At 39.8% G+C, this 121,896-nt stretch overlaps 2 protein-coding genes across 8 annotated transcripts in view; both read right to left on the minus strand.

Moving 5' to 3' along the window:
• SNX9 (sorting nexin 9) overlaps positions 1–32,639 on the minus strand; it is a 40,410-nt gene extending 7,771 nt beyond the window's left edge. The window contains exons 1-11 of one of the 3 annotated variants that reach the window (XM_081905717.1): positions 32,587–32,639; positions 19,498–19,584; positions 18,085–18,159; positions 17,178–17,285; positions 9,928–10,011; positions 8,654–8,807; positions 8,084–8,237; positions 6,967–7,051; positions 5,621–5,746; positions 5,330–5,447; positions 1,082–1,212 (exon numbers count right to left, since the gene is read on the minus strand). In XM_081905717.1, coding sequence (XP_081761843.1) covers positions 1,082–1,212; positions 5,330–5,447; positions 5,621–5,746; positions 6,967–7,051; positions 8,084–8,237; positions 8,654–8,807; positions 9,928–10,011; positions 17,178–17,285; positions 18,085–18,159; positions 19,498–19,575 — 1,113 coding nt within the window. In that variant the 5' untranslated portion in view covers positions 19,576–19,584; positions 32,587–32,639. Of the gene's footprint in view, positions 1–1,081; positions 1,213–5,329; positions 5,448–5,620; positions 5,747–6,966; positions 7,052–8,083; positions 8,238–8,653; positions 8,808–9,927; positions 10,012–17,177; positions 17,286–18,084; positions 18,160–19,497; positions 19,585–30,434; positions 30,858–32,586 lie in introns of those variants that run through there. The other 2 variants (XM_081905716.1, XM_081905718.1) reach the window with 2 other exon arrangements.
• An 18,405-nt stretch (positions 32,640–51,044) lies between these two features.
• On the minus strand, positions 51,045–119,950 carry ZDHHC14 (zDHHC palmitoyltransferase 14). 5 transcript variants are annotated; one of them, XR_014166816.1, is made up of 10 exons: positions 117,664–119,950; positions 89,860–90,032; positions 83,587–83,745; positions 75,807–75,944; positions 72,917–72,965; positions 70,948–71,050; positions 68,881–68,990; positions 66,713–66,815; positions 53,508–55,205; positions 51,045–51,189 (listed from the first exon to the last, which is right to left on the minus strand). XR_014166816.1 is itself a non-coding variant. In XM_081905320.1 (9 exons), the coding sequence occupies exons 1-9, from the start codon at positions 117,915–117,917 to the stop codon at positions 54,804–54,806; spliced, it is 1,479 nt and encodes a 492-aa protein (XP_081761446.1). In that variant the 5' UTR covers positions 117,918–119,950; the 3' UTR covers positions 51,624–54,803. The 5 variants fall into 5 exon arrangements, 4 of the variants coding, with proteins under 4 accessions (XP_081761446.1, XP_081761445.1, XP_081761448.1 ...); XM_081905320.1 differs by lacking the exon at positions 51,045–51,189 and having other exon boundaries at positions 51,624–55,205; positions 89,872–90,032; XM_081905319.1 differs by lacking the exon at positions 51,045–51,189 and having other exon boundaries at positions 51,624–55,205.
• Positions 119,951–121,896: the final 1,946 nt, after the last annotated feature.

The raw sequence follows: 121,896 nt of genomic DNA on the forward strand, positions 1-121,896 counted from the left end.
GCTACAGTTAGTGCAGAATGCCACAGCATGATTGCCGAGAGGAGTGAGACTCTGCCAGCATAGAACACCCCTGCACAGAGATCTGTACTTGTTGCAGATTTACTGCCGGGCCAAGTTCAAGGTGTTCCTATTAATATATGAAACTTTTAACAGCCTGAGGTCATTTACTAGTGAGATTGCCTAACTTCATACATACCTACTCGACCACTTTGACCTGCAAAACTGGCACTGTTACAGATGCCACATAACTCTTGCTTCACGTTTGTAAGAAATCAATCATTTATTTATTGTGACAGTATCCACACTTTGGAATTCCCTGCCTATTGATGTAAGATAGGCCTCTTTCACTGTACTCTTTTCGGCACCTGCTAAGAATATTTTTGTTTAGGCAAGCCTATCCAGATGACATGTGTTTTACTCTGGTTTTTAGCTTATTGTTTATTTTAATTTTTTTATGTTTTAAAAAGTTGTTTTTTAACTTGGGGGGGTAATTTTATTGTTTTATGCTTTTCGTAAACCGCTTTGAGGTTTTATTACAATCAAGAGGTATAAAAATTCTCTGAAATAAATAAAACAAGAATGATTCAAATAACTGCAGCAACAGCTTAAGCCCTGACCATGCACATAAAGGGGCTCTTTGTGTTATAACTTGGCCTGGAAAAATATCTTGCCCAAACTTACTCATACATTTTCCGGAAGGGAAGCCATGTTAATTTGTTGTTTTAGTCATACATATATAATATCACTTAGCACTCTCTATCCACCAGTACTTTAGACTTAAGTAAGGTTAGGTAACAACTTTACCAAATTGCTGCTTGAAAAATGTTAGTGTTTGTAAGCGAGGTGCTGCCTTTGAGAAAATGGTTTTCTAGAAATAACAGCATTCCATTTTATCCCCTTTTAAACTATGCACCAAAAGGTGCATAGGTGTCATCCCCTTTCTCACAATCAAGCTGTATATAAATTTTATGAAATAAATAAATGTTAAACCAGGGACTACTTGCTACTGCTTTTGGAGATATGTATCTAATGGCACTGTCTGATTTCTCTCAAAGCAATTAAAAGCAATTGAATGTAATACCTTTTCATCACGGAAACTAAGGAACTGCTGAAAAACTTCACTTTCTGAAACAACTGGATGACGACACATCCTGGTCATCCATGCCTGTAGCCTCTCCATCCTCATTTTGATGAATTCTTCCTCAAAACGCCCTGCAGGCCAATTAGTAACAGATACTGACATTCACACTTAATGCCATCTATCCCCCCCCCCCATAAGACAAGCAATTTTTAGCTTGTTTACTTATTTGAAGCCTTTTAGCCTGCCCTTCACTAAAAATCCCTGAGCAGGGTACAATATAATCTAAAATAAACAGCCAACATCCAAGTAACACGAAAATCAACAAGGGAGGAAAATACTTCTAAAATTAGCTCAGTCAAATGGCTAGGGAAATAAATAGGATCTTCAAAAGGTATCTATAACCCAACAGGGTTGGCACCAACTATTTTTGGGGGGACTCAGATTTAAGAAAATGGGAGATGTATCTGTGTATAAGACATTATATTTAAGGTAAAAAAAACCTAGTCTTATACACAGAAAAAGATGGTATATGGGGGGACAGGACATTTCACAACCTAGGTGTGATGATCAAGACTGCCGTCTTATACATGACCACATATTGCATGCTATGTGAGACTGTTAAGAGGACATCACCACCAGATCTCAAGGACCCAACACAAAGCTGTATTGAGTTTCTTTGGTTTTGCGTAAGCTGCAAGTTAGTCAGCTTATAGATTCTATGTAATGTTTCAATTTATTATAACACACACACCTGCCTGTGAAACTTAAGATGTACTTCAATTTAAAACAGAAGATCCACTTGGCTTAGGAACACTTAATCTCCCTTTGAATAATGGTGGTGAATTGTTAGGTTGCTTGTTTTAGAAAGTGGTAAGTATAGAAGGTTAGGGAAAGAAAAGCTATGGTCAACGACAAAAAAATAGAAGAATAGCAGTGGTAATGTAGTCCATTGCAACTTGTGTGCCATTTGCAATCCCAGCAGTTACTGACCCTTGGAAGGGTAAGAGTTCTATTTAAATCATCCACACCCAGCAGCATGCTATAAATTCACTCTAATTTTCTCTTTAAGTCACAGTGAGGCAGTGGAGTCCTTGACAAGATGCTGGAAGATAGTAACATTGTGCCCATGGGTACAATGGTGCCCTTGAAGTCTTCTCCTAGTGCTCATGAAGCCTGAAGGCTCCCCACCACAGCCTGCCCCCTAGTCATAAGTTGAGGCGTGGCAACTTTTTCCTCCCTTTAAAGGTACATAGAGCTAAAGGACAAATTTGGAAGAGCAACACTGTTTCCTACTTTCTCTTTCAGTTCTATGTGCTTTTCAAAGTTCAGATAACATCTACTGGATCCAATTTTTACCTAGACATCAAGGAAAAATGAAGTGTTTCTGTGCATGCACTCTATTTTAATTGTTTTTACTGCTTTGGGCTGCAAAGCACTAGATAAAAGTGAGAACCGCCACAATAAAATATAAGGCAGTGCCAAGTCTCTCATTTGTTTTGCATATGCTAATTGCCAACATTAATAGTGCATTAATACTTTCAAAACAACAACAACAAAAAAACAGTGCATTTACCAAAGAAAATAGCAAGAAGCATACAATTTTTCTATATTACCATTTAACAAGGTTAGAGGGGAATAAACACTGATTGGAAAATAGAAGTTTCTGTCAATCTGACAATACTCAAAATAATGGAGAAAAAATTCTCGAAATCTTAATCAGTGATTCCCAATGTGCTAGTCTGCTATGGCTTTCTTTCAAGCTCATGTGGGCACTTCAGAAAAAACTGCTGGAATTCTAAGCTTGAAGCTCTAGCTAAGGAAAAAGTAAATCACTTCCTTAGTTTTCCACTTCCTTGGCATGCATCGTAGTACACGCATCAATGCTCAATTTCCTTCTCACACAGTATGCTGCTTGCATTTCCAGCATTACGCAGAGCTATAGAGCAGGCTGCACATTAGATTCTTTTTTACTGGCTGACTTTAAGATATCTAAGACTTCCGGGTCGGCGCCATCGCCGAATGGCGGGCTCCCTCCGAGCTCCGGAGGGAGCCTGCTCGGCAGGGGCTGGGTCCTACCGCACCGGCGATGCGGGGACCCTCAAAAACCACGGCCAGAGTGAGGCCGTGGACATGGAGACTCGGCTGGCACCGTTAGCGCCCTCCCGGCTCGTGAAGGAGCCTTTTTAAAGGCTACGGATCGGGCGCCGGGGAGAAGCGTGGTGCTTTGAGTTCTCTGCTATCCCTGCCGAGCGCAGCCGCATGCCATCCGGCGGAGAGCGCTGACTTCTTCTATTGAAAATTTGGACCTAAAAGAAGAACCCGTGAGTAATTGGACTATGGATTAAAAAAGAGGGATAAATTTTTAAAATCTGGAGCGAACGGGGGAGGTGGAAAAAAGGAAGTCAGCCTACCCCTTAATTGTAGAAGAGCCAAAACAAAGGACTTAACGACTAAGATCGAGCGTATCTCTATCTTCATGAATTAGCAACTTCGCGAGGGAAAATTATAAGACTGTGCTGGAGGAGAAAAGTGGAATTTGTATTAAAAAAACAACCCCCCCCCGAATCCCTGGAGTGATCCGCGAAACTACCTGGGGAAGAGCATCGGGAGTTTTGACAGCTGTCAAAGGCTGTCAAAACGGAAGAATAAAGCAGGGACTTTGCTTTGAGGACTTTGCCGGTTACATTTGTTTTAAATTGTATACAAATTGTTTCAAATAAGGATTTACAAACTATTTGGACTAATGGATTCGATCTGGAAGGGAACATAGTTACTGCGATCCACCTAGAGGAGCTGAGCGACATTGCATGTGTTTTTCTCAGGAAACCTGAACAGTTGTAACTTTTAATCTCTTGGGAACTGCAGAAATGGAACATTGTTTTGTCTACAGAGGGCTACAAACTACAGGAAACAATGGATTCTTTAGTTGGAAAACGAAAGGGACATGACATAATGTTTTGCTTCTGAATAACAAGCCTCTGCAGAAAATAAGAAGGTCATGGAAAAAGAACATTTTTGCGGGAAAACAGGGAAACAGAAGGAGGAGAGAGAATGACAAGAATATGGAAACATCATGAACTGGACAGAATTGGGAACATTTGGGACATCCAGATTTGACAAGCTTATGGAAATTAAATGGGAGTTTTTTACTCCTGGATATAAAAATCTGGATAGAAAAAATGGGCCCCTTTTTGAGACAGACTCCTTCCAAGATTGGACATTTGTAATTAAATATGACTGGCAAACTACTAGAGGGACATGGATTAAGTGGGTAGGAACTTCAGGAAGACAATAGGATGAAGGGATAGAAGGAACACAACAGAGAAAGGGGGGAGGGAAATTTGGAATCCAAAGGTTGTAAAATTATTTTTTTATCTTTATATCTTTTTTTCTTTTTTTATAAAATTTTGAAAGGGGGAACTCGTGGAAGGGAAAAAATCGATCTTAGGGGATGGGAATTTGGAAAAATTGGGTTATTGATGTTAAGTGAGTCATGGGATAAAAACTTGTTGAATTTAATTGCTTATTCGGAAGATTTGGAACGCAATTGGGGGCGGGAAGGGGAAGTCCTAGCTTTGGTTTTGGAAGAAAGTGTATGAATTGGATCTAATTTGTTTTTAATTTGGAAAATCTTAATAAAAATTATATTAAAAAAAAAAAAAATAAGATATCTGTTTAAAAGATCATACTTTAGGGGTACAGAGAGTCAAATGGAAAGAAATGCCAATTAATCAGAACAGAAGTGGTAAGCTTAGCTGCCCCACTGCAAGAAGGCCTATGATTTCCACAGCATAATCCTTGGACATTACATGCTGAATTACTTTAATCTTATATTTTATAAAAACTGGACCACATTCCAACACTCCGTTGGTTTCAGAATAGCCCAGTCAAGCACATAATGAATGGAAAGACACAGCCTCAAATCTATCAAGGTGGTATAAACAAAATATCAACATCTACTTTTTTCAGGAAATGTAGCATTAGGAGGCAGATTAAAGAAAGACTAGTGCAGGCTCTTAAACGAACCAGCAACAGCACAGTCTGTTCTCAACCACTTTGTTGCTGCTCTTCATTTTTATTCCTCCACTGTTCTTATGAAATTTAAGGGGATAGTCAGTTTTAAGCTGAGAAGTCCTCATTTTCAGAGTGACCCTCTTGCATTAATATCATCTTTCAGAAAAACAACAAAGCTAATAATAGAGCGACAAAACTTCCTATTTCAAGAACCATCAATTTGGAGAAGGTTACCTGTCACTTGCTTGTCTGGAAGAGATGGAATTGGAATGGCTGATCCAAACTTGATCAAGAGACGTTCATATAACCAGTCGAAGTGCTTGTATCTGTGGTTGACAGCTCGATTAGTGTTCTGCAAGATAGGCAGACAAAACACTCTTGGTTATGACTTCCAAAATATATTTACTACTATGTCTGTATAAGGCAGGGTTATTTAACTGTATGATGTAAATCACAGATAAACGATAAAAAGAATTGGGACATTTTGAGATGTCACCTAAAGAAACTTCTCTGGTACGCACTTACTGTACATGTAAGTTGATATTCGATGTAGCTCTTCAAACCATACATTTTAGAACCTTTTTTTGGATCAGCCACAACACAGTCAAATGTAGAGGTAGGATACACCCACATTGGCCCATAATCTCCAATCTACAGAACAACAAAAGTATTTATTAACTCCAAGCATGCTACACAAATCTAAAATATGCAATTGCATTTAATGCACACTAAACCTACATGTGGAGCCAATGATGCATCCATTCCATACCTGAAAGTAAATACTACAATAAGCAATCCAGAGGCTTAGCAGGCTGCATTATCAGGCATAACACAGAAATGGGACACACAGAACTTTACACCTGGATGCCAGTTTGAAGCAGGTGCCGAAACCCCCTTTTGCAAACAGAATTTTAGGATCTCTCAATGATAGTATAATAGCATTTCAACTACTCAGCACAAATAGCTGCCTGGGAAGAAAATTGCTCAAAAAGTTATAGTGGTGTTATTGTGCTGTAGGGTGATGAACAAAGACTTGAATCCTGTTCCCTGTGAATCCTGGTCCCTGTAGTTTTCACTCCATAAGACGCACTTTCCCCTCTTAAAATCTAAGGGGAAATGTCTGTGCGTCTTATGGAGCAAATGTGTGGTCCCTGGGGCTGGGGACCCAGGCTTCCCTCGCCAGCCCCGACCTGCTCTTTGGGGCTGGCGAGGGAAGCCCGGGTCCCCAGCCCCAGGGTCTTTGGGGCTGGCGGTGAGGGAAGCTCGGCTTTCCCCACCGCCAGCCCCACAAGCTTTGGGAGGCTTCCGGAGGCTTCGGGATGCCTTTTGCTGAAGCCTGGAGAGCGAGAGGGGTTGGTGCGCACCAATCCCTCTCGCTCTCCAGGCTTCAAAGATAGCCGCCTGAAGCCTCCTGAGCCCAGCGGGAGCTCTTCGGGTTCCTTTCGTTGGAGGGTAGGTGCCCCTTCGGAGGCTTTGGGTTCCTTTCGTTGAAGTGTAGGAAGGGACTCCGTTTCTCCTGCCGCTTCGCTGAAGGGGTGCTGCGCAGAGAGGGGGAGGGTTTTTTTTCTTGTTCTCCCCCTCTAAAACAAGGTGCGTCCTATAGAGTGAAAAATACCGTACATGCTTAATTTCTGAAATAGTGCCCTTGAGGTTTCACAGTTCCCATGGAAGTATGCAACATACTCAGCATGTTCAAGGCCAGACAGGCTTTTCATTCAAGAAGCACTTTCCTAAGTACATACTGCTTTGGCTAAAAGTGAGTATGTATATGTTTACACACTAATGCCACATGCAGTTGCCAAAGATAGATATGAATACAACACACACACACACACACACACACACACACACACACAATATTTTAAACTTACAATTATAGGAATTTTCTCTTTGGGTTTTGCTAGCTGCTTTGACAAGAGATACTGCTCCACTCCAGGTTTTGCAAATCCAGGAAATCTGATCAGAGAAATTAAGTGATTGAATCCTTCTTTCATAGGCTCTTTGGCAGATTCAGAACTGCTTGCCATATTTTATAGACATTTGGTATATCCAAGAAGGTAAATACGCCTGTTACTAAAACAATGGTGCTGAAATGATCTAGTTAGTTACAGCCCGGGCAACAACTGCATTAGGAGTATATAAATATGCACCTACAATTAAGTCATTGCTGAGTGGCTGAATTCAGCCAATCAGAACAAACGGTGCAGAGGAACTGTTAGTACCAACTGTCACTATAACACCATATAAGAAGCCTCTTGAATTCTCTTCTGTCATTTGATAAACTGACAGTTACATTCTTCCTCAGTTCAGAATCCAGAAACATTTCAAGTGCATGAAAAGGCCCAGTCCTTAGCAGGAATTTCATCTCCTCACTTCCCAATCAACCCCCTCACTCTTGACTGTATTACTAACTTTCTTTTTTAAAAGTGACAGATAGACAAACAGAATATCCAGAATGTATATCTCATTGCAGAGCCGGACAACTGGGCAGAAGGAGGCTGCTGAAGAGTGGGGGTGGAGGTGGATACAAAAGCCCCGCGGGGCAAGGGAGTGCAAAGGATTTATATCTCTGGCTGTAAGCAAGAACTATCCTGTTAAGACTTAACTAAAATGCTGCAGAAAATGTGAAAACGAATAAACTATATTGTCAAAACATTCCAGCTGTTCAAAACCAGCTAAGGGGCACCGACATTTTGGTCCAACATGTCCACACAAAAGAGATGAGAAAGCTTAATTGAAGGGCATATTTTATTTGAGGAAATAAGTTTTGTTTGGGACTTATAAATAGGTTTTGTTTTTGTTTTTTACTATTTTCTTTAGCTGAATACTGATTTTGTTACCCTTTCCCACTGAAACAAGTTTATTATTCATAAACTTTACATGGAAAATGCACTACAACTTGTGAACACAGTCAACTATTCCATTTTAAATTCCTCTTTAAATTTCTATTTGCCCTACCCCAACCCTATTCAGTGCTGCAGTTTTTACTTGTTAAGTGGTAGCTTCATAGCAGCTCCACGGCTATTGCCACGCTGAAGCCCTGCTGGGTCTGAAGGCTCTGCCTCTTTATATCCAAGATAGGGTGCAGCCGTTGATTTTGGGTCATCCCAATCATCATCCCAGTCATCGTCATCAGCAGCCGCTAAAGAAGAGACAATACTAGTTGCATACATAATATCCAAACCACACTTAACACAAACAACAGTGCATCTAATTAACTGGCATCTTTTAGTTCTACAGTATCCTAATGCAACATTCAGATAGCTGTCAAGACTAAACAGCATTCTGCAGAATTCTGGGGATAAGGGTATATCGTAAGAAGTCCCAATCAACACACCCACACAAACGTCTAATCAAAATGGCATATTATTATTATTATTATTATTATTATTATTATTACACACAACAATAATCTGCTGATGGTCTCTGAGTAAGTTTACCATGTAGTTTTAGCAGAATTCTGAAATCAAATATCATTATTTACTTTCTGAATTACATTTATCAGGAGTCCTACCCGACCCCAATAATCAGCAATGGTTACGGAAACACCCAGCTGACCTGGACCTTGATAAGCCTGTGGATGACCAAATGCTGCTGCATCCCAGTTGTTTGAAGCACTGTTTTTCTGCCTATTTTCAGGTTTTGCTGCCCAGCCATCACCACCTGTTGTGTTGTCCCAGCTTGACCAGGGGTCATTTGCATTGCTGGTAGCCTAAGTTTAAAAATAAAAAAGGTGGGATATATATGTTTTTTGAAAAATAGCACAGAAAAAGTAAAATTTTAGTCACAAATGTTACCAATAAATTCCCTTTTAAAATAAAATAGGGAAAACTGTTGGAAGGCAAAAGCATGTATTCCGTTATTTTCCACACAGGTGCACATATAGGGTGTATTCAACTACAGTTTACTCAACACAGACCCACTGCAATTAATATGACTAAGTTAGTAAGCCCATCATTTTCAAAGGGTCTACTCCTGAGTAAACAATAGTTGCACTCCCTTATTTAAATCTACAAATAAAAGTCAAAAAGCAATTCTAAACAGTTAAAATATAAAAGGCACATTTTTATGCTTTTAGATAACACTATGGCATAAAAAACAGCAGCTCATTAGATGCCAACAGTCTGATCCTAGTTGGAAGCAAGTGTTATTCTTTTCAATGGAGTTTAAAATCAGCAAAAACAGAACCTGTTAGTAGGCTAACAGTGGTTCTACCCAGACTTTGAACACAAACACATGTTTAGGTAACAAAAGAAGCCATTATAGCCACAAATATGTCCACTTTGATATACAAGCCCAAACATCATTTTATAATAATCATAATCATCTAAGATACACTGTTTCATTGCCCTGGTTGTCAATTTGATTTGAGGGGCAACTCAAAAGTTTTGGTAATTGTCTTTAACACCCTAAGCAGCTCAAGTCCAGGATACCAAAGAGACTGCCTACTCCCATACCAACCAGCCTACTCTCTGGAGATGCCCTTTTCTGTTTTTCACAGGCTCTTTTTCAAAGTCTTATTTTGCTTACAGATGTAGCAAAGTTTTGAAAATGATTTAGCCACTGCCTTAGGAGTTGAGAAGAAAGCCTGTCATTAGTTCTGTGTATCTTCACAAGAATACCAGCAGCTTACCAGTGACTAAATTTAGACATTTCTGTAAATTCTACTTTATGCAGGTAGCGTGTAACATCTTCCAGCAGTGTTATTAAACTTCAGACTTGCAGATGAGATTTTTTTAAAATAAAAAAGTGAGAAAGAGATCAAGTTGTATGGGTATATTTTTAGTATACTTTTTAAGGGTATACCCTTTTAGTAACTTTTTAAGAATTACCTTTCTTGTAGAAGGAGTTGAAGGTGGAGAGTGAGTAAAAAATTCCAAAATAGAAGTATGAGTGGCAGATGCCTGAGAATCCACCTTAAAAATAAGAAGCACTCAGTAAAGGGGGAAAGGCAGAAATATGAAAGCCTGATGTAGTTTTCAGCTCTGCAGCATAGAAAGATTCTTGCAGGCAAGGTGAACTGCTGAAATGCAGGCATGCCACACAACTGCCACACAATAATCAGAAGCAGCATGCATCTAAATAAAAACTCTTCTCTAAAGATTGCAGGATTTTTCTCTCATAAGTCTATTCAAACTACACTATTGTGTTCAGATCCTAGATGTTACATCAAGCACAAAGGCAAACAACAACAACAAAACTTAAGTAAAACCATGCAACCATGAGAGATAACTTCCAAAAGCCAGGCAATGTCTCTCACATCATGAAATAATCATACAACAAATACTTCCTGATCTGCTTACTAATGAACTTCATCTACAGGGCCTTCATACCAAGTATCACAATGCCATTCATGAACACCCGGTCTTAAAGCATTTGTTGCCACTGTATTGGCATCAATGAAGTCATTCAGTGTTCTTATTCCTCAAATGGAAGCATTTATATATTGTTGTGTTTTTATGGTATTCATCACATCAGAAGCATTAAGAGAACCTAAAACTGTGAAACCAACATGTGTGGTTAACACATGAAGGAAGCCTTTGTTCACCCGCATTTATAACAATCAAAACACATACTAGAGTATTTTCTTGAAAGTGTTACTGGGAAAATATAAATGATACAGGAATTACTAAGCCCGAGTCCTAGGCTTAGCTCACAACGCTAAGTAATTTGCTGAGTAACTTGGTTGGCTATGTCTTGCCTCATTAATTTTTACTGGTTTTCCTGAAACAAAAGTATTTTCTAAGACTTTGTAATTGACATAACTACAATTATATAGCCACTGTATATTGTTCAACCATGTTTAATTTAGAAATGATAGTAGTGTATCCCAGTCAGATGGACAGGGCACAAATAAAAAAATTGTTGTTGTTCTTGTTGCTCTCCTTCATGTCCAAAGCAAATCTCCTCTAAAGTAGTATCGTCGGAAGGAAGGGAATAATTTATATTCTGGGAGGAATTCAATGCCCCATCAGTACAAGCATTTCTGCTTGCAAGACAAACAATTTCCCCTCATGAGCCGTTCTGGGGATTTCCTGATCCTCCAGAGTGGATTGAGGGGAGCATAAACCCAAGTGCTGGCTTCTGCTAGCACAAAGCTAGCATATGAGTACTAAAAACAATTTAAACATAATGTATGAAGCCATCAACCAGTACTAAAGTCAATTACAGTGGTACCTCAGGTTAAGTACTTAATTCGTTCCGGAGGTCCATTCTTAACCTGAAACTGTTCTTAACCAGAAGACCACTTTAGCTAATGGGGCCTCCTGCTGCTGCCACGCTGCCGAAGCACGATTTCTGTTCTCATCCTGAAGTAAAGTTCTTAACCCGAGGTACTATTTCTGGGTTAGCGGAGTCTGCAACCTAAAGCATATGTAACCCGAGGTACCACTGTACTTAGACCTTAGGGCAAATGTAATGCTTAATCATGCTTATTACTAAGCAGCATAGGAGCCAAGTCCTAGGGGCCAAGGTCCCTTGCCCCCCTAAAATATTTGAGGGGGCTGCCCCCCAAGTTGACGGCACTGCCATTCAAATGGTGTGTGTGTGTGCCACATTTCATTATCAATTAGGTGGGGCAAAACAAACCAGTAACACCCAAGCCTCCCCAGACACATTTAGATGGCTATAGAATATTAACACTGGTCTTTCAGGAACTCCACTTTCTACATCCATTTACAGAGAGAACTGTTCATTTATTACTCTTTGCTTCTGTCTCCTAAACCAATCACTGATCCATAGGAGGAACTTTTGTCTTACTCCATGACTGCTAACCTTATTCAGGACTCTTTGGTGAGATTGAAAGCTTTTTGAAAGTCCAAATACAGAATATCAGCTTTATCTATATGCCTGTAGATACTTTCCAAGAACTCCAATACATAGTGACACAGGACTTACTCTTGCAGAAGCCATGCTGCTTATGCTTCAGCAAGTCTTGTTCTTTGATATATGTAGCAGTTGTCCCAGAACAGACATTAAGCTAACTAATCTGTAATTTCCAGAATCCTCCCTTGGATCCCTTTTATACAAAATGATATCACATTGACTGCTTTGTAGTCAACAGATGTGTAGGTTGATCTTGGGAACAAGTTACAGGTGCATATTTTTGCTAGAAGATCAGCTGTTTCCCATATGAGTTCTTTAAGGCCTCTCAGATGGATGCCACACAGACACAGTGATTTGTAAGTTTTTATTTTGTCAACAAGGCCTAGGACTTTGCCTCTTGCCTATTTGCCTCAGTTCCTCTGTCTCCCTTCCTGTGCTCTATATATGCTGCTCTGAAGATTGATGAAATTAACCCATTCCTCCTTTTCCTCTTCTAGCATACCTTTGACATCCTTATCATCCATAGGTCCAACCACCTCTCTAGCTGGTCTCCTGCTCCAAGTGTATTTAACAATTTTTTATTATTGCTGGTATTTAGATTTTTAGCATTCTTGTTTAGCATACTAATTATTATGTAGTATCCCTTACATTTGGACAAGGCTTCTATTTTCTTACTTCTGCAGTGGCTTTAGTATTAAAGTTTTATTTTTTACAAATCAGAGATGAAACAAAAAACAGGAATGATTTCTTTTGAAATTCAAATAATTATATGGAAGAAAAGAAAATAACTTAAAGCTTAAAAGGGAAAAATGTTAAGACATGCCAATTCTGAACACAACATAAGCAAAACACTGTCCTAAAAGGGTCATAGCTCCTACTTCTATAATCAAAGAAAATCACTACCACTTTGTTTACTATTTGCATTTAACTCCACATCAATTAGCAGTGGAAATAAAGTATTTTAGATGTGTTGCAAATGAAATCTGACTTTTAACATTTAACAGACATTCTCCAATTTAAGATATTTTGGAGATGATTAAATAAGATCTGCCTTGTGATCAGTTGAATATTTTGCTCAGGAGTCTGAAATAAGCATTTTTGAACTGGTACAGGACACATTGAATTAGATCCTGTGACACTCCTGCTGCAGGAAGTGAAAGGTATAGTTAAAGGAGAAACTGTTGCATTTGATCACAGTTCATTTCATGAATGGAAGAAGCTGTCTGTGAAAACTGCATGCAGGATTCAACTTATTAAGTGTAGCAAAAGTAATACTGGCAGTGGTATACCTCTTCCTTTAAAAGATAAAGTTGCAAAGTCAATGGAATGTGTTCACGTGAGAGAAGGTAAACAATGAGCAGAGATTTAAGGGCATAATGGCTGCCCTATATTGACTGGCTTACAGACTTCATCTGAAGCTGCACCTTGTCAGCAACCTTTGATACTCTAGACCGTTTGATTCTTCTAGATCTCCTGAGATTGCTTACTTGTGGAGTTTCTTCGCTTTGGCCAGCTCCCACTTCTCTCAATGAAGAAGTTTCATAGACTAACTCATTCTGGTTCACTGCTTAGATTCCATTGTCAGCCTGGGTTTGGGGCTCCCAACACTTCTGAGAATGCAGAACAATTTGAGTCTTAAAAGGAAAACTAGATGAGTTGGTTGCTTTTTCATGTATCAGGATTTTTTGTGAGCAGCCACAGTAGTCCAAGGAACAGATTTGCTTGTTTTCTTGCTTCAAAATTATATTACAACAAGAACAAAAATACAAAGTTTGGAATCCAAAAAGCTATGTAATTTTAATTTTAAGCTAGGTTCAATAACTTTAATGTGCCTACAGGAGCTAATTTATGTGCCTTGAATAGCAATCATACATGCCATATCCTTTTTGAAACTGAGGGTAGTTTGTGATAGGGTATGAGAATCTACAGTTTAGAGAAAGAGCCAATAACTTCACCAGGCATACATTAAAAAGCTCTTCAGATTCTTGGCAGTGTCCAAAAGTACTCCTTGCCTTTGTGTCTAATTAAAGTACCTCCTCTTCACCATCTCTGTAAAATTCTTTGGTTTACAATTTATTTTGCTATTTGTCTCTCAGCCAACCTAACGTCCTTTCTAGCAGGGAGTAGTGAAGCAACCTTGTGGCTGGGACAAAGTCCAAATTCAGTCCTCTACCTATACGACTACACTGGCTGTTATTTACATTTCATCTGCCATTCTGCTAGGTCAACTTGTTTAAAATTTTAATTTTATAAAGGCTATCAAGTGATTGATTGCTTTGTATTACTGTACTGAAGTATTACTCACTATAGTTTTCAGCAGTGCTTTTTTCTGGGGGTACGCATACCCCTAAACATTTTGTGAATCTAAGTTTGGCCTCATTGAGAGGCAGTATTTCAAAACAAGTAGGAAAATGAGAATACTCCTAAACATTTTTTTTAAGGAAAAAAGCACTGGTTTTCAGTCTTCACCGTTTTAAATAGCTAAGCAAACAGGCTTATCAATTTACACTGCAAAGCTGTGCAAGCAAGTTTGCTTTTCTGAACAACAGCAGTGTTCATATTTGTTAAAAAATCCATGCACTGAAATTAAAAAGCTTATTTTAGAATTTTAGTACATTTTAATTTTTCAGTTATTAATGAATGAACCACCCTGCCACCAACTCAAAAGTTTGTTTTCGTGTTACAAGACCTTTGACCACCACTACCTGCCTCTGACCTATGGACTACTACAAAGATTTAGGCATGTTGAAAGATATTCCTATCCAGATCCAAGTCTCTATAACAATACAGTTATGGAGGTTGTCACAGTTGTCATGAGGACTTTCATAATAACTGGTTGAACTGCTCTAGTATCAGAGCTGCAAAGGAATCTACTGCTATAGGCTGAGCTTTCTGAGCCTCATGGTCTCTGGTTCCCACTAACTGAGCTGCTCAGGCCCTAACGAGGGGCAAGATGGACAAGCACAGCAAAAGCTGAGGGAAGCAGAAGTTGGGAGACTCAAAAAGCAGCACGGTAGAGACTTAAGAACTCACAGTTGGGATGAGCAAGAATGAAGGGTCCAGAGGAACCAGAGTATGCAGGCAGACATATTAGGGGCTTTGGGATGCAGAAACAGCTAAAACATATTGTGGCACAGACTTGAGCAGTTCCTTCAAAATCTAACAAAGAACAAGGGGGGGGGGGAGAGGAAAAAGCAAGAGAAGAAGCCATTAGCGAAGAAGAAAATGGAAATAGGTGAGAAATGAGAGACTTAAGTCCAAGAGCTGGAGAGCCAAGGAATTGCATATGTATTTGAAATAACCAACCAAAACTTTAACTCGGCTGATATGAGACACTGAAACATTTCAAAGCACCTTTATGCATTTGGGCTTACATGGTCATAGTACATTCAGGTGTGGCGAACCAGACCTCTGCATCTGGCACTTGGAACTTTCTCCAGGCCACACACCTCACTGGCTCTGCTTTTTGTGTGGCTGGAATGTGTCCCTGAGCTCTGATAGTGCCCCCAAGCTTGTCTGGATGGAGGCTAGAGAGATGTGTGTGAATGTGTATAGAAACTAGTAAATGTACATTCATAGCTCCACCTACTTTGGCCGTTTGCCCTGCCCACACTGGCATTCAGCCCTTCGAAGGTTGCCCAGAAGTAAATTCAGCCCTTGAACTGAAAAAGGTTCCCCTAACATGTGCATGTAAACCAAATGAGCTAGCCCCACCTTAATTGACGCCTGCTCCCTTGATGTCCACATATTCAGCAATGACATCTAGGAAGAGGGGCCTGTATGTCAGCAGCTATTTATACATATTGCTCTTTCCAGATATTTAAAAATTTGGAATGGGCCTGCTGTGGTGGTTGGTGGCATGGCTAGCCAGTGGAGCTCCATTTCAGCCTCACACATACAAGGGATGTATAGGCTCTAATGGGAGAAGGGGACTCGTGTTTAGGAGAACCAAATGGGTAACATGGAATATTCAGAGTTTCAGGCAGTGACAGCGACAATGGATCTAGCGACAAATGGAGCTACTTGGCCAAGATATGCAGGCTAAATGAAAAGAGGTTAGGTACCTGGAGGCAGGGAAGAAACAGGAAGAGAGCAAACTCAGCAATCGGCTGATACATTACAATAGAAAGGAAGAACAAGTGGAGGCGACAGAGAACTGAGCAACAGAAAGGCCAATAAGGAAATGGATTTCAGAAATAACTCACACAGGAACTAACAGGTCAAGACACTGTATTTTGTTTCCTCTTTCCTGCCAACATGGACAGTCAAGGATGCTGGCTGGTTGATGTGATATAGACACATAGGATCCAAGCGGGGATAAGAGAGAACCTGGGGTCCATCTTCATACAGGGGTGCTTAAGATCTGGTGCAAAATGTTCAACTGCTAACAGCTGACAAAGAGCTATCAAATTCAACGCATATTTATGTGAACAGTTGGATGACTCTGTGATTATAGACAGTTGTTAAGACTAGTTCTGATAAAATGTATACCGCACATATCAGGAAAGGTAAAGACAAGTCCAAGAGGATACCAGCATGGTTAACGAGCAGAGTAAAGGAAGCTATACAGATTCATAGAACTGTAGTGTTAGAAAATACCATGAAGATCATCTAGTCCAACCCCCTGCAATGCCAGAATCTTTCACCCAACATGGGGCTCAAACTCACAACCCTGAGATTAAGAGTCTCATTCTTTACTGACTAAGCTATCCCTCATGGAGAAGAAGGAAGTCTTATTTTAAAGAAGGAAAAACAAGAACAAAGAAGGAACAAAAGCTGTGGCAAAATTAATACAAGTGAACAATAAAGAATTGCCCACCACAAAGAGAGATGAGACACATTAATGGAGAATAGGTTTATCAACCACCATGATAACTAATTGGAATCTCCATGCCCAGAGAATGCTAGTACCTGGAGTGCAAATAAAAAAAAGGAGAACCTTTGGCTGTTTATGGCTTCCTAAAAGAAATCTGGTTGGTCACAGAAAACAGAGCTTTGGTCTGACCCAGAAGAGATCCAATGTAATGTTAGCAGAACTTTTCCATTCATTTCCCTTACAACTATGTCAATAAATGAGGAGTTAATTTTCAAAGGATTAAAGAACACCCGAGGTTGTCTTTTCCATGCAGGTTAGAGTAACTCAAAACAAGGGGCTTCAACAAGCTTCTTTGGTTCAATACAGTCTGTCATGCTTCTGGTGCTCAAGAAAAACATGCTCTAAAGAAAGGGTTTTTTTTTTTAAAGAAACAAGACCTACCTGGCTATTGGTTTTTGCTGCTTGCAAATTAGCCTGTGCAGTAGAGAGACCATCGAAAAAGGCTTGGTCAGCTACTGAAATTCCATCTTTGGTACCTTCAGGTAGAATCTGAAAAACAGAATGCTGCTGAAAATACATTTCTAAAATAAAATGTCAACTTTATATTAAAGAAAAGTCACACTCTGAACACACTCAGTGATATCAATGGACTTAAGTTCTCTGTGAGACTCATTCAGATGGCATAGTGTGTTTATGGCTGAAGACAGAACACCCATCACCCTAAACACTCATATTGATTTTAATTGTATTTTTATTGCTTCTTTTATTGCTTATATTGTATTCTATTATACTATAATATGGAATTCAAACTGTAATACAATAAAATCCAATATGTAAGAAATTAAAGAAGCAATAAAAATACAATTAAAAATAATACAGCATCTAGCACAGCACATTGTGATTGCTACAAGAGGCAGAAAAACCATTAAATGATTCACAAAGATGCTAAGAAATTTTCAAATGGTCCCTGTGAAAAACGTTTGACAACCACTGCCTTACTGTATCACTCTATGTACATGCACTGAACATACAAGACGGGAACAAGCCCTGTTTCATTCCATCTTTCATTTAAGTAAGAACAAACTACTTGTAAGTAAGAACAACCCTAATTCAATGGAACTTGCTCCCAGGTAAGTGGAGTTAGGATTGCAGCACCAAGCAGACTGCAATTTGGTTTTTAGTGTACTATAGGCCTCTTATATGTACAAACACAGAAACAATGGTGTGATACTGTATCTCACTTACTGACTTACAAGAGTGTATGCTTCCAGTTTTTAAAAAATGGTTATCTATAGAATATGTAGTAATTTCATTTTATCTCACCGATGAATATCATTTTGTAACTTACTTCAACATAATCTGTGGGAACAAGTCCTCGTTCTCCTTTGCTGTTTTTGCCTTCTAGCCAGCCTCCACCTACATCCTACAACAAAGAAAAACAAATGTGTTAAGTAGTTAAAATTATGAAGACAATAAATTGTAAGTTTAGTTATTTTAAAGAAATGCATTCCAAATGTCTTTTTAGCATATTCATGTTTTCTTAGTATCACGTTTTTGTTCCAAGCTTCCTCCAAAGCACAATGGGGTCTCCCAATTAATAGAGCAATCTAAACCCCTGATACAATGTGCTGGAAAGTTTTTAATGTAGCACAAGTATCCCTCCACTCAGAAGCTACTGCCACTGGCGTCTCCAAAAGCTGCAGTTGATGACCTCTCCACCCCCCAAAAAAACTCAGCATTTCAGAAGTGGGGCTGTGCTGGCACAGGATTTGCTGGATACTGAGGGGCTCTGCTGCTGATCCAGGGTTCTTAAACATAACAGCCTAGGAGCCCACAAAGCAAAAGGGTATTGTTTCCTGCACCCCCATCTTCTGTCCTGGCTGGCATGAATGGTAGGACTGTTGATGCAGCACACCATCAAGTCCCACCACTGCCAGTCAAGGGATAGCATTGCAGTCTTATTATCACAACCACCATAGGAGCTAGGTCAGGTTGAGAGACAGCAAAGGCTAAGCAGTCTATTTCATAGCTGGATGAAAATCAGAATTTGAGTCCAACATACAACATCATGTTGGCTCTATGAAAACCTGATGCAGCTACATACAGCTGCAGTCCTACACATGTTCATTTTGGAGTAAACCCTGCAGGTTAGAGTTTAGGCTTGATCAGTTCAAGTTGGATCTATTAAACTTGCCAGCAATTTTAGCTGGCAGATTTGATAGAAGCAGATAAACCTATTGAACTATTAATTTTTCCATAGTTTTTTTTTTAAATTAGATTATAAATTTTGTCACTAAGAATGCAAATAAAACACAAACCTGAGCATGCTTAAGCAGAAGCAAGTCCAAAATTCAATGGGACTTCCTTCCAAGTAAGGCTACATTTAAGTTATAGCTCCAATATCATTATATCATATGTATGTTTGCCCAAGATATATTTACAACTTTGAGGCACAGTTCAAAGAACTATTTGTAACTAATAAGTCTATAGAATTCCAGTCCTGCCCCCTTAGAAAAATGCACAACAGTGACCAACTCTTTTTATGACTTCCTTTTAAGTAAGTAAGTAAGTAAGTAAGTAAGTAATGTATCTATTAACTTGGAGGGTAGTGGCAAATCTACTAAGACAGAAGGGAAATGTGCAAGTTGTGCATCTGTAGGTTTCAGGTTCAATAATATGGTAAATACTTGATGTTTCTACACCAAAATTCCAGGAAGTAGGTTTATGTATGGTACTTTGATTTCCACTGACTGCATCTTACCGGATTGGTAACTGTGATGATTTCTCCTTCATTAACTGTCAGCTCATTGTTTCCAGGTTCAGCAGCAAAGTCATACATAACCCGAGCCTGTAGATGTGCAAAAACTATATCAGTGACAACACTTCTGTGTTTAGTTAAAGGTTCATAGCAAACATTTGTAGGAAACCAGAGTTCAAAAGAAATGACGTAACAGTAGAGAGGAATTGGTGACACATCACTTGTTACGGTTAGCACTTTGAAAAACTTGGAACTCCAAAAATTTATGTAAAACCTGCTATCAGTAAAAATCTAAATTGTAGACACAATCAGGTCTCAAGTACCAAACCTGATTATTGCTTGATTTTCTGAGGAAATTTAGGAATCTCTCCACCACCAACCAACAATCTCAAGTCTACACTGTCCACCCAGCCTTTTAAAGCACCTTCACAAGGACCAGAAGTTTGAATACCACATTCAACCTAATTAGTAGCTCACAGCACTCTTATATATCAAAATGCCCTCACTTAAGTCTGAGGATTGATCTCATAAAAAAGACCTCTAATAATTTGTACTTAATGGATGCATGAAAGCTCTACCGTAAATTGTTCTCCATCCCCAAGGATGAGCAACGTGGGGGCAGAAATAAGGCCTCTTATCCACATGATGTATAGCTAGTTGTCCAGTTGTAAACCTTTATGGGGTGAAGTTTTGGTAATTACAAAGGCCTGGTTAAAAAGGAAAGTTTTTGCTTTGTGGTTGAAGATATAATTTAGTCCTGGAAACCTCGTATTATTTCAAATATGTGATTTTTGTTGTTATTGAATTACATCTCTGGTATTTGGAATTTAATGTCATGCATGGTGCTTCAAGCACCATAAGGAGAAGTCGTCACCTTCTATACAGCAATGGATTAACTATTTGATCCCCTGTCCTATCGTTATTTAAACTAGCAATGTGTTAGTATGCGAAGATAGCATTTCAATTTCCACTTTTAGTTTTTGTATGAATATTTATTTGCATTGTTCAGAAAAAAATATTGCTGAGATCAGGAATCAACGAAATCTACAGCTCTCCACTCATTTATGTACCATGAGTAGGGAACAGGAGTCAACAAGGTCTCTTTTCTCCCTATGGAACTAATTACTTCACACAAACAAAGAAGTGGAACAGTAACTCCAGGGCTTTGTATTTTATTATAACAAATACTTATATCCTGCCCCACAGAGCATACAATCTAAGATTGGACACAGGAAAAACAACAAAGGGGAGGGAAAGGCAGGTGGAGGCAAATGGGAATGCAATATGCAGTTGTTTCAGTTACATGTGCTTAGGCTTAATTACAGGTTTGGTTTCAATCAAAATTGGTCCCCAATGTGGCTTACAAGAATCGTGCATTCTGTGTTGTTCCTGCTCAGTTAAAAACACAAGAATAAGTTGGTTTAAAAAAAATTAAATTAAAGCCACTTACTGAATCTTCATAAGATATACTATCAGTTTTCTGGTTTTGTCAAATGCAACAATGTTCATTAGGGACTGGCAGCACCCTAAGAAGTTGCTTTGAATCAGCAGTTGAAAATTAGATCTTATTCTGGCCATCTTATACCCATCCTCCATCTGCTGGACTCCACAGCATCTGGTCCTGATAAGGGTGTGTTTCTTAGAAATGAGCCCCAACAATGCGTTCAGTTGTGGCATACACTATTTAATAGACGGCTGTGCTATTCATGCTCATTTCCATGCTTTAGTCAGGGGTGGGGAACTTGATCCAATTGGCAGGTTTCCTCCAACCCTGTAGGCCAACTTTGATCGGTGAGCACCTATTTATCAATCAGCTGAATCATTTTTATGTCAGATGACAACTTAAAAAGGGCTCACTGAGCAGCTTTGAAGGCTAGCACCAATCAGTTGACTGGTGATGACAGAAACTCCCACTTACCAAGAAACTGACCAGGCCCAGAAGTCAGAGATTCCTGACTGCTTCTTTATTAAGTGAAGACTAAAACACTGAGGGTGTTCTACTGTCAGGAAAAACAGGGCAGTTTATCTTCATATTACTGAAGTGCCATATGCATGATAAAAGTTGCAGCAGTGTCCTTCTCATAAGCTGTTTGAAACCTTGAAAGCTAATGGGTTGTGGAACACAGTGGTGGACAGTGTTGCTAGCTTGTCAAATTTTGACTGCAGAAACACATGCTGATAATGCTGTCGTGTTGTATAAAGTATTAACAAGAAGACTGTCATTCTGCCTGTATCATCCTATGAAAGAATTAAATAAATCAGCTGATAGTAGAAAGCTGTCCTTACTCCACTTCCCTTGTTTTGGACTTTTTGCTTGTATTAGTAGTGTAAACCAGTAATTTGCGTGTGCTTTCCATTTGCCTTGAGCTCACCAATTTCCTTCTCTACTAAGTTCATTAAATATGTACTTTCAGAACTTGCCCTAGTTTTGCACATTTCAAAAATGAAATATTGTTAGAATTAACTTTTGTTCAGAAAGTATTTGTTCACTACAAAACCCAAAACTAATTTATTGGTAGAGCATGAGCCTCTTAATCTCAGGCTTGTGGGTTCAAGCTCCACGGTGGGCAAAACATTCCTGCATTGCAGAGGGTTGGACTAGATGACCCTGGTGCTCATTTCCAACTCTACAATTCTATGATTCTATGAAAAGTACGAGTCCAAATTAACTACATCTTTTATAATGTAGCATGGGAACGATGATAAATTCTGCCTAATTTTTACGTAGACCATATATTGTCCACATTTATTGCCTGGATGATTGATTATGTGAGCCTTGTGCAAGGCACAGATGTTATTTAAACAATTATGAATATACAAACATATTGTAGTAAGGAATTCATTCTTAGCACATAAAACTGGTTGGATTACTGTCAGGAAACCTGCCTGGGTGCTTCAGAAACAAATAGGGATGCCACTCTGGGAAACAATTACTAGCACTGTTGAGTGGAAATAAACTCTTCAGCAAAATGTAATTGCAACATGTTCCAAGTCTTTTCCAGACACAAAAACATTTTCAGAATGATATTTTTCCACATGGTTTCTAAAATCTCACTGACTATGCAGAATACATGCCTGTTGAAAATATATTTTAATGCTGTTTTAACCACTGTTTTACAAATGGACTGTATATCTAGCTGTCAACGAATGAAAGGCCACGTCAGAGGCTACCTCAGCACGGTGCGGGGACTGTCCAACCAGTCCCCACGCTGCTGAAAAGCCGTGTTGGGGTTGCTTGCCACCCCCCACTGCACTAAGGAAAAGCGGACTCTCAGCGGGTTTTCAAATGGCCCTGCAGGCCAGATTTGCAACTCACTTGGGTCCTGCAGGCCCTAGATTGAAGACTCCTGCTCTAATGAGTCAATAAAATGAGCACTGTTCCAAGATGTTTTGCTCCTACATTGTTTTCTTAAGTTCTAAATTATCTTGGAAGAATATATTTTTTTAAAAAAACTGCTGAGCTTCAACAAGCCTTTAAAAAACGGAAGGAAGAAATCTGTTCTGTCAATTAAGGCCAAAGCAAAGAGTTTCATTCCCTACATGCAAAGATTCCTTGCCCTAACCAAAAAGAAATAAGGGGGGGGTGTGGAATCCAGCACACAACCATGTTTATGGAAATGTTGGGTTACCAGCACAGCAAGTAATGCCATTAAAGTTGCAGGGAAGATAACCATTTTCAGGAATGAACAACACCCCATATGGCAAAATATACTATTTCTATCAGTCAGTAGCATAATGGAGCAAAAAAGGACAGCACTTTCACAATTGTTTTCTTGCTCATCCTTGCAACAGGATGATACTGCAAGAAAAAAGAATGACTGTCTAGGATACATAGTACATCCACATGAAGTAGAAGCAACAATGGGGCTGTCAATAAAGCTTCCATTAAGCACTACACACTGGCCACACTCACAGACAACACTAAGCCAAACCAAGGCATAATGTGAATAGACTGTTCCCAGGGAGAAAATCAGTCACTTTGCTGTTCCCCGGTCTTTTTAGCTCAGCTTGGCTTAGCATGTCATCTGAATCTTGGTTAAGCTCTCTCTTCCTTAACTATGATCTGTAGTCAAGGATTGCCCTAGGGTTACAGATCATGGTTAAAAAGGAGAGAGCTTAACCATGATCCTGGGTTCAAGTGACAAACTAAGCCAAACTTTGACTTGGTTGTTGCACAGAACAAAAAGGACCAGGAGGGTGGAAAGTAGATGCAAGCTTGCCTCCAAGAGAAAGAATGTTCACAGAGTCCCTGTAAGCTGTAGGCTGGCTTATTGCATGGGCAAACCAAGCCATTATCATTTAAGAGTCCCAAGCAATGAGGAAAGGGCAGCGTAGCTCAGTGGCAGAGCATATGCTTTGTAGGTAAGAAGCCCAGAGTTCAATCCCAGCCATCTCCAGGCATGGCTGGAAAAGACTTCTGAAACACTGTGAAGGCACTGCCAGCTGCCGTAGTAGACAAAAGTGAACTAAATTGACCAATGGCTTCACTCACTGTAACACAGCTTTCTATTTATCCTTCATTAAGTTTGATATCTCCCCTTCAAGTACATGAGAGCTGCTTACAATAAAATATTAAGCCACTAAAAAATAAGCTAAAGACTGAAAATCTATAAAAGCAGCATAAAATTAATATTAGAGTAGAAAAGACAAAGAAAAATTTAAAAACCTAAGGAAAATAAAAATGACATTACCTGATACCAGGCACATCAAGTGTACTTTTCTGGGGAGAGCCTTCCAAAGTCCTATGCTTCCTACCATGTGAAATAGTTCTGATCATTCTTATAGGACATGGGGAAAATATGGCATGCTATCACAAATGTGTCCTAGGAAACAGTCTAGCATAGGCCCTGCCGCAATTCCTGACACTGCTGCAGTTAAGTTTTGAGAAAGGAGGCTTTCAGTTATTTGCATCACCAGAAACCTGACTGAACTGAACTTTGGCATGGCAGGGTGGGCTTGATTTTCCTTTGTTTCAAAACCTTTTTTCCCTGAGTCCATTCGTATCAAGCTGGAGGAAAGGGGAGGGCTCACCATCATGAGTTCTAATATACAGTAATTGAAAAGTATAAAGTCACCATCTGGCCAGAACAAAGGAAGATTGTAACTGAAGTCATGTGTTCATGTTCCAAGAAGATTATTTTTGTATCATCTGAAATCAATTCATGCCTGTTCATGGACTCCATTTGTAATTATGGGAAGGTATCTTTAAAAGGGATGCTCTACATTAAAATAATTATGTTTTATCCAGATGATCTCCAATTTTCTCAAATTTATGCCAAAGAAAAATAACTTCATTTCAATAATGGAAATGTCCTTTTCCCTTAACTTGTTACATAGGGATGCAAACAACGGCACTTGTTAAGAATGGTCATTTCTCAACAATTATGAAAAAAATGAGGTGTGCTTGTTGTTTGCTGACACAAGATATTGGCAAAATGTGTGACAATTCACATTTCATTGTAAACCATAGTTAATGATTTACAGTAAATACACAGTTGACTCCCCTTGGTAAAGCATTATGTCTGAACTGGGGATCGTGGTTCATGGCAAACTAAACTTTTTGGTGTGCCACAACACTTGCAGCTGTATTGTGTTTGTTCAGCATGTCATTGGAAATATACCAACTATTGTGAATAAATTAAGAAGATCCAAAACTTTTCTCCCCGTGGACCACTTGAGTGTGGCTGGGGGTCTCTGCAAACAACTTAATGGTTCTTCTGTCTCTTGCAACAATTGTAGGAACCTGCGCTAGATGCTCTTATGATTTTTAATTGCATTTTTATTACTTTTTATTTCTTATGTTGTATTGTTTTGTATTACAGTTAGAATTCTATAGAATTATCATTGTAAAGGTTCTTCACAGAAAACAAACTACTGTAACTAAATGAAACTTAGTCTATAGACCACAGTTTGGAAAACCCTGCAATAAATGTCAAGGTTTTGAGGTGTTATCAAACTATACCACAACAAACTAGCATGGTTACCTCACTAGAATTAGCTATTTACAAAAGCAAGAGACTTTGCTTGCTTTTGGGGCACCTACTCTCAGATCACAGTAGTGTAAATTCTTACATTTACTGACAGAGTTGATGGAATGATGGTCCAGTTTTGCAACAACCAGCTAGACTAATGGCCTATACAGTGGTACCTCGGGTTACATACGCTTCAGGTTACAGACTCCGCTAACCCCGAAATATTACCTCGGGTTAAGAACTTTGCTTCAGGATGAGAACAGAAATTGTGCTCCAGCGGCGCTGGGGCGGCAGGAGGCCCCATTAGCTAAAGTGGTGCCTCAGGTTAAGTACAGTTTCAGGTTAAGAACGGACCTCCGGAACGAATTTAGTACTTAACCCGAGGTACCACTGTATTAAGGGACGCAGGTGGCGCTGTGGGTTAAAGCCTCAGCGCCTAGGACTTGCCGATCAAAAGGTCGGCGGTTCGAATCCCTGCGGCGGGGTGCGCTCCCGCTGCTCGGTCCCAGCGCCTGCCAACCTAGCAGTTCGAAAGCACCTCCGGGTGCAAGTAGATAAATAGGGACCGCTTACCAGCGGGAAGGTAAACGGCGTTTCCGTGTGCGGCTCTGGCTCGCCAGATGCAGCTTTGTCACACTGGCCACGTGACCCGGAAGTGTCTCCGGACAGCGCTGGCCCCTGGCCTCTTAAGTGAGATGGGCGCACAACCCCAGAGTCTGTCAAGACTGGCCCGTACGGGCAGGGGTACCTTTACCTTTACCACTGTATTAGTCTCTTCTAACCTTATGAGATCCTGACTATCCTAACAGACATGTCCTCAAAAAGGGCAAAGCCCCATTCTTGATTATGGCAAGAGAAACATTACCTCATTAACAGGAGGTTTTTAAGAAGAGGTTGAATGGCCATCTGCCATGGATGTCTTAGCTGAGATTCCTGTATTGCAGGGGGTTAGGCTAGATGACCCTCGGGTACCTTCCAACTCTACAATTCTAATATTCTATATGTCCCTTGCTCACCTAAAGCAAACAGTTTTCCCAATTGCAAGAGCCAGGTCATCAAGTTGCACCCACCTCTCTCAGGTTAACTCTGGACACAAAAGCATACATGGAAATTCTACATCATTGCACATATAGTACACTCATTTCACACAGAATGTGAGTGAGAATTACATGGGTAGACTGAGTTGTCTGTCATTTAGCTTTACAGAGCCATTGGTCTTTTCAGCTTTGAGAAGCACATATTTGCAGCTAACCATTTTAGGTTTCTGGCTGGCAATTTTTATTGCCTGTATCTTATCATCCATGGATTTAAATGCTGAATTTCAATTTTTGAAATAACCAGGTTTAAATATCATCCAATTAGTTGTTTAAAATAGCACTTTAATTTTTTTAAAGTTAATTTTTGAAAATGTGAACATTGCTTCAGGTACCTGCAACTCATATAGAGAGTCAATAATTCGAGAATGTAAACAAAACAGACTATGAAACAATGTAGCACAAGCCTTCCATTTTTAAGCCTTTTATTATTCCTGAATGCTTCCCGGAATCTCAGATATATATTTTTATTTATTATTCACAGTACAATTTCACGTAAGCAAAAGATAGGGCAATCCTCATTTGACTTTAGAAAACTAGCCAAATAAAAGGATGCAGCAAGCTTCTATGTTTACACAATGAAGATGCATTTGTTTGGCACTGAAACAATGATCCTTCACTTCCTTTCAACACTGAAGTAAGCAAGCACCAATTGGACTACGTTTCTGCTACTGCCTAAGCGGAAAACCTTCAATAGCTTTGGCTTTCAACAGCTGGCAAGAGGAAATTCACATTGCACTCTGGTATTAAAAGTGCTTTGTAAATATATTCCCATGCCATACTGGAAAGGGACATCAACAGAGCACAGTACTATAAACCTGCAAAACTAAGCAATAGCTTTAGATCTCCTCAAAGTGTCCAAAATCTAGGCATATACTTCCACTGATGAATAACTAAGATAAGATTTTTTTTTTCCACAGGAGGCATTAGACTCGAGAAAAAGTGCCTATGCAAGTCAAATAGCTTATGAATAGACATGTCACTGTACTCATGCTCTATCAAACAGGCACACAGTGCGTTTCAAACTTTGGCTTCTCTTCCAAACTTACTCTACCCTTTGGCCCCTTCCCTCAGCTGATTGGCGTGTTAGTGCACAGATTCTGTGAGCATGTGCATGTGAGCATGTCCACCGCTTTGCGTAAGGACCCACAGATTGAGGCTGAGAGACTAAAACCTTTCAGCAGGAATTCCTTCCTCTCATCCCAACTCATGCCAAGCTCAAGTACCACTCACCCAATGAGCTCTTCACTGGAATGCATACAAGAATGACTGCAAATTATTTATTATCTTTACAGCAGTTCCTTCTCCACAGGTGCCTGGAGTCCTTCAGTAAAAATCTACATATGCCCCATTTTAAAGCAAGCCAGTAAAGAAAAAGTTATAGCAAATTCCACTGAGTGGTGGCAAGTGAAACAAAACTGCATTTCCAATTAGTGGCCTTTCTCTCCCGCTCTTCTTTTTCTTAAAGAAGGAAAGCATGTTACTTCATCAACTTTTTACTCAACTGCTGCCAAAAGATATGAAAACTATCAAAACAGTTATTTTTATTTTTGTTGATTTGTTGATTATTCAGCTGTCATTACACTTTTTAATATTATATTTTCCGGTGTCTAGGTCCAGACAAGGAAAGGAACTCAATTAAAATAAAACCAGAGCAGGAAATTAAACAAAAAACTCTTCCATTCCAATTTTTGCTGTAAAATGGAAACCACTTGATTTCCACAGCCTTATTCACAATTATTTTTAAGACCTCATAACTGCACATCCTAGACTAGTAATAATACAGAATACCAATAATTTTCATAATGAAAGTGTAAGAAAACAATCTACCTTGGTCATATACTTTAAACTGAGAACCCACACTGAACTTTAAACTGAGAACTCACACTGAAGGAGTTTCAATACTCTTTCTGTGGTTATTATACCTAAAAACACCACTTCAAAGGAAAGAGCTATCTATAGCCATGGATGAGGTAAGAGTATTACTCAGCAATTGTTCCTTGTGACTAGTTTTTTAAAACTTTGTCTTTACTCATTTTTTCCTTTCCTACTTGAATGCTTAGTACTCAAAAATAAAGGATAAACTACAAAGAACTTGATGCCTTTCTGAACATAAGGATCAATTTAATCAGTACTTGTATCCAAGTTCTCTCTACTTTACCTTTCCTTTTTCAGTACTCATAATTCAAGCAGGAAAAGGAAACGGAGTTGGGGCCAACTTTTTAAAACTTGTCAGAAAAGTAACACGAGTGCACAATATGGCCTGAATTGGTCTGCAATAAAGAAGTGGACTGAGGCCCATTGTGATTGATCTGATTCAGTCCTGCTTATGCCATGGTAAATCCACAGTAAATCCACATATATATTTGCTTTGGCATCTCGTCTATAAAATGGGATGAGTTGCCCGAGGGATATTGCAATAATAATGAATTCTGTAAAAACACTTCACATCACAGACAGCAGTAATAATTACAGTGTTTTAGAGAGTGCTAGGCCTGTTGGCCTTTTGTTTTAGTTTCTGAAAGACTATTTAAGAACTTCAAGAATTAAACCACTTTTTAAAAAAAAGTCAACAGCTTTATCTGGGTAACAGAAGAGTCCAAAAGCATGTCTAAACATTAAAATGCCATTCTAAAGCATATGCATAAACTGAGAAGCAAACATGGTTTCTTTCTTTAAGGACAGATACACCACATTTCATTTTCCCCTCATCATGTGTAGGTTGGAAATACTAGTTCTAAATATACACGTGATCAAAACTAACATATGATGTAATCAAGGAAAGGAAAAAGGATGTATTAAAATCACCTGGTGGCCAATTTTTTACTGCTTGATCTTAGAACTAAAAACAGTAACAGAATGAAGTAGCTGTAGAATTTAGACATTTACAGTATGAAAACAGTACTGATTTTTAAAAATAAGTTTCCACACAGACTATGCTAACATCAATCAGCTGCTGCTCCCTTGAGATATCTTAGCACTTTTCCCCGCCCCAGAAAAGTATTTTTGAAATGTTTTCTTGCAACCCAGAAAGCACATGTAGGCTGTAACTCAAAACACACTGGTAGGAAAGACCAATTGAACACTATGGGATTTGCTTCCCGGTAAACATGCATAGGACTTGGCTGTTAGGATACTACCGGTTGTAATGTCTGCATTACTTCAAGCAACTTTTCAGAATTACAAAACGGAACAGATACTACCAGAAGGACAACCAGTTAACACGCACTGTGTACAAAATGTGATGACACCTAGGAATGGAGTTGGGAAGCAGGTTTTTTCTTTCTTCACTGTCACATACTACTGTCTTCAAACCCTGAACTTGGGGAAAAGTTACTCATGGAGGAACAAGCGTTTGTCTCCTAGAAGAGAGGAGCCTTTTAACCCAGCGAGTCATTCATTTCACTGTTTACCACGGATTAATGAAAATATCGCCAGTGGAAAGGAAACTCTTTCCAGAGGCACTCAGAAGTTTGAAGGCTGCTCTTCGCCAGCCATTCCTCCCGTTTGCTGAGACCACAGCGGAGAGTTGTGCTGGAGGCCCAAACGCACGTTTGCCCGTCTGCCTGGAATAGATTAAACTGTGCCAAGTGACTTCAACTGGGGGGGGGATGCCCCTCAGACACCGCCCTCCGCCATGCCCCGCTCCTCAAGCCAGCACCGGACCCCGGCGCGGGCGGGCGGGCAGGCAAGCCAGGAGTCCCGCCAAAACGCCCTCCGGTTCCTCCCAACCCCTAGAGAAACGCGCCCCACTTGCGAGCCGTTCCCTCAGAAACTACAAACCCCCACCCACCCGAGTTATTTGAAAACAAACAAAAAGCGGGCGGCGCTGGGGAAGGGAGGCTGCCGCGTGCAGGGCTCGCTTTCTGCTCACCTTGGTGGCCATGGCGGGGCTGCGTGTGCCACCCCCACCAGCAGGGAATGAGCTCCGGGGGGCTTCTCTGGGTCCCTCCTAGTGGGCCTCGGCGCTGGGGGAGGAGAGAAAGGAGGAGGAGGAGGAGGGTGGCGGCGGCGGCTGCGCCCTCAACCAGCCAACCAGCCCCCGGCCGCCGCCTCTTCCCCGGAGTTGGTCGGGCTCCCCCGGCAGATGGGAAGGCGAAGCAGCTCCCCAGCTCACGACAAAGCCGAGCCCCCTGCGCTTCCTTTCGCCTGCCTTTCTCTTTCCCTTCGCCTCTTCCTCGTTCGCTCGCCCATATCCAGGGGCGGAGTTTCACGGAGGGCGTCCCGAAACCCAGGCGAGGGAAGAGGGACGGGAAGGAGCCGCGGAGCAGCCCTTTCCGAAGGCAACCCGCCCACCGACCCACCCTTCGCCGCGCGCACGTGATGCCTCCCGAGGCCGCCGCCGCCGCCGCCGCTGCGGGCAACTTCTCCACAGAGAAGAGCCGTCAGCGCCCACTTTTTGGTCCCCGTCGTGCCCACATCCCGTCGCTGCCGACGTGGTCAGGACAAGCCCTATTACTCGTCGGCTAAACTTTTTCCGACAGTGTTAAGCCATAGCATCGAAGTGTCTGTACTGATCCCGTAGCAAGCAGTAGCAGCAGCAATAATAATAATGATTTCGAGCAGCAGCTAAAAAGCTGCGCAGTGTCCCCACCCCATGTCTCCCGTGACACCGGCAGGGTTAAGGGAAAACGCACAGCAAATCCTGAATTTGTCAATTGCATAGGAGGAGCCTAGAAGATGGGGTGAAGGGACCTGTGGCCTATCAGATGCTGCTGGATCTCAGCTCCCATCATGCCTGACTTATTTGCTATGCTGGCTGGGGCTGATGGGAATTGTTGTGCAACATCTGGAAGGCTAAAAGATACCCCATCATTGCTTCTAGATTACGATAATAAACAACTGGAGATCTTTGTTTCATTGGGAGCACACAAATGGGCCCCGATTTCTTCTTCAGCCTTGACTGCTGAGGAGTGCTCTAGTAATCCAGTGTAGGTGTGGGATTGGGGGGGATAGTTGTTTAAGGGTCAGCCGGCAGCCTTCACAGACTAGATTCCACCTGTATGTAACAATTCTCTGCTCCTTACAATGAACTAAACTCAATCCTAGGCTGTTAGGTATTCCTAAAATCCCTGAAATAAGTTGATCAACTGCTCATTGCTTGCTTCTTAAATACTGTACAGTGACTTGAAGGGACACTCCCTTTATTTCATTGCAGCTTTACGACATTCCACCCCCCCCCCCAAGAGTGCTTCAACTCTTCTATTGTTAGAGGGTGAAAAAGTCATGACAACTGCAGATCTCAGCAGAATGTGGAAAGCAGGCAAAACTTTTTAAAAAGTTTGACTCTGCGAGAAACCGGTCTGACACAGGAAAAGCAACCACATTTCTCCATCATCTCATGTAATTTCATATTTGATCCTGTTATGTATTGGGTTTAACACATATTATGTTACAAGGCGCGTTCTAACCAATTGTATAAGTGTTGGTAGATGAATGCGCCTTGTAACATGCGTTAAACCCAATACATAACAGTTCCTGAAAGTGAGATTTCTCCCCTGCTGAAATAAGGTACCGTAATTAGCAGATAAGCCTCGATTTCAGTCCTGCCACCTTTCTAGTCTCTTTCTACTAAAGTTGAGTTCCATAAAGATTTTATGATGGAAGGGTGGGGTGGAATCTACTTGGTGGGCAGGGACACATAGTGGAGGCACTTTTCTTTATGTTTCACAACATGAATTATTCTAGTCCAGGAGCACTGAGATAATAACCAGCACATCATAGGATATGTGTAGTCTAAAGCAGAGAGTTCCAAAATGATTTTGAGGGCTATATTCTCCACTCAGCAAATAAATGAACATGTCCTACTCACTCCATTTTGTGGCAATGGCCTTGTTAAAAACTTTACTTCTTAAAAAATAAGTTGTGACAGAGATACAGTATATATCCGGAAGTTCTGTGGTTCATATTTCAGGTTGAAGAGGAATGTTAAAAGTGATTCACTGATTTATCAAAACTCCCAAAAATCTTAACTTCGTGCCACTGCCCATTTAATCCAGTGGAGGAATCTGATACTTGGTGCTTACCAACTCTACAGCCTCTGATGATTATAGAAGCAGAAGAGAGCTGAGTAGACACTGTCAGGTATGTTATATCTCCTAGTCATCATCAGCATGTGATGAACACATAGTGCAGTGCATGATGATATCATCACATAATTACATCATTATATAATGACTTTTTTAAAAATTCATCCAAAATCAGATAGGATTTTTAACACAAAGCAAAGAAAGAGCCTCAAGTGCCCCGAGCAGTGGCGTAGCGTGGGGGGTGCAGGGGGGGCCGGCCGCAACATCTGAGGGGGCACACTTGCACTCGCAGCTCTCTGCCCGAGTGCTAAAATCCATGTGTTAGGGGGCGCAAATTACTTGCCTTGCCCCGGGTGCTGACAACCCACGCTGCGCCACTGGCCCCGAGCAAAGTGGTTTTAGAAAATATAAAAATAAATCAAAATTGGAAGGTCAGAATTGTTGACATGGATGGATACCAGAGCAGGTGTAGGATCGCTGCTCCCACCTTTTCTGACAGGGCTCCTGTCTTTAAGACCTATGTGTGAGGCTCCAAGTGAAGCATTTCTCGTCAGCACATCTCCATGGTGGGAAAAGCTAAGAATAACTGATAATCAGTAATTTAAAGATGAGGATTGTAACTTTTAATCACACAGACATAATGATCCGTTAAAATGAGTTTTGCAGTGCAAAATGTGGAGCAAAACTTGGTGTTACTAATTTTATCAAGGAACCTGAGAGTCATGCACTAACCATCTACCTCTGCCCAAGAGGGAATGTAAGTAGCAGCCATACCTGCGAAACCACTCCAGTTTAAGACAAAAATAGACAGGTACAGGTTTTTCACCATTTGTTGCTCTGAATGTTCTTTTTGTCTGATGTAGTATGTAACTTACAGTGCAGTCCTGCTATATATGTCTACTCAGAAGTAAGCCCTGAGTTAAATGGGACTTACTCCCACATGATGGTGTATGATTGCAGCCTTAAGCATTTCCATCACTACAGAAACCAGAACTTTAAATATAGATACAATGAACTATACAAAGCATAAACATTCAGATACAGCCATTCATCCCGTTTAAGAAAAATAAATCATATTAATAGACTCTAAAGCATATTATAAAAGGATAAGATCCTGCTATCTTTGCAACCCTACCTTCAGGCACAGTCTTTGTTGTGAAATCAAGTTACAAATTTATTTATTTTTGTGAATAAAAATAACTGTGTATGAATTGTTACTAATAAGAACACTTTCCTTATTAGTAACAATACACTATTTTTATTCAGTGCTCTAATCACTCATGCATGTCACCCTATTTAAAACTCCCCCAGAAGGAAACATTAACGTCATGGTATTTCCTTTTAAGTACTGTATTTCATCTGAGTAAATTTAGCTTTTCAGATAGGGCAGCAGTAGTACAAAGCAGCCCCATCTTCCTCTTTCATAATTTCCCCCATCATTAAGAAGGCATTTGTTGGCCTGATTACACTCCCTACAGCCTGCAAAGGATCTAAATACTGGTCTGCATTTTAATGAATTGCCTTTCTCTGTGCTTTTATGCAGATATAAAATGACAACAATTCTACAAAGGCATTTTTAATAAGCTGACAAACTTACACAATGAAATTCAGGTCTTAATGGTAGAGACTAGAGGCTGTTACAAATTTCCAAAATAAGACGAGACAGTGTTTCATGTAATTTTGAAATATTTTATTTGCAGGACAATCTCACCTGTGCCCAACACAGGTTATTGTCAGTTTTTGTTATTGTCAGTGCTTTTTTCTAAAAAAATGTTTAGGGGTACTTTCATTTTCCTACTCATATTGAAATAATGCAACTCAATGAGGCCAAACTTAGATTCACAAAATGTTTAGGCGTATGCATACCCCCAGAAAAAAAGCACTGGTTAGTGTTGTGCACATAAGGTTTTTTAAATAATAAAGTTCAGCAGAATCAGAATCATTACAGAAATACCTTTTCTGAAAACAAATGTCCCTTGTATGTATGAAAGAAACATATTCACATGAAATCTCCAGCAATAAAATAATTTTGTGAAACCTACTGAGTCTTTGTGGGACAATATATTCTTGATACAACATTTTATACTCAAGGATAACACAACCAATATGTTTGTATACAGATTTCCAATATTGGAAGATGAAATTACGCACAATTAGAGTAACAAGTTCTGATACCCAGGTGTTTTTGTTACACATCATCCTCTAAGATGGTATTCGACATAACCCCTCACATTATAGCTTCTTCTTGGTATCTGACTTGCAGTTTTTGTCCAGAAATTTTGAAAGCTTATAGTTATCTTCTGAGCTTCCAATCTGTTAAAAAATCCTTAATCTGTTATTAAAGTTTAATGCTAGCTCCTGGATAATTGAGGCCAAAGGCTAAATAGCTGGGAATAGAATTTTTACTTACAGATTCAATGGTTCAAAAATAGGAAAGTATAACCATATTAATGCAGATTGCTCTCAGATAACAATAATAAAGGATAAAACATACTTTTACTCCAAATTATACCATACCAAGGATGAGAACCAACAAACTGAATCTAAATCCAGACGTGACTGAGGCACTGTTTATTGTTTAGTTCCCTAGATGGATGGGTAGTAGCCTGAACTTGATAGGGGTACACTCCCTCTAACAGAGCAGGTATATAGCTTGTGGTTACTTTTGGATCCATTGCTGTTGCTTGAGGCTCAGATGGCCTTGGTGGTGCAGAATGCCTTCCATCAGCTTTGACTGATAGCCCAGCTGCATCCCTATCTGGATGGGAATTGCCTAACTTCTGTTGTCTATGTTCTGGCAGTGGCGTAGCGTGGGGGGTGCGTGGGGGGCTGGCCGCACCGGGCACAACATCTGGGGGTTAGGGTTAGGGGGTGCAAATCCACGGGTTAGGGGGCGCAACTCCACGGGTTAGGGGGTGCAAATTACTTGCCTTGCCCCAGGTGCTGACAAACCACGCTACGTCACTGTGTTCTGGTAATCTCTAGGTTAGGTTACTGCAATGTATTATACATGGGGCTGTCTCTAAAGACGTTATGGAAAACATCTGGTGCAAAATGTAGTGGGTCACTGTTGCTCACTTGGGCAATACAGTTTGAGCATATAACAACAGTCCTGGCCTAACTGCACTGGCTGTCAATCAGTTTCCAAGCCCAACTCAAAGTGCTGGTTTTGATCCATAAAGCCTTAAACGGCTCAGGACCGCAATACCTCAAGGGCTGCCTCTCCCCATATAAACTGACGTGGATCCTGCAATCGTAATTTGAGGCCCTTATTGCTTTTTCATACTAATTTTGTTTCCAAGAACACTAGTCACCACTAAATTGTCTAAACGATTATTTGTAGTGATGTAGCAAATAAGTTCTCATTGACAATGTTTTCTTATGGAGAAAAATGGCTGTAACAGTCCCTCCAAAGGATGATTTGAAGCCTCTTATATTATAAATGTAGAATATGCTCTTGAGTTTCAAGTAGTAATTGTATCAAATGTAATACCCAAGAGCTATAATCCTGGGCACAGTTAGACTGTTAAAACCCTTTTGTAGTTGGAGGGATAAAAGTAGCTGAACTGTGCATGGGATTGCAGCCAAAAAGAGCTGCCAAAACAGATCGCTCTCCCCACAACTTGCAACACACAGTTTACTGGATAGCATTTTGCTGCTTGAGTGCACCTAAGAAAGATGACACTGCCATACCATCTACTTTACAACTTGTCAGATTTAAATGGCACATGTACAATCTGTCTCAGTCTTCCATCTTAAAATGCACTTGCAAATTTTGCCCCCAACTGTTATTGATGGTCTTATTCTGCAAACCTTACAATCATTCTGCCATTCTTACAATATAGCTTCTCAGACCCACAAACCTGGAAAATGGAAGTAGGAAGAATGGGGGTGAAGGAGTAGGCTCACATCTGCCATCCACACTCATTGACCTAGAACAGTTGCATCCAAATGTTTTTTTGATGGGCTGAAATTATTGAATGTGCCTTTCAAATAAATTTAATATTGCTGATGGTTTTAATATTTCTTGTAACTGCTTAAAGAATTTTTTACAGTCAAGTGGTATATAAATTTTGTTCAATAAATAAAATAACAAAACCATGCTCAAAGGTACTGTCTTACATATTCCAGGGCTGATCAAGAACATTCAGTAGAAGTACTGATACTGGATATTGATTGAAACTAAATTTTGGTCTTTACATGAAATGTAAATTGGTAGTGGGAAGGAAAAGTGTGTTTGTTTTAACGCTGATCAATTATTGCTCAGTAGGCAGCAAAACAAAGTGGGTGTCCTTTGTTGTTGTTGTTTAGTTGTTTAGTCGTGTCTGACTCTTTGTGACCCCATGGACCAGAGCACGCCAGGCACCTCTGTCTTCCACTGTCTCCCGCAGTTTGGTCAGACTCATGGTGGGTGTCCTTACTTGCTGCAATAGAATATTAGGCTTGAAGGTTCACTGTCAAACAGCTCAATCTTATACATAGTTATTCAGAAATAAGTCCTACTGTGCTCAGTGAAGCTTATTCCAGGATATACATGCATAGGCTTGCTGCCAAAACCTATATAAAGCTAGGCAATAACTTTTCACAACGATAACCCTTCTCAATATACTTTTAGAACATTATTTTGTGGATAATCAATTCTAAGATGTTACATTTTGATTAGGACATCATATTTTATAGGGCCAGGCCTAGGTACTAATGACTTAAAAAAATGTTGTTGGGACAATAACATTAATATGCATTGTAAATCTCTCTGAACACCTTGATTGTTTTCAGGACTGGCTCAAGACATTTTGCTGCCTGAGGCAAAGGGCATCATGATACCCCACCCCACCCTATTCCATTCACAGAAGTGAAGAGATAGACAGTTGATTGACATACATAACTCCAGTGCTATTTTTCTAGAAAAAGAGGTGCTGAAACTCACCATGAACGCCTCCCTTGTTCTCATATAATCGCAATGGTGCTTACCTGAGAGGTGCTGGAACTGAGTTCCAGTGAGTTCTGCCTGAAAAAAGCCCTGCATACCTCCATACATATAAAGCGATGTGTACACAAACACATGTACACACTCTCTCTCTCTCTCTCTCTCTCTCTCTCTCTCTCTCTCTCTCTCCTTGTTTGAAAAGCATTTCAGATACAGTATAGCATATATACTTGTATGTTGTATCATTTTAATGTTGTTAGCTGCTCTGAGCCCAGCTTCAGCTGGGGAGGGTGGGATATAAATAACATTTTTTTATTATTTATTATTATATAGTTACCACAAATGCGTTAGTTTCCCAGGTTTGAAAGCATAATCTAAGATAACAAACAGAATAATGATTATGGCAAAAAATCTGGAGAATTTACTTTCATACACACAGTGTGCACTAATTGCCAAGAAACACAACTTTTATTAATGTAATTGTGGTTTATTATTTATGCCAAAATACACAAAATCACTTGCAGAGTACTCTTCCAAATGTTGAGATGTCTGTGGACAAGTAGCTTGATGGGAATGTGAACAAATGCAAGATTGTTAGACTATAGGTAAGGGTAAAGGGACCCCTGACCGTTGGGTCCAGTCACAAATGACTCTGGGGTTGCAGCACTCCTCTCACTTTACTGGCCGAGGGAGCCAACATACAGCTTCCGGGTCATGTGGCCAGCATGACTAAGCCGCTTCTGGCAAACCAGAGCAGCGCATGGAAATGCTGTTTGCTTTCCTGCCGGAGTGGTACTTATTTATCTACTTGCACTTTGACGTGCTTTCGAACTGCTAGGTTGGCAGGAGCAGGGACCGAGCAACAAGAGCTCACCCCGTACAACCCATTTAATACACAATTTCAGATACAGTAGTTTTTAAAATAATGATGCTAGTTATTTTATAAATTTTGGAATTTTTACATTGCAACACGGCCTCTGTTTTGTATGAAGGTCATGGAAAGGACAAAATTCAGGAAGATACTTTTTCAAGCACCGGAAAGGAAAGTTTCTTGTCATAGTCCCCAACAAGATGGATAGTATCCTGCATTTGTTTATTCCTTTATCCTAGCAAATAGGTTTCCCCCCCTTTTCTCTTTCCCACAGGCTTGGCTAAAAATATTGGAATCTTCCTCTAATTCTTACCTTTCTGTGCTGTTGAGATTGTAGCAAGCACACATTAATTTTCCTTCTGTGCAGAACCTTAGTATATCCAATAGGCACTTTATGAATATTTAATTCTGATGTGCTTAAAACTGCAATCAAATTTCCCTTTTTTAATGATATTTTTAGACCACTTTTCAGCATATGCTTTTAAAGCAGTTTAAAACATAAAACAAAACAAAAATACCATAATCATTAAAAAGCATTACTCTGGAGCAGCCGCACTGAAGGTAATAATGGCACTGCTCCAAAACTAAATGATTTCAGAATTGTAGCTTTATTGCCTAAGGGGGTAACAGGAAAAACCTGATCAGTCTCCTTTTTTTATTAAGAGAATAGTACTCCAATAATATCTGTCTTGCAAGTCACAAATAAGCAGGTGCTAAGTAACTGAAACTTCTTATGGCACAAATTTTTCTATGTGGCTTTAACTGCAGAGGATAATAGAAAACTGAGTGGGTTAAATTGATTTCAGAGAACATGTTTCTCAGGAATGTTGAAGAAGAAATTTTTAGTGTTCTTAAGCAAAACTATTTGACATCCTGAAACTATCTTAATTTCGAATGACATAAAAACATTTTAAATTTGAAAAGCTACATTAAAGAAAACCACAGATTATTGGTCCCAGAATGTTGGTGGGAATTGACATTTGATGTTTGTTTGGAGATAATAGATCACCAAAGTCAACATTTTCTAACAGAAAATGTTGATCGTGCACTAAACTTTAGCCTGGATTAAACAGAAAGCAAAATTAGTAATGATTGTGGAGTTGCAGAGCTTCCTCACTGAAATCAAAGGGACTTTGACATGTTTAACTTGGTCGAGATCATGCTAACTTCTTGGAGTAAATATGTACGTGGCATTTAGCAACTATTGTTTGCACTACATCTGCAGACAGATGTAGTTTGTGCTACATCTGTTGTCTAGCAAAACTCAGGTCATGTCTCTAAGACCACTTTGTATAAGCCTTCAACCAGTTAGGATTTTTGTGTTTTTTTAAGGGACTCAGGCTCTGAACTGTTTAGAACAGGGGTAGGCAACCTAAGGCCCGGGGCTTAGGATCCGGCCCAATCGCCTTCTCAATCTGGCCCAAGGATGGTCCAGGAATCAGTGTGTTTTTACATGAGTAGAATGTTTCCTTTTATTTAAAATACATCTCTGGGTTATTTGTGGGGCATAGGAATTTGTTCATCTCCCCCCCCCAAAAAAAATAGTCCGGCCCACCACATGGTCTGAGGGACAACCCACGGCTGAAAAAGGTTGCTGACTCCTGGTTTAGAAGCTACAGAGCAACATGCCACTTAATCTGGATGTCTGACAACATTTACTGGGGAAGCACCATAGCTCAATGGTAAAAGCATCCATCTTCCAGGCAGAAAGTCTCAGACGGCTCTCTAGGTATCACCATCTCTAGGTAGGACTGGAAATATCACCTGTCTGAAATCCTGGAGGAGAGAGCCATGTATGACTTTGTGAGTTCTTTGGAGGAAATGTAATAGCAATTAAACATGTGGTTACAAATGAGTCTGTTTCTCCCCAATGCATATACTCGGGTATGTTAGAATATGCACATATTGTTCCTGAAGGACACTGTGTCACTGGTGTACCTTAAGCACAATTGTTGAAAACAGCATGGGGCTACTGTCAGTCAGAAGCACTATTGTTGCTTCATGCGTCCCACTGACGCATTCAGAAGAGATTCTGGCTTTGAGCCCTGCTGGCATTGTGATTGTATACAACATCAGCAGTTTGGAGCAACGTGGAGTAGTGTTGTCAAGTAATACATGGCTCTAGTTCATGGTGGACAACCTGCATCCTGGGACACGCATGCAACTCCCAATCTCATTTTATGTAGCCCAGTACCTCCTGAAGCCACCTGTTCTTCCCTCCCATCAGACTTCTTCCCTTATTATTTCTTTTAAAGTGTCCCCCCCCCCTCTTTCTTGTGTGGTTGCAGAACAATTGAAAGGGGTAGGATTAAATCTGATAAAAAATAACTTGATTTTCAAAAACTTCGTTCTTAGCTGTATGTCTTTGGGAAAGAAATCAGCCGACTGAGCACAAATTGTCAGGCTTCTACCATATATGTATGTGTGTGTGCTTATATATGTGTGTACTGGTTCATATAGGTGTTGAAAAGTCCTCTGTATACTTATTTGGGAGTTACCCCATCAAACCTCATACGGCTTACTTCTGAGGACTGTGACGGAAAAGTTTGTTTTCTTTTTCTTCTTTTCCTGCCAGCAAATGGTTAGTGAACGGCAGCTTCTGATTGGCCGAGGTTCCAGGTGTGGGGAGTTGAAAAGGAGAGGATTTGGAGAGACAGTTGGGTTAGTTGAGGGAGTAGGTTGGGAGGATAGGTAAGAAGATAGGGAGTGAGAGAGAGTTGGTTCTGGGTAGAAACATCCACTCTGAGGAAATGATCACAAGCTAGAGAAAGGAGTCCCTGAGCTTGGTGTGAAGGACAGTGTCCTATAAGAGTAATTAGGCCAGGAATTAACTGGGAGGCTGAGGCTGAGACAGGAGAAGTAGAAGCTGTAAAGAGATAGTCTCCTTAGGTCTCATTCCAGCCAGGAGGGGGGAGATTCTTCTAGAAAGAGAAGATTTCCAAACCAGCGAAACCTTGAGTCTGTTACGCTGAGTACCTCAAGAGTAGGGTTTTCTATGCAGTGTGTAACTGACAGAAAATACCACCTTGTTTAAGAACCAAAGTATTAAGTTAAGAACCAAAGTATTAAACGGTAACAGCTATGCAACAACTGAGAAAGCACTGAAGTGAAATAATCTGAAGTATCCTATGTTTTACCCACTCATGTCATAAACTTCCTTTGTTAAATAAAATTTTTATTGTTTATTTGAGCAAATGCTGCCTGAGACTCCAAATTATTAAGTTTTACCTCACGTAAGTCCCCCACAAGACAATCTGAGGTAGTTTGTGGGAATTTGTGGAATTGGTGTTCTGTGAGGTGGATGCACTATTTTTAGTGAGGGCCGGCCCAACAGCGCCGGGGAGAAAAGGGCCGTTGAGCCATCCCATATCAAACCTACAAAGGCGATTGAATTCTAATCTGAGGTAGCCACAGTGAAAACTAAAGCAGGTGGTATTTATTCTGGATTAGTTAATTCAGAACACTTCTGTCCCTGGGCCTGCTCATCATCAGCTCTGGCTCCATTCACCAGCATATGGCCCTGACATATTTCCCTCAGGAGAAAGCAGACTCTGACATTAAAATATCACCCATTCGTGTTAAAGTGTAAAGAAGAAACATTTTCCCTGCTACAATTTCTCCACTTAAAACCAAAGTAGCAATGCACTTACCTGGAAATATAGCCTTCCAGAGAGTACATTTCTCTGTTAAAAAAAATAATAATCCAGAAGCAAATGCCAACCTTAACTGGGGCTAATATTTACCATCTTTTTGCAAAATACATGAACTCTAGTGTCCTTTGCACTGGCACCAATTCAGGACTCTAATTTGCTTACTGGGAATTGATTTGTTTCATAAGTAGTTCATGCACTCATTTTTAGATTTTTTTAAATATGAAGGAGGTATATCAAATATTAAAATAAAAACTATATTAATAAGTGTGGGGTGTGGGGTGTTAAATAAGATAAGCAGAAAAACAACCATCTTTCATTTTCTTCCCCAAGGGAGTATTGCAGTGGCTTGCATTGATATATAACATTGAGGTTTATTGTAGTGTACAAATATGCAGCAGCCATTATAATACTACCTTGTGACTACACCACAAGTTTATTTAACCATGGTTTGTTGAAGAAGCCAGGATCCCTCTCACAGATTATCACACTAAGCACAGTTTGTCTCAACCCCTGAAACTTTCATGAGACTATTAGTCCCCCATAAAATCAATAAATCTTTTTAAAGCAGAGGTTGGATGGCCATCCTGTCATGGATATTTTAGCTGAGATTCCTGCATTACAGGGGGTTCGATTAGATGAGCCTCAGGATCCCTTCCAACTCTGCAATTATATGATTCTATAAGTCTACAATTATTGTAATTTTCTTAGACATGTTCCTCCTGTCCCTGTTTTGTTATTTATTATTATATACTGATATGAATATATATCCTGTTCTTCCTGTCAAAGGAACCAAGGGAGGCAAACAGAACCACAGAACCTTTATCCGTTTATCTGTAGGATCAGGGTGCCAGAAAGGAATAATTTGGCATAATCTTGCTTTTGCAGGACCCAGACCTCGATGGGGGGGGGGATGACTGTGAGTTGGATGGGGGGGTGCTTGTCTTGCTCATGCATATTCAAATCTAAGTGAAATTATTGGGCTCTACTTCTAAGTAAATGTGGGGATGTAAAACTGAAATTGTGCGCAACTGGGCAGGGTTGCACCCACAGCTTCTGCAGAGTGCTCCCTCCCCCCAGTGTTCTTGAACCTTCACCAGCTCCTGTGCCTTGTGATCTATTTTGTGCCAGCTCACACTTCTGCAATTCTGCCCACGTGGGGGTACAATTCAAGGACATTTCTGCTAATAACTGCAGCTGCAGTTTTCTATATCATTTGAGTTTCAACCCTAAAGGTCAGACAGGCTCCAAAAGTGACAGGATTTGTCTAACTTTCTCCTACTTGCCAAGCTCTCTCTCTCTCTCTCTTCTTGCTTAATACTGCTGCCAAAATAATAAAACATATCTAGACTTTGATCTGGAATCCATGTCATTATAGGACATTCCAGCTATCACACAAATCTTTTGATTTTTGTTTCTGCAATACTTTTTCTGCCCTTGGGCTTGGTTTTCATGCCTAGCAACCAAAGTTATACATGATAAGGTCCTAAGTATTTCCATGACTATATCTGCTGGAAGGCTCCATCCTTCTTAAAGCAGCAATGACCCGACTTCTTCTTTTTAACTAGAGGGCACATGGGTGCTCACAGCAAACCATTACTGTTCAGCTTTCATTTCAGACTAATGGTCCAGCACTGTTTTGACAGCAGTGTGGAACTTCACAACAGTTATGTAAGGTCAGACTAAAGGTGACTTTCCACGATACTGGTCAGATTACCCCTGTCTCCAAAACGTCCGTTAGTGTTTGGTTGCAGTTCCTGGGAAAAGCTAAATCTAGCTTCCAGTAGTTTGGCCAGAATGCCTGAAATATGTATGCATGAACTACCATTACTATGGTGAATAAACTCCATTTAACAAGTATAAATCACAAAATCATAGAGTTGGAAGGGGCCAGGAGAGTCATCTAGTCCAACCCCCTGCAATCCAGGAATCTTTTCACCCAACGTGTGGCTCCAACCAATAACCCTGATTAAGAGTCTCGTGCTCTACCCACTGAGCTATCAACTTGGGTAATATGTACAATATGTACAAATTATAATATGTACAAATTATTTAAATAACAATTCATTTAAATTTATTTAAATTATACTACCTATCATATTAAAACATAGAAAACATCAACAGCATATGTAATAGCATTTATGTATCACAGCCAACCACAATAGGAAACCTGCTGAAATACATAAGTTAAACCACCCTTCTAAAGGCAAGCAGCTATGCAGATTTCAAGGAAACCAGCCTTTAAAAAGGCCTCTGGGCAGGACTTGGAGAGCAATTTACTAGGAATTTCAGCTTGGCATGCTAAAGCCATGGGGTGGAGGGACAGCCAAAGGCTATATTTGGTGTGATTAAGAAAGGGAGGGGAAATGAAAATATAAACTTGGGATTTATAAGTCAGTTATTTTCTCAACTTGAGATTTATAAGTCAGTTATTTTCTCAACTTGAGATTTATAAGTCAGTTATTTTCTTATTATAGTTTTGCAGGTGGACCCTCCTGAACTGGAATCAATCATTTGAACTTAAAAACTATGTTCTTTCATTTTTCTTTTATTGCAGGTAATGTTGCTACAAAAACAGCTGCCCCTCCCAGGCGGCAAAATGTCATACTGTCTTATGTTTATTTCTCATAACTCATTCCTACCCATGCCTTAAAATGACAAATGTGCTGAACTAACACTCAATCATTGATTTGAACATAACAGCCCCATTCAGCCAAGAACAAGGACACTTGCATTTTACCCTGAGATAGTCGCTGGAAACAAAAGATTCACCAGAGCAGTATTGTTTGGTATCTGTCCGTCTCAAGAGACAATTGAGTGTGCCTCTGGGGATGAAGTCAAACTGCTGTGTTAGCAGCATCAAAGTGACCTTCCCAGGGTGCAAGCCTGGGCAGTGTGTATGGAGGTCCTGGGCTGCCCAGATGACAAGACCCCTCTCTTGGTTTCGCTGATGTGCTCAAAAGGAAAGAAGAGCAATATGTTTGGCACCAGCATGGCTGCAGGAGTTGCTGGAAGGAGGCATACAAGGCACCATCCAGCCATCTTAGAGACTCCGTGTAGTGTTTCTTCTCCTGAAGATATCCTGCAAGGCTTTAGGAGTGGAGTTTTCCTTCTCCTAGATTGGCTGCTTTCCCAAGCTGATGAGCCCCATCTGCCCCTCACTTCCTTTTACAACATGGGCAGAAATGCCTTATTGACTGCTTGACCCACTATTAGTATCATCTGCTCAATATGTTGTATTCGCATGGAGAACTCCCTAACTCACCAAGGGTTTGAGACCCATTGGGTACCCTCACCTGGTTTAGCCAGCCAGTCAAAGCCACTTCCCAGGGTGTGGCTGCTGTTATATACTGACAGCTTCTAGGAGCTACAGGTGAGAGCTGAGTGCAGAGGAGGGCCAAAGGTGGACAAATTACACCGGAAGGAGCACAATGTATCCCCCACCAGAGGTACTACTCCTCCCCTAATACCCCATACACCCCAAAGCAGGATAGGTGACAAAGCTCAAACTTTCCTTCTGTCATTGTTTTTGCCAAGTTGTTTTGTTTGTAGTTGTTTTCCTCATTCAGTGCTGGCTACCAAATTAACTAAACACGGCAGCTGTGAAGCAAACAGAATTATAGCTGACACACTAATAATGATACTCAGCAAGTTGTGCCCTGTTCTGGTGTTTTAAAAAACCCTATGTATACTCATTCTACTGTTGAATGTACTCTGAATTATACAATGTATAGTCCAACTTCATTCTCTCCAGGACCTATGCTACTGAATCATTTATTTGGCTGAATCATCTGTGTAAACCACTTACAAAACAGTTAGCTGTTCACAATAAGTTTTCAGCATATTTTAAAATCATCCTAAGAACTGTCTCTGAAGCGCAGAGATGTACAATTTTTCAGACATGCAATTTATATAATTAGACGTCCACACATAATATATATTATTTACAATGCAATCCCATTCTTAAATTATGCTAGCTAGGTGAGGATAGGATTCAATCACGCATGCCAACATAATTTCAATTTATGACAGATGCTACTAGGCTTTCATTACCTTAAATGAGCATTGTGCCCTGCCATTGTAGCTAAAGCCATGTAAAGCAGGTCAGGGGAACAGCCGGCTTAGGCAATGCAAAGAATGGAAACGACAACATGCCACTCCTGTATCTGCAAAACCACAAGTAGAATAATGCACAAGTGGAGATTAGGTGATGGAGACTTTGGTGAGCAGAGGACTTTGCACAAACAACAAATACTGGGCAGCCCAGGGAATTTTTTAAAAAATAAATAAATAAAAGTTTAGATCAGGGTTTCTCAAACTTGGGTCTCCATCTGTTGTTGGACTACAACTCCCATCATCCATAGCTAGCAGGACCAGTGGTCATGGATGATGCGAATTGTAGTCCAAAAATGGCTGGAGACCCAAGTTTGGGAACCCCTGATTTATACAAATTATTGTATTGTGAGACCTTCTTACAGTGGCCTCAGTGCTCCAGACACCTACCAGGAAATTTAAAACTTGCTATTTTACCCGGGGCTGTAAGGAAAATGCACCCCCAGTTAGGCTAGGGAAGGAGACTCACTGGGATGAGACTATGACTCAGAGCAGGACTCCTGAGCCTCTTCCATTCTCCCCCCTCGAAGAAAATAGCAATTGCCACAAAGTGTCTACCATCTGTCTGAAACACTGGAGAGCTGCTCCATGGTTGGGACAGGGACAGCACACATAGCCCCACACCATGTACCGTTTGAATGCACTGAAGTTATGGCTAGAACCATAACTGGGGGTAGGGAGGACTAGCCAGGTTCTCCCCCCCCCCGGATGAAGCTTCCAGAGGGGTGCCATTGAGGCTCCTAGCCTGTGTGTATGTGTACACAAATGTGCATGGGGGGAGGGTGCCAAACTTGGTCTTTGACCCAAGTGGAATAAAGCCTAGTTTCGCTCCTGCTTTTAGCAGAATGTGAGGGTTGAATGAAACCGCCGGCTGAGCTAGCTGTAGCCCTTTGATGCCACTACCAGCAACTCCCTGCATGGTGAGTAAAGATGGCTGAGAATCTGATAAGTTTGCAGGTGAGGGGAGCTGGTCTCCGCCCCAGCTGAGGGAAAAGGACAAGAGGAGGTGTTGAAGGAAATTGGAGGGGGTTTTTAAATAAAAAAAGGAAACTGATATGGACATAATTGGAAAGATGAGAGAAAACTGCAGTTTGGGAGAGGATAAAATGCAAGTTAAATGTGAAAGGAAAAGAGGAATAGAATTTAAAAGAATATGAACAACAGTTTGTGACACATGAGGCAAGGGAAGTAGAAAAAGCCTCTCTACGTAGAGCTTCTGGATCAGCAAATTCTCCCTAAAATGGGGAGCTGAGTCAGAATACCTCCACAGCTAATGTCCGTATTTAACAGTATTTAACTTCCCTGTTCTACAGAAATTGTACAGAATTTCTGCCTGATGCATCCATACAACATACTGTGGAGCTGGGAGGCCAGGGTTCAAATCCTCACTCAGCCATGAAATTCACTGGGTGACCTTGGACAAGTCACTGCCTCTCAGCCTAACCTACCTCACAGGTTGTTGCAGAGATTAAATGAGGAGGGGGGAGAACCACATACCTCACTGTGAGCTCATGGATGAGATAACAGTGATAACATTAGAATGCAAGAAACAACAAAAAAGAAACCCCTCAGCTTTTACTATGTGGGTGAATCACATCCCACCACAACAGCCTGAAACTGGGGAAGAAGGGCGTCTCTTACCACGACTTTACTTCTTGAAGGTTCAGTTTCTACATGGTTCTTTAGGAATAAACAGCTCAGCTGGGCTGAACAGATGTAAGAGGTTTATAGACAAAACTAGATAGGGCAGGGCTGGCCGGTGCAATGCTCATGGGCAAAAGTATGACTGCCAGTACCTCCTAAGTTGCCCACAAAAGATCTCAGCAAATAGCCCCTCAGAATTTCACAATATATGTTTGCTCTTTCTGCCATGTTCCCGTTTGCACGGGGTTGTCCTATACTTGAACACATTCCTTTAAACATGGTCACATTTCATTGGATGCCAGGATTGGACGCCCACCCTTTCTTCCATTCTTAACAGAGGAGAGGTGTAAATATCTTCTCTCTGTGTGATAGTGGTTGATATAGGGGTCTTTTCCCCATTGAAGAGGGGGACATATGCCATTTTGTGGTCCTGTCGTCATCCCCCGCCGCTCTTTTAATTGTGACAGCCATTTCCTGTTATGTCAATATGTCGTGCCATCCACGATAGCCATTTTGTGTTATGCTACACTCCCACAGCAGCCATTTTATGTTATGCTATGCCCCATGACACCTGTGGAACTTCCCCAGAATTCCAAATGTACCTGCTGGCCCAAAATGTTGGCAACTACTGAGGTAGACCAAGATGCTCAAAGTCCTCCAGACCAATTGAAATACAGTCTGTTTTTATGACATGTGCTTTAAAATGCTTTATCTCTGATCATTCTTTGATGATAATATTGCTTGCCAGTTTGGTACTTGTTGTGTGGAATAGCAGCTTCAGTTACACAGATTCCATGTGCCTAGTCGTGAACAGACATATCTGTGATGTGGATCCACTCCTTTGCCACTTTCCATCATCCAGTTCCAAAGTAGTGGTGAAGCCTGAACCAATTATGGCAAAAGATACCATACTATATCCATATTGTTTAAATGACATGTCTGTTAATGATGTGGCCATTAACAGCTGTAATTTCCTGTCATTCTGGAGTTTGAGTGAACATGGAAAGCCCTTTACCTACTACGTTAAACTGAAAGCGTTGTTGTTGTTGTTGTTAATTGAATTAGGTCATTAGTCCATGGAGCAAGAGGTCTGAGTTCTAATATCACATATGATTCACAAAGGAGTCAGGCTACTGCATTTCCTCCTGTTTCTAAACTAAATTATCTAAACGGACATAGAGAGTATAGGAATAACATTACCATGGACTTAATATGACATACAACCTCCTTCACTAATGGTCTGATAGCAAGCAGTCCAAAAGGAACACTCTGTTTTTGTTTTGTCTTTATTGTAAGGTTTCAGTACATTCTGACAAGGGGTTTGGGACAATCCATGATCAACGTTTCTCATTTCCTTCATTTGCCCACCAGGAATCCACTGGATGTGTATTTGCAATATCAGGATTTAAGTCATAATCCACCAGTCATTACAGCTGTATAGCCTTTATTCATTCAGTGGGGCCATCATTAGATGACAAATAATTATTTTCTGAGTCAGTTGCTGCCATGGGATCTTAAAAATCATTCCTTTTTCTTCTGAAATATGGGGTTAACTTGAATACAGTAACTAGCACATATCAGGTCAGCAAGTATGGGTATGTCTCTGTATTCTTGAAACTACAGCAACACTTTCAGGAAATTATATTTGCAAAACCTTTGGGAGCAGTAGAAAGCAAATTAAAATAAAAACTGACTTAAAAGTTATCAATTTTAAATTATAACCCATTTATTTTTCTACATATTTATTATTAATTGCTGCAAATATTTAATGTGTAGCATTTTGATGCTAATTTATTACTCAGTACCAGAAACCTAACCTTGTGGATTAACTTTAATAAGTTCATTGTCTGGGTGAGGGTTGTCTTCCCCCATTTCACCAGCAAACTAAATTATTTTTGCAACACACAATAGTCATGCATGGCTCAATCAGATCCCAAACAGTGACTAGTATTTCCTGTTTACTTTAACGCAAAGCTTAACTGACCATGTGATGCAATTTCCCTGGAGTCACAGAAACAGAAATGCTGTAGTGGCATTTAAATTGACACACAAAAGAATACTTGAAGCATTGTTGACTGTTCAGTTGCAACTGAAGAAAACAAAAATGGTATTTAGAACGACAACAAGCAAGCCAGTGTCCAGCATAGTTGCCCTGGCAAGGCTAGCCCCAGAACTTTGGCTGCTCCAAGAGATGTGAGCAAGAGCCATCAAATATCTGCAGCAACAGTTTGCTTGGGAATGGAATCCTATTGACTTTCCTCATTTTGAAAAATGTTAGTTTAACTTTGGTTTTTCAGCTGGCCTTACGATTCCTACAAATACTTCCCTACAGTCATTTTATTTATTTTGTGCAATGGTGCAGAAGCCCTGGCTGCCTGAACACAGGCACTGCTGCTGCTCTCTCACAGCTTTCTCCCTGCCTGAATTTTCAGCTTAGTGCCTGGGTTGGCAACTATTTTTAACAAGAGCCATCTTTTTTAAATTGAATGAGGCTGAGATATTCCTAACCAATCAGAATCAAGAAGGGCAAAGGGTTCTTTAACACTGTCTTATGCCACATTAACAGAAGTTTGGGGTTTTTTTGGTCCAATTGGTGTCTTTGGTCCTCAGCTGTCTTTTGCCCAAGAAACCTGTAATACAGGGCTGGGGAATATGAGGACTGGATCCAGAACTGACTTATCCCTTGCAGCCATTTTTGATAGGTAGGTGAGGCAACCTGTTAGTGACGTCACATGAAATCAATCAAATGCTAAGACAAGATCTTGGCATTTAGATCAGAGATAACAGATCTCTGCACCTAGCATCATATGACTTCAGGTGACTGACATATTGTTTTGAGTTTACTTACTCCCTGGGAGTAAAAATTGTTTATTACAGTATGTTTATATAACTTCCATTTCTACATATATCTTTACACAAGTTTGGAAGCATGTGTACAGAAAGTAGTTGTGGGGGGAGGGTAGGATGGGAAAGTGCCAAGTGGGGAAAGGGTTATAGAACCCTGCCACCCAGCCATTTCTCTGCTCCAATTCCTCCATCGCCCCTGGATGATTTTAGTTGGGAAAAGCAGCCACTGGGCTAATAGTAAGTGTACATGCATGCAATATGAAGTTCTACCCTAAAGGTTGACTACATCAGGGAATAAAAGGCCCCTACTTTTTAAACGATATTGTTTTTGCACAACACAGCCATTCAGACCTTGAGCTGTACGCAACCAGTATCTGCATAAAAATATATTGTACACAAATAGTGCCAATGAAGAACATTCACTATTTTATTTACTAGCCCAATAAGAAGGAAAATTGGGGGGGGGGGGAATCCAGCATATTCCTTAGATTAGAAACATCACTTCATACAGCTGATGTCTATCTTCAACATGACCAGGCCTCTTGAACCTAACAAAAACAGATCGAACTGGTTAAATAAAGTGGTAAAATGTGTTTGGTTTTAACTCATTCCTATCCTAGGTACATGGATTTCAGAGGAAGTCTCAGTGGACTTAGTGGGGCTTACTTCTGAGTAAAGCTGTCCAGGATTGTGCTGAAAATATTAAAACTATTTCACTGGTGGTAAAACAGACCATGAGAGGTCAATCTGTTGGAAATTGTAACTGTTCTACTTCTAAAGCTACTGTATACCATTAATGAAGAACTGCAATTAAAAGAAGCATATGCTCAGTTCCATTGTTTTCCAGCAGATGTCATCACATCGCAACAGTAAAAGTTCTAAAATGTCATGGTAACGAAAATAAACAGATGTACTAGGGCTGGTGGAGAGTAAGAAGAGATTTAACACCAAGGGGAATGAAAAATCTTAAAACAGAAGGGAATGCTTAAAAATGCTGTACTTTTTATTCTTCAACACAAAGTCAAAAAATATTATAAACAGCAAAAAATTACTGTACAACAATGCAAACAGAAATAATAAATTCATTCTAAAATAGGTATTCACAGTACTTTTTCTGTCATCGAGCATTTTCTTTCCCTCAAGCTCTAAGAAAACCAAAGTATTCTAATGTGGCAGTGCAGAATTTTAAAGCTTTACATAAGAGACACTTAAAAACAACAGCATGGCGGCATTCTCATGCCCCTCCCTCAGTAAAAAATACTACCAGAACCATATTGTGGACTTAAGTGACATGTGATGCTATTTCCAATATAGCAAAGGTATCCAAATGCTGCTACTGAAAAAGAACCCCAAAGTATTTCTGTGAAAATGTAAGCAGATGAATTTTTAAACATTTCTACTCCTTTGTGTAAGCGCCACAGCTGTGAAGTCATAATGGCAGAGTAAAATATTTATCAATGTTTATTTTCCGCACTGTGGGGAATGTAGGCTTCATGTTCTGGCATCTGCAGAAGGAGCAAAATATTCAGGTACACTGAAATAATTCAATACTGGTGGGTTTTTTAAAGAAATGAACTTCACAAAATAAGTGTCCATGTGATACTTTCCTTCTGTCGTCAGAAATGTTGCAAACCTATTTCAATGTAATGAGCAAAAAAAAAAAAAAAAAAGGCAGTTCTCCTGCTGCCCTAAACTTTGTTTGTTTTGTAGGAAAATCATCAATCCTTCTGGCAGAGAGGAAGGATAGCAAGAAATTGAAGTATCCCAACTTTCTAGAATGTATGTGTGTAATTGTGTATTCCTAGCACATGACATAACATTATTAGCTCACAAACTTAAAATCTGATTTAGGATTATTGCCTCTGAGGTGTTGCATGGAGACTGAGATTTACAAAGGCAATCAACCTCACCCACTTCCATTGAAAACGTTTCCCTAAATCAATGTGTTCGTTATATTGGTGCTTATAGTTGTTTAAATTCTTCTTATAGCTCCTTCTAGTACAGTAATCAAACAATAAGTCAAGAGAATGCATCTCAAAGTTGTTTTTTCTTTGGAATAAGCCTGTGCTAAAGGAAATAATGTATGCAGGATTTTAAATAAATCCTATGAGGTCAGACAGGAAAAGAGACAATATCCCTTTATATGAAAGCTTGTAAACATTTGAATGGCTCACAACCAGATAACTGCAGATCATGCATAGCTTTCTGCAAAACAGAAAAAGCAAGGAACCTATGGATATAATCCCCCCCTCTAGATATTTACTATACATGCAAACAAGGTGAACGTTTTATCACTTTTAAGAGAAAAATAATATCTTTTATAAAATTGTACACAGTGTGAAGCTTCTTGCCAGTATGTCGTCTGGCACTTCTACAAGAGAGATGGCCTTATTCCAATCAAAACATTGTGCTTTTGTTTTCTTTTAAACTGTATTTTTCCATGTCTCAGAGATGCAACGAATCCATGTCTTCATGATCCTTGTTTTCAAAAGTAGTTGCCTGCAGTGAAGCTTGAATTTTTTAAAAAATACTTTGCACGAAATTTTGTCCTGAGAAAAGATTATTGCAGGTCCTAGCATCTTAAAAGCAAGGCAAGATGCAGCAATACATAGCATTTAAATGATCACCGTTAATGTTCTTGTTGGCTATCCCCGAGCAGTTTTTTTTCTTTAAATCATAACTAATTTGTCCTAACCTCAAATAAAAACAAATAATTATGTCTCATAAATATGTCAATTTTAAATTAAAAAAAGAATATAGTTGAAAATACACATGACTAGATGGCAGCTATGGATCACATGTAACTTATGTTCCAGTAATTTATCTCTTCCTCTTCCCAAAGTTTAGAACCTTGGGGCACCCTTACCTTGCAAATCTCTTACTTGGAAGATCTCTCTGGGCACCATTGTTATGGGTCCTAAATAAGATATTAGATCGGATCCAAAGGTGCCATTCCATGAATACAACAGATATCCCAACTAGCAGAAGTCCTGAAAATGGAAGGAGAGGAAGGTGACCTTTGCCAGTTACCCCTAATACCTGCAGCCTCCACCCTATGCTGTTCCAGAGGGTCTCTCAACCCTCCACATCAGATTTTCAGGGGGTACTTGTTAATAGAACACCCCTGGTTTGTGAGAACCAGATAATGGAAGAGGGCTTTTAGATGCAACTCATTAACTTCAAGTTCTTTTGACACTCAGATTAGTTGTAGGCATGGTTTGTCCTAAAATTAACTGCCTATTTACACAATACTAAAAACCATTCATAATTGGACTTTATATACTCCTTTGATCTTCTTAATTGCATTATCATGAGGAAAAGTAACTCGTGATCCATATGGAGCTGTTGTTGTCGTCCGCACTGTATGGGTATAACTATACAGATATTTAAAGGAACAGAGGGTGCCATTTTATCTAACGGTGATGGTAGAGAGAAATCAATGGCACAACACAGTATCTTATATTAGACACTCAAAGTGAAATGATATGCAAAAAATGGTAGTCCTCCACGTTTGAAGTACCACCAGTTCATTTATTTATAACAACTTTGACTGATTAAAAAAAACATTTGTCCATTGGTTTGTTGCACTGCCTTTTATATGAAACAGTACTTCAAAACTCACAAATAATAAAGCAGCACTTTCTCTCAATACCAACACTACTGTAACATACACTGTAGCGTGGCATGCATATCCACAATTGCAGTATTTATTGGTTTTGTATTAACTGAATGGCGATTTTTTTTGTTTCAAATATTAGTAGAGTAATAACATGAAAAGGGTGGCCGGCATGGCCTCAAAGGCAACATTACATGAGAACTTCATAAAACATGGAATATGATGCTAACCTCCAGTAATATCTTTTAAAGTATTATCATAATCAAATTCAAAGTACCAGGATTCCAAGCTGCTGGACACTATTAGTCACCAAACAAGGTTAATGTACATTTCTGTTATTTTGACAATGTCACATCAAATCCAAGCCATAAATTGGCTATTAAAGAAATGCCATAGCTTCTTCACTGCACAAAAATAACTTGTCCTTTTAAGAAGACCTAGCAAAGTTTCAGTGGCTTATGCATGTTACAGAGTCCGAAGGTGGCTCGGCAAGTTTCTGTTGTTAGCATATAAGGGCTGTATAATCACCATCATATTGAAAGTTGCTCAGACTGAGCTGAGTTTCACAAGGCCACGTACTGAGTCTTCGTGCAATGAGTCCTGGCTGGCTAGGCTGAGGATATGCATGGTACGGCTGTGAATCATAGGACTCCCAATTGGCAACATTCCAGGTGGTGATGGAGCTTCCTCAGGAGTAAGAAACTGATGACTTTCAGAGTCGTCTTTTAATGGTATCATGTCTGTCAAACCTGTTTCTGATGTGAGATTTGGCATGGAGGAGGGTGGTGTTGGCTGCCCTAGTGTTAATGTGGCACAGGGAGCACTGATAGAGGTCTTTCCTGGTAAAGGTAGCTCTTCACTACTTATGCTGGGCTCACTCTGGAGAAGCGGTGTGGCAGCAGCCTGCAAAACGAATTTAGTGCTCTGAATGCACTGATCTTGATCACACTGAAGTATTGAAGGGTGCCAAAATAATATACAAAGCATATGCACAGAGAGAGGAAGAAAGAAAGAAAGAAAGAAAGAAAGAAAGAGAGAGAGAGAGAGAGAGAGAGAGAGAGAGAGAGAGATGGAGAGAGAGAGAGAGAGAGAGAGAGAGAGAGAGAGAGAGAGAGAGAGAGAGAGAGATGTAAGGATATAGGCAAAAGAGGAATGGGGTGTGAAGAGAAAGAAAAGAGTTGTTAGTAATTTTTCTTTGTCAGTTTAACATATAGGGCATGCTCATCTTAGTGCAACCCAGGAAAGTGACAGTATGCATTATTACTATCATTTGCTGTATGCGAGAGCCAGAGTCCTCGTTTCTCTTGAAGAAAATAATATGTAAATGATACTAACTTTTCCCAACTAAAAATTGTATTTATTTTTTTGTGCAGACCTTACAGCTTACTTTTGGTTTGAATTTGCTTTGGATAGCAGCGTTAATGCATGAGCATCTTTTAACCAGTAGATAAGCAACATTAATGCTGCATAAAACAAAGACAGCGGCACAAGCATTTCTGTTCCTGATGTGTTTAAAGAAAAGGTGTTTCATTCAATCCTTCTTGGAAAACTACTTTGGACTGCATTTATTTAACACACTGGAGGTTGCAGGATCTTGTAAATGGAATTGGCCTCATTTGTACAGGTGCACATTCAAAGCCAATACGTCTAACAATTCAAGTAACATGCCTTGTGTAACATAGCACTGAATCCTCTTTGATAAGAGTCCCTCGGATTGCCAATGCAGTGCCTTCCACATATTGTTGAAATACAATTATTGGCCTCAGTCAGCATGGCCAATGATTGATGGGAGCCAAAGTCCAGGAACATCTGGAAGGCACTACATTGGTTAAATCTGGGTAAGATGCTATAGAAGATGCAGCTTCATGAAGCAGAAAGAATATTGCAGGAAAATACAGCAAGCACACATTTTAAATGGGCATTATGCCAAGCATCATATATGTTGGAAACAGGCTCAAACATATTAAATGTTGCATGCAAATATTGCAATCTTTCTTAGAATTCAGGAAGAGGATTGAAACAAGATTTTTTTCTGTCGGATCACCAAGTGCACAGATAATTTTTATATCCTGAAATTAGTGGGGACTACACCAGAGTACATAGCAGTTAAACTGTCTCGTTTGATTTTGCTGATATTGAACAGTGCTAACATGGAAATACACAAAACCTGTCCATAATGAAAGACGGACATGGATTACAATTTTGAACAGGGCATTTGAATCAGGTAATCAGTACAACATAAAGTGAGATTATTATACAGCCTTCCTACTATTCAGATAAACGAGACTAAGGGCTAAAGTTAACACACAAAAGCAAAAAGAGTATTTTTTAAATCTGCCTCTCATAATGAAGTTGCCTCAAATAACTTAAAGCAGCATTTTCTGTAATAGTTTACTATTTTATTATGCTCAGAATCTTACAATTTTATTCTCTGAATTTAAGCAGTTTTGAAAAGAAAGGAAGACGACTCACTGAGGGCAAAACAAGAGGTGTAAGATTTTGCAGCGAGGTTGCATTCATTGTAAAATAACCAGAAAAATCAAAATAGTGTTTAAATAGGACTCTTCCCGAGCGTTCAAAACATTTCACATGCATTATTATTTCTTAATCTCCACATGATAGAAGACTGGAACAAAGATAGAGGCTTGCCTAAGGTCACTTGTATTCATGGCTATGGAAATATTTGAAATGGGGGCTTCCCATAGCCACTACCCTATCACAAAATCTACCCTGTTTTCCATGAATAAAATGAGTCATTCAAGCTCAGCAAAACAGAAATGAAAAAAATTACACACTTCTATCTAGCTAGACAAGAATGTGTATGGTGTGTGCATGTGTGTGTGTATACATGCATGCCCTTGGTTCTTTTCCACTTCTCTTTTCTTTAACTTTTGCTAAAGATGAAATTTTGCTTCAAAGCTTTCTGTCTCAAAGCTCATTGCATGTATGAAAGCTCATTGCATGTATGGGCCCTGGTGCCCTTGCTCCAGTTGTGCCCTTGTAATCAGGCCACCAGGCACTCCCACTGTACAGAGTTCCTGACTGTGGCAAAGGCTGTAACCTCATTCAGCCAAATGGACTTACAAACTCCCTTTCAGACCTTCCCACATCAGAGGTGGAGAGGACAGAGCCGGCACGTCCTCCTGCGTGCCTCTTTCATCGGTGCAATTTGGGAATGCTTAAAGGCCATTATCTCCAGAATTCTTTATAGAACGAGAGACAGATTGGGCAAGTATATTTTATGTCTGGACCAAGCTACTCATTAATAACTGACACTCTGAAAAATGTTTGCTGTTACACGGTGGTTCATTCTGAATGCAGTTCACTGTACTTCAGCCTCATTCCATTAAAGTACTTAAGATGAAATCATGGCCAAAGTATTTTTCATCATTCAGATTAAAGTTCCAGCTTGCTTCTTAAAGCACTGTTCAAAACGTTCAACGCCACTATGGCTGCACTGAAAAAGCATTAGAGCAAGAACCTTTCTTTCAAAGAAACATCATGTATTAGCTACTAGGGAGGCAGCAGTCAGAAGTTACCGGTCTCTGCTGATAACTGTGATTCTCCAATGGTTTGACTTCACCACTGAAGGCACACTTCTGTGTTTCTTGAGACAGATGCAAACAATCAAGAATTTGAAAGTGACAAACCAAGAAATGCCTTGTTATGTAACAAAAGATGTATACGCTCTGGAATTTATTTTACATCATTTTGGAACCTTTAGAAAAGGATATCCAAAATGTTCTATTTGCATGTATCTTTAAAAGAGAGGGAGAAATTGCTTTGAAATAGCGGCTTACAGTAAGTGGCTGTGCTTAACTTCAAATACAGATGAATGCTTTGTGATTATTCCAGTACGATAGGATTACAATTATAGAAATGGGGTCAATTTTGAACTAATATGAAAATAATTTGAATTTATTTATGATTAGTATATCTTGAGCTTGGATTATTTTAATGGAAAGTTCCATCCTATTGCTTCCTGGAGAAGCAATAACGCAGACAACATGCATTAATAGTAGCATCTTCATGTTGTTGTGCGATTTCCTATGTGTGACTAACTTGAGTTTTCATTACCCATCTTCTAGGTGCACTTCTTCCAAAAATCCTACTTATCATTTATCGTGTTTCCAGTTTTGCTGAAGCCAAAGAAAGAAGGCTACAGAAAGTTAAGAGGAACAATGTGTCAGGGGATAATACTGCTCCTGACAACTATGGAATTGACACTGTGCCTGTCAATATCTAGCGTAGACCAACTGCAGCATATCTAGCGTAGACCAACCTGCAATAAGCTCACATAGTATTAGATTGCAATTTAAGAAAAACATAGGCTATTGACACTTTAGGACTGGTACACAAGTTACCTCTGCAGTATGGAAGCCTCTGAAGTGCTCTTACTTTTTGCTGCCAGGTAATGTTATAAACCAGGGATCAGACAGAAGGAATCCACACTGCACCCTCCTCTCTGCATCAGTTTCAGCCCTCATGAAATTGGGTTAACCTAGGTGCGAAGTGGACTCCTCTTGTGTGGCCCTGGACTGCTCACATCACACAGTGGAACAAGATGCTGTTCTGTATCCCATGCCACTAGCATGCATTCTTGACTCCTCGTAGCTTTTCAGTCTTTTGCCTTGTGCAAATTTGGATGATAAGGGTTTTGTTCTTTATGGAATTTAACAAAAAGGGCAGAAATAATAATTGATCTCAACAATAACAAACAAAGCTTAGTAGTAATTCTCTTTTAAATGTCCTATGGGGGAAAATGAGATGATAATGAGTAGTACTGCGAGTATGTGTGATGTGTAAGCAATGTATATTTTCCACAAGAGACAAATACTGAGAAACACAAATATAAACAATTCACATTTAAGGATAATTAAAAAAAAGTGTTTCAGTAGCACTTGGCAAGGTAGTATGGCTCAAGGTGACTTAGCAGGCATATAAGCAGACTTATATGGCCACTATCATGGAACGGTGATAGAGGGAGAAATGGCTTCATGCTTTTACTGGTGTGAGTTACGTGCTGCTGCTGCTGGAGCTACTGGGCTGATGCTGCCGGCCATTTAGCAGTAATATGCTAGCCAATGAAGTTTGGGCCAGCAAACCATGATTCCTCTGTGTTCCTTAGCAATTGCTCTCTGCAGGTGGTGATATACTACCAGCCATACCACCTCACAAGTCACTACCAGCACATTTCAATAATTAAGAGTTAAAATAAATGAAAATAATATATTTAAAGGGCTGTCAGGCCAGGCCACTGATATATGCCCAAATAAGGTATGCTCTAGTTTTTGTTTTTTTAAATCTAAACTCTGGTATTGTGTAAATTTGCCCCAAGCAATCTTCTTAATGTATTAGAATTACCTATTCCTCCTTAGAATAAAATATCAACTGCACAGCCAAAATAAAATGTCAGACCAGGAGCCTACTCCTGAAGCACCCTGTCAGAAAAACCTAACCAACTAATTTTAAAAGGCTTTACCTTATTAAAACATTGCCTTTATTTATACAGATATGAGGTCTAAGCCATTTAAAATGTTATTTCCGTACAACAATAGCCATAAACTAAATGCAAGTTAGACACATACTTAAATTCCAGTGCTTTTCTTTATTTGTCATATAACTGATACAAAAATCAATTTGAAACAATTTCATTTTTTAAAAAAATCTGATTTTATCTGCTCCCAAATTATACAAATTAACAGAGATTTTGAGTTCCTATCTACAACACTGAAACACAACTATTTATCTGAATCAAGAGGCAACATCAAAGAGCAGTAACATTACACATATTGATTTTTTTGGCAAATGTCTGATAAATTTTAGTACAAGGTTATTTAGTTATCCAACAGTTTTTAAAGAAATAGGAGTAATTAAACATTAAGAATACATTTGTATGGCCAAGATGATGTTATGACCAAAGTGGAGTAACTATAACTTAGGAAGTGGTTTCTATGACTGGAATGCTGTCTAGGTGGGTATTATTTAGGTAGGATGATGGCACAGAATACCTGTGGGATGAAATGGTTAGGGAAGAAGCAGTGGATTTTACAGTGGTCTTCTGAAGTGTGCTACTCAGAAAGATAAAGGGGGGATTAAAACTAGTGTGATCAAGTGTTATCAAACAAAGAACAGCATGTTCATCACTAAAATTAACTAAATCCCCCACAATGTCCACCAAATGGCTGTATGCAAAAAAAAATATGATTGAGTGTTGTTCATAATATAGAAAAACAGAGAGTAAGAAGATGCACAGAAAAATGTACAAAGGGTTCTGCAGAAACAGATACTGTCAAAGGAAAATGAAAAAAGGAGAAACAAGAACTCAATAAATTATCACATGTATTGAGACACAATGGTCATAGCTGACTTGTGGACTCCTAAGGCTATTGCAGAGATAATGCTATTGCTCTATTAACCACAGTTAAGAGAATGGAGACAGGTGGTGAGACTGCACACTCTGTCCTGCCAGCTGCTACCTTCTCACTTACAAATCTCCTCCTGCCAACTTTACCGATAGTTAAGGATCATGTTGACATAGCTGCTAATAATGGCCAATAGGAGAAATATTTATGGTGGCTGATTCAAGCATGCTATGAGCAGCGGCAGTTTCTCTCTATCATTTTACATTGGCTTTAAAGTTGCATTTTTGTTCCTGTCTGTGGCAGCGACCATGAAAGTACAACTTTAAAGCCTGTGTAAGAAAAGGGGAAAAGGATGAACGTTTGCCATCTGCTGCCACTGTAAGTTAACCCCTCTTGCCAAAATGATCTGTGCATGGAGTCATAAACAGGGGGCATTTTCCTCAGCCCTAGCAGGAACTGCTACCTTAAACTACCTTACATCATAGTTAAGAGTAAACCCTGATTATTACTTATATTGATTGATTACATTTATGTCCCAATTTTTGTTCAGGAGCTCATGGCAGCATGCATATTTTTCCTCCCATTTTATTATCACAAGAGTCCTGAGAAGTAGGTTAGGCAGAAAGATAGTGACTGTTCCAAGATCACCCAAATCACTCAGTAAAACTCATGGCCAAGTGGGTATTTGAGCCTCAGTCTCCCTGGTCCTGGTTGGACGCACTAAACTCTTTGTCACACCAGCTTTAAATCATACTTGACTGTTAATCACACCAACACTGCTGCCAATCACATGAACGTTGTTGTCAGTGTGACACTTAACCACAGTTAAGACTAGCAGGGAGAAATAAAATGTTGGAAGAGAGAATACTCATGCACCTAATCTCTTATTTTTGTCTCTGGATGTACAGGTTACTTCTGTAGAACGTAGTACTTTTTACCAGTTTAGGTTGGTGCAGCAGCTGGAAACCTTGACAGAGAGCCTAGCCTCAGTGGTTCTTACGCCGTTAACCTCCAAGTCGGACTTCTGCAATGTGTCCTAGGAAAACAGGAAGCTGTCTTCTGAGTCAGACTTGCTGGTTCATCTAGTTCTTCTCTACACTGACTGGCAGCAGCTCTCCATGTTTCAGAGAGGATTCTCTCCCAGTCCTACCTGGAGATGCTGGGGACTGAAACTGGGACACGCAAGGCGGAGCTATGGCACTCCTATGTGTGGCTGCCTCTGATGACTGCAGAGAATCTGCAGTTGGTATTGTCATAGCCTTATACTGAATTAACCGAGACTGGGTGTTATGATCATATCACACTGGTGTTATGCTGCTCCCATGGGCTCCCAGTCAGCTTCCATGCCAAAGTGATTCTATTTTTTAACCTCGAAAGGCCTTATGGCTTAGGACCAGATAATTGGGAGAGCTGCCTATCTTCATTAGTTCCTACTTATAGGTTAGATCTTCTGTGAAAGGCTATCTGTTGGTGCCCATCATCTATAAAGCAAGGTGACCCCCAAATTAAGGAATGCTCTCCTCAGAGAAGTCTGCCTGATGCCTCCTTATTGTACTTTGATGCAAGGCAAACATCTTCACATTTTTCCTGGACTTTAAAGACTTAAGTTTAGCCCTATAACTTTTCATTTTAGTTTGATTGGTTTTACCTGCAATTTAATTGCCCTAGAAATTTCTATTGAAAGGCAGTATGGAAATTTCAATCCTAAAATAACCATGGCTAACAATTCAGAGATTTGTTGCAAAAGGAAGTTGGAAGAAAGTATATTGCAGAAAGGTATTGGCACAGCAAGGACGAGAGAATATTGAAACTATTGTAGATGCAGCAACAGTTAATATACAAATGAGAAATGTGGAAGGAACAGGTTTTTCTAAAATGGCTGAAATGCTTTCTTGCACAGAACTCTCTTCAAAAATAAGAAAAATGGGTTGAGTTGGTCAGTTATGAAGAGAGAAATAGGGCACAATCCACAACACTGAATCAGCAGTTATCTTCCGATTAAGCAATTTTTTCCTAGTGTAAGTGGATTGCAGTCATAGCTTCTAATGAAAAGATAACATGTTTAGGAATAATGAATAATCAGCAAGTCTGTGGATTCTTATGGCACATTTCTATGGTGTAAGGGAATTGGTTAATGAATTCACAAAACTACTAAAAAGTGATGAAGAACTGGATGTGTACTAGAAAGGGGGAAACCAAAATATACTACCAACCTTCAAAAAGGAAAGGGTGATCCTGGCAATTACCACCTGGTTAATCTAACTTCAGTTCCCTATTAAAATAACGGAAATATTGAGAGAAAACATAAAAAACCAAATACTGTTTAACATTTAGGAAGTAAAGCAGTGGTGACTAAAGTATAGTAATAAAGAGGTTTTGCTTTTTGAGGCCATTATAGAGTAAAAGCATAAACTAGATGGATCAGAAAGATTTCAGTTGTCTTTTACTTTCAAATTTCACACCAGCAAGTTCTTTTGAATTAAGAACTATGGTACATGGTACTGCAAAAAGGCTAGAGCTAAAAATATTTATCAGAAGGGAGAGGTGTTTAAAAGTGCTGCTATGGAGTTTACCATTTGAGCTCATCTTCTTACAAATCTTTATGATCACAAGATGACAAAAAAGCAAATGGCACAACAAATTCACAGAATCACAACAGACCTGGATACCAAGAACAATGACAACAAAAAGGCATGAAAAATCAGTCTGCAGAGATTAAAATAACGTGTAGATCATAGGAACATAGAGTTGGAAGGGACCCTGAGGATCATCTAGTCCAACCCCCTGCAATGCAGGAATATACAGCTGTCCCATATGGGGATCAAATCTGCAACCTTGGTGTTATCAGCACCATGCTCTAACCAACTGAGCTATCCAGGCTCTAACTTTTAGAATGTAGCCTGGGATACTTATAGGAGAAAAAATCTGAAGGAATGCTATAAAACTTTACATCATATGTCATCACTAGGATGAGTTGTTTGGCGGGAGCACAACTGAATATCTGCACCTAGTTTTAGGAATATTAACAAAATGGATTGCAAACTCTATGTATCAGTGTTAAAATAAAAATTGACAACTCTGAATGAGTCCATCATGATTTAAATAAAAAAGAAGAAAAGATAAATTAATTTAAAATCACTGCTATAAATCAAGTTCCCTATTTAGAAATAACCCCCCCCCCCAGCATGGCCACTAACTGGTTGTATAACTATTGGGTTATATCTGATGCTATGTGATTGGAAGCCTGCTTGCATGATAGGTCTTCCACTTCCTCTGCTCCTCCCCTTTGGGTATACTCCAGAACAGGCCTTTGGTTGGGGGACCCTCCAGAGCAGATTGGATACTGCAAGGCAAAGAAGGGAAAGGGAGGGGTCCCTTTCACCTGCATGTTGCCCATATTAGTTTGCAACTAACTGAGAGGAAGTGGGTGAGCCTGGTGATATACAGAATGGCAGCTCTTAAATCCTAGTGTGTGTGATGGCGTGCTTGTCAATAGTTTCAATGGCAAACCCATGGTGGGGGGGGGTAGACACATAGAACTGTCTTACTGTGTCATTATAATGCGTAATCTCAGAAACTAGGTAAGCTGCCACTAATTCAAATCTGTTTGACAGGTGATCATGGCTGACTGTGAAGAGATCCTAAGTGTCAGCTTTAACATGTTTGCGTTTAATTCAGATTTCATTATAACTAGGCTGTTTTTATGAAAAAAGAGAGAAACTATAATTGACTTTTAAAAAAATCTGCTATGTGTAATATTTTGCATCTTTTCATGCGCATAAGTGTCTAAATTTTTTGACATGAATATACTTGCCTTTTCTTCTAAATCTGGTGGAAGAAAAATCCTGATTGTGATTTTTGGTGATTTCGGTTGGCTTTTTTTTATATATATCTCTTTTTAAGCATTTAAGTTTACAAATTTAATTTATGTGGAAAGATTGATAAACTCTGGAGACTCCCCAAAACATGAGACGACAGTTAGAATTAGTTTCTTTTTTACATGCAGTATATATGTGTGTGTGTGTGTGCGCGCGCATGTGTGTGTATGTGCATATATGTGCATATATCTATATGCATTTACAAAAATTGCTCTCTAGCAAGGAAATTTATCACTTTGTCCAAAAGACCATGCTTCATCCTTTATCCCAATAAACACAATATCCTTTGTATTTAACTTTTCAGAGTAACTATGGCTAAAGAGCTAAATAGTTGAAACAGCAGCTGGTCAACATATGCTACATCAGACACACACATACTTTTTTCAGTGTTGATTTCATCTCCATGTAATGTGAAGATGCAGAAGTATGCGAGTGAAAGAAACGTCGAAGAGAATGTATGAGAAGAGGGAGTAGTTGCTACTTATTTCTGAACTTGGCCATTTGGCTAAGAGTCTTAAGTGGCACCTGATTACATTATCTAATTGTGATACAGCCAAATTAAACCAGGGCCTGAAAGGAGAGGTGGCACAGCAGGCAGGGAAAGAATAGCAAGGAAGTTGTCCAGAAAGCTAAACCAGGTAAGGAGTAGAGGAAAAAGTAAGGCTAGCTGTAGACCAGAAAGAAAGAATAATGGTGGGGAGGGAACCTCCAGACCTGAGGGAGACTGTGAGCTAGGCAAGTGGGTCTGCACGTGGCCCTCCCTGTGTGCATTGGTATTTTCAGTTCATACACAGCGAACCATGATAGTGGCCTGAACATAGCATTTCTTAAAAACAGGAGCATGTGGGTTTGTTTCAAACTACCCTGTAAAGGCCCAATGTAAAAATATAGGAAGAGAAACTGCCATAAGGCAAAGAAACACTACAATAATTTGACAACTGAAAAACGTTTAAATATAACAATTTATTGGCAATCTCTTAGAGATATAGTTTTATCATCTCTGCCTACAAGCCGGCAAAGCTCTCCGAAGGCTACAGTAACCAGGGGACTCAGTGTTAAGAACTACTGGTGTAAACATAAGGCAAACAAATAATTCACCCCTTTCAGGCCACCCCACTTAAAGAAAACCTTCTGGAGTTGTTCTGAAAATTAAAGCAGCCAAGATGAGACAAGGCTGCAATCCTATATCCATGGAACTGGAAATGTCACTCAAGTACACATATAAAGGATCACACTATGAATGACCATTCAAAATGCTATTAAAGATACAATTGACACTAGAAGTTGGTTAAATGTGTCTGATCTTTAAAATCTAAGAAACAGATATTGTTAACAAATCTGAAAAAATGATGAATGAACCAATTCTTAATAAGTCCACTGATCATGTGTTTCTCATTTCTAAGAGAGTATCCACATAGCTATGAAAACTATGAAAACTTCAGTTAAGTGCAAAGAATCTGAAATGCTTGGGATTGGTTTTATTTCTTTGCCTTGGAGACTGGGAAGAAATCCATGAAGCCAAAAATACAAAGGAATGTTGGCACTATTTCAGAACATACATGTTAGAAGAAGGTTACTCCAATGAGGACTTTTGGTTAAGAAAGTTTCCTTAGGCTGGGTTCTGCTTCTTGGCACATGGAGAAAAATATATTGCTCTCAAGAAGACACAATGGGAGTAATTGGCACAATTTATAAAAACAAAAACATTATTTAGAAATTTGCAATAGTCAAGTACAGTGGCCACCTCTAAGTTCACAAGAAATTCAAAGACCTCTCTATAAATATTCTATTCATGCTGATATGACAAGTTTTGTAGAAACGTATCAGGAAGCAAGGATTTCTGCAACACAATCAACTTTTGGGAAAAAGGAATTTAAAAGCAACAAATATGATATTGAAGATCCAAGGTCCATCTAAGGCTAACAAAGATAGGCAAAACTTCAACCATACATGAAAACTTCTCTTGGCACTATATTTAACTGTCTGGAGGTAGACAATCTTTTCCTTTTGTCCATTACACTACTTCCCCCCTCCCAAGTGCTTATGAAAATCTAGAAGTTTGTTGCAGTTTACTACAGTACAACAATGAAATATCCCCTAACAGAGAGTACCAGTAGCATCCAGTTAGTTTAGCGACTTGATTAGTTCGCAGGAAACCTGAGAAGGAAAACATTCACAGGGCTCTTGATCAACATTATGGGATGGTTCCTACCATATTACTCTGAGACTGTGTGGCCCCATACATTGTAATGCCATTTGAGGGTGCTGCCGGCTGTGGAGTATCTGGCTGCATAAATCCTCTTCTGTCAATTAAGCTACAGAATAATAAAAAGTTTTGTTACAAAAAATTCTGGTTAGATAATTTTGGTCCAGCTTTAAAAGGAAAAAAAGTTTCACCTTAAGAACAATGAACCATATGAGAATAGCTTCAACACCCCTTTTAATAGAACAGTAAAATAGATTTCAGTAAAATGCATTTTTGAGTTTTGCAATATATTTGTAACTTGGAGACAACATAAAAAGAGGAAGAACACTGGCTGCAATCCATAAGTCACTTTGGAACAGTTGGTCTGAAGTTTTCTGAAGGTTGCAATCCTATACCCACTTACTTGAGACTAAACCTCATTTAACTCAATGGTGCTTACGTTAGAATAATGACTGGAACATTTAAAAAATGAAATAGAAACTCTAATCAAAGTTTACTATGGATGCATTCTACAGAATAACAAGGTTATTCAATTTCTAGTGGGGAACTGCTTGTTAGTTTAACAGAGTTGTATCATGAAATGGGAGAACTTACACAATTCTGTTACCTCAGATCATTGCTGAAAAATTTAACCACACACTTAAAACTGTTAATTATTTAAGATCTTCCTCAATGGCCTTCTCTGGATGCCCCCAACAGAGGTTACCGTATTTTTCGCCCCATAGGACGCACCTCGGGATTTTTTTTTCGGGGGGGGGGGGAATAAAGAAAAAAAATTATTCCCCCCCCCAGGCGCAGGGCTGGGGCGGGGGAAGCCCGAGCTTCCCCCGACCCTAGCCCCCAGAACAGCCTGCTATCCGCAAGCCTAGGGAGCCCAGCGGGAAGTCGCGCCGGTCTCCCCAGGCTTGCTGAATGCAGGCAGCTCTGCATAACCCTCGGAACTTGCGCAGGGTTGCGCAGAGCTGCACGAAGCCCGGGACTGCAGGCAGCTCTGCGAAGTCACGCCAGTCTCCCAAGGGTTGTGCAGAGCTTCCTGAAGCCTGGAGAGTGAGAGGGGTTGGTGTGCACTGACCCCTCTCGCTCTCCAGGCTTCAGCGAAAGCCTGCATTTGCCCCATAGGATGCACACACATTTCCCCTTCATTTTTGGGGGGGGTGACTGGTGACCAGGAATCAGGCCTTTTCTGCACTGATGTCTCAAATTTCGAAGCCTTTCCCCCAGAGCTGCTCACTTTGTGTCCATTTTACTAACTTCAGGAACAGGTTTTGTTGGCACAGGCATTTTCTTCTTAACAGTCACCTTGGACTTTCAGTGCTCCTAATATTTTTTAAACCATGTTTGCAATAGTTTTACTCAGTTTTTGTTGTGTACTGGTCAGAATATTAACTTTATTGTAAACTGCCTTGTATATTTCTAATTGAAAAGTAGTGTATACATTTAATTAGAAAAATATTTTTTTTAAATTCCTAGTATTGGTGCCTGGAAAAAACTTACCATAAGCAGTTAGAAGTGGAGAAGAACAAAAATAGTGTAGAACATCTGCAAGTTAAAACTTTGAACAGGTTTGCCATCATTTACATAAAATAAGCATTATAAAATGTGTGGAAAGTGGTAGATTTAACAGGAAGCAAGGATGTTATAACCTTCTGTTGCATATCCACACCATAACTGAGTAGCAGCAGCATTTTTCTCATTCTATGCTCTTATTCTGAAATAACATGCTCTTATTCTGAAATGTACTCCGCTTTAAAGTGTGAAACACACTCGACAGATTTTTAATATATTTCTAATCAAATAAACAATAAATAATGTTTACAACATCAAGCTTTTAAACATATTGCTTGCAATTTTAAAATGCAATTGCTGTATCTGGAGAGAAGAGCAAATCAATTGTTGTGGATCATCAGAAGATCATAGCTTAGATTCTTCCTTCCAAAAGTAGTTACTGCAAGCTCCACAACTGATGAATGGGTGGTACACAACAGATTTATGTGGTACCAGTGTCTTATTAGCAGCAAAGCATACAACACACATGACCACCACACTAGAGGACTCAAATGTCACATTATATTATTATTAACTATGTGGTCTTGCAAGTTACATACAATTGACTCAATGAGCACTGAGAACCAAAAGGAAGAGAAGATACTGAACAATTGTATTTTACCCCTTACCTGGGAGAGATGGGCCCACAGAGTGCAGAACAACAGTTAGTGAAAATGTTGCCATAGCTGTATGGATTGAAGTTTTCTTTACCTCTTTTATTTGACCAAGATCCCTTGATCTGGTAAGAAAGGAACATTAGTGCACCTTTTTGTAGCACTCTTCAATATACAAAGTGCTACAACTCTTCCGTACTCTCCTAAGGTAAACCAGGCTGACCTAACAGTACCCTACAACCTAAACCTACAACCAAACATGTCACTCTATTCACAACGTCTCACTGTTCCACATTCCCCTGTGAAACATACTGTCACATATACCCTCCAAGGGCAAAGGAATACTCTGAGCCAGCTGTTTCTCCATTCCAGGATGTAACAGCTGCTTCCATCCTAATCACATCCTGGGATGTCACTGGTGACATAACTAAAAAAACAGGGAATTTTAGTATCTTAGTAAAGCAGGTATGGGGAGCCTGTGGATATCCTGATGACTGCAACTTCCATTGTCCCCGACCACTGGCCATGCTGGTTGGGGCTGACAGGAGCGGGACGCTAATAGCATCTGGAGGGCCACAGGTTCCCCATCTTCACATTCAAGTAACACTGTTTCTCACAAGTTTGCAACTTAAACTGGCAAGCTATGTGATTTACTCCCAGACAGCTCCAACATGCTCTTTTCAAAACTGGAACCCTTCCCAACAAGCAGCTCCTGAACAAATCAGTCTATTTCCTCCTAAAGCAGCAGTGACCAACTTTACTTGGTTTGTGGAGGCTGGACACTGTCTTGCCAAGCAGTTGGGGGCTATTTCCCAGTGGTGACATGATTCCCCCTCAGAGCAACTTGGCTGGGGAGGGTTCCGTTCCCCTGGCTGAGGATGCTGGAAGGAAGCATCCAAAGCAAAAGGAAAGAATGTTCCAGGGTAAGGCCTCAGCGGCATCCTCTTCTTTTCTTCTGAGAGGAATATCTGCTGGCTTGGAATGCTGTTTCAAGCACTGGTGTTGGCCCAGACAGCATACTATTTCTCAAGAACTTGCTTGGAAATGGCACTGCTGGGGCCAACAGCTATGTGCAAGGCATCGTTTCTGATTCAACTGGCAGTATTTCAATCCTCCCAGCACTCAGTGAAGAGATGCCTCAGAGATCTCTGCGTCACAAAAGAGCCTCTGGGGGATTTGAGCTCTGAGAAGGCTGAAATGCTGCCAGATTGGCTCAAAAGGGTCTCTGCAATGATGCAGAGGTCCCTGAGCTATCTAATTTATTAATTTTAAGGGTCTGTATCCAGTCTCTCTAAGGCCTGAGGAGGCTCCCAACAATAATATGATTAAAAATAGAAATACCAAAACAATAACCCAGAATCTCTGTCTGTGAACTTCGTAGGCTTATAAGGGGAATGCCATGTATACTCTCCAAAAGCTTGTAAGAACAGAACTCAGGAAGGACTAAATCTGTATCCAAATCTGTATCCAAACTTCATATGCAGCTATTGCCCTTGCATGGCCAACTGTTTCCTGTGCAAGTCCTTGAGAAGCAACACTGTCTGGGTCAATCCATCAAGGTCAGAGAACCAGAGTAGTGAAACAATTTAGAGAGCCAGAGTAGGACTGGGAACACCCAGGTTCAAATCTGTATTTTGCTATGAAGCCCACTAAGTGACCTTGAGCCAGTGACTATTGACTAAGGGGATAAAACTGAGGGAGGGAATCTGGTATGCCACCCAGAGAACACAATCTTGGTCATTAGGTTCCCACTACATTATTCCAAAGTTTGGAACAGAGCTGCACAAGCAGGCTGAAGAAGGAAGCGTTCTCAATAAGCATTCTCTCCAGTCAAAAATCTTGCTTTTGCAGAACACCCATTAATGCATAATGACCTAAAGACCATGCTTATGAATAAGGAAGTGAAGATTTTTAACCACTAAATAAGATTTGGGCCCAAATGAAACATTAATGCCACCAGGGGGCTGTTCCCTACAGGGCATCAATGTGTCCAGTCCAGTGCTTTGTTTTAGCAGAAAACACTGTCATGTGTGCTGTTTCCATGACAAACATAGTTACTAAATAAAGGTTAAAAACACTTACATCCTCATTTGTTGTTTGATTGGAGCTGATCAAATAAGTATGAAAACCTGAGAGCCCAACAATGGACCAAACGGAGAAGAAACATACCACAGCTTCCAGCACAGTAACTGAACGTCAAGGGAATAGTAACCGAGAAGTCAATGAATGTAAATGCTATTAGCAATTATGGCTAAATGGAAATTTCAGGCCATGAATATACTGCTCCAAATTGCCAATGCCTAGGATAGCCATAACTATCATGCTGAGTTTGTGAAGATCCAGAAAATGTATATTTAGAAGAGGCAGAATGCTGTACTGTGGACCTTCACTTGTTCCATCACGATTTTTAGTACACAGATAGCTTTTAATCCCTACATTTTTGCACGTAGAAGCCTAAACAAACTTTCCTTATGTAGTTCAAAAGAGCCTAGGCTCACATGACACAACTGCACACACAAAAATTAGGACATAGTGAGAACAGAAGGCATCAGGAAATCACAAAATTTTGCCCAAGGCCTTGCTATAAGTTACTGGCAGTTTCAGAAATTCAACACGAATTCTAGCCTCAGAGTCATTACCACACACCACCATTTCCACTCCTGCTTGAAGGCACATCATCAAACACACTGTATTCATGGGATTTTCCCTACTAGACACTTTCCTGATTTTCCCCCCCAACTGCCCAACCCTTAAATGCAAATTATGAATAGCTAATTGTCATGGCTGAATAGTCCACAAATGTGGAATCAACTACCTTTTGATTTTAAAACAACTGAAAGGCTCTTTCATTTTCAGAGAACTGAAAAGCCTAATACATTATTAGAAGCTATTGTAATTCTTTTAACTGGAGGCTATTGTTGTGTTATTTATGAACATTGTGTTCAAACCTAAGCTCTTCCAACACAGGGGTACTTGTGCATTAGCATTTCTACCCAATGAATACACAAGTAAGTGAACATAGTAGAAGTTATACCTGAAGATTTTTTTTATTTTTAAAGTACCTGGGCTGCTATCTTCACTGCTTTTTGTGCATAACTCACTAAGTTAGTGACACTTAGATGTTCACAACTTTGTGCAGGACTGAAGTTATGGTATTTCCAAATGCACTCTGTTTTAAATGCTAGTGAGTTAAGTTAGTGCTTTTTAGTTTGACTGTGCTCTTGCAATTCTCTTCCACTTCTTGCTGCTGGGTGGAGCATTTGCCTCAATCTAGTTATGCTGTGATAAAGCAAAGTTGTGTTTGAAGGCCTATGTTTGTCTTCTCCTTGAACTGACACAACAAGCCCATTACTAAAAAACAGCATTCTGTGTGTCATCAGAATGCTGCTTGTTGGCTTCTTCCTGCACTCCCAGGTCTTCAAAATGGTATGATGGGAATTTATAATCCATATACAATTTCTTTGTTGATCTCTGCTAGGATCAGCACTGTAGGTATAGGTTTGGCGAGTGGGGAGCAAGAGTCAGGTAAAACATGCAACAGTAGTTCCAAATATTTGAAAGAGAGGCACAACTTGTTGTTAGGTTCCTTCCTATTTTGTTTCTGGATTTGCTGCTAACTTCTGCTGATAATGCTAGAAGTTCTCTTGAAGTAAACTGGGTAAATTACCACCCAATGCAAAATCATTCTGTCAGGAAGTTTAATTCTAAAAACATACATTCTCTTTTTATTACTTCTGATAAAATCACTTGCTTGCTCAAACTGTATAACTGCTTTGATAAAAAGCGAAAACCATTTTCATATTCTAGTAATGAATGTTTAAAACTATATACACTACTAAGTGTCACTCACAGTATAAAATAGGGGCTATCCAAATTGCTGTGTGTAAATCCAGAGAGAGGGATTACTTGAAGTATGTCTGAATTTCATATAACAGCATAACCCAAATGTTTGTCAGAGTAAACAACTCCAAATAAATCTAGATAGCAATGCTTTTAAAATTTATACAATATTAACTAAGAGCATGCAAATGCACTCCAGTTGAAAGGATATCTTGCAGGACTGTCCTTGAGTGCATTTAAGAACCCTGTTTGTTGAGATCCTGTAGAAAGAATAAATGTAAATATTAAACGATAATATATACTGTCCACATAAAAACAAATCTCAAAATCCAATATACAGTTAGAGTTCCAAAGAACTACAACACAAATTTTGCTAAATTTAGCCTTGAAATTTTACTGAAACTGTTCAGCAAAAATGGAAGTTTTAAAACCAGAATTAACATATGCTGGATGTTTTCTCAGTAGTAACACATTAACGTCTGCAGACACCAGTTCCCCATAAATAAGTTTTCTGTTATCAATATGTTCATTTCTATCCTATTATGGTGGAAAAACACTGCAAGATTATTATTCAACATGAAAGATATCCATAAATATATTTTCTCTCACACAAAAATGTTTCTGTTGGATCAGGAAATCCTGTAAATGCATCATAATATGACCCAAATTCCAAGCTGCTTACGGATTTATCTGGATACAATTAGGAGACATGATGCAAGGAGCCAGCAATGGATACTTGCTTTAACTCATTAATTTGTTCAGCAAAGAAGAATGACAAGCAATTGTCAAATTAAGGTCCAGATCTATTTTTAACTGCTGACATTTAGGGACAGAGAAAGCTGGGCACTGTGTTGACTCTGTGCCCTGGCAAGAAGTCCCAGCCACCTAACTGAACAACACAGGGCTTTCTAAGGCTACCTCCAGGAGGGAATATCTGTTGGACTGTCGGCCTCAAAAACAGCATTAGTTCATGTCAAAGGAGCTGGTGAAATGGACCTATCTGCTATCCAAACCTTGCATTTCAAGTGCAATTGACAGTGGGATTTTTAAACATATATTTATGACAATCTTTTGTATACACTCCCTTAAAAATACTTTAACTGCTTTATTAGTTTTGAGTTATGTCTCTGCGTTAAATGGGGGAGGGGGAAAGACAAGAGTCTGTAAACACAAGCTAGTGGTTACAGGCAGAGGGAGGTATGGTAGTAGTGGGGTAAGTAAGTGCTGGCTGGTTGAGAAGGAGAAGCCAGCATATAAGGTCTGTTCCACTCTAGTGCCATCCTCATCCACAATAACCTCAGGATTCCTTAACGTGTTGCTATTTAATGCATGATCAGTTTACAGTAAGACATCAATTATCCATTATCTGGTCATGGAGACTCATCTAGTCTATCTCATCATCACTTGACAGGGCACAAAATGCCAGTCTTTCCTGGCTTTACACTTTACGCTATCTACCATGTTGCAGAAGAAACATTGCTGTGGTTTATAAAAAACGACTGGCAAAAAAAATAGTTATGGTCAATAGGGATTCCATCTCCCTCCCAATGCTTACTATTAGGTTGGGTGCTAATTTGGGGTGTTTGTACTTGGGGTTGTATTACTAGGGACATGGCGGGATTGTTGTTTGTGTACCAATAACCCTTCTGCCAAGCAGTCTCCGCACCTGAGCTGGCTGAGTTGAAACTGATTTTCTTAAGGGACCTCAACATTATTTCAGAATCAGTCTTATCAGAAGATATTCAGGACTTCAAGGTTGCCATGATAACCATGGGGCTGTCACAATGTGTCATGGCCCAACCCATGTGGCAGGTCACAATGTAGACCTGGAACTCTCAACTAGGCAGGAAGATGCTGGACTGGAAATGGAGCACAAAGGATCTTCTGTTGCCACAGTTATACCCATGCCCTGGTAACTTGGAAGCTGGATTACTGCAATGTGCTTTACATGGGGCTGCCTTTGAATACAGTTTGAAAATTGCAGGTAGTCCATAACACTGTGGTTAGGTTGTGAACATGGACCAGGCAAAGAGATTTCATCTTGCCTGTGCTAAAGCAACTCCACTGCCTCCCATAATTTTTTTGAGCTCAATTCAAAGTGCTGGTATTGATTTTAAAGCACTGCACGATTTAGGACTGTTGGAGGCATCTCTCTTTATCAATCCACATAATCTGCAACCTTTTTCCAGGTCCTCCTGCTATCTGAAGTGTGGCAGGTGGAAACTGGAGACACACTTTGCTTCCTTGCTTTTGGAAAGACATTGCCAGGAGGCCTACTTAGAGACCTTCTTGCTATCATTTAGACACCAGGCAAAAACATTTCTGTTTTCACAGACTTAAAAAAAACTGCTAATGTAAGCATTTAGAGTGGTTGATTTTATTGAATAGGCTGCTGCTACTTCAATTTTAATTTGCTGTATTAGTCTATGTGATTTATTATTAATTTATTTATTAAATTGTAAAACTGTGTTTCTTACTACTCTGTAGGTTGTCCTAGGAATATAAATCACCTGGCAATTTCATTACATATCTTTAGGTGGCAGGCAAAAACATTATTCTCCCAGGCCTTTGGCTAATTAAACAACCTGTGGCCTTCAAAACTTGTGGGTTTTTGTTTGTTTGTTAGTTAGTTATTATGTATCTTCATGTTTTTATACCATAGACTGTCCTGTGATCTTCAGATGAATGGTGGTATATAAGTTTAAAAATAAAATATGCAAATTAGTAAATACAACAGGTTGTGAACGTTGACCAACTTTTGGAAATTATCCTGTTTGCCAATGGGGTTTTCCAGTCAGCAAGGCAGGCCACAAACCAAGGAACAGTCACAGACCAATGAAACTAATCTGCAGGAAAACTGAGAGCGGGCCAGAATGTTCCCTTTATATGAACTGTTCAGCAGTACAACAAATAAAGCTGAATAAAATGCATTTGCCTTAAGATTCTGAATTAAGAAATAAGCTTAACAGTTGAAAGTCTTGTTAATGATCAAACTAGGTATACCATTTTGGGTATATTCTGAATGTCCAAAAGATTAAAATGAAAAATAGAGTTTCAAGCAAATGGCTATATATGCAATCTGATTATACTAGCATACTTACGATGGATGATGTGGGTGATAACGAATGCAAATATAAAGACTGTCAGAAAAGACAGAGATAAAATAAACATATAAAAAAATCTGTAGTTTCTTTTCCCCACACAGTTGCCTACCCAGGGACAATGGTGATCAAACCGTTCTGAAAGAAAAGGCAGAAAAAGAATGGAACGCAATTACAAAAACAACAAAAGACCTGCTTGTGAAAATCGTTGTAGCCATGTTCAGGTGTCTATCTTAAGATGCAGTCAAGTAAAACTGGTGATGAGGAAGGTGTGTGTGCAAGCCCCACCTCCAAGATCACATGAACTGCTTTTAGATCTTCACATGACAACTACAGTAGGGAATTTAAAGTGTGTTCAACTGAACACATTCAAACTCTCCTCAAGAACAGAAATCCTTATTAGCCTGGGATCAATTGAACATGCTTTAAAACCTTCTAATGGTCTTTGCACTAATCATACAATGATCTTAAGAGTTGTTGGCACACATATATGCCCCTGTCCCCAGTTTTTGTTATCACATGTTCATGTGAATGCTTGAATATAAATGACAAAAACATACCCAAAATTGGATGTTTAAATATATATTTTTTATCATAGTATTTTGTCTTTAGACTATTTTTAAAATAAATCTCTTTCAAAGTACAGTTAATTTACAAGCCATGAACAGAACTGGGAATTGAGGGAAAGGGAACAATTACATTTATCCCTATTCATTTAACACTTTTTTCTGCAAGATAGCACAGATGGTACAGCATGAGACTCTTAATTTCAGGGTTGTGAGTATGAGTCCTACACTGGGCAAAAAGACCCTGCATTTCAAAGCGTTGGACTAGATTACATTCATGGTCCCTTCCAATTCTACAATTCTATGATTCTGCCTCAGTCCAGGGAGTGTGAGAAGGTAGTGATTTGGAGGAGAACATAAGGACGAGAGAGAATGGAGGTACAGGAAGCTTACTTTCAACACATTAAATTTGATTATTTAATTTATATACTGCTTAATATATTAAAAATATCTCTAAGCAGTGTACAGAAAACTGAACAAAAGACAACTTACACATAATATTACAAAAATACACAGTTAAATATAAAATTGTTACATTAATCTTCTTCTTCTTCTTTGGTGATCATTCGTGGCCGAGTAAGATTGTCTTCTATAAACACGGTTTTAACAATGAGTCCGTAAGAGACTGTGGAGGCCAATTCTGGATCCACACATCCTTTCACAGTGGGAACATTGGTTTCCGGGCGGGAGTTGAACACCGTGTGGATTTGCCAAGCATGCCTTCCTCCTAGCACGTTTCTCCCTTGCGTCCTGAGTTAAAGTGTCTTCAAAACCCATGACACCTTTGGTAAAGGCTGTTCTCCAACTGGAGCGCTTGCAGGCCAGTGTTTCCCAGTTGTCAGTGTTTATACTACTTTTTTTTAGATTTGCCTTGAAACAGTCTTTAAACCTCTTGTTGCTTTGGAAGATGATCAGCAGGCATCCGCACAACATAACCAGTCCAACAAAGTTGATATTGAAGAATCATTGCTTCGACACTAATACAAGGTTTCTAACATATATAAGGTTACTAACATATATAAATCTATATCAATTCATTTTCCTTCTGACACACCCTCCTTCTCAGCCTCCAGGTTCTCACACAGGGTTCAGCAAAGTCTCAGCTCACCCACAAAAAGTCTCAGATAACAGTATGGATGAGCTCAGAATCAGAGATGTTAAGATAAGTTCTCTTGACTGGTTGGGAGGATGGGTAGAGTCAGCTTTTGTACACAAAAGACCCAATCAGTATTGTCAAAAACCACTGCTGAAAAACTAATGGGATAGAAGATACAAGGGCCTTTGTATAACATACCAGCAGCCTGGCTAATTCAATTGATATCATTCACATCTGTGCTTGTTTGGCAATATGTAATGTTGTGGTTTCCTTTGTAGCCCCTATGATTTCATAATTTATGTGCATCCATTTTGGGGCTGTTCTTCATTTATCTGTTGTTGTTGTTTAAAACCCAGTGTGGATGCTTGCATTACACACTGCCTTTTCCTGCATTTGAAACATTTGTAAATGCAGCAACATAAGAATCCTGCAATTTCAATGCTAGTAATCATTTCCTGCAGATATGGGAAAAGATACATAGCACTTTCAAAGAACTTGGGTTTAAGACTAAGAGACTAATTTTTAGCAAGTCAACTGCTCCTGCAAATTTTTCACTTGCTTTACTAGAATTAGAACAGAATAGTGCCCCTGGGGTATACACAGACTTCCAAGGCTGTTTCCATAGCCTAAACAAATTCATGCAGGCACTGGGTAGCAACTGTGTCATAGGTGAGGGGGGAAGAGGTTCACATGGCCTTGGTAGCATGCTGGTATTTGTTACTGAACCTAATCTTCCCCATTTCAATCTAAGAAGAAGTGAACATTTTGCAGAGACCTTTGACCTCATGCAGGGCTTTTGGGAGTGCCCCAAATCTCAGGCCACAATCTGAGATTAGCCCCTGGCTCTCTTTTACTTTGTGTGGACTTGATCCGGCTCATGAGCCTTACAATATGTACCTTCAAACTCAGAGACAGAAAACCAAAAAGGAAACTGAAAGGGCTCTATAAGAATTTAATATTGGACTGTTTCCCAGCTGCAGTTGTTCATACAATTTCTCTGTTTCTAAGTAGAATATTAATAGTTTTCAATTAGGATTAGATAGCATTAAAAGAGAACATTTGATGACAGAACTATTCAGAACTATGCGTGTTAATGGCAGGATTTAACACAGTGGGCAGTATCCAACTAAGTCGTTCTGTCAATGCAAGGATTTTCACTTGTGCAACAAAACTCCCCCCCTCCTTCCCCCCGTATGTCCCACTATCTATTCTGGCATTCCCCACAACCCTCTAGAATAGATTTAGGGAGGGTGCAGGGTACATTCAGGGAGTGGAGAGGGGCGAAGCCCTCTTGCAGAAGCAGAAACCCTTGTGTTGGTGGAATCAGTTGGTTGAATACAGCTCAGCAGTTCCCCCTCCCCCAAGGCGGCTATCAATGGCTACTTGCCATGATGGCAAGGCAATGTTCTGCCTCCACTGTTGGTGGCAATATGCCTCTGAATATCTGTTGCTGGGAACTGCAAGGGGAGAGAGTGCTGCTGTGCTCAGTTACTCCATAGGCATCTGGTTGGTCACTGCCCTTGGCCTGATCTAGCAGGGCTTTTCTTATGTTCCTATTGGATTTTGCCCTGCTTTTGTATCCTGGAGGGAAAAATCTGTCTGTCTGTTCAAGAGCCTGGTCAAGGCCCATTTCAGATAAATTGCTGCAAGATTATCTTAAGTTTTTCTCTGGGTTAAGGACATATAAACCACATCCTATATCTTCTACCTAAGAAACAATGGTTGCTTACTATGATGCCACATTCAGTACAAATCTGTTTCATGAATAGTTCAAGCTCCTTGAATACCTCTTGAATGGTCAGTAAACCATGAAATACAAAAGGATCACCTGTTGTAATCACCCTCACATCTTTAATTATAAAGGCATTAAAGGATTACTCTTCAAGGATTACTTTGAACAGTAGAAATTACCTTGGAATTAGACCTAGCTTTGTTCAACAAGAACAGTTATCAAAAAACAAGGATAAGGATATAGAAATAGCAGGGTCGAAAAAATCCCACCCTTATGGTGTGTGTGGGTGTCCGTGTCCCAAATGATGTAAAACAAATCAATTCACATTTATTCCAGAAAGCAAGCACAAAAAAACCTTAAAATTCATATTTGTGCATTCAGTTCTTTTTACCTTTTAAAAAATTAAAATTAAAAACTTTTTAAAAATCAAAATATGGGGAAATGGGAGACCCTTACAATACTAAGCTGCAAGACTAGATATTTTAAAAGAATGGTATGGGGAAGGCTTAGTAACTCAAGCAGAAAGCTTTGTTTTGAAGAGACAACAGTGGTACCTCGGGTTACATATGCTTCAGGTTACAGACTCCGCTAACCCAGAAATAGAACCTCGGGTTAAGAACTTTGCGTCAGGATGAGAACAGAAATTGTGCTCCGGCGGCATGGCAGCAGCAGGAGGCCCCATTAGCTAAAGTGGTGCTTCAGGTTAAGAACAGTTTCAGGTTAAGAACAGACCTCCGGAATGAATTAAGTACGTAACCAGAGGTACCACTGTACTGAAATCAATGCTGTGGTATCATGAAGAAAACGAAGAGGAAGTTACTTATAAAATTCCATTTTTTCATACACACTATACTATAACAGTATAGTATAAAATATAAAGGTAACAAGAAATCTAGATAAAAACAGGGGAGGGGGGGATTAGGAGGAATGGTGTACTACTTTAATTCTTATTTATATACCCTATAGTATAGAAAATCAATAAATACATTAGATACCCATAAGGTACAAAATAAGAAAGAAACTATGCCTGGCGTGCTCTGGTCCATGGATCACAAAGAGTCGGACACGACTAAACAACAACATGTCTAGAACTTTCACCACATACCTTACCATTTCATAATGAATTCTTAACAAGTAAACATGGTGTGTTAGGTGACTTGTCAATATGTTCTCAAACAAGATTGAACTAAAAATTTAATATTGGAGCAAGATGTAAAATCATTAGCTGAAATTTCATTGGCAATGGGCAGCACGGGACTCCACTATTCCAGTACAGTGGTACCTCTGGATGCAAACGGAATCTGTTCCAGAGCCCCATTCGCATCCTGAAGCAAACGCAACTCATGTTTGCGCGTAAACGGGTCGCGATTTGCCACTTCCATGCATGACGTTATTTTGAGCGTCTGCTCATGCGCAAGCGGCGAAACCCGAAAGTAATGCATTCCGTTACTTCCAGGTCGCTACGGAGAGCAACCCGAAAACGCTCATCCCAAAGCTACTTCAACCCGAGGTATGACTGTACTTTCCAACGAGAGAAGCATTATTAGCCTGAATTAGAATACATTGAGGTAACAGAGACTAGAGCTGAAATTTTATTTATATCTGAAAACAACAAGTACTTAACAAGTCAGTTCTGTTTTATTATTTTGGAATTTGATAACAAGCCAGGGACACTTTTGAGGATATCGGCTAGTGATCTACACTAGGAATTAAGTACTGAGGGATACAACTGGATTTGGGTTAAGATTCTAGCAAGAACAACATCTGTGGAGTTAAAAGAAGAATTTTATAACATATTTGACTCCCTATAGACTTAGTAGGATATATTCACCAGTACAAAGTAACTGTTGGAGATGTAGTAGGCCTCAAACAGATTTCTTGCATATAGTTCAGAGCAGCCAAATTATATAGTTGTATGTATTTTAAATCTGGAATTTTATTACAGAAAGGCTTGGTTACAAGTTACCAATGAATCTTAAAACAGTTTTATTAAATTATTAAAGAGGAGGATTATTAGAGGAGGATTTCAAGGTAATATTAAATTTATTATTTGATGCAAAAATAAGCATTGCAAAAGCATGGGGGGACCACCCCCTTTTATTTTAGAATGGTTTGAAAGAATCTGGGTTATTTTTATATTGATAAAATTAATATAGAAGAGGAAATAATGGTTAAACAAATGCACTTTTAAAATGCTGGACAGTTTATAGACACTGTGCGCAACAAGAGATTTCAGGAAAATATATTTATGTACAAATTATTTTCCTTATTCTAGTATTATACTGTGTATACAACTATTGTGTAAATTTTGCAAATGACAATAAGTTGGGAAGCTGAATTATAGAGTGTTCAATAAAACTAAGAAAAAACATTTAAAATAATAAATCACAATTACATACCGTGTAACTTAACTTACGCTATCACAATCTTACACAGGTGGGGGGAATAAAAAATAAATAAAGAGTACTGATCCTTTTTCTCTGTTTCCCCCTACCTGTACGCCCAGTGGCTTACCTCGCTTACCTGAGATAGGGCTCTCAATCAGAGCCTGGTAAGCAGCCCCTCTGAAGGGGGCAGTTCCGGAGGTTCCTGTCTTTGTGCAATTTTGCCACTGCGCACGGACCCATGGAACTGAACCCTTGTGTCAGTGGCAGGCTGACTGTATACCGCATTTTTCGCCCCATAGGGCACACCGGCCCATAGGACGCACCTAGTTTTTCGGGGGGGGGGGTGTTTCCCCCGACCCCAGCCCCCAGAACAGGCTGCTTTCTGCTAGCCATGGCAGAGCTGCGCAAAGCTCAGCGCGTCCCCAGGCTTCGGGTGCAGGCAGCTCTCCTCAAGCCGACTTCGTGCAGCCCTCCCACGGCTTGGGTCTAGCTTCCTGAAGCCTGGAGAGCGAGAGGGGTCGGTGCGCACCGACCCTTCTCGCTCTCTAGGCTTCAGTGAAAGCCTGCATTCGCCCCATAGGACGCACACACATTTCCCCTTCATTTTTGGAGGGGGAAAAGTGCGTCCTATAGGGCGAAAAAAGAGCACCTGAGGACAATAATATGCAGCAGACAAGCAGTAACCTTTGCTCCCCATTCCATGCTCAACTGTAACCCACCCCCATTCTGAATTAGGTATATACTATACTGTATTATATTGTCTGAGTTACAGAGAATCTTCAATGCAGGCATCCTCCCACTTACGCACGATCAACTCACAACACAACCACATATATGTGCGGCACCAGGAAATAAATAAATGACTCAATTCTAACCTGAAATGGTGGGAGAGCTGAAAAGTCCTGTGGTTTGCGAGGAGACCCTTCCCTGAGCCCAAAGAGGACGTCAGTGAGCCAAAAGTCCAGAAAAAAAAGACTCCAAGGGCTCCAAAATGGTGAACGGGAGCTCTCGCTGCCACTGCGCTACCAGCCTCTGTCAATAGATTCTGGATTCTAGACTCCGCAAGCAGAATGTGTGTGTGTGTGTGTGTGTGTGTGTGTGTACGCACAAGACTACTTTTAAGCACAGATTTCAAAGTGGCCTTTGGCGGGGGGTAACTATGATGAAATATTTTTCACAGGCACCACAAAGATTCAGTCTATAATACAGAAGAGATATTGCTTCACAAACTATATTTTGAAGTACGTAACTTTAAACATTATCTCCTCTTATTTAGCCTTCAACACCAAAGTTAGGGCAGTGTATTCAACACCAAAGTTAAGCCATTATATTCCATAGCAAACTAGTAAGAAAGCTAGGACAGTGCATTATCTTTTATTTTTACTGCAAAAATGTATGCCCTGTTAAAATAGATGTTAAATTTAAGCTTTCTTTGTTTTGCCTCAGGTTTCCAGGTGTTCTGACTCACAAAAGATTCCTACTATAAATGTGACAGGTGTAGCCTGTGGCTCTGAATCAACCCAAAGCTCCATGGTTTTATTTCAAATTGAACAAAGAATTGAGAGATGAATCACTGGGACTCTTAACAAGAGGGAATGCTCAAACAGGAAAACTGAACTGAAATGGAATCTATATAGTGCACAAACAGAAAAGTTTAGCAGGTTGAAAACTTTATTTTTGGCTCTATCAAGCCCGAAAATACACACAAAAATTATACTTTCATAGAATTGGAAGGAATCCTGAGGGTCATCTAGTCCAACCCGCTGCAATGCAACCTCGGCTTAAAAACCTCCAGTGAAAGAGAATCAACAATCTCTCAAGGGAGTCTGTTCCACTGTTGAACAGCTTTTACTGTCAGAAAGTTCTTCTTGCTGTTTAGTCGGAATCTCCTTTTCATCATGAGAAACACCAAAATATACTGGCCAGTATATATTAATCTTTCATTATAGCTAGCAAGATTTGTATATTATTTTGTGTGTGTGTGTGTGTTTTTACTCACCTACACAGTTATCACAAAGGCTGCAATGTGAGGCACGAGGTGGGCGAAAAATCTTGCAGGTAAAACAGTATTTTAACTTCACTGTCTGCCCATTGATGAGTACTTCTTTTGTTCTGGGAGGTGGACGATACCCTCCTGAACTGGAGCCATTTGCAATTTCTAAATATGGAAATAAAAACAAGAAGTCGAAAGATTGAGTTTTCACCCAGTATATTTGGAATAAGTACATCACTGTAATTTTTAATATAATCTAGATGAATTGGAAATAGTTAACTAAAATTGTCCTTTAAATCCTTTTTATAAATAAGGAGGGTAATATATAACAAACTGAACCATATTAAGTCTTCTTTTGATTGAAAACATGATGTTATATGAGAAGCTTTACTTGTCCCAAATGCAGTGTTAACAACAAAGATGACATGCAGAAAAATCTGTTAACATTTCCTTTGGAGGGAAATTAGTCCTAAAGGTGTTTAACCCAAGCATCTTATGCATTATGATCATTCCTGCATCCATACAGTACTGTGTGATTCTTTTCAGGAGGCTATAGTCCTATGCTAACTTACTGGGGGTGACGCCACCGAACTCAATGGGCCCTACTTCCAAGTTAACCTGCATAGGTATTATTTTCCGATTGTAGATTTCATTCTTTAAGGACAAACATAGTAAGAGACCTCTGTGCTGTAGCAGGGGCGGGGGGGGGGCTAGCTGGGTTTATTGCCCCGGGTAAAGCCTCCATTGAGACTCCCAGCCTGTGTGTGTGTGTGAGTGTACACAAATGTATGTGGGGAGTGTGTGTGTGCCAAACTGGGACTTTGACCTGGATGAGATAAAGCCTAGTTTCACCCTTGCATAACGTGCTAAACCACATGCATATTATTATATGCATATATTTGTCTTACCCATAATATTTATATATTTGCAATATATCTATCTTAAAGTGTATTGAAAAAGTTTTAACCTGAAGAATACTTTTAACAATGTTTTAAATTGCATATTAATTGTGTTTTTATTTTAATTAATAGTTTAATTGTTTTGTTTTACTTTGGGAGACACTCAGGTGATATAGATGGAGTTACCGTAATTTATTACCTGGAAGTAAGCTCCATTGAATTCAGTAATACTTATTTCAGAGTAGACAGGTAGCAACCAAACCCAAAAGAATTTGCTTTTTCATGTTGCTACCTTCACATGGCCAGTTTTTGTGTGTTGACTTAAAACAAGTGAGTCAAATCTCCATTCACATAAATTAAAGATCTATTAGATGAGTGTAGCTACACAAAGTCATACTTAGAACCCTTGTTGCTATTCCTAATGCTGTTAATTCTGCTGCATCTTTATTGTCATCTGTGGTCCTGAGAGGCCTTCTGTGACCTGATTTAACTCCAGCAGAGCACTTGGCACCTTCTGAAGCGCCCTTTCTGCTGGCAAGGCAACTTTTTGTTGGTGATGGCAAATTTGCACTTTGCTCTAAATACTTTGAGGACATATCTCCTCCAATTAAAACATTTCTGTTCTACCAATAACTTATGGTGGCATTTGGGATTCTCTTTCATATTTTCTGCTCACAGCCCTGAGACAAAGGCTGACAATGAATAGTCCAAGGTCTCCTAGGGAGCTTCATAGATGAACCATGATTTTAACCCTGGTCTCCTACACCTTAGTCCATTTATTATTCTTCCACAGTATGGGGGGGAAAGCCATAGAAGTGAGAAAGTTGGGGTGGGGGGAATAATCTTTTTCCATAGGGCTGAAAGTTTAGTGGGGACCTTGTTAACAGTTCTGTGTGACACCTTTAAGATTGATCGGTTCAGGCTCCAGACCTACTTGGTAGCCATCCCTATAGAATTTAGTGGGGATTACTTCTGCGTAATGTATGGTTATTGTGACATTAGTCCACACTAGAAGGGGTCTCTGCTTTCACAACTGATAAACCAAGGTCAAACACTGTTTCATTTAGTTGAATGTGATGCTTTTGTATCCATACCTTTGCAAGGGAGGAGGATGGGACGAAAACCAGAACAAGCTGGGTTATCCGGCATCTAGAATTCTTATTTCTTTAGTTATTACTTACTCTGAACTTTACAGGACAGATTAAGCTCTGAAACTCATTTGGGAATTCGCCAAAGCAATGTTGTAATGTATAATAGCAGGTTCCCTTAGAAAACAAGGGCATCACAGGGAATCTGTGGCACAGCAATTTTGAATGCATGTACTTGTGTGAACATTATCCCTTCCTGACCTAAAATACTTTATAAAAACGTGGCACGCACATTGAGAGCAAATGGGAAAATGACTTTATTTATTATGCAGGAACACCACAGTGTTAGTACACAAAAGCAGCATGCTTTGTAAGGGTAGTTAATATGGCCTATTTTGCAGTACCTGAGAACAGGAAAAATCTGTGACAATCCTCCAATTAATAAGGATTTTAAAAAACAAACACTGCATTCTGTGTGACTAGCTAACATCTGAAGGCTCTTTATACTTCTGCCACTCTGTTTGGTAAGAACAGAAACTTAATCAAATTGCATAATGATCATTTAAACCAACTACTAATATGTCCACATAAATATCATGAGTGCAATTAACTATCCCAAATAGAAGTACTTTGTGCCCAAACTGAAGAGCTCATTAAATTAGAAATCCTTAAATGAACTGAAGACATCAAATTAAAGTTGAAGTATAAATGTAATGACATCCAAGATGATCAGACAGCATCCACTCTAGTGCATCTGCTCAAAGAATTTTACAAATTCCCAGATACTCGTATTTGCCATGGCAAGATAGCACCTAACACATTTATTCTGCATTATGCTCTAAGATAATCACAATGTGTTGGATCTTTTTAAACTTAATAACCAACTGAAAGCAGTCTTGGTTGCCAGAGTACACACATAAATAAGCAGAGTGGCACAATAAAACCTTACGCCTTGTAATATTAGGGTAGGAATTACAAGCCCCCGAATAGTTCCTGACGTTAATAAGATTCAGTATGACCTTAATTAACCATACCCCAAACTAATGAAAAAGGTCCTTGATCAAATCCTCCAAACTCTATTCTTAATTCAGCCCTCACATAAATATATATACAAATACATATGCAAATGTTATTTAGAGGACAAACTTCTTGGCTTATCTCCTTCCTCAAACCTGTACAGTGAACAAATGCTAAATCCCTCCATTTGCAAGTGTTCATAAATACTGATATCAGTCTAAAAGTCTGTGCTCTTAGCCAAGAAAACTACGTGCAATTTTCTCCCTGGTTTCCTAACCTGTAACTTCATCTGGTTTCACCACTACAGGAATAGATGCAAGACAGTACCTTTCAACATAAAACATTCTCTTCTAACTTATTTATACTGTATTAACAGCTGTTTCCAAAGGCTTATTATGCAGTTTCATTATTTATAGCTGGAAAGAGGGAACAGCAGTTGGCTCATTCAAAGCAAGCAAACGAACACTTTATTTGGACCATCTACATTTAAAATGCTGAAAGCAAGCTTTAATGTTGCAAGATTCTTCCAGGAGAAGAAAATACAAAAAAAGCCCCCAATGGTTCTGCACTGGATATTTACCCAGTCTTACAGATTTGATCTCAAATATGCTAGAAGATGGAGGAAATTAGTTGAAGCAAACACCAAGGGATTATCTCAGTGTTCCAATGAAGCAGGGATAGAGAGGAAGTAGGAATGACTTGCACTTCGGTCATTTCTTGATGACATGGGCACATGTTGCCCAATGTGATGTCAAAAATGTGCATTTCCCATGGGTCTTGGAGGAAATGGGAATGGAAGAATTAACTACTTCCTTTTCCTCCAATGCTGCTTTTTTGAAACTTCTGAAGTGGCCCTTATTGGAGCCTGACAAAACAATTTAGAACTTTTGCTGGATTAAAGTGTATGTTTCAGTTATCAAAAGAAATTACCCAACCCCTTTGTGTCTTGATGTTTAGGCAGCTGCTGAAGATATTTTTGTACGAGAAGGCTTTTAAAAATGAAATGATAACTGTACAATCACAGGAATTGTTATATTGCTTTTAGTTTATTGGGTTTTGTAATTTTTGTATTTTATCTTATTTTAATTTATTGTATTGCACGGTTTGTACACCACCTCAGTAACTTTTGGTTGTGAAGGAATTTATAAATCTGCAGATATATAAATAAAAGACAGAGAAATACCTCTAATGTAAAAACTGACATTACCTCCTGTTAGAAAAATGAATTTAGCCCATCACTACAAAAATACACAAAGTTTTTCAACAGTTTAGATCGGAGATGGTGAACTCCATATGCTAATTTATGGGTGATTTAAACATTTGCTCATGGAATGTTTGAGGGTTGGGGACAGTAATAAAAAAGAAAAAGTATAAAACAACTTAATGAAACAATGACACAACATTATCCTCAGCGTTTGAAACTCCCATTGCTCTAGGCACATTTTGTGACAGGGAATTTCATTAGTGCAAGCAGTTTCTGAGCTCTGGGTGCAGCACTGCACCTGAGATTTCAGATTAAAACTGCAGAGTGGAAGGAAAGGAGGACCTTTCTACCTCCCCACTTCCCCCTTAAAAATATTAGGGGGAGGGCAGGGGAAGGACTGGACCATGTAAAAAATGAACATAATATTTTAACTGTAATTCATTCATTTTCAGCTTTGTATTCTTGTTATTAAAAAAGCGTGCCAGGACATTCCGTTGTTGCAGCCGTAACCTAGGTTTAAGGTGCCATTTAGCTCCTAGCTTTCATATATCAGTTTCTAACATGGATCACCCTCATTCTGGTATCTCACCAAAATGACAGCAAACAAACAAAAAGCCACCATTGTCTAATACATAGAGCATTTTCATGACTTAGATTATTATTTATTAAATATCTATACTGCCCTTCATTCAAAGATCACAGGGTGGTTTACAATATAAAAACTCAAAAATACATACAATAATAACAAACAAGTACACCTCCCCCCAATTTAAAAGGCCATAGATTGTTTAATTAGCCAAAGGCCTAGGACATGAAGAATGTTTTTGCCTGGTGCCTAATGGTAGGTGATGAAGGTTTCAGGCGAGCCTCCCTGGGAAGAGCATTCCGCAAGCAGGGAGCCACCACAGAAAAGGCCCATCCTTGTGTCGCCACCCTCTGGACCTCTTGTGGAGGAGGCAAACAAAGAAAGGCCTCAGGTGCTGATCACAAGGTCCAGGTTGATTCACATGGGGCTAGATGCAGTCCAGAATTATTTAAAGTTTTATAGATCAAGACCAGCACTTTGAATTGGGCCCAGAAACTAATAGGCAGCCAGTGCTGTAGGGCCAGGATTGGCGTTATATGCTCAAACCGTCTTGCCCCAGTGAGCGACTTGGCAGCCAAAATCTGCAATACAGTACCTAGTTTCCAAACCTTTTTAAGAGGCAGCCCCACATATAACATGCAGTAATCTAACCTAGAGGTTACCAAAGTATGGACAACAGAAGTTAGGCTATCCCTGCCCAGATAAGGGTATAGCTGGACTATTGGCAGCAGCTGATGGAAGGCACTTTGCACCACCATGGCCACCTGAGCCTCAAGTGACAGCAATGGGTCCAGATGTACAGTACCCCCAACTGTGTAGATCAGGGATGGCGAACCCTTGACCCACAGCAGGATTTCTTCCAGTCCTCTGGGTCCCTACCTGCCCATCAGCAGGGAGAGATTAAAACCACACTGCTATATGCCTGCGTCTTCTGAAAGTGAATTCACATAACCCGTAGGAGCCAACTCCTAGGGGCCGTGCAGGCTTTGGCCCCCACAATAAGATATTTGAGGGGGCTACCCTCCCCTAAAGCTGGTGGACACTTCCAGTCAAACAGTTTGTGTTCTCTGAGTCATGTGATTGATCATGTGGGGCAGGGCTTACCTGGGCCCCACAATATTTTATTCAAGTTGGGAACCCTGCCATAAACACTCCATTCCTGGCCAGACACTCCGCACCAGCGGTTCGTAACCGTTTTGGACCAGTGGTCACATTTTTAATTTTGAGAGTGTACTGTAGAAGTAATTGTTGCTCCTTTTCAATATCACTGTAAACACAAATGCTTCTTTTGAAATTCTACAAGACAGACCATTCCAGCTATCACTGCCCTAGAACTGAAAAATTACAAAACTCATTCTTTTTAGAAAAAAGAACAAGTATGTGATGTTGCCATTCAGCATGCACGCACGTGTGCGCGCGCGCGCGCGCGCACACACACACACACACACACACAGTTACAAAGAAGATGATGGGACAACAACAGACCTTCAGTGTTACCTATTTGTCTTTCAAGATCTGCGGCTTCATCTGGTGTTGCACGAGGCAGGACTCCAGGATCACTGAAGCTAGTACGTAGCAAGGTCCCCATAACAAAAAAGAACAGAACTGCTCCCACTGCAGGAATTGCAGGTGTAATCTGATCTGATAAATATCGACAACTGTAAAACAGAGAAAAATTTAAAGTTTAAGGGTCATTCATACTGCATAATACACCTTTTAACCTGGCTATTGACACCTGAGATATTTTTCAGGACCCATCCTATTCCTATAAATGTAATTTGTTTTAACTGCTTTTAAGACTGAATTTTAAATTGCTATAATCCACCCTGGGATCTTATGATGAAGGGAGGGTAAGAAATCAAATTATTATTAGTAATAATAAGGCTGCTGATGTAAGTTCCATTATTGTAAGGGAATTAGGCGTGGGGGAGAGAACTCCTGGAAAGCCATTCCAGATAACCAGCTTAGAGAAGTTATTTCCCCATGAAGCACAAAACCTAAAAAAGCTCAAATTTTATTTGAGAACTTTTTATTTCACAAAATTTCTGAGTGTGCGTTCAGATTATATTTTCCACCACCACCACCATTTTGTACTCAAGGAGGGCTCTGGTGCAGGTTCAGACTCACATTCTATTTTCCCACCTTATTTTCTAGACATCAGTAAATTATTGTGTTAACAAAGGATCTCCTGAGCCAGTCATTCACTTCTCCTTGGAGCAAATGGAGCAGAAGTAGTGAAAGAACCCATGGTTTAGTACAGATCATTTCCTTCTGTACACTTTAGTAACATTTCCTGAAAAATCAACACCCATTTTATTTATTTGTTTGTTTAAAGTGAGGCAATAGCATGATGTCATGTACAAAAACAAAAAAAGATAGAGTGCGTTGATAAGAGATGCAAAGCCTTTTATAAATGGAATCTTTTACTATTATGGATATGTATAGCAGTGTGGTTAAAATGTAACCCAGTTTTTTTTTAGACTCCCTGACTTCTTTGATTTTAATATTAAATGTTTCCTGAGGGATAACTATCTTAATCACTTGCAGCAAAACCAAAAACTTAAAGACTAACAGATTTATTACAAGATAAGCTTCTGAGGACTCAAGCCCCTTTTGGAAAATAAATAACTCTTCTATGTACAGAAGAGCAGCCTTGCCATTGACTTTCAGGAATCTCTTGAATACTTTTCTATGTCAACAGGTCTATGCAGCTTTTTAAACTTCTTGATTAGCCAGTGTTATGATTCTTACGATCGTTTTGTATTGCTTTTATGGTGTTTTATATTTTATTTTATATACTGTTGTATACCACCTTGATATTTATATGAGTTAGAGGTATATAAATATGTTTAATAAAAAAAAATGTTATTGTTGGCAGATATTTGAAATTTAAATATTAGCTTAAAAAAACTTAGCTGCAGAAAAGCAAGTTATGACCTCTGCAATGTATCCATGCTGTTATACAGCATAATCCTGGCAACTGACAAACAAGAAGACTTGCTTCTATCATGGGCTGAATGAAGTCTAGCTGCTTCAGTGGGAGCTGCTGCCTGATAACACCAGCAAAGACCAAAGATGAGGGCAGGAAATGCTGCCCTTATAAATCTGGTGCCATATGGACTTCATGTTATTTCTGTTCCTAATACTACAAAATCTTTTGCAAACCACTTTTGAGTCTCTTCTGGGACAATAAAAGGGGACATAAGTATTCTAAATAAATAAATACAACCCTTTTAATTTGATTTCTGGAGTATCCTAATTTAAGAACTAGAACTTCTTAAAAGCTTAAATTATTAAGATCACAAGGGTATATATCGTTTACTTGGTGAATTTCAAGGTTATTGCAATGAATGCATACCAGTCTAGGCTGAATTTGTGTGCAGAGAGTTGAACAAATGATTCACTGTGATGAATGGTGTAAATTCCCTCACAAGGAACTACAGGAATGTATTTTCATGCTGAACTAATTCACCACGGGATACACTCAATCCAAGCAGGTCTTCACAGGCATGGTTTACACTTCACAATCTGTGTGTTTACAAGTAGCACCTAATTATTTGTATTACACTAAAGTATTCATAGGCTACTGTCCTCAATTCAAGGCAACTCAAAACATCAACACACATATTTTAAATGCAACAATCACACTAAAACAGGAAATTCATAACAGATAACTTAGAAAAGTATAACAAAAGCATAATAGATCATAACAACCAAATATCCTCTGGAATAAGAACTATCCCAAAAGAAATGAGAGAGAAAGGACTCTATATCTCATCTGGGAGGATATTCCAGAGCCCTGAGGTGAAGGTAATGAAGACCCTGTTTCTGACAGCTGATAATTCCATAGCAAAAGTGCTTGAAAACAGAGTCCAGTGCAGCAATCACAACTACCATGGGGCGCAACAGAGGGAGAAGTAGTTTCTAAGGTATGTAGATCACAGGCTGTGACCAGATTTAAAAGTCCCTTGCATTCAGTCTGGAAGCAAGCTAGCAATCAGTGAAGTTGTTGCAGAATTGGCCAAGTATAATTGCAGACAATAACCATAGTTAGCAGACAAGGACCATCCTGCTGACTCATAGAAATTCTCCTTTTCCTTTTCAGTATTAACAGTAGCATAGTTCTATGCCATGGTTTCTTTAATCATTAGTAAACCAGCACCAAATCCTGCTTTCAAACTCTAGTGTAAAGCAAACAATTGTTAGCTTTCTCAGTGCAGAATTCAGTGGCTCAATAGAGCAAGACAGTTTGTGCATATAACACCAATCCTAGCCCAACTGCACTGGCTGCCAGTGAGTTTCTAAGCACAATTAAAAGTGCTCATTTTGATCTAAAAAGGCTTAAACAGCTCAGGACCGCAATACTTCAAGGACTGCCTCTCACCATATGAACTAATCTGGACCCTGTGACCATCATCTGAGGCCCTTCTTCATATGCCTCCTCCGTGAGAGGTCTGGAGGGAAGCAACACAAGAACAAGTGTTTTCTGTGGTGGCTCCCCATTTGTGGAATGCTCTTCCCAGAGCATTCATTACATATCTTCAGGGACCAGGCAAAAACATTCCTCTTCTCCCAGGCCTTTAGCTAATTAAACTATCTATGGCTTTTAATGCAGGAGGGGGGCATTGTTCTTGTTTGCTACTATGTTATGTATTTTTGTGTTTTTATATGGTAAGCCACCTTGTGATCTTCAGGTGAAAGGTGGTTTAGAAACAAACAAACAAACAAACAAACAAACAAACAATAAAGCTTTGGTCCACACTAGGGCTAACTAACCTCTGAGTGTCCAGATGTTGATGAAATACAACTCCCATTATCATCATTAACCATTTGCCATGCTGGTTGAGGACTTATAGTTCAGCAACATCTGGAGGGACATAAGTTCTTCACCAGGGGTTTTACACCATGGCTAATACTGAAAAGGGAAAGGAGAGGTGGATCTGGGTGGGAGACAGGAGGAAGACGTGGGCATGATCCCACTTGACACTTGCGTCAAGTCAGTGTCAAAACCAACAGAAATTACAGGACTGTACATTGCCAGGGGTACAGGGAGCTCACATATTTAAAGTTACTCATTAAAAGGAAACCTAGAAAAAAGGGACAGTTTTTACTAGTTTGTACTGAGCTTCGGATTGTAGCCAGAACAGACACATTCTCTTTGATCTTGCTGAACTGACAGTACTGTCTATTCCTGAAACAAACTGCAACTGTCACTATGTTAACTGCAAAATATTCATTTAAACTGGCTACAAAATACTTTTATTTAAAAATCAGACTGAATCCTGTTGCCACCTGCAATGCTAAATTGCAGAAGACCAAGATTCTAATGAATCTGCAAAACTACAAATATCAAATGTACCAGTAAGCTAAGCTAACAAGTTGGCTTTTCTACATGTTCTTCTGCTTTTCCTTCCCCGATTTATCTCTAACACTCAGATACTATGTGTTTGAAGGCTTACAGGAGAATGGGAGGAAACAGAAATTGCCAGAGATTTTAATCTGCTGCATCTGGGTTTAAAAAAAACAAAACACTGCTATACTGAGCACAGATTATGGTCAAGCCATCTGAACTAAACACACCTAAGGAGTGATACAAAACAGGGATAATCTACATTATCGGTTTGCCGATGGACACATTTGCAAACCAGAGAAACTATTGTGAGCACCACACACAAACCACAACCAAGCACACACAACAGCCTATTCTGTTGGCTACAACAGAATCTTATTTTAGCAGGGGGAAGGAACCCTGTGGGGTTCGGGGAAGGCAGGGCACATTGATGCAAGGGGCACACTGATACACCAACAATATATCAATATCAAGAAACGTTATCTGTGTCCCGACATCACTAAAACGTGTCTATACATGTGTGAGTACAACAGTTGCGACAGTGCTGCCCGCCAGTTAGCCGTTGGCGTTTGACGAGAGTAGGTGTGTTTTTAGCATGGGCAACTAAAAAATTACGTGAAATGTAAAAGTGTTCCAATGCTGTTTTACGTCGTTTAGTTAAGATTTAAAAATACCAAAGGAAAGTTATTCCACTCAGTAATCAGGATTACACGTGATATTTAAATAAGTTCAGTGGTTTTATTAATAATTGTTAGTTTTTTGAAAATGTTCGTTGGGGCACTTTGATACATTAAGACGGGGCACACTGATATGTATAAAAGTGCCCCACTAGTGTACAATATACAAGTTTGCATGAAATCTCTAGTCATTCTGTTTTCCAGAAAATGATTTGGAAAGAAAAAAAACTGTTGTTTACTACTGTTGTTTATTATCTTCTAACTTTAATGGTTCTTTTGATTGCTATTATAATATTGATTAGTTATGCCATGCATAAAGAATTTTTTTATTTGACTCATCTTTGTTACATAAAATATGAGATTGAATATTTCTGCATCAATCTGCCCCACCTCTCCCTACTGTGAGCACAAGTGTGCCATATTAACAATTGCCTAGAGCTTATGTGCCTTTAGATCAGGATATGATATGGTCGGAAGACACAAGGCCATTACCTTGCTAAAGCTAAGCAGATCTACATCAGGGCAGGGTTTGGATGGGTGACTGCCTAAGAATATCATGTATGCCACCATGGGTTCCAGCACAGAAGAAAGACAGGATATAAATGTAAAGAAAGATGGCAAATAAATAAAATTTATACTGAGGCGATATAGCACATCAAGAACCACTTGTGGTCTTTTAGAACAGCTTTAAAGCAGTCACTGCCAGAATTGTGCCCACACTAGCGGACCCCTCACCTTCAAACTTGCCTCAAGGTGCCTAAGAGAGTAACCCTTTTCTGTGGGCATAGCCACCACCAGCAAACAATTTTTTAATTGACGGAAGACACCACCACCCCACAAAGTATGTCCCATGAATGATGCTACATCATGGTGTAGTATCATTTCAACTGAGCTGTTCTGAAACAAATGGGAACACCATGAGGCAAACGGATTGCAGCTCTTCCACCAAACAAAGGCATTTTTTACTGTACAACAAAGTGGGGGAAAGTACAAAGAACCTGCCTCCTGTGATAGAATAGAAAGCTCCTTCAACAGAAATAAATGGATTTCAAAAACAAAAGAGCAAAACCCGCAAAGCCATCAAGAAAGCCCTGCACTTTTGTGAGACATGAATAACACTCCAAAAGTATGTATGTATTGGGAGGAAGAGGAGGATATTCAGTCCCAATCTAATTTAGACATGCTCTGTTTCACAGCTGCTAAATGGAAGAAACTGCTGGGTACTAAATAATAAGAGAATTAATTCATGGCTTTTGTGTTGATTTCCACATTCTGTGACTTACATTATAAATGAAGTGCAAGGTGTGTCATGTTAAAATAACGGTGTATTATGATGACATTGAAACAGAACTTTAAACTTGAAAGTGTTCAACTTTGGTTAGATTGCATCCAATATCTAGAAAGTAAAACTTGAAAACATGGATACTTCAGATCAGCATGGAACTATTTCTCACATGTTTAAAGACACAAGATGCACCACACGTCTAATAAAAAGTATGAGGCAGGTATCCAAGACTCTCTCTGTGTAACAACCCACACATTCTAAACCTTCTTCAGTTCCTCCTTGCTATACGTACGTTAGCAGTTCTCCAATGACATTTTCAAGTTTAAGACCTAGGAAACAAGGGGGAGGTTTGGACGTAATGATAAACTGTGGTTTATCATACTGGGAATGAGTTTAGGTGCCCTCTGCATTCATTTGCCCACCCCTCCCCTACCCAAGCAGGTCTACAAGACTTGAAGCTTTTGCTTCCAATTTTAATTAAACACATTTAAGCATTATATCTGAACTCTAAACTGTGGTTAATTTTAACTGACATACTGAAAAAAGGCAGCTTTATAAGCTATCGTTTTATATTGGTTTGTTTCATACAAATTGTAATGGATTCACTCCTTTTGTTAGGTTTGGATGACACAATAAGCTATGGTTGATAAAAAAAAAAGTAGCAAAACATCTGCACTTCTCAAGGACACACAAGTCTAAAGGCTGACTAGGTTCATTCCTGTCACAATAAACCACAATTGATCATGATATAAAACCAGTTTCATTTTTAAAACTTAGATGTAAAATGCATTGTAATCTACTGAGGACAAATTTAAACAAAATCTGAATGAATCATTCAGAATAAGGTGATACAGGTCTGCATGGGGGGCGACAGAGAGGGGGGGTTATGGGTCCTGCACTAGGATTACTTAATATTTGTATAGGTGTTCAAACAATTCACATGCATTATATAGGCATAATCTGTCAGGTTTAGCACTTCTCTTACACAAGACACGACACGCTGGCAATTCGACTAATTGAGGTTTATTTATCAACAACAGGCTTACAACAATCCAAGCTTCCCACAATTCCTTCCACACTGTCGAAGTCAGTTGACTCGACTGGCTTCCGTCCCCTTCCAAGGCCAGATATACACCAAGCCCACCCCCGCTTCCTGCTGGTCTTCCTTGGTTCTAATCGCTTGCTCCGCCTCCTACTTCTTGGAGATTCAGGTCCAGCCAATTCCTCCTCCTCTAGAGTTTAATACAACCCCCTACTACCACCTGCATCCTGATCCTTCATCTCTGTGCTGCTGCAAAAACTTACAGGCAGCAATCCAGAGTGAGAAGGGCTTACCTCACTTTCGTGTGCACAAATCAAATTCCTTTTTTCCTCTGCCTCTTCCTCCCCCTCTGCAGATTCCTCTCTGCTAGCCATGTCTCTGACATAATCCTTACAAAGCCCCTGTTAGGTTAGACAATTTTATCATCTTTCATATTGCAGATGAGAGAACTGTGGGTGAAAGACAGTAGCATGCTCCAGAGGTCACTTAGCGAGTTCATGGCAGAGCTGACATTCAAACCAGGAACAACCTGATTAGTAATTAAATCTCTTCACAGCTATGCTTCATCAGCAGGTTTTTTGGAAATGCCCATGCGTATGTAAAAAATGGCGAGGTGTATTTTAAAAGGCACTTACGGTAATCATGCAAAAAGAACCTGAGGATACCTTGTTGGAACGCAATAAAGGTCAATCTGGTTTCAGCAATGATCATCCCAGATGCCTCTGTGAAGCTTGCAACATAGCATGGAAGTCAAAAATGCACATAACAAACTAAAAGTTATAAAACTCATTGTTTGAATGTTAAGGTTAAAATTATTGAAACGTACTGGTAAAACTTGGCAGGATTTTATTCTTTCAAAGCTGAAACAAAATGAAGAACAGCTGAAAGAGACCATAGGGCAACCAGGCATGATCTCCATTCCCCATCTATACATTTTCACTGTACATCCATAACATATGCACAGTTCAAGAATCTTTATGATAATGAAAGTTCTTGCTAATCCTGTGTGATAACATGTATGTTAAAATGTTGACATAACATAATAAATGTTCATTCACTTACCACATCTCATAAGTGTTTTTTTTTAGCATCCATTAAAAATCATACAAGAATGTTACCATTTATTCACTGCCCATCAAAAATCAGTCTGTCCCCTTTGCTAATCTCCCTAAACTAGTTCTATTTATATTTTCTTTTCTTTTTAACTGATTTTTTTTCTTTGTTTTTATTTTTTCTAAGTCAAAGTTCTTCAGAGTCCTTCTTTCCTCACCCCAAATTCTCTCAAGTACATTTTTTCACTAAGATGATCAACAGGAGGTGCTAACTTTAATGCTTCTCCTTCATTTCTATTCCCTGCTGGATGCATTGTTCCTCCTGCTTTGATGCCTTCAGCAGCACTTGGGGATGATTATTAATGATCAGCTGCTGAAGGCAACCTAGCTGGAGAAAAAACAACAGTGAATAGAAATGAAGTGAATAGGCCGCCACTGAGTTGTACTATTAATGGTGCACCTAGAAGCAGAAAGAGGAAATAATTAATTTTATGGCGGGGGTGGGTGGGGAGGACAGGAACCCCAACTGACTCTAAAATGGCAAAAATTACCTGAGAGCACTTGGTGAAGCCCAACGAAGGAAATTAATTAGCTGTGAAAAAAATGGGGAAAGTGTGTATGTGTGGAGGGATTGCCAGTAATAGTTATATATTTTTAAAAGATCACACAGAATTGTTGGGGGATCCACCCAAAACCTTTTGGCGGTCCATATATGGTCCACTTTAGCACCTTTGTCTTAGATGTTGAAAATGCTTCGGCTTCCTCACATTGAACCTGCACATCTCCCATATATTAGTTTTGGTATGGCTCAGGCATGTCGAAAGTCCATTTCAGGGGCCTAATCCAGCCCGCCAATTAATTTAATCTGGCCCTTGTGGCAGTATATGTCCTGGGGTAAAATCCAAAACAAACAAACAAACAAACAAAAAAGCTCAGCAACTTCAATCCTTAAAAAAGCTCAAAACTTTGGTTGGCCCTCACGCATGTTCACTCCATCAAATCTGGCTCTTTGAAAAAAGTTTGGGCACCTCTGGTATGGTGTTGGATTTTAAGACTGCCATAGACAACAGCTGCTAAACTTTTAAGGTGTTACAAAATACACAAGGCGTAATATTTACTGTATTGACTCAAATACAAGCCACACCTTTAAAATTGGAGGGGGGGGGGAAAGAAAAAATACCTGAATATAAGCTGCTCCATTCCTTGCTGCTCCCGGCTGCATGCTGGGGGGGGGGGGAGAACTACACTGTCTCCCTTCCCAGCCTTGGGGGAGAGGTTGGGGGACTACACGCAGGGCGGGTGCCACTTTGCCACACTCCTAGCGCTGTTTGCCCCGTGCTCCTAGCTACATACCATAAGGTCACGAATATAAGTTGCACTTTAACTTTTCATGGTCGAAATTTGGGAAAAAAGTGAGGCTTATATTCAGGCCAATAAAGTATTCCCATTTCTTAAAGTTCATTAATCCTTTATATTCCTGTAATTTAACAGGAATATATCCTTTATATTCCTGCAATTTAACACACTTACTTATATTAGCAAAAGAACTAATTTGCCAATACAACTTCAAAGTAACTTTTAAAAGCCCAAGACAGATTTGAGTCAAGTATTTGAAAAATGCTGTAAGACCATCCTTGTAAGATGGCCTTTCACTCTAAGGGAAACTATTTCCTTTTCACAATTTATATTGTCATACTCTAGACAGCTATGAGAAAAAGCACACAATTCAATCATGCAAGCTATCATACAATGTGATGCTACTGCTGAACAAAACACCCAAGAGCAGATACTGCCCAGGAACCATGGGAGATGCCTGCTAAATTACAACACAAGCGTCCTTTTAGCAAAATACTGCATTTCTGCCAGAACTTGTCATCCCAGAAGGACAAGATGAAAACATGCAAATAATTATTCTAGATATTATCAAGTATTTGAAATCCCAGTACACTGCTTAGTCTAGAAATCAACAATTTTGTATAACAGGAAATGGGTAACATGTGTAGAAAAGTTCTAAATGTTTTTGTTTAGATAAACAAGATTGGGGCCCAAAATAACTCGTTATTCAGAACTATGAGATATATATTTGCCAGATGTTTACACACATTGTGGCTATGGTCTCTGGCCAATTTTAAATTATGCTTAATCCTAATTTTGGCAATGATGAAACAACAAATTAATATTTGTAAACCACTGTAGTAGGATAGCAGGAAGAACGCCATTCTCTTCTCACCATTCATCAATATAGACACATACTTGAGATTGTATACAATACTGACCATCTTGTGGACAGTCACACTTGTGGACATAACACAAACAACAGCAAATTTACTATGGTGCATACTCACAAGTCTTCATCCTTCCTATTTCCACCCACCCTATCCCCACGATGATTCTGCCCATCAGCATTTGTCATATTCACAAAGCCTAACTCTCGAATGTCTTCACACACAGAAATTAAGCCCTTCAGAATTGCTGTCATTCCCTAATTCGCCCAACCACTATCTTGGTAGAGTGCACGCTTAGAACGCATATGGTTCCAGGTTTAGTTCCTAGCCTGAGTTGAAAGGATTTCACACAGACGAGCTAAGAAAGACCTCTGTCCAACACCCTGGAGACTACTCTTGAACAAAATAGACAATAAATGGATTTTTTGACTCAGTATAAGACATATTCTGAACTGTTTTGTGGATACCGCCCTCCCCGCAAAGGAATTCCCGCTTTGCCTGTGAAGCAACCTGCAGATTCCGCCAGCAAGTATCTTGCACATGATACAGGGCCTCACAAACTTTCAGTCACTTCATACAGTCTCTGGTTATTTGTAACAAGGCTGAGTGTGACAGCCACTCAAAACTGCTTCCATTTTGTTGAAAACTAACATGATGTGTGGGGGTCACCAATATCAAGTGGATAACAGAGATGCACTCAAGTGATACAGGCTCCAGTTAAGACATCTATGGAGATTGGCCAAACGGAAACAGGTTTTGGCAGTACCACATAGATATCAGGCCTTAGCTTTTACAACTGAAGTAGCATGGCACATTTTCTTTAAACAAAATGCATATTTGAACTTAGTCCAGTTTGATGCTCAATGAAAATGAGTTACTTGTTTTGGATAATAAACAGAGCATTTAAAAAATAATAATCTCTGCTTTCAAACAAGCAAATACCTGATGTTTCAGAGTACAACTCCCATAATCCCTGAGCACTAGCCACACTGGTTGGGGCTGAAGGGAGTTGTAGTCTACAACATCTGGAGTGTAAGATCTGATCAATATTAGTCATACTCATAATATACCCAGTGATATCAGTGGGCCTACTGTGAACATAACTTAGTTGGATATCACCCACGAGGTACAAGTTCTTATGCATCCTGCTGTTGAGTGGCTGCATCAGAAACTTCACAAAGATGATGGAGTTTTGGAGGAATGAGCTTATGAAGTGGCTATTTCCAAATGTGAATATGATAAAATATTACTGCGTATTTGAACACTGTGCACAAGATCAAGGATTCAAGAAGAGTTTCTGAAATGGGCTTGTGTACCAAGTTGCTGCATATTTAATCATTTTTATTTCTGAATGTGTGGGACTAGTTTACTAATACTTATAGAAAAAACATCAACCCACTACAGATGTAATTAAAAGAAGGGTTTCCAAACTTATATCACAATGTGTTTCATTTAAGTCTATTCACAATCAAGGGTAAAACAAAGCAAGGATATAATTCCCCTAGCAATGCTTACTTTAGGACTCTATCTGGGAATAGATCTTAGGCAGAAGTGGGAGGAAGTGAAGAAGTTAAATTGCATTCTATTTCAAGAAGCTATCTTAAAAATTCACATACAGAAGAATTACAAAAAGAATACCAAGAGAAACATATTATACTTCATCTGTAAGGATTTATCATTTGATCTCTGCAAGTTTCATTCAAAAACCAAATTTTAGGATTACAGATGAAACAACTGCACTGGTTATTTTGTCAATGACAACATTCATTTGACACTGAAATATTGCTGCACAGTTGCAAAAGGAAAATTAGCAGTGTTCAAAAGAGAAAGTGCCATTAAAAACCTCAAGCAATTTACTGTCCTAGGCATTTCAGCTCATGTTGGTGTGTGCCAAAAAGAATGGAGATCAGCTACTCATATATTATTATTTTGCCTGGAAAAGGCAAGCAGCCTTATGTCACCAAAACTGCAGTCTATGCATACAGCTCTAAAGCTAACAGCAGCTAAAGAATTAGAAAAAGTGACACATTGGACTGCTACAAAAGCAGTACCTCCAGAACAGAAAAAAATGTTTCATATAAAAATCAGGATAGTCAATCAAGCAAATGTACAAGAACCTTCAAGTCACCATAACAAATCTGATGGGCACAAAGCTTTTTAAATGTAAAAATTCTGAAGTTGAGATGGTACCCAAGTTAATTTGCTTCAGCTAGAATTTGATTTCACTGAGAATAAACACACATCTTCAGTTTATACTGCAGGACATGTTTTTATTTATTTAATTCATATTCCATCTGCTTTCCATTATAAACCCAAGGCAGTTACATGTAGTTCCCAGAAGATCACTCAGCCAGGCACTTACCAACTCCAGAGCTGCTTAGCTTCAGCAAGGTGATGGCCTTATGTACTTTCAGATGATAGCCTGGGATCTCACACAATGTAGCTTGTTATCTCAACTCCAATATTTTAGAAATGTCATGATACCCTAACTCAGGGTTGAGAAACCTGTGGCATTCCAGGTGTTGTTGGACTACAACTTCCATCAGCCCTAGCCAGCATGGCCAATGGTCAGGGATGATGGGAGCTGAAGTTAAGTAACTAACATATGGAGAATTGCACATTAGCGAACCCTGCTCTAAATTATCACATTGTACATCACACCACATGAACACACTTCTATTTCGTTTCCACTTTAAACTAGTTTATAAACTATATACAGACTGAACTTGTCTGGGCAATACTTTAATTTTCAGTCACAATTCATGGAAACCTGGGTATCAGAATCCATAAAAAGTTTATGTTGGGATTACTGCACACGTGGAAAAAACAGTGCTGGACAGAGTAGTCTCAAATGCTGCATCAGTTACAGACACTCATAAATCATGCAAGAAGTGGTTTGTGTACGCTCCATTTTCAAAGATACATTAACTTCACATGCATTCTTTCTGCAAAATAATTAGTCAGCTTTTAAAGAAGTTTGCTTTTGATCTGAACCACAAACATTGACATATTGTCAAGACACTGCACTTGCTGGCACTAAGCTAACACTAATGCAACCAAATGTTTTAGTTCCTTTAAGCCTGCCTTCCCCAATCTGCTGTCTGCCAGATGTTGTTGGATTCCTAACTCCTATCAGCCCCAGTGAGTGGTGAATAGTCAGGAACAATGAGAGCTGGAGTTCGACAACAGCTGGAGAGCACTCGATTGTGGATGCCCTTCTTTAAGGTGTATCACTGAAGAGGAAAATTAAATAGGGGGAAATGCTCGAATTATATTTTTTTGTTCAGTTGTACTGCAAAGTGCTAAGGAAGAAAAAGTAATCACAAAGAAAAATCAATCACTTTGTTAGCAACTTTATTCAAGATAAAGTAGGCTGTCAATCTTGATGTGTGGCATTAGAAAGAAAGTGGTTGCACCTTTATTTATTATTTCAGTTTTATCAGCCACACAATAATAAAGAGTTGACTGTCCAGGCATCATACAAAGTAAAAACATGTTAGAAACTACCATTACAATAAGATAAATAAGGAAGCAGCAATTAGGGAGCATCTGAATAAGTTCAAGAGAATTATCTTTTCAGAAATCCGTTAAAATCCAAAGATAATATTTTTAAAAAAATATAAATTACCAACATTTTACAGTTATCTAAGCCAACAGATGCCTAGATACCCAGCACATCAAACAGATGCACCCCCACTATTGGCTTATGCTGTTTGTGTACGTAAACAGTTCTGATGGTTTACTACAGAGAATGGGCCTCAAGAGTATCATTAGATTGCTACCATATAGAATCTATGGTAGGAGAAAACAATTGTCAACAGTTTTCAAACTTGGGCTAGCTTTGACAGCCTGCCAATTTTTGAAGTCACTCCCTATGTTACACATCCATGTTGCTCCTTGGGAGAAGGAGGCCTTGTTCTTGCATTAGTATTGAGCCTCAGAAGCATTAAGTAGCAGAAATACTGCTTGCTGTTTCCAAGTGCCTCTGAAGCTGAATACAGTGGTACCTCGGGTTAAGTACTTAATTCGTTCCGGAGGTCCGTTTTTTTTTTTTTTAATAAAATTATAAAATTTAACAATAAATGAAAAACATTCCATTTGAATTATACATCCAATTCTAATCTTTCCACTTTCAGACTTCCTTCAGGCTTTCTGGAAATTTTCATGTTTTCACAATTGTTCACATTTCTTGCATCTGTATTGTTTTGGTTTTTTTTAACCAAATTAATCTTAACAATTATTATAAAACAATATTTCTTTCCATTATTATCACAGAGCTTCTTGAAAACCTACAAATGTTAATTGAGCTTCACATATATTCTTAATATATTCTGTAAATTATTCCAGTCCTCGGTAAATCTCTGGTCTTGCCGGTTCCGAATTTTCCCCGTAAGCTTGTCTAGTTCTGCGTATTCCATCAACTTCCTTCTCCATTCTTCTTTCGTCGGGATTTCTTCCTGTTTCCATTTTTGAGCCACCAAAATTCTTGCCGCTGTTACTGCATATAAAAACAACTTCTCATTCTTCTTTTTTATGTCATTTCTTAGTATTCCTAGCAGAAAAGTTTCTGGTTTTTTAACAAAGGTGTATTTCAACATTTTTTTCAATTCATTATAAATCATTTCCCAGAAACCTTTCATTTTTTTACATTCCCACCACATTGGAGGTCCGTTCTTAACCTGAAACTGTTCTTAACCTGAGAAACCACTTTAGCTAATGGGGCCTCCCGCTGCCACCGTCGCACAATTTCTGTTCTCATCCTGAAGCAAAGTTCTTAACCCGAGGTAATATTTCTGGGTTAGTGGAGTCTGTAACCTGAAGCGTATATAACCTGAAGCGTATGTAACCCGAGGTACCACTGTATGAGGTCTGAGATGAGCCTCTGCCCATTCACTTGAGCTGGTGGTGTTACCCTCATTCATTATCAAAGTGGACTCCAAGGGCTTATACTACTGAATATGCATATCAGGAACAGAATTCCTCCTTCCGTTGGAAGCTATGGTTCAAATGCTTTTTGGTGCTCGCATGTGAATACCATCTGAACGATCTCACTAAAATGTGAATACCATCTGAACTATCTCACTAAAATGAATATAAAAGAAAGCCTGCACATTCTTAGAACACTAAAGAAACAAGACTTTGGGTGCAGCATCAATAGACAGAGGAACATGCTAATGTCAGGAGCCCCACTCTTTACCTCCCCTCCCACTTTCCTCATTTGGTGTACACAGAAGGCTTGGAGTAACTGTTAATGTGAAGAAGAGTTCCCCACAAATTTCTACCATACTGCTTCCTCATTGGCCAAGGGAAGAAGGAAAAAGAAATAGGGCTCAGTCTAAACTCTAAAGAGACCCAGGATGATTCCTGCACATATGAGCACTGTAGTCACATGCAAAGGAATACAGAATATACCCCAAATGTTCAGAGTGATTCAACATACAGCAACTGAACATTACACGTGTATGATTCATGAACATTTAATTTCTACAATCCTTTAAGGGATGGGGAGGGGGGATAGACTGCACAGTTATTTCTAGAATTCAGAAAATCTCATAAATTTCTTCCCATGACCCTTTATTGACATTGCAGCCATGGTAAGCAGCTCCTACACGGGTTGCTAATTCTTAAGAAGGCGATGTTATCTCGTTTCATAAAAATAATAATAATTGGGCTATACAGATTATCCTCATGAACTACAGCAGCAATCCTATGTACACATACCTGGGTGTAAGTCCCACAAAGCACAGTAAAATTTATGTCTAAGTAAATATGCATGCACACACACATATATATGCACTACCTCAAGGGACTTAAGGCAGCTTACAAACAAGAACAGTTATTCATTCCTTGCAAAAGAGGAGTTTGAACATACATTTCCTTTTATGGTTATTGAGTTGCTAATAAACAAGACAAAATTCAGGGTGCTGAATGGCTACATTGGAATAGGAAATACACGCAGAGACTTCTATCAGAAAGCTTTTTATCCGCAAATCCAGTTATCCAATCATAAAGAGTTATGGCCAAACCTTGCTACATGCACGGCTGATTCAGATATCTGAACAGCTCGAGTTTGCCCACTTGTTTGTGCTTTGCTAGTCAACCTCAGCCATTTTCAGGGAAGAAACCATGGGAGAGATACTGGAAAAATCAAAGAGCAATTCCTTCATAATGCTAAAGAGAATGGCACTTATAGACCACCAGGTCTCCCCTGCAAAATGCCACCCCCTCATATATACCTGAAGGAGCGTCTCCACCTCCATCGTTCTGCCTGGACGCTGAGATCCAGCACCGAGGGCCTTCTGGCAGTTCCCTCATTGCAAGAAGCAAAGCTACAGGGAACCAGACAGAGGGCCTTCTCGGTAGTGGCACCCGCACTGTGGAACGCCCTCCCATTAGATGTCAAAGCGATAAATAACTACCTTACATTTAGAAGACATCTTAAGGCAGCCCTGTTCAGGGAAGTTTTTAATGTGTGATTTTAGTGTATTTTTGGTTTCTGTGGAAGCCGCCCAGAGTGGTTGGGGAGGCCCAGCCAGATGGGCGGGGTATAAATAATAAAGAAGAAGAAGAAGAGTTTGGATTTGATATCCCGCCTTTCACTCCCCTTCAGGAGTCTCAAAGCGGCTAACATTCTCCTTTCCCTTCCTCCCCCACAACAAACACTCTGTGAGGTGAGTGGGGCTGAGAGATTTCAAAGAAGTATGACTAGCCCAAGGTCACCCAGCAGCTGCATGTGGAGGAGCGGAGACTCGAACCCGGTTCCCCAGATTACAAGACTACCGCTCTTAACCACTACATTATTATTATTATTATTAGTTTTAGTTTTATCTTTTCTTCAAGGTGGACTCCAAAACCACAACCCAATCCAACTGGGACAACAACAGCCTTAGAAATGAGGCAGTTGCCAGCAAGAGTTGTCTGGAATAGGAATGGTTAAGGGACCCTCCTCCTTATCATCCAAGTGTCCCTCATCCATGCATTTGAATCATCTCTACAAAAATTTAGGGCTCAGGAGTACATCCTCAAGAAGATGTTGTTTCCTGATGAAAGTATCTTGACTGGGCTACAGATCAGCATGTAAATTTGCCCAGTTCCAATCCATGCAGCAGCAAAGCCCCTTCATTGCCTGTCAATGCTTGGATGTCAGTGTGACAAGACTTAATTCTTAAGTTTTCCTTCCTTGGGATTACTTACTGAGGAAGCAGGGCCCAGACATCCTTATTTCCTCCCTTTTAAAAATAGTGTTCTTCTAAGCTGTGGACAAAAATGGAATTGTCAGGAAATCAATCCTTTTTTTAAATGTATTTTTATTAAAGATTTTCTTGATTTACAAGAAATCTATCCTTTCTATGCTAGTTATAAATGGAGAAGTTTATTAAGGTGTTTTTGTGACTGGTGCATGTGTATGTCTCCACAACAAATGTTAAGTATCTAGGAATCTAATGTATATTGCCAAGTATGAATCATTCTTATTTTAACATGGCTAATATGCCTAATGCATTATGCCTAAACAACATATACCTAAATCTGAAACAACATCATTGCCTGATATTTCTCGTTTCAGTTTTAATGTTGTGGATTAGAAATAATTAAAGATACTGATTTATAACACAAATTTTGCAATCAGCACAAATTGTTCCACAAAGCTTACATTATATGTGTTCCAGGGATGCAGTTACCTTGCACTTACCCAATCACTGATAGCAACATAAAATTGGTTTCAAATGCATAAGGATAAATAAAGCTGTGTCCAGCAACCATTGTAAGCTGTTTTAAATACTTCATTTCTTAATGTGAACTGCCTCAGGAGTCAATGACAGAAAGGTAGAATATACCACATATATTCGAGTATAAGCTGACCCATATATAAGCCAAGGCACCTAATTTTAGGACAAAAAACTGGGAAAACCTATTGACTCGAGTGTAAGTCAGTTCACACCACAAACCTGGTGGTGGTGGCAGCGGAAGAGGAAGAACAAACAGCCTGAAAGGGCTCCTTTTGGGCCGCTCGTCCCTCTGCCGCCCCCTCTGCCACTTGCAAGAGCAGGCATAGGAGTCTGGTTGGGAGAGGCGCAGCTTCCCGTGCAAGAGGCGGGCGGCGGTGGAGGAACGAGCGGCGAGAAAGGGCTCGTCCCTCCGCTGCTGCCCGCCTCACTTGAGTATAAGCCAAGGGAAGCTTTTTCAGCATAAAAAAATGCTGAAAAAGTCAGCTTATATTCGAGTATATACGGTAAACACTTTTCTCAACATATTACAGCTTGGCTTTGTATTTAAGTACAGTGGTACCTCGGGTTAAGTACAGTATTTAAGTACAGTGGTACCTCGTTCAGGAGGTCCGTTCTTCACCTGAAACTGTTCTTAACCTGAAGCACCACTTTAGCTAATGGGGCCTCCTGCTGCTGCCATGCTGCCGAAGCACGATTTCTGTTCTCATCCTGAAGCAAAATTCTTAACCTGAAGCACTATTTCTGGGTTAGCGGAGTCTGTAACCTGAAGCGTATGTAACCTGACGCGTATGTAACCTGAGGTACCACTGTACTAGAATGGTAGCCACAGGTGTCAAGAATTGCATGCCAGCAAGTGTATTCAATTCCATGAAAAGTGAAGAGAGGTCTGGCAGTGCAGGGATGGAGCACTCTCTCTCTCTCCTCTGTGCTCAGCACAGAAACCAATCAGAGTGCAGAAGTGTGGATTGATTTTATCCATCTCTCCTCTGCCATCCCCCAGCAGACTAATAATGTTTTTTTGCAGGCTAATGTTTTTGCAGGCTTTTGTATGCTTACTTATCAGACATGCAGTGAGATATTTATGCAGAAGTGCAATCTTTTGTGCAATAGTTTTACTTTGTAAATGCAATGTACTTTTAGCACATGTATTTAAACAGCACTTTTGAGAGTTTAACACACATTTGTCCCCAGTTCCCTTTCACAAGATCCAACCGTCATTTCCTAAGATCCCCTACTTCTCTTTTTCTGCTGCTTTCCGTGCATGAACTGGGGGAGGGATGCAGGCATGCTTGTTCTCCGCTTACCACTTTGAGCTTAGCTGCCTTTTCTTACTCTGTGATATCCGATCAGCTAATCACTACTAGGGGCTTCACTACCAAATTCCCAATGCACATTACAACAGGATTTCTATATCATTTCCAGAGAATGCAAACAACTTTATAAACAATATTGTATCACTGGTGTAAAGTACATAGCTTAATTCTGTATTTAAAATATCACAAATATTCTGATTTTTGCAAACTATACTCTAGAGAGAAAATAATAGTGTAGGCCAATGTCAAAAAAGGTAAAATACTCTTGTATTATTTGTGCAAAAAAAACCAAACACTGTCCTGTTGCAGCTCCCCCTGCCCCGATCTTTTCAAGATGAAGATATACTTTTCTAGGAGCATAGAACCACCGGGTAAGCAACAAAGATATGGAAGTATCCATTGCTAATGTACAGTATGTCTCTACTAATCTCTCAAAAGGCATGTTTGAGTATATGCTATAAAATATTCACACTGTAATTGTTTCCATTACAAGAAAGTGTCATTAGAATGTACTGTTTTTCCTATACTGTATGTAGTAAAAAAGGTAATCTAGAAATCATGTATTTATAGAACATCAATGGGGTATTATTTCAAAATGACACAATGACTATATCTTTACAGTCTTCGTTACTATTTTTAAGACACTGGCATGGTTCAGACACAATAAACTTTGTTTACTGGCCTTGTGATCATACATTCCCCTCTCCCCACCCCACACATCCCCATAATATATTGTGGTTTGTTAAACCAATCCCCATAATATTACAACTGGGGAACTGTGGCTCAAACAGTGCTTTAAAAAGAATATACAACCAGGAGAAGACTGTAACATCTGAATCAGATCACTACCATGCTGTAAGTACCTATATCTGTACAGTTTTCAAGGCAAATGCAAACAACTTGTTCTCCATGCAATTAGATTGGGCCTATGAGAGCCTGTAGGGATGCGGGTGGCGCTGTGGGTTAAACCACAGAGCCTAGGACTTGCCGATCAGAAGGTTGGCGGTTCAAATCCCCGCAACGGGGTGAGCTCCTGTTGCTCAGTCCCTGCTCCTGCCAACCTAGCAGTTCGAAAGCACGTCAAAGTGCAAGTAGATAAATAGGTACCGCTCTGGCGGGAAGGTAAACGGCATTTCCGTGTGCTGCTCTGGTTTTGCCAGAAGCAGCTTAGTCATGCTGGCCACATGACCCACAAGCTGTATGCTGGCTCCCTCGGCCAATATAGCGAGATGAGCGTCGCAACCCCAGTCGGTCACAACTGGACCTAATGGTCAGGGGTCCCTTTACCTTTACGAGAGCCTGTATCACCTGCATCCAGGAACCAATAGATCAGGCAGATGACATGGCTACTTCCCAAATCAGCACCAGGGATCCAGGGTTATTAGAGGGAACTGAAATAGTCTGTTTATCACTTGTGTAGCAGGCTTGTTTAGTAAGAAGCTGGAAGACTTTAAAAACAACAACTAATAAAGTCCTCTTCAACCTGCTGCCCTCCAGATATTGCTGGACTCCAACTCCCATCATCCCTGACTATTGCTCATGCTCACTGGGGCTGAACAGGAACTAGAATATCTGACTAGGACTTTCACTCACTAAAGAATCTAACATAGCCAAAGTAACCGCAACAGTATGTGACAGAGCATCTTGCAGTGGGGGGCGGACCATATTTAGAAAAATATTCCAGATTGGAAACAGAATTCCACAGGACTATTTTATAATAATAAATTAATTTAATGATACAATTTCATAAGGGGAAACAAAGTAAGGGGGGGACTAGTCTGCCTAAATATCAATATCCTAAAACTATTTTTTGTAACATAATTACTCCAACTCTCCCATCATAACATTTTAAGGGAGTAAGAAACATTTGTAATTTTTCATCATCTTTCCATGATCAAATGATGTACTGCAGGCATCTAAGGGATCCATTTAAGACAGATGTAGTGGCCTGCAGCTCTCATGCAACTTCACAGGTCTCTTCTGACACCTGCTGTGAATCCCTTAACATGCCTTCCACCTACCATCACATTGCTTGGAGGCTGAAGACAGCACAATTCCAATGAGGAAGGAAACAGTCATCTGTGTGTGCCTTCCTCCCTAAGTAAAACATGCTCCTCTCGGCCTGCCAAACAGTTATTTGGCAGGGTGGGGGAAGCACAATCTCTATCTGTTGGAGTGGAGTCTGCCTTTCTCTGCCCCAGTAGGAAGCAGCTGAAAGTGAGAACATCACCTGCTTTCAGGAGCTTTCTGTATGTTAGACAGAGATCTTCAGGAGTCACTGCTAACCAAGTACAGATACCCGAAGGGGTGGAAATCTTCCCTTCCCCCATTAACTTCCTTCCAGGAGTGATTCTTAAGATCTACCCATTTGTTTGTCATTTGGTCGTTTCTTCCAGATCAGCAAGCATTTGTTTTTATATAACAAGCTTAACTTGTTATGATATCCAAGATTTCAGTCTTCCTGACCTGCCCACCTTCTTATTAAGGCTGGCAAACTCTACATGAATATTCAGTATTTTTACTGGCCCCTATAAACTTTCTGAAAAATTAGCTGTCACATCATCAGGCATATTCAAATCTTGAAGTATGTGCGGCAGGGGGAAAACTAATTACATATTTGGTTCTGCATCCTGAATTTATATATAATTATTGTGATGAAATAATGATACTATTAAGAGAATTACAAATTGTGTTGTAGATAGTACAACCATATTAAACCATAAAATGAAGAAGGCCATGGGAAACTGCATATGAATCATTTTTGTGCCAGTTTTGTGTATTTGCATATACACAAGATTTCAACATTCCATATTCAAGCACTTCATGTAATAATAGCTCAAGATACTGATTCCTCATGCTGTTGCTAAGGGCAGAGCAAAAGACTATTGCTTCTGACTGAATCTTCTGGGACATACGCATTCTACTAGAGCACATGAGACAAAAAAAAACACCTGCTTTAGAGCATTAGATTTCTCTCTGCAGAATAAGAATATGTTTTACATTGTGAGACAGATGCTTTGAGAGCCTTAAACTTAATAATACTAATTATTACATGTCCACAATTCTAAAGCATATCCACCATATCCTATCAAAAAGAACTCTAACATCTGCCTGGTATGCTATATGGCAATATATACCTCCTTGTAAGCCACTACAGTTGTACTTCGGGTTAAGAACTTAATTCGTTCTGGAGGTCCGTTCTTAACCTGAAACTGTTCTTAACCTGAGGTACCACTTTAGCTAATGGGGCCTCCTGCTGCCGCTGCCACGCGATTTCTTTTCTCATCCTGAAGCAAAGTTCTTAACCCGAGGTACTATTTCTGAGTTAGCAGAGTCTGTAACCTGAAGCGTCTATAACCTGAAGTGTCTGTAACCCGAGGTACCACTGTACAGCTATACATTTACACACAAATAGCTCTCAGGAGAATTTCCACCACATGCATGCACTTAATTACAGTTTCACAGCTTTTTGTATTTTGTATTAAAAATAAAGGGAAACACCTGCAGATTGCTTAATATTTAATATTATTTAATTAAATATTATGTAATAAAGTAAACCAATAACAGATTATGCCAGTGTTAAATGGTGCCTCTTATGAAAAATTAGCAGCATGCGCCTGCGTGTTTGTTGCAAAAAGTTCTTGATAACAGCAAGCAGGGTGTACAAATACACAAAAACCTATGGAGTCTTGCACAAGTATGTAGAATAGAAATGAGTTACTTATGTGATGTGTTTTGAGAAGATTTTAGATTCTTGTGGTCGGAGAGAAACAATATAAACTGAAAGCTTTTGCAGATGACTTGGTATTAACATTACAGGAGCCAGCCTCTAGTACTAAAAGAGCGTTAGAATTAATTTCTGACTTTGGTCGGGTGGCGGGATTCAAGCTGAATAAACAAAAAACTAAAGTTTTAGCAAAAAACTTGACAACTACTGAAATAGAGGAGTTCAGAAAAGAAACAGAACTAAATGTGGTTAAAAAAGTAAAGTACTTAGGGGTGCACCTGACCTCCAAAAATTTGAGTTTGTTTAAGGACAATTATGAGAAATGTTGGTCAGAGATCAAAAGAGACTTGGAAACATGGTCAAGACTGAAACTTTCCTTGTTGGGCAGAATAGCTGCTATAAAGATGAATGTTTTGCCGAAAATGCTATTTTTGTTTCAGGCCCTCCAGATCGTGGATAAGGTGGAATGTTTTGGAAAATGGCAGAGGGATATATCTAAATTTGTCTGGCAGGGCAAAAAGCCCCGAATAAAGTTTAAAATACTAACAGATGCGAAAGAAAGAGGGGGGTTTGCCCTGCCGGACTTGAAGTTATATTATGAATCTGCAGCCCTCTGCTGGTTGAAGGATTGGATTTTGTTGGAGAACACCGATGTCCTCGACCTGGAGGGATTTGATAATGCTTTTGGGTGGCATGCATATTTGTGGTACGACAAGGTTAAAGTTCATAAATCGTTCAAAAACCATATTGTCAGAAGGGCAATTTTTATGGTCTGGTCAAAATATAAAGACTTATTGGAGAGTAAAACTCCGAGGTGGCTCTCACCGATGGAGGCCAAAGCACGTAAAAGACTTAATATGGAGGCCCATTGGCCTAAATATTGGGAAATAATTGAAAAAATTGGAGATAAATGGAGGTTGCAGAGTATGGAAAAGTTAAAAAACAAGGTGCGAGATTGGTTGCATTATGCTCAAATCCAGGAAGTTTTTAAAGCGGACAAAAAAGTGGGTTTCCAGGAGGAAAAATCGAAACTAGAGACAGAGTTGCTTGAGCCAAAATCTAAGTTAATTTCGAGAATGTACAACTTGCTGCTTAAATGGAATACACAGGATGAGATTGTTAAATCCTCCATGATAAAGTGGGCGCAGGACTTGGGGCACAACATTATGTTTGAAGACTGGGAAAGGTTATGGAACACCGGAATGAAATTCACGGCATGTAGTGCCTTGAAGGAAAATATTATGAAAATGACATACCGGTGGTACATGACCCCAGTCAAGCTTGCAAAGATATATCACCTGTCTGATAATAAATGTTGGAAATGTAAAGAGGAGGAAGGGACATTTCTACACCTCTGGTGGACCTGCCCGAAGGTGAAGGCCTTCTGGGAGATGATACATAATGAACTAAAAAAGGTGCTTAGACTCACCTTACCTAAGAAACCGGAGGCCTTCCTCCTGGGCATGGTAGACCAGAGGGTGGCTAAGAAAGATAGAACTTTCTTTATGTACGCTACTACAGCAGCAAGGATCTTGATGGCAAAGCACTGGAAGACACAAAATCTACCCACACTGGAAGAATGGCAGACGCAGCTGATGGATTATATGGAACTGGCTGAAATGACTGGCAGAATTCGAGACTCGGGAGAAGAAGAAACGGAGGAAGTTTGGGAAAAATTTAAGGACTATTTGAAAAAGCATTATAAGTTGTATGAATGTTAAAAAATGCTTCTTTCTAGGAAATTATAGCTTCAGTATCGGTAAATCTTTGAATTGGTAAATAAGGCACAACAAGACAGAAGTGGTGTAATGAAATAATTTTATTGTGTTGAAACTAAAAATTAATGGATTCGGATTGAAATGTTTAGAGACCAGATATCACGATAAAATGGAAGATATATTATTATGTTTAAAATAAGTCAACAAATTGCTGAGGTTTTGGTTTTACAGAGAATGCAGTGTCCGGAAGATGGGGGGAGTCCACTAGATTTATGGAAACATGTATTTGGAATTCGAATTTTGTATATTATAAACCTAATAAAAATTATATAAAAAAAAAGAGAGAAGATTTTAGATTCTAATATGCCTAATTGAAATTAAATTGCATTTCAATAAATGACAGCCTATTAGGCTGATAAAAATAACTGCCAAACTTATGGCATCAGATCAAAAGTAGAGCAACAGTGTCTGTATATAGGGCATTTGCAACAAATTGATTATCACATGATTATTGTCTCAAAACATGTTTTGTTCTTTAGCCATCAGGAAGAGGCAGAAACACCCAGAGCTGCTGTACCATTTTATTCTTATGCAGATTATTTGCAATCTACTTTACTTCTGATTAGCCTCTTTCAATACATGTCATACCCACTGACAGGTAAGGACAAGATCTAACATTTTGCTTTAGAACTTTTAAAGTGAGTCCTGAAATAGTATAATGTTTCCATGCATTAGCAAACTCTATGATGGATTCATGAAGATGTGAGTGGTTACTTAAAATTAGAGGATTTATTATTTTCCTAGTGAAATTTTCTCACTACTCAAGCAAGAAGTGCTGTACTGAAAAAAATCCATTAGGTGCACCTCTCTGAAAGGTGCCCATTAGGATACTTGATGAGACTAAAAAAGAAAAATAAAGATAATAAAGCAGGATGAATAAAATGCTTCCAGCAGGTGAAATTACTGGGCATGGTATCTATCTTCCTACTTTGTATGGAAACAATATGGTCTCCCAACAATAACACCCATTTACATGGACAAAAGCTTCCAGTGCTGTATCACTCATCATGTTTTAAATATGTAGGTACATAAAACAAACACCAACCCCATCTATTTATGCAGATTTGCAGTTATGCTTCTCTAAGGAACTCTTTCAACTTCTACAAATCAAATATGATAACTTACCAAGTGTATATGAACAAGTATCTGGAGATCTAAGAACGTCTAATTTCACCAAGAATCTCTTTCAGACTCTATTTCACCTTTTGAATATCAGATCAGCATTTAGTTCAGTGGTTCCCAATTTCTCCTTGCCAACTGCCACAGACAGCTTGAAAACTGCTGGTCTTGACTACTGTACTTAATTATTTTTCTACATGCCATAGCAACTATAATGTTTTAATGGTATTTTTATTGGTTCTTTCATTTCTAAAGTTGTATCTTATTGTATTGTAATTTGCATTTTATAGATTTTGAATCGTAGTTCAATAAAAAATACAATATAAGAAATGAAAGAAACAATGAAGATACCACTAAAAATAAATATGAAATTTTAATGTGGACATGCCATGGACTAGCTGAATGGGGTTCACATATCATTGGTGGTCCATGGACCACAAAACCCCTTATCTAATTCATACTCACATAAACTAACCTGAAACAGAAGCTCTTTCTTTCAATGAAAAATGGATCATGTAAACACACCATGTCTTCAGTGGCTCGACCCAAAACCTGCTCTTGTGGAAAAAATCGTCCCCAAGCACAAAAAAATACTTTTAGCGCAATCATATGTGTTTATACTCAAAAGTAGGCTCCACTGTTTTCAGTGGATGGAAGAATGGATCACGACTCAGTTCAAAAAAACTTATCTGCTAAACAGATTATCAAATAACATTTCCCTCAGGATTCATAATTTACACAATTTCTCCATAGGATGCTAAACTGCACTGTACATTAAAAGGTCCACTTAATAACATAAGGAGGGTCTCCTGGATCAGGTCAACAGTTCATCTTGTCCAGCACCCAGTTCTTACAGTGGCAAACTAGATATGTATAGGAAGCCCAACTAGCCTTCCATGAGCATAACTTTAAGACACCACAGCATAACTAGGCATGAGCCACGGAGGAAGCAATAAAGGGTGTGTACACTAGTGCACCTTGATCACTTTCATCACACAGGCTTATTGCACGTATCTCATATTTACACGCTACTTCTTGCTCAGTTTTTTTCCTTTCTTTTTTTAAATACCAAACTCACATAGTTGCAAATACTAGATGCTGTGGGGTGAGGAGAAGACTTTAAAGCTAACAAAGACTAAGCAAAGTCAGAAGCAATATCCTTCACCTCTCAAACAGGGAAGTGAGTAAGGTATTTATGATGAAGAGGTGGATTTATTTATTTTTTCTTTTTTTAAAGGAAGAATTGCCTAACAACAAAACAGAAGGAAGTTTGAACAATAGCTGAGAAGAGGAATTTTGTGAAATGTCTAGTTAGCCTAATTATACAAAGTTTACCTTTTGGATGAGTTTTAAAATTCATCTAACTAAACCAAGCAGCAGCATAATGAACAGACCACGCTACCACATACAAACTGCAGTTCTACAGACGGCATCCACTGGCAGGCTAACAACTTGATACATACATACCTTTACACAGAGGACTTGATCAGTGAAAGAGAAAAATGTAGTTCACAGTTGGATGTACTGTAAATGTAAACACCTGGTTCCTTAACAGCCTGTTGCAAAGTAATCTAAAAATCATTCAGCTAGACTCAATAAGGTTTTTTAAAATTTCTTTTAAAAATGCAAGTATGTTCAGCTTAGTACAAGCTGTGTGAAAAAGTACAATCAAGTAATAGTTTTGAAAAATAAAAATACAGGAATAACTAGTCTTCTCATTCATATGTAGCAGCCCAAGTTGCTGGACATAAGGAAAGAATGGCTGTTTTAAATATAGATGCAGTGGAAAATAGTAGCAATCTCAGCTTCAAGGTCTCAACATACTGTAAACATAACTATATCAGTCATGATATAGGTACAGCTCAATTATCCATGCCTACAGACTACAAACCATCTTTGGTAATTATAGAACAGAATGGAAATAGAAACCTTTTTCAAAAAGCTGTATCATTATGGAAAGGGGGAAAATAAATGAAAACTTTAACGCCACTTACTCAAATGCGAAGAACAGTCCACTGGTAACCAAAATAAGAACAAGGGTCAGGTAGAAAACTCCAGTCTGACGAGCCATCATGATCCTTCCATCACAGAAGAACTTGTTTCTTCCAGGGAAAACCTCCCATTTTCTCTTGGCAGTTGTTTTCTTTTTCTTATGAGGAGACTCCATGGGAGAAGAGGAGCTGTGAGTGCTGATCTGACTGTATTCACAGTCTTTCATGGGCCCTCCTCCACCACCTCCTGGAGTCATCAAGGGGGAATAAGGAGGGGAGTAACCCCCAAAACACCTATTGGGTAAGTTGTTTCCTTGAAGCCACTTTTAGTACTTTAGTTTATCACGGCATTATACAACACCCAGTTAACTGTTCAGTGTCCAAAGCTATCATTGCAGAAGTCATAAGTAGTCTATACTTTCTTCACAATGAAGTGAAACAGTTCAAAACAGTTCCTTAAAAGTATGTAATCATACAAGGAAATGGGAACTAGAAACAGCTAAAATAAAAATCAACTGTCGAAGAAATAGTGCTTTAAAAGGATTTTGAAGCATTGTTCCTTTTGTTTAACAAGCTGCTCAGTTTTTACATCAAATCCACATCCTTAAGCATGTCTTGGTTAAAAATGTTAAGAGTGTTTTGTAACCGAGTAGATTCCTTTCATATAAGTTTGTTAAGATCCTTTATCAGATCATTTTACAAAAATTAAAATTCCTATTAATTGTTCCAAACACATATATCCAAATCCAAAACCAGCAGTTGAGAAACCATCCATAATATCCAATTTCCTCCTAGACTCTGTAAGCTGCCTGTATTTTTCTGGTCGTTGCTCTGAATGACAACAAAAGACTATTAGTTCCTCTTTGCTTTCACTATAGAAAATAAAGTTTTTGGAAGGTAACAGAAATGTGGTGGTCAATATCCATCGCCAGGGGAAAAATAATACATGACATTTTAAAAGCCAGCCTTCATTTCTATTTGCCAACAAATATCCAGTTCACCCTTCCTTTCTTCCAGAAAAAACAACTTGATTTCAGAGGAAAGAGATGCAAATAAAATGTTTATATTATAAATCCCTTCCGCTTTTCTTTCTTCCGTCGCTCTTATTGAGACTTCCAGGCTTTTATATAAGCAAATCAAGGAGTTGCTCTCTGAAACTCATTCCAGCTTCGATACAAGAATTAGTCAGTCAGATAGTGAAGCCATCCAAGATTCGTCTCCCGTTCCAGAAGGTATCGGGCTGGCAGCCCACCCACCTACCCCGCTCCTTTCAAACTGTCGTCGGACCTAAATCTGTCCACGACCCCCTCACAACCCCAGAGCTGCCTTCCACTTGAACAGAGCCTGATGTCGAGAAAAAGAGCGGCGGGTGCTTCACTTTCCACTATCTGGGTTTATTTATCCCCAGCAGCCAGACCAAGCAGAAGCAGCTTCCTGGATCCCGCTTTTCATCGCCGGGAGCAGCGTGTGGGAGAGAAGCGACCCGAAAACAGCGCCCGGCGGCGGCGACAGCACCCGCTTCCCCCTCGCCTCCCGACATCCACGCGCCCCCGTTCAAAAGCGATGGAAGCTGTTGGCAAAGGCAGGCGAAAGGAGGGAGGGAAAGGAAGAGGGAGGCACGGTTATAAAATAGCCGCCCTCACACACGCTTCCCTCGGCGCCGTTTCTTCTTCTCCTCCTCTTGCTGCTGAGGGGAACCAGGAGTCACTTCGTTTACACGGGTCAGAAGCAGCAGGGAGAGATTTCTTTCCCTTGAACCGTTCCTGGAAGAAGCCTCCTCGCCAGGGGAGGAGGTCGGGTTCACTGAGAGCCGCGGCAGAGCGAGCACCAGCCGCCAGAAGCGCCTCCTCGGGATTTGCTCTTCCGTCTCATGGCTGGAAGGCAGCGGGGAACTCTGCCCGTTGAGCGTCCGCCTCACGGCGATCCCTCTCGGCCAGGGAAGGTCCTCCGGTCCCTCCGCCTTTGTTCGCCTCGCTCCGTCTCCCCCGGGGAGCCCCTCGCTCCCTGCCTCGTCCTCCGCCGCCCACAAGCCACGCAGCGGCAGCGCGCCCAGGTCGCTTGCGGTCTCTCAGGGTCTCTCCCCGTCGCCTCCCAGCCCGCTTTCCTCTCGGCAGCCGGCGGCGATGCCTCCTCTCGCCAACCCCAAGCGGCGGCAGCGGGAACGGCCGGCTTGTGCTCCCGCTGCCCTTATTGTTTTCACTCTCTTCCTCCAACCTCCCCCCGCGCCCTGCGCTGGGTCCCGACTCCCGACCACGCGACGGCGCGAAAGCGGAGATTCCCCCGCCAGCCTCCAATGTTCTCCTGCCTCAAGAGGAAGAAGGCTCAAGGTCCATCTCCCGCCTCCCACCCTCTCCCACTCTCGAGCGCACGGCCTTCTGGGGAATGTAGTCCAATGCCTTCCTTCCGCGTGTAACCAGACTACATAGATGTTAAAACAAAAACAGCTCTCATAAGGGGAAGTGAGGTTAGCCGAAGAGGAAACGGGGCAGGACTACAAGTCCCAGGGTCTCCCCCCTTTCCTCCCCTCTGCGATTGTCTGCTGATGTAAATAATCGCGAGGGCGGTGAATTCTGAGCTGGGAACGGAAACGGAGAGAGTCCAGCAGCAGCAATTTAAAGAAAAAGGGGAGCGGGGTAGGAAGCAGAGGAGCGGGGAGGAGTGTGTGTTGTTTTTTTTAAAATAAACAACTCATCTGGAATATACATATTATAATGCTGTGTTACTATTAATGACGATATTGTAATAGGTATAAATATTATTATTTGCGTTCGCCTTCTGATAGACTAGCATTTAATATGTTAGTTGGGGTCCTGGGGGGGGGGGAAATGGTGTGTGTGTGTTAAATTATTGGGATCCCCTCTCTTCCCGATAGCACAGTTGTACATAACGTTTATGCACAATTTGCATTACAGTATATGCATAACGTTTATCCCAATAATCAGCAGTTCAGTAAGCAGTCCAATTGGGACCAGCCCACACAAGAGGCAAGGTGAGGTGACGCTCTCAGGTGGCAGAATCCACTAGGACAGCAGATCCCGATGTCAATCTTTCTCTCCCCACCTTGTTCCTGATGTAGATATTCTTTGGTGGGGAGCATGGCACCATTTTGGAGTCCACCTCAGGTGCTAAAATGCCTCTGGCCGGACCTAAGTCCAGTCCTATTTATAGTGCATGCAATAAACCTATGGTCTCAACAGCCCCCTGGAGGAATCTGCTTCTCTAGCTTTGAACCCAAGCAGTGCAGTGCATCTTCAGGGTATGTGGGAGGGCATGGGGCAGGAAATTAATGTATGCCATGAGGTGTATATATTCTGGCCCTAATCACCCTTCTAATCCAGGATGCTATAAGAAAAGTGCTTTCTGATGGAGTCTTCCTCCTTCCTCCTCCTGCCCTAGGCTTACCACAAGCAGATGCACTACTGTGCTGGGTGGCTGCAAGGCACCCATCTCAGTAATTACCTATACAGTGGTACCTTGGTTTTTGAACAGCTTAGTTCACAAACAACTTGGAACCCGAATGCTGCAAAACCAGAAGTAGGTGTTCTGGTTTTTGCACTTATTTCTGGAAGCCGAACATGCACCATTTTGAGTCCCCCTGTGTTTCCTGTTGTGCTGCTAATTTGTGTCCCCCATTCTAATTCAAGCCTTCCTTTTCCGATTGCAGTGTTCTAAGGTCATATTTGGAGCTTATATTTGGTGCTTTTGTTTTTGCTATTTATTTTGCGTTTTTTGTTTTGAGGGTTTTTCAATTAATTTGTTTTTGTGAGTGTGTGGATCCCAGTTCAGCTACTGATTGATTGATTGATTGATTGATTGACTGATTGTATGACTGCGGAAATGGCTAAAAGCCCCCCCCCACCCAAACAATGACTATTTTCAGTGCAGGTAAGGGGGGGGGTTAATTTTTATCATCTACAATACTGCTTTATTTATTTTATAGTACGGTACATTGATTATTGCTTTCATTTTATGGATCAATGGTCTCGTTAGATAGTAAAATTCATCTTAACCTACTGTTTTAGGTGTTGTTTTTAAAAGTATGGAACGGATTAATCCATTTTGCATTACTTTCTATGGGGAAATGTGCCTTGGTTTTGGAACGCTTTGGTTTTGTAATAGACTTCCAGAGAACCAAGGTACCACTGTAATGCCCAGACATAGCATCACTATGGGGGCACTGCGTGTTATTTGAAACAGTGGCTTCCTAGCTGTCTGCTACTGCCACTTCATAAACCC

The sequence above is a fragment of the Podarcis melisellensis genome (genome assembly GCF_964234715.1).
Source record: "Podarcis melisellensis genome assembly, chromosome: 3".
Lineage (NCBI taxonomy): Eukaryota > Metazoa > Chordata > Lepidosauria > Squamata > Lacertidae > Podarcis > Podarcis melisellensis.

Coding starts and splice junctions, on each gene's coding strand:
- ZDHHC14 (XM_081905319.1), bottom strand. CDS start 117,917: ATGACTCCAGGAGGTGGTGGAGGAGGGCCCATGAAAGACTGTGAATAC. Junction 71,051..72,916: donor CTCAAGGACAGTCCTGCAAG/ATATCCTTTCAA, acceptor ACGTTCAGTTAC/TGTGCTGGAAGCTGTGGTAT. Junction 55,206..66,712: donor CACAGTCTCAGAGTAATATG/GTAGGAACCATC, acceptor TCAATACTTCAG/TGTGATCAAGATCAGTGCAT.